The sequence below is a fragment of the Cricetulus griseus genome, chromosome 3 (genome assembly GCF_003668045.3).
Source record: "Cricetulus griseus strain 17A/GY chromosome 3, alternate assembly CriGri-PICRH-1.0, whole genome shotgun sequence".
NCBI classification, from domain to species: domain Eukaryota; kingdom Metazoa; phylum Chordata; class Mammalia; order Rodentia; family Cricetidae; genus Cricetulus; species Cricetulus griseus.
In genome coordinates, this window is record NC_048596.1 from 25,129,710 (window position 1) to 25,273,888 (window position 144,179).

At 40.1% G+C, this 144,179-nt stretch overlaps 1 protein-coding gene and 1 pseudogene across 6 annotated transcripts; one reads left to right on the top strand and one right to left on the bottom strand.

Moving 5' to 3' along the window:
• Positions 1-2,759: 2,759 nt before the first annotated feature.
• On the bottom strand, positions 2,760-83,258 carry Hectd2 (HECT domain E3 ubiquitin protein ligase 2). 6 transcript variants are annotated; one of them, XM_027406341.2, is made up of 21 exons: positions 83,062-83,256; positions 64,434-64,563; positions 48,063-48,201; positions 47,139-47,241; positions 45,255-45,344; positions 43,207-43,271; positions 29,529-29,574; positions 26,670-26,779; positions 24,964-25,112; positions 24,263-24,386; positions 21,857-21,953; positions 18,362-18,469; positions 17,448-17,580; positions 16,253-16,341; positions 13,507-13,665; positions 11,498-11,572; positions 10,726-10,813; positions 10,534-10,640; positions 8,878-8,993; positions 8,277-8,420; positions 2,760-4,963 (listed from the first exon to the last, which is right to left on the bottom strand). In XM_027406341.2, exons 1-21 carry the CDS (start codon positions 83,191-83,193, stop codon positions 4,843-4,845), a joined length of 2,325 nt encoding a protein of 774 aa, XP_027262142.2. In that variant the 5' UTR covers positions 83,194-83,256; the 3' UTR covers positions 2,760-4,842. The 6 variants fall into 6 exon arrangements, 3 of the variants coding, with proteins under 3 accessions (XP_027262142.2, XP_035297765.1, XP_035297766.1); XM_035441874.1 differs by lacking the exons at positions 64,434-64,563; positions 83,062-83,256 and adding an exon at positions 62,834-62,967; XM_035441875.1 differs by lacking the exons at positions 2,760-4,963; positions 8,277-8,420; positions 8,878-8,993; ... (1 more) ...; positions 10,726-10,813; positions 11,498-11,572 and having other exon boundaries at positions 13,540-13,674; positions 83,062-83,255.
• An 18,708-nt stretch (positions 83,259-101,966) lies between these two features.
• Positions 101,967-102,589, top strand: LOC100765121 (annotated as a pseudogene).
• Positions 102,590-144,179: the final 41,590 nt, after the last annotated feature.

Genomic DNA, 144,179 nt, shown 5'->3' on the forward strand with positions numbered 1-144,179 from the left:
CTATCAGTCTCTCTGGAGTACATTGTTGGATTACTTGCATCATATAAGCCAATCTGATGAACCTGCTCTGTAATATATATTCATCCTATCAGTTTGTTCTTTTAGAGAACCTAAGACATCATTCATAAGCATATACTTGTATTACATATCTGTATCTGATACATTAATACTAATACAGCTTGTTGAACGTGTACCTTACACATATTGATATTATATATTAGGTGCATAAACACATACACAGATATTTATAAATTATTTAACAACTATATGGGTTCAATATTTTAATTTACAGATGAGTAAACTGAGGCTGTAACTCTTGTCAACAAAGGATTAATAATATCTAGAATAAAGAAGTAACTCCTAAAAACCAATGAATAAAAGTGGGCAAAGCATCTGAGTGGCTTGTACATGTATAAATGGTGTTTAGTGTTGTTAGCAACATCAAAAAGGCAAATTTAAGCACAGTAGTCACATAAGCAAAACTAAAAAAAACATATAACAACCCCCCCTCCAGCCCCAAATCTCCAAGTCCCCTAAAAGCCCCACTGAAACCAAGTGCTGAGAATGTGGAGAAATGACAAGTCTCTTACAATGCTGGTGGCAACAAATGCTGCAGCCACCAGTCTGGGGAACGAGCAGCAAGACAGGCTTTTCCAGTTGAGCAGCTCCACCTCTGGAACATGCTCTGGGGAGACTCAGTCTGTTTAATCACAGGCCTCTGAGCCTGGCTCAACAAACTGAAGAGTGGCCATTTAATAGACTATTCTGTGCATCCAGGTGGATGTCAAAATTTAAGAGCAGATAGACAGGAGCATAAAGATGTATTGTTTTAGTAAAACTGTTAGATCTCTGCAGATTTTTTCTATATTTTAAATTTTTCATTAAAGTTCTCCGTTTTCAACTTTTTAAACACACCTGTTACACTGTATAAAGCAGCATTAGAACTGTTGTGTAGTACAGCATCGGTATAAATTCTTAAACCTGTGTGTAGAGTAAGATTTTCCTTAATCATTTTTATGCTTCAAGAGCTCCTTGTGTTCTTTAAAACTGGTTGAAACCAATGTATGAGACAAACCCCCGGAATGAGAGCCAGATGGCTGAGAGGCTGTGGGCTAAGATAGGATCGCCCCAGCACCATGCCACAGCCTTTCCCGTTGTGCACTGTATGCCAGTCATTGTGTGTCCACACATTAACCCCCTTCACCTTCCCTAAAAACTGCAGAGAGACTGCTATTTCCATCTTACAAATGATTTCTACTTTTCAATGGAGACATTGCAGTTAAACATGAGGTTAAACTCTCTGCCTTCAAAGCCTAGCACTGTAGTATTGAGGATGGATGGCTAGCTGGTTTGACTGACCCATGTCCTCCTAGAAAACCCACCTTTCTCAGATCTAGGTTCAAACTGTAGCAACATAGTAACTTAACAGAATCCATAGTAGGAGCAGGGAGAAGGTTCAATGAGTAAAGAGCTTGCTGTGCAAACGCAAAGACTGGAGTTTGATTCCCAGCAAACACATCAGAGTGGAGGTGCATCTGGAGCCCCAGTACTGGGAGACAGGGGGAGCCTAGAGACTCATGGACAGCCAGTCTACTGCAAGTAGTGAGTTCCAGGGTCAGGGAGGGACTCTGTCTCAAAAATAAGGTGAAGCGCAATAAAGAATCTGACATGGATGTCTGCTTCTACATGTGTGTGTCTTCTGTTTCTCTGTGTCTCACTCTCATAACCCATAAATAACTCCTAAAGATTATTTATAAGGAATCAAACTCCTAAATGTTAGAAATAGATTTTTGTGATACTGACTATCCACAGCATTCTCTCCTCATTTTCAGTATCTCTTCTCTTTCCTAAGCTTGGACAATATGGACAGGAGAGAAACAACCAAAGGAATGGTTCTAAGGGAAGAACACTGAACATATGAAGTTGCCTATCTGCAGTCAATAAAATGTCCTAGGATGTCCACTTCCGGGTGTACTCCATTGCTACTATGTATTTATTTGGTAAGACATCTTATCTATGTGACCATTTGATGGGGGGTGTCCTTCTGTATACATGTTTCTCTTATTGGCTGATGAATAAAACACTGTTTGGCCAATAGAGGCAGGAAGATTGGCGGGACTAGGAGATGAGGAGAATTCTGGGAAAGGCAGGCAGAGAGAGACCTGGAAGAGGTGCTATGTAGACCACGAAGGAGTAACAGGTCCTGGCACTCTCCAGTAAGCCAAGACCATGTGGAAATACACAGATTAATAGAAATGGGTTAAAAATTAAGAGATAGCTAGCCAGCAAGAAGCCCTAGCCATTTGGCTAACAGTTTTATAAATTAATATATGTCTCAGTGTGCTTATTTGGGGCTGAAGTAGCAGTGGGTCCTGGCGGGACAAGAAACCTTCCAGCTACAACCATTCAGTTATTGGATATGTGTCTCATACTAAGAATATGATAAGGCAATTGACTATACTGGGTGCTGTTAACTACATAGCTTTTGAAGCTGTATGTTTTAGAAATTTTCCTAATCACAACATCTTGTAAAGAGCAGTATGATTTATATTTTAATCTTGTTTTAATTAATTGCCCAGAGTTTAAAAAATGAAATGAAGCCTGACTGACTGTATAATTTTAATATTTGAAAATGTTTGTACATAAATTAACTTAATACAATACATATTTGTACAAAAGGACTGCTAAAAACTTATCATACAGAAAAAAATAAATAGGTCTTTTAAAAAAGGACAAGACATTTTATAAATACTAATAAATACTTTGCAATGCTTTAATTTACTACGGCAGATACAAAACTCAAGATATCATTAACAGATATATATTTAAAAAGCTACATGAATTTTCTAGCTGATTAAATTAAAATGTAACAGTAGTGGTTTTTACTTTTAAAATGAGGTATTATTACATTGTAAACCAAAACAGAGCATAAATATATGACTTATTAATTAATGGTTATAAATTTCAACTTAATAAGAGACAACAGAAATCCCCAATATTTATGGACTTTGTCACTTAAACTTGGCTTGCTTGTGTACTTACTAAATGTGACATAGCTATCAATACACATACATCATTAGACATGCAGACCAAGCCAACACTATTTCCATGAGTCATCTCTAACAGATAAGAACTTTGTTTACATTTTACCTAAAACACTTAAATCTGGTTTCGTATACATGATTCTTTGTGCTTGTTAGTAGTAACCTACATTAGACATGGTACTTTCTAATTCAAGCAGTGCAAGAGAGAAGCAGTTTTATTTGCATATGAATTAAAAACAATGTATGAACCAAACCCAATGTGCCTTTAGCTTTCTGAGATTTTAAAGAACTATCCGTTTAGTATACTCAAATGGAAAAGTAGTCATTTGTGGTCTCAAGCAGCACAGGGAGGGAAACTAGGTTCTAGCAGGGGTGGGTGGGTTTCAGAACTGTGGGCAAGCTGATGTGTTCCTACACCCTTGAATTCTGCTGGTTGGGTGCAGGAAGCATAGCAACGAGGAGAGGCCTAGCTCTGAGAAGATTCGGGCCAAGGATTAGTTGCACATGGATCATATGCTGGTACTAAATGCTGGTTTCATTCTTATTGCAAATGTTAAAACTTCAGAGTTTTCTGAAGAAAAGTTATCAAAGAATGAGAGAAGTCTTGAGATGGAATGTTTGTAACATGGCAATAAAACTGCTTCATTCGCTATAACTTGAAAAAAAAAACTTGGGACTTAAAAATGCAGTTTTACATGCTACTTTATTAGAAATAGAAGACAAGGGTACTTTTGAATTTACTATATTTAGAATCCAGTGAAAAACAAACATTTTAGCCAAAATGTCAAACTTTTCTTTTATACCAAGCTACATCATTTTGACACAAATGTTTTTATTGTATTTCACTCTTGTCAAATACCTTAACCTACATTTCCCAAAGTTTCCATATAACTGGTGATCAAAAATGTAGGTAAGTTGTTCATCAAAATATATAAAATGGCAGTTTTTTGTGCTTGTAATTAATTAAGTAGCAATGACTAGTTCAGTTTAATTTTCTCTATCTTGATTTTTAAGAAGAAATGACCATTGTAGAAACATTACAGATTACTCAAATATCCCATTTACTGCCAGTGAGCATGCAGACTAACAATACTTAAAAGAATATAACCATGAATCCAATTGGTCTGAAAATACTCTTGTACAATCATCTTTATTGATTTGTAAAAGCTGTATACACATCTAAAACCCTAAATTTACTTTGTAAAAATAAATCTTTAGCAATAAATGGCACTATCAAAATCCCATGATTCTTAGGCTGTTATGTAGTTATTTACATGCTTTTCAGCAACAGTTGAAAAGATCTTATAGGACCCCAAACCAATATATCAAAAGACCCTGTAAACTGCATTTGCAATTACACTGTTGTTTACCTTTGTATGAAAATATGGCTACATGCTTTATGGTAATGTAGCTATCTTCTTTGCTACAGTGTGCTGCCAGCACACATCTGCCACTGGGTTCCATCATGTCATAATGCACTCTTTAGTGCATGTGGCCATCCCAGTGGACACCTGTGACTAACTACATATGGAAAACAACGAAATGCTATAGAAAAGAGCACTGGACCCAGGACTGTTTCTACCATATGCTCGTTTCCTTACACTATTAATAAATTTGTTTTTTTAATCATGCCTTCACTATACATATTTCTTGTATTTGAGTAAAAAAAAAACCCTCATTATTTTAAAAGTGGTGAGCTTTGTGAAAGTGTTTTAAAACAGAAAAATGAAAATGTTAAAGGCACAATAAGAGGGAAGTGAATGCTACATATAAAATACTGTATTTCAAGTCTTCTAGGTTACTCAAGTCCAAAACCTTCTGAATTTGAGATTCCAATTATCAGTTTCTGTTTCAGATCTTTTTTGCTCTTGTATGGGGGAAGGCAGAGTTGATTGAAGCAAGTGTGTGCCACAGGTAACCTAGGGAAAAATAAGTCTTTGAGGAATACTGTCTTAAAACCCATACAAAAAACTGAGACATTAAAAATCACTGCATATATTCAGCTCTATTTTACTGTTATGTGATGACTCAGTTCTTCTCTATTGGACAGATACTCACCGAATACTTATGTATCAAGTGACATTCTAGACAGCAGGAACATGTGTACAGACGAGACAATCTTGCATGCCTGCCTTCATTAAACTCTAATTTGAAAAGCATTTTGTTTGGAGTCAGACAGATTTGAATTTAAATACTTTTCCCCTCACTTACCAACTGTGGGACTTTGTTCGAATTGCTTAATGTCTCCAAATCTGTTTCCTCATAGATATGGTAAACTCTGCACTTACATTAAAAGAATAAGACTGCAAAGTAATAAACACCTAGCAAAATAGTGGACAGCATATTGTTATAGTTCAGTCTTGATTCATCAGAAAGACATGAAAACTATTTTGGGCTTTCTTTCAAAGCTGTTGTTCTCTGCACATGAAGTATTAGGTCCTTGAAATCTCTTGATCAGCTCCTGCAACATTCTACCTGATGACACTGCTATCTTCACTGGAGTTTCTAAAGGTATCCCAGATCCTTCTCATCTGTTTTTACCAACTCCACAGCAGCACAATAGCTTTCACTAAAGTCAGTATGTAAAACTGGAGAATAAGCCAGAGAACACTTTAAAGAACTCTGTCTCGTCAGAACCGATACTGCGAGACCATACAAAAAGACAAACACTAGGTCAGGCATCATTTATGGAGCCCCGGGATTACCATTAGAACTGGAGCATATGTCTGATATGCACTGCTTCACTTAAGCCCCAAAGCAACCTAAAACAGTTGCTATCCCCAGTGTATGGATGAGGAAACCTAGACATGGGAATATACAGATCAAGTATTCAAAGCTACAGAGCTGGAGAGGGGGAAGCTTGACTTTCAAACCCAGTCTAGTGTGACCCCAAAACCAGTGCTGTTCACACTCAACACACATCGTCCTCAACAGTGTGTGTACCTTATGGAAGGGCTGAAAATTCTTAGTCAGAGGGAACGCCGTCACTGTACTGGATGGAAATGTCATGTACCTTTGACAGTCAATTATATTCAATCAAGGTGAGGTTCCTGCTGGGATTCTAGAGTCAGAGCTAAGCCATGTTAGCTCCTAAAATAATCTCTCAAGTAAAAATAATTGGAGACATTTATGTTGTCTTTCTAGTAAAAATAAGCTATTCATATTACCCTTTAAATTGATCATATTTTAGTTGCTATAAATATTCTAAAAAATTTCTGTTGAACAAATAAATCTTCAAATGCAAAAACTTCTCTTGAAGTTTTCTCACTTTAGATCTTTTAATTATGACTCAGACAGAAATTTCTTAATTATATATGTTCATTTGTGTTTTGAAATATAATCATTTGATTTACTTGTGTGTGTGGGGTAGGCTCATGCACACGTGTGGTGGTGCACACACTCACATGCACATTCATATGCACACATGGTGCCCAGGGAGGGTCCTGGGTGTCTTTTCTCTAGAGCACTCTTTGCCTTTATTTCATTGAAACAGGGTCCCCGGCTGAATCTAAAACTTGTCTTTGGTTGGGCTGGCTGTGGGCAAGCCCCAGTGATCCTCATATGTCCCCCGTCTCCCTCCGGGGTTAGAAGCTAATGGCCACACCTGGCTTTTTACTTGGGTGCTGGGAATCTAAACTCAGATGTTTGTGCTTAACCATGGAGCAATATACCTAGCAATATACCTACCAGAGCTAAACGACTGCAATGTAAGGTGAAACATAAAAAAGGAATTTATTGAGAGAATGACGACTTTTTGGTGTCACAGAAGACAACAATATGGTGAATACTCAACTGTCATCAGAGAACCTTCACCCAGTAATTGATGGAACCAGATGCAGAGATCCACAACCAAGCACCAGGCCAAGCTCCGGGAATCCAGTTGAAGAGACGGAGGGGGGACATATGAGCAACAGAGGTCAAGATCTTGATGGAGAAATCTATAGACAGCTGAACCAAGCTCGTGGAAACTCATCAACTCTGGCCTGACAGCTGTGGAGCCTCCAGCGGAATGAACTAGGCCTTCCATATGTGGGAGACAGTTGTGAAGCTTGGGTTATCTGAGGGGCCCCTGGAAGCAGAACCAGGATCTATACCTTGTGCATGAGCTAGCTTGTTGGAGTCCATTCCCTATGGTGGGATGTCATGCTCAACTTTAATGCAGTGGGGAGGGACTTGGCCCCAACTTAATGTGCCAGACTTTGTTGACTCCTCATGAGAGCCTTTACCCATTGGGAGATGAGTGGATGGGGGGGGGAGGCTGGGAGGGAGGTAAGATAGGGCAGGAGGAGGGAGAACTAAGGTTGGAATGTAAAATGAAATTTAAAAAAGGATCTTCATGAGAGGTAGCAAGCACATACCACATGCAAAGGGAACAAATCAAAGGAAAGGAGGAAGGCAGGCCAAGTGTGTCTTAAGGATGATGCAAAACAGTGTGTGGGCGTAAACAGAAACGATGAACTCTAGGAATGGGACTGTTGGGGAAAGCTACTAATTCCCAGTGTGTTAGAGCCAGACCAGTGTCACAGAAAAGAAGTTGCACAGGAACCTGAGCAGGATAGGAGGCCTTAACTTAGCTAGGAATGAGGTGAAAAGTAACAGCACCAGGGTGGTGGCAACTGGGAAAACACAGGGCCAACTCAAGTTCTAAAATGAAAGGACTGAGGTGGGCTTTGAGGAATGTTCAGTGTGTGAGCTGTGTTATAATGAAAGCTGTGTCTATTTGAAGTTCTTTTTGAAGGCACAGAATATTGGAATGGGTAAAGACCAGCGTTAACTACCCATTAACACTACTAGAAAAGTCATGGTCTTTATCACTTCATATAAGCATGAGATTTAAAAGATGGGGAGTACCAGAAGAACTTAAAGTACTAAAACAATAGTTACCTCTGGCCCTTCCAAAAATCTCAACTTCATATATTTCCTAATTATAAAAATCATTTATACAAAAAATGAGGGATAGACAACATGCTACTACTAGGCAGGCAAGGTTCTAGAAGAGACCACAAAGCACTCCTTGACCCAGGCTGTAAGAAGCAGATGGAGGGAATCACCTGCAGTGCTGGGATGTGTCAACCCTGCAGGGGAACTTTCAGCCACAGTCTCTTCCATTTTAAGGTCACACTTGACCCTCACGTATTTTACATGAAAATTACTTCAGACTAAAAGGCTCTTTTGATTCCAAAATTAGTAATAAGCTATACATTAAAAATAAAGTTATAATCCAGAATTTACCAGTTAGTAGATGTTTCGTTCTTTGAAATTTTAAAGTTCAAATCAGCCATCCCTCCCACAGGTACTCTGTCACTTCCTGTAGTAAAATGTAGCAACTTCTTCTGAAGATCAAGAGGAAATCCAAGCACAACATCCCAAAAGTATCTATAGAAGGAAATTTACACAATGATACAATCCTAATTAATTAGTGATACTAATAAAGTAAGCTCTGAGAAACCTTCTCTAACACACAGGTTTGCTAATAGTATAACATTTTATAATATTATTCAACTAGTCTAACAATGGGTAGCATAGAGCTCGGTTTTTGCTCTCTATATAATCTAAGTCTTATTTTTCAACACAGTGCCAGTAAAATTCTATTTATAAATTTAGCATATTTGAAAAAAACTCTATACTTTGATAGAAAGTTACATAACTTTCTCCCAAGGGGATTGCTAAATGCATTCATATTTTAGTACTCGCTTATTTTTAGAAATGAATGAAGACAGGGTGGACTACAGAATATTTAACTTCAGTGGTTGAAGAGTTCTAAGCCACACAAACGAGAAGCCACTTTGGAATCTGTTCTTTGGACACAGCATCTGGAGAGTGAGGAGCTCACCGTATAGTTGGGTCTGTTTTTGCATAGCCATCATACTGAGTACTCCTCTGCAGAGCGTGCATATCCAGCTCAGGACTTCCACAAACCAGAATTTCAACCTCTTCCGGACGAAGCAGCTGTCAATAATCATAAAAGCCATAATTAAAAATGATGGTCTTAAATGAAATTTGAACTATTTTAATTGAAGAATCAAATCATAGAAATCATGACAGTTTTTAGTAAATCAAATGATTTTTGATGAAGAAAATGCTTTTCACTTACGTTTTCCTACTGTAGCAAGTTATTTTGTTTTACGGTTTATATCTTACAAAATGGTAATTAGCAGTTTGTAGAAAACCAAGAACAGAACCCAGCATGAAGCAAACTCATTCTTCTCCACCCTCAGCAGAGAGCACCGGCGTGTACAAGCTGGCTGCCCTGCCAACTCAATGGCACTTGTGCACTGCAGAGCCTGCATTAGTCGGCCTTGTGCCACTCACTAGCTTTCCACCTTTTAGGTGAGCTTGTTCTCACTTAGAGGTTAGATCTGAGAAACCGAGAATACTGTGCCATTTAATTTTTATTTTCCTTTTCTCCCTCCTCCCACTCCCAGAGAGTCATAAAACTTAGTCATAACTCAACAGTACTTTTCAAAGGTACTTCCAGCAAACATGTTACAGAGGTTACTCTAAAACAGTGGTTCTCAGCCTTTCTAATGCTGCGACCCTTAATATAGTTCTTCATGTTGTGGTGACCCTCAATTATAAAATTATTTTCGTTGCTACTCTATAACTGTCATTTTGCTCTTGTTATGACATGCAAACATCTGATATGCAGGATAACTGACATGTGGCCCCTGTGAAAGGATCCCTGGACGTCAACGGCTTTGCAATCCACAGTTTGAGAGCCACTGCCCTAAAACAAGCTGTGGAGTGCTAAGCTACTTGCTCCTGCTCCCTAAGTAAGCTTGATAGTCCACTTCTTTCTTCTTTTAAAAACAACTCAAATGGAAGACTACTCCAATCTCTCATGATAAAACAGAAGGGACATAGTCGAGGCAGGGTGGCATGGGCCTGGATATATGAGGTGAAGAAATCATATGATAGTCAGAATATGGCATTCTAACTCTAGTTAGCACCATGAGTCCACCGTGCTTCTGGAGATGAACTACAGACCCCAGGTTATTGGAACATGCACCTCACTCAGTGAGACGGGTTTTTCCTTGGACTCCCATTCTGGGCTCTGTTCCTGAGTCTTAACATCCACTTACAGCTTTTTTTTTTTTTTTTTTTTTTTTTTTTTTTTTTTTTTTTTTTTTGAGACAGGGTTTCTCTGTGTAGCTTTGGAGCCTATCCTGGCACTCGCTTATCTGGAGACCAGGCTGGCCTCAAACTTACAAAGATTCGCCTGCCTCTGCCTCCCGAGTGCTGGGATTAAAGGCGTGCGCCACCAACGCCTGGCCACTTACAGCTTTTTAAGTCCTAATTTAAGATACAGCAAAAGGAAGAAAGATCTGAAGTCACAGTTTTCTCTCTAGAGGAGAAAGGCTGAAACAGAAGCACTACTGTTATTTCAAACTATTTTTCTACTTTTAAAAGCTCATCTACCAAGGTACTTAAGGAGTTATCTGTTATACCATTACAAAACCTAATTGAAAGCTCAACAATTTAAACTCACCATTAGGGCATTTGAAGCACACACACTATGAAATCCACAGTAAAATGCAGCAAATTGCTTATAGATGGATTTGTTCAAAAGGAAGTCTGTATAGAGCTGTACATATTCTGGAAAGCAATTTCACATCTGTTACATAGTCATAGTAAATGAAAAGTACTAATTCACTGCAATTAAAAGCGGCATCTAACTTACCTCTTCTATTCTGATTGGTAACTGGAATCTTATCACCCCCTGGCTTTAAGTTATAGGACTTAATTATTCCAAATTCTTCTTGAAAAACCTGATGGGCGATACCACGATATGTTTATTGGTACTGTTGATGAACACTGGGCTTCAGTGAGTAGATTTGTAGAACAGTTCTGTCCCTCCCTTTAAACACAAAACTGCCAAAAGCCTAAACTTTTTGTGACATATATATATGAATGAAGAGGTGTCATTCTGAGGTTAAAAAAAAAAAAGCAGGTTCCTGTTAAATACAATTAAATTCTTTAATGAAGCCCACAAAACTTGTATGGCAAGTAAGAGAGGTAGAAAGGACTGTTTTGGTCTGACTCATTAGCTTCTCCTAAACTTCCTGTGTAGGGGTGATGCAGCAGGCCAGCTTTGGTAAAAAGCAAACGGGTCACAGGAATATGCAACAGCTTAGCAGAGTGCCACGCCCTTGATGGATTCATTTCCGCATGCTCATCTGCATGCCTCTGCTCCACTGTTTCTATTACTAGATTTGACCCTTCTCAGACGAACTGAGACAGGGTCTTTCTGTGTAGCTCAGGCTGTCCACAAAAACCCAGTTTTTCCTGAGCACCAGGCCCCCCCGCTGCACTGCTATATGACACTTAAGGTCCTTGTCTTAGATCCTATGTGTTGATTGGTGCTTGTTCATCCAATCGAAAGTGTTTAGTAACAAGTGGCATTTTCATATTATGACATACAGCTGACAAACAGTGTATGCTCTCTTCAGTACCTGGAATGTTGAATAGAAATCTTCTTCAACATTGCCTTCATATGATAAGAGTTCCTTTAATCCATGGGCCAATTCCTGTAAGAAAATGTGTGATCTGTCAACTAGCATTCCTTCAGATTGTAAGGAAACAGACTGTGAGACCCTTACCCGTGAGACTACAGAGTAAACTCATATTTTAAGACAAATAATTGAGATATGATACTTGTTAATGATTTCTACCATCCACGGCTTAGAAAAATTGAAGTTCATGCAGGAGGAAATTGTTTAGTTCAACTAGAGATCTAACCCTATGGCTCATTCTTAAGCAAGCAGGTGTTGAGCTCTACTGTGATTTCCAGTGTAATTCCTGGCTCTCTGCCACATTACTGTTTGTGAATTTTTGGTGCTTTTCACTTATATATATTCCTAAAAGTGTGCTACTATTTTAGGATGCATTGTTTAAACATTAGACATGCACTTCGCATATGTTAAGGGCTTATACATTTTAGGTATCATGTGCTCCTCTCCCAAGAAAAGCCTGAGAGTGCTGGAAGAAATATTTTCTGACAACTTCAATTACTTATGAACAAGAACTTAAAAGCAGAACTGGCTCAATATTTAAGTTTTCAAGCTTCATGGAAAATTACTTTTAATTTATATTAAATTATTTGAAAAGATAAGTAATGTCATAGGTTGCAATAATCTTATATACCTTACATAATAAATTTCTATTCCATTAAAAGCACAGGACTGAGGGCCTTAGATCTGGCAGGACAGTGGTGATTTTGTCATGACTACTGGATTATGTGTATTGCCCATGACCACCAACTGTAAGAAAGACACATTGCAGTGGTAGCATCCACAAAGAGACTGTGAATCTCCATCAGAAATGATGGAAGAGCAGGCCCAGATCCTGACTGACAAAACAATGGCTGCATTTCAACAAGGAATGATACCTCTAGCTCTACCCTTGGCTCCTCCTCCTGCAGGGGAAATGATCCTAATTCTTCCCAGTCTCCTGAGTCCTCCTCATCTGGAATGATGTCCACACCCCACATTAGAGGTCTTTCCATGGTGCCACCAATAGGCCCTTCTCTTGGGATGATGTCTATAGGACCTGCTCTTGGAATGAGGCCACCCATGGGAGGCCATATGCCCATGATTCCCAAATCTCCAATGCTGAGACTGCCTGCTTGCCCCAGGATGGTGCCTACTCATCCTGGCATGACTTGACTGGACAGGTAACAGCAGACAGGCTTGTTATCAGTTCTCTGTTACTTGTTCTGTTTTGCCAGAAGATCATAGTGCTGCATCTGAGTGTTTTCTAGAGGCACTACAAGGGGGACTTCTCCCCATTCCTAGCAAAGAGAATAGTCTTGGATGGGAGAAGTGGGACTAAAAAAAGTAGTTTTCACTTGTACTGTGAAATGTGAAAATAAAATTGTTGAGTTAAAAATTTGTTTTTTGAAAACACGTATTTTTATACAAATCTAGGCTGGTAGAGACTTGATATGCCTATCACCATTAAAATATTTATTTTAAATTATGTGTATTTGTGTAAGTCCTGTATAAGTAAGTGCACATGTGTGCTGGGGTCTGCAGAAGCCATGTGTTAGATCCCTCAGAGCTGGTCTTACAGGCAGTTGTCAACACCCTGATATGGGCACCGGAATGAACCTGCAAGAGTAGTAAGTGCTCTTAACTGGTAAGACATCCAGCCCATCACTTGTTTTTAATTATTAATAAAAAATCCTATTATTCCCATAAGGGCACTAGTGCTCAGAGAAGTTACATTCTCACTCAAATTCACAAAGCCAGTAAATGGCATGGTCTGTATTCAAATCAATGACATCAGACTTAAACAACTATTCTGTAAGAGCTTAAGTACATTGCACAATAGGTGACTATCTCTATAAGCAAGATGGAAAAGAGGTCTAAAAGGAAAGCCCTGTTTTAAAGAACAGCATCAGAAGACTGTACAAAGAGGCATTCATCATTACATGAGTACGTGATGTTAATAACATACTTACAGGCATAATCTGACACAAGTCATCAATGGTAACGCCACAGATGCCTACTGGTGTATTTTGATCACTAGGTACGATGGGAGGGCTCAGTAATTTCTTGTAACAGCAGGGAGGAAAACGAATATCCAAGGTGATGCTGTTATAAACAGCTAGTCCCATGAGCTATGCATACTAAATGTTAAGTATTAACATAAAATCCTTGACAACAAATGAGTTTTGAGTTATGCATCAGTCTACTTCTTACATATTTCCTTCAGACCTAACGCTGACTTTTTAATTAGTCCAACACACCTTTCTTTCTTTAATTTTCCTTTATTTACATACTATAATTCTTGATTAACAAAAAACACAGAAATAAGTTCATTTAATAGGATTTAATGACTTTAGGCATTCCTATAAATTATTTAGTATATAAAAATGCTAAATTTAAGCAAGCACGTTGGTGGTTTTATAAGCAGCACTAAGAGTTTTATTCACTGCAGAATACAGCACTGATTTTTAGAAACTGCCATGTTTAGTTATTTAAAGCTTAAACAAGGCTGTGTTAAAGGATCTGGAATGAATAAACATATGGATGTATAAACACTGTTAATGAGATAATAGTATGAGTAGACTCATTCTAAGTCACCATGTAGGCTAGTATGTAGAAGGAGAACATATTGAACATATGTTCAAATATACTTACATAATCAGGATAGTAGCAATGATAATAATCATAATACAAGACTATTATAATTTATAATTCTCTACTATGACAATAACTTCAAAACATTTTCATTTAAAAATCTAGGTGTTAGATTCCTAAAACCTAAGGAAGTAGGTTAATAGGCTTTGCTACAGAGCCTTCTCACAAACAGAAGTACTTTACTTCATACTAAATCAACCTTTTCTGATTGAAAGAGGGATGGGATAATTTTTCTGTTGGTGTCACTGGAGTGCTCTGTGCTGTGAACACCCTGAAAACGTGCACTGTACTATACTGTCTCTACTCTCAGTTCCTATATCCTTTTTGGTATAGGCAATTCTACTTTTAAAATGTCACTGTATTAATGCTCTTGATATAATCTTTACAATATTTTACCATTATTACTTTGTGTTTTATTGCTCTATTTCTTATAAACACATTACCATATTTACAGACCTTACTACACTTAAAAATAACTGTAATCAAATACTAAATAATTGTGTGACACGTTTATTTTAGACACATTTGCTCAACATGAAATATACACATAAGAACATGTTTACTATGATCTTTTGGGTAGTGACTGAGTAAAACCTACCAACATTGTGAAAGAAGATGACTGCAGTTCACAATGTTATGAATAGCACCATTTCATAAGTGTAATAGCTGACTTTATTGAAAATATTAGGAAGTCAAAATATAACTCTGAGCTATGACATAAGTATTGCATGGCATGATAACCACATGCATTAAGAAATTCTAATAGGTCAAGTTAGTCAAAGGTACCAGAGAAGTGGAAAACACTCCAGTGAGAATTGTAAGTGACAGAAAACAGGAATCCATGCATTGTTCAGCATCCTTGGATATTGTGGAATCTTTTGCTTTGGACCTTAGACAATCTACAAAACACTTCAAATTAACTTGCCGATTTCAATGTATAGTATTGCTTCCTGATACTTTTTGTTTCATTTATTCTTTCAACTTTCATATACATCCTCAGGATTTAATCACAATTAACGCAAAACAGGCCTTAAGTGGGTGGATGCTCAGTATTTCCCAAAAGTCCCAGTGTAGTTGCTGCTTTGTAGTCAGTCCGTAACAACTCAGTCTTCTATTATCCTCCTTATCCTCTCAGCTTAAGTTCCTACCTTTTCCGGGAAGAACATAATACCACATCTTTTCCACCTTAGAATTCCACCACACCTATTTTTATGCTAATCTTGATTTTTAATGAAGTCACAAACCCCTTAGTACTTATTAGTGCCATGCTGCATGGTCTTCTGACTGAGAATAAATGACCCCGCATTGATGGTCATATGTTTGTTTAGATGCTAAACTTCTCAAAGTTGGAATTTTCTCTCTTTTAACCCACACATCTTCAGCACTAGATCATCTATTTCCTCTTCCTTTATTTTCCACATTTACATTTCTTGGAATTTGAAAAGCTAATGTACAAGGCATCATGTCTAATATCTCTATAAATCTATCAATGTAGGAATAAATTACACAACATACCTGAAATAGAGATTGAGGATGGTAAATTGATGCATAAGATTAAAAGGCTGTAAAATAATTATGTATGTTTTAAATACTGCCCATTGCATTTACTTTTCATTTTTTAGGGTTACCTCCTTAATGTCTCAGGAACTCAGGGTACATTAAAAAAAAAACTAGATTTAATTCTTGCAATTTCAATTTAGTAAGCTGAACAAACTGAGCACACACACACACACAAACCCAAGAACAGAAAATAATTTATTACAAATGGAAAATACTGCAGATTTTAAAAAATGTTTTATATTTTTGATAATTTTGATATTTTAGTAATCATTTTGAGATGAGAGAAAAATTTTAAATTCAGCCATTTTCTTTAATGTATTAAGACTATGGTTATGGAGATATGATATTACATATTAGACAGATTAGAGAAAATCTAATTAGTAAATTTGATAATGTTCAATTTTCTAAAATAACATTTTTCTAAAATACAGATTGAAAAAAAAAATCCTTAAAAAAAAATCCCTTAGTCTAGTAGCACCTCCTAGTGGAAAGTTTAAAGGATACAATTCCAACCAATCGGAATTCAGAATAGTTATCACATTTAAAGCTGCTAAACCAATGGCAGTTCGAATCCTTGTGGTATGTAAACATGCCTGCAAAGAGGAAACACAATTTGTCCACAAGACAAAAAGAGATGGTAAAATACATATGATAGCTACCAAAAGTAAATCATTGTAGCAATAGTTCTGTTACAAACCATCTTTCATGCTAAAAATTTCACAGAATACATTTGCAAATCTTAGTAAAATATATATGGAAGGCATTTGATTTTCTTTGATATTTTGAGTTGAGGATAAAAGGCATAACTAATCAGATAACTTCATAAAACTATAGTTTTATAGCTTATGAGCAAAATAAAATTTGAGCATTATCTATATAGACACTTCAATATCTATCTTTGCCAACCCTGTCTCTTATTACCAGAAAGATTTTACCTGTGTACCCATGATATCTATAATATGTATGATATGTGTACCCTATAAAATATAGAAATTCTCCTTTGAAGGAAAACATTCAATAGACACTAATAATTATGTAGTACTTCTTCTATATAAAATAAAATTTGAAGACCTTAAAACAATGAACTTGTGGATTACTATTTCCTTTTGACTGTCTGGTGCTATCTACATGTGTGCATACATGTTTGTATGTGTGTACCTGTGTGCTCACATGTTCATATGTGTGTGGATACCACAGTTTAATGTCAGGGGTCTTCCTCAGGCACATTCTACCTTATTTTTGAAACAGAGTCTCCCACTGATTCTGGAGTCCACCTGTTAGGCTAGACTAGTTGTCTAGCAAGCTGTAGGGACCTACCCATCCGTCTCCTCAGTGCTGGGACTACAGAGGAGTGATGCACGGCAGCCCCTTGCTTCTCACATGGATGGGGGGATCTAAGCCGAGACCCTCTGGCTCACACAACCAGCACTTTACTGACTAACCATCTCCATGGAACACAGACTTGTTTCTTAAAACAACTATTCACTATTTAATGAAAGCAGCGTCACAAACTAGTGTAGAAGAAAACAATACACTTGTTTTTAAATACCGAATGTTCTTTATTTCAATGGCACACTTTTATGCATTTGGTTTATTCAAGAGATGTATGGTTATCTCTGTACAAATTCTTTATTTACAGCTCATGAAAATGTCAGGGCTGCTACTGGAGAAACACTGTTCACAAACATTACAGACTCACCATAATCTGGATGGAAAATCTGTCGAATTAGAAGAAGGAACCATTCTTTGGTCAAGCCACCCATATCCAAACCAGCTTCACCTACAAATGTAACTTTCAACTTCTTCTTCAAGTCTGCTCTTTTCCGGGTTAACTATTTGAAGAAGTTATGTAGTAAGGGAGAATAAAGGACAATGAAAAGGTAATTCATTTATTTTTTTTAATGTTAGGCAAACTTTAGTTATTTTTACTTCCATAAACATTCATCCATCCATCCAAGTTGCCAGACATGATAAGCTAGGTGTTATATATTTGTTTTATAGATTAGAAAAAAGAATTAGAGGTCAGATGCCTTAAAGAAGGTTACAGTCCCCAAGAATTAGAATGCATCCAAAATTTTAATTTAGTAGATGACAATACAAAGTAACTTTTTACATCCCCTTTCTTTTTCAACACTATATTAAGAAAATGACATGGATATAATAGCCATTATCTCATCTTAACTACATGATGGTCTGATTGCAGCATGTATATACAGGAAGCCTTGCAATATACATACATGGGTCAATGTTTGCAAGAATCTAAATAGGCCCGATATACCCACAGGTCAGACCTATAGATTTATAGATGAGCAATCTGAGGTCTGGAGAATTTAAAATGGGAAAGAGAGATGGGTGGGTCTAGAATCCAGGTAGCTACTAAGAAACATGAATTATGCATTTAAGTAGCCTATATCAATGCTTCTAAGGAATTAATCAACTATTAATAAACATTAAAATGAAATATAGCTTACTTATATAAAATTTATATTAACTATATCAGAATTTTTAGAAGCATATATATTGGCAAATAGAAATAATAATTTAATAAAATTTTAGTAATAAGTCACATAGTTGAATTTATTTTAATCAATGCCATTTTGGAATAAATTATACCTCATCAAGTGAGTCGCTAACCAGATGTGTCCGCCTTACTTTCATATTTAGGAATAACATATTCATGTCAGGTCTTTGTCTTCGAGATACTTTATCCACCAGACTTTGCTAATTAAATAAGAAAGCAAACATTTTCACTTTTACTTAAACTATAATTTCACTTAAAACATTTAAAACATATTAATAAAAATAGCTTAATTCTTGTTTATGCTATCTTTCATAAATAATTTCATAAACCAATTACATATATTTTAGCTTGTGAAACATTACTACTTTATTTTGAAACAATAATAGCCAGTGGGTACCAAAATCTTGCTCAACTTTTATAGTGAGGAAGGTGCACTTGACTTTCTACAGGTCTAAAGTTTTCTGTGTAATAGAAGGAGGACATTTAGCCAGGTGGTGGTGTCTTTAATTCCAGAACTCAGGGAGGCAGAGGCAGGCAGATCTCTGTAGGTTTGAGCCAGTCTTGTCTATAAAGTGAGTTCCAGGACAGCCAAAGCTACACAAAGAAACCCTGTATCAAAAAACCCCAATTCAGGTATTTCTAATGATGAACTCAGGCTTAATCTATTTTAGATAGCGAATTTATTTGAAAAGAATAGTCTACTTCTAGAAAGTAAAGAATTAATGTATCTAAGACGTCAGAGACTTTAACAATGCTCAGACCTTTTACTCGATTAGATAGTTCCACTTTGGGGAGTTTTAAAGATTAGAAAAATACTTTAGCAGTGGATCTCTGCATCTACTTCCATCGGTTACTGGATAAAGGTTCTATGATGGCAATTAAGGTAGTCATCAATCTGATTAACTCCTGGAGTCCAGTTGTAGAGAAGGAGGAACAATAATTTGAGCAAAGGGGTCAAGACCATGATGGGGACACCCTCAGAATCAGCTGACTTGGGCAACTGGGAGCTCACAGACCCCAGTCTGACAGCTGGGGAACCTGTACAGGATCGAACTAGACCCCCCTGAATGTGGAAGACAGTTGTGGGGCTTGGGCAATTTATGGGCCCATAAGCAGTGGTACCTGTATTTATCCCTAGTGCACGAACTGGCTTCTTGGAGCCCATTCCCTATGCTGGGATACCTTGCTCAGCCTAGATACGGGGGTGGTGGGGGGAACCTTGGTCCTGCCTCAAATGATGTGGCAGACTTTGATGTTTCCCCATGGGAGGTCTTACCCTCTCTGGGGGGTGGATGGAGGGTGGGGTGGAAGAAGGTAGGGAGAGTAGGAGGAGGGAACTGGGATTGGTATGTAAAAAAATTAAAAAGAAAAATATTTTATTTCAAAAGATACTCATAAAAATACTAACCATACAAGCAAAGCTTTAGAATTATTCTAAGTAGATCTAGTTAATGGCATATAATGCAGCTACTAAAAATGAGTAGGAAAACTATGTAAACAGTTCAAACAAGGATCAAAATGATGTATATAACAATGCCTTATCTCTGTTGACTTTAAAGACTACCAAAAGAAAATTTACCAAAATGTTAACAATAGACATACTGGGTGATACAGATATGAAAGATTTGAAAAATGAATTTTTCATATTTCTTCAAAATATAAGCACTGAGTATATAAAAACCAACATATCAAAATGTATAAGAAATATATAAATGTCATTTATTATACAAAATCAAAATGCTTGTATAGTTACTTATTTAGATAATGATTACTGAACTATTTTACTGTCTTTGGTGACAATGAGGATGAATTCTGTGCAGATAAGGATGAATATTTCAGACATTTGAAGTATAGTAATTGCAGGTCCCAAATCTATAGAATTTGAGACTTCCTCCAGGCCTCCAATCTCCAGTGTTAAACTCAGTAGTTTTTTGCTTTTCTGGGCCTGTATTATCAAGGAAGTCTGTGTTCCTGGACAGTGTCTATGTAACAGATCTTTTGTCTTTCCCTTCTCTTCCTATCTTCTCTTCCTGTCTTTGCCCCTAAGTAGCTATCTCATGTCAACATTTACCCTGATGCTAATGGAGACAAGCTTAGCAGTTCTTTCCACTGGAAATGTATATTTGCCATAAAAACGCTCCAAGTGAAAGAGGTCAAGGAAGGTAGAATTTTTAGCAATCTTACAGAACTTATTTATTTTTGCAATTGCAGACTATAGCATAAGCTGTGTCAAAAGAGTCACCAGTCATTAATTCAAGTGGCATGACAGGAACAACCTGTGAGAGCTAACAATGCCTCTTGATTCTTTACTCTCTACTCCCTTCCCACCATGTTCTATGAAAACGTGTCTGCTGTTGTCCTTTCCAGTAGAAGGAATGCAGCACAGAAAGAAAGACATCTGATCCCTTAAGCGTGACTGGCAGGGAATTGCTAGAGAAATCTGGATGAACTAGCCATATCTATTTTACTTAAACTATAACAAATCACATAGCCAAAGTGGGAAAAATAAAAGACAAGTGACACAGAAATAATGCAATTAAGCCAAAATGTTCAGATGACTAGCCATACAGATTAACCCTTGAGCCAGTATCTGGTATTGAATACATCCAATTAAACTCAGTCTTCAGGGGCAGCATGGCTTTGGAATTCTCTTTGGAGCCATAGGCAATACAATTTCTTCTAATGTTCTCATACTCAATGCAAGCTGATTTTTGGAGCTTATCAGGCACTAAAACCTTTGTCCTTGTCTGTAACAGAAAAAATATCTTGGAACTAAACTGCTGAATAAACTATTCTTATTTTTAAATTTTGAATATCATAATTTATACTTTGTTTTTATGTTCTTGAACAAGACATGGAAATAATTTCTGTTTACTATGTTTCTTTCTACTTTAAGAAGATACAGCCAAGCTTCTCTTTCATTTTAAAAAGTGTATATAATCTTGTTACACAGTAGGAGCCTGAGATACACAAGTGTGTACATGAGCAGTCTGGCTCTTACTTCCTGTGCTATACTGAACACACTGGTAGGCAGTACTGAGGCCCAGGGGTAAACTTCATTTTGCTCTACAATTTTCCAAAAGTCTGTCCTACTTTCTGTGGGTTTCCCATGCACTGAGAAACAATTAAAATATTTCACTTTCCTTGAGCATATTTCTTAGTCCTATAAGATATATACTTAGCGTTATATCATCTAATGTCTTGGTTGTTTCTGATTTTTGTGAACTCCAGAGAATGCCATAAAGTGCTTGATTTGTGTTAGTTAAGGCCCTTCTGGTCTCACCATGGTTTTCAGTGATACTTCTCTAGCTACCTGGAATAGTAGGTCTATACAAAATGATTTCCAACAAACTCCTCAATTTTGGGTCTATCAGAAATATTTCTGCTACATTTATTTTAGTCAGAAGCTGACTAGATGAGGGGTGTTCCATCTCCCATATTGTGAATAGTTACTTTGTGGAGGTAATAACATAAATAATATTTTCAACAATTTCTGATTACACTAAAACAATTACAAGACATTTAACTTATTTATTATTTACTATATTGATTATAGTCAGCATAAATAGCTTTCATAGCTGGCTTACCCTTGCGATGCTTATCATCTGTTGTTCTGAGTCTCTCTGAATAATGATTTTTTTTGCAGCTATAGAAATAACGAATGGGTACTGACAGAAGGAAAACCTGCTCAACAAGCGAAAACAGAAAAAGCAAAATGGTGCATTTTTAGCAAAATTACACTAAGGGAATCTAAGGAATCCTTGCAATATAAAACATTCCTTTTGTATGGTGTTTTACCATTTACAAAAGATTTTATGTGCATGATTTTATATCCACAAACCTATGAAAAATGTATCATTTCTAGAAGTGCAGTGCCATAATTCTCTATAGGAAGCCATAGCTAACTTTCTAAATATGTGCTAGTCACTTAAATTATTCACACAAATAATTTCCATTTTCATAGTCACCTATATTATCATCTGTGAAAAACATGGCTAACAGCAGGATCAGGAGGCAAAAATGTTGATGGTGGAGAAATAGAACAGAATATTACATGTTCAAATGAATATGCAATTTAATATTCAATAATATGCAATATTTCTGATGTGTGAACATCAGAAATGAAGAAATATAGCAATTATAGTATACAAAAACAGTCAAATGTAAGAGCAATATAATAAAAAATTAGAAAAATGTTAGTAGTACTATATCTAATGGTATAAAAATATGAAATGCATCCACTTATAAAGATATGACATTGTTATCAAAGGGTATGGAAATAACCTGGTTCTCAGATCAGAGTTAAGTCTTACACTATATATGAAAGCCACAAACTACACAGACATAAATGCATGTGGAAAGAATGAGTAGCAGTGACACTTTGGGACTCCCAACAGAGGGGACTGAAGTGTGGGCGGAGGGGGCGGGGTAAGAGCTCAGTGACAGAAGTAACTGCAATGAATCCATCAATTTTGGTTGTGTCTCATCTGAACATATCTGTGCTGGTATATCTGTGGCCATTGATGCAAAGAAGACATGAGAAAGAAGAGACAGCCCAATGTGCTGAGCATGAGACAGCTTCGACTCTGATTCCAAACCGATAAAAAAATACAACTTGCTAGTACTAGTAATAACAATAATAACGGTAATAACTGAATGACTAAAGCTAACTAAAAGTCTGGAAATAAAAAGAAAAAGCAATGAACTTTAAAAGGATATATGTTGGTTCATTATATACTTTAAAACAGTGCTTCTCAACCTTTGTCATTTTGGTACACACACATAAAAAAATACTATGTGCATGAAGTATCCAGATAAACATCCCTCTGTCAGTAGTGACTTTCCCTGAGGTTCAGATCCCATTCTAGGTCCCAGCTGACTGCCAATGGCAGATGGGATCAACTGGAACACCTGTGGGGCACACTGTTGGTATGCGCCCTGTAACTGGAAGGAGCGCTGTATTCAAAGTTGTCAAGGAAACAGTGCAACTCTTCATTGTTTTATGGCCATAATTACATTAAAATATGAAGGAAAGCATCTTTGTAAAAGAAATTCTACCAAGAAAATATTCCCCAGACTGACTATAGTCTTCAGAAAAAATTGTTTTTCAGTTTTGCTTGTTCATGTGTGCACTGAGATTTAATCAGAGGGCCATTATAAATTTTAGGTCAATTCTGGTAGAGTTCCTGGAAGGCTTAACCAATCCATGGGTTTATCTAGGCTCTCTTGGCTATTTATATTTATAATTACATCTCTTCATCTACTTAAAAAAAGAAATCTCCTGGATATTGCACGTTTGGAGAAGAAATTATGTTTGGGATAGGACTGATAATTTAATCCAAATGTGGATAAAAAATATAGAGTATTCAAGAATTTTGCCAAGCATTTTGAAAATCTGTTGCATTAAATAAATTGTGAAGCTCCTTTCTCTGAAATATCTATTCTTTCGTAATTCACAATCACTATTTGTGTGCAGACTAAGGGAGAAGGAGTGAATGTGTATTGAGTGGTCCCATGAGTGTGACAATGAATTAGATTAAGCCCTGGTACACTATGGTCTCCAAGACAGTTTTGTAAAGTAATATCAAACATTCACAGCCATTCATTTACATATTGTCTAGAGCTAAAATAGAAATATGTAAGGTTTGCAGAACTGAAAATATTTATCTTCTAGCCCTTTAGAGAAAAAAAAATATGCAAGTTGCCCCTTGGGGTAGATGACAGCACACAGAATACTAAGCTCCGAGAAACTGCATATCTACAAAGAACCTTGCTGTTCTTGAAAAGGTGGATTAACTAAAACAAAACTATATTACCATGTATATAAACTCAAGATGTAGTGAAAGTAAAACCTTCTGATAGACACAATGACATTTAAAGCCATGTATCTAAACGTTTCTATGTACAGGATTTATATTACTTATAATATAAACTTAAAATCCAGTTTTTATTTTAGATAGCATTTTGTTAGGTAGATGAGCTGTTGATCCTACCTGTGAGAATTTCCAAAGCTCTGCCAAGTATGATACTCTTCCATGAGATCAATGTGATCCAAGGTAGAATTATAGAAATCAGTGTAAGGAATAAGGGGGGGATGAATCAAATTGTTGGCAGTATCTGTGAAGATAAATTCTCATATAGCACTCTTTTCCAATATGTATGTGATTCATTCTAATAATAAACACACTATTTAGTATCTATTGGCTAGCTCTAACTTAACTTTCTGTTTTAATTAACTGCATTTCTAATGAGAAAGGGCATTTTTAACACTGGTCAAAATACAGCTATTCCTTACTTAAAAAAAAAAAAACCGCTTCTGATGAGGATCATAAAAATATTTAGAGAAGGGTGCAGATGCTCATGTACTCATTATTTCCCCACCAGTGTTGTCTCTTGCAGGATTCCTCAGGAATTAGTGGGAGTTCATGTTTCCTCAGGAATTGTTACTTAGTGGGTCATATGTTCTTAAGACCATAATATAAAACATTGCAGAAAGAAAAGCTTTTTCCAGTTTTGTTAAAAAATTGTAAAATAAAAATTACATACTGCAAAATTCATAAACAAAACAGAAAATGAATTTTTTCTTCAAAATAATGGTTTAAAAGTTAAAGCTGCCCTTCTAGTACTCAGAGACCCTGAAGGTATGCCTCTGCTGCTTCTCAGGAGACGAGAGTGAGAGAACAGTGGAACCTACTGAGTAAAGCCAACACTTTGGAAGCTGATGGGATCCACCAGGAACACTTTGTCAGAGGTGGGAATTCTTCAGGCTTTGCCGGAAACAGGCGTAAAGAAACAAACTGCAGCAACCTCTCTACCAGCTGCTTGAATTTCTTCTGGGATAATCTGGTAAAGATTTAGAAATAATTCCAGTCAAAATTTTCATGTCTCATTTTGTCAAAATATTTGTTAGAGATCAAACTACATCCTATACACACAGAATATAGACTATTCATTCCCTCAAATTATATTTATTAAGTTGACAACATTTCAAAAGATACCATGAGTACTATTTCTCAAGTAAGAAATAAACACTGAAATTACTGTAGTGTCATTTATATAATTTTAAGGCTTTCAGCGTTCAGTCAGTTTCATTATTCACAGATCCTATCCTTGAAGACTAACTTGTATGCTAACACTTATTCCTTACTCCACAGGTCAGCACTTGTGCTTTCATGGCTGTTTGTGGACATAACAATGGTGAGAATGATGACTTGTCTGGCAGGCCCAAATGAGGGCCAGCAAGGCAGTGCTTTAACACTTGTGTCAGTTCTCAGACTGGAACCTGGTGTCCTTTCTATAGTCTAATAACATGTTTTTCATATTTTTGTACTTTTTTTGATGTTTCTGTTATTTCAAAACATGGCCCTCCAGGCAGGCATGGCAGTGTGCACCTGTAATCCCTATAAATTGGAGGCTAAGACAAGATGACTGTGAGTTGGAGGTCCTTTGGGATCCATGGTAAGCTCTAGGCCAGCTTGAGGTACAGAGTGAGAGCCTGTCTCAAAAACCAAAACCAAAACCCAACTCCTATAATGTAACAATTAAGTGCTGGCTAGTTCTGATGAACAAGGATGTGATGCTATACAATGAACAAGAAGGATGTGGGGTGTTGTATAAAGAAAATGTGTGTGTTACAGCTGTACTGGCATGGCTTATAGTGCAATCGTCATGATCTCAATTTTACTAATCGTCTTACGTTGGATGAAGTCAAATATTAACACTCACAAAGTGGATGCTTAGTGAGCAGACAGGACTGTATCAGAGGCTCCTAGTAAACCACCGCTGAGCAAAGGCTTAGCGATGTCTGCTATCTCATCACTGACAGTGACTTTGAAGACACAACTAGTGTGAATAATGAAAACTGACAGCATTTAAGTTTTAATTTGGAAATATTTTGCCCTTTTAGTTTCTATCCATCACAGAGAAAGGTTTGTTAATATAAATATAGTTTTAAGGGGAAGAAGTAATGTGCTTTTGCAATCTGGTATTTTTAATAAGGCAAAGAGACAGTATCACATATATAGTAAGATGTGTTAATAAATAAGAGAGGAAATAAAAAGATACACAGTAAACAATGGCTGAGCAAATCCAGTTGAAGTGTATAAAATAAAACCAGAAATATGCTATATAAAAATCACAAGTGGTAGATATTTTCAACAATTTTCCCAAGAAACATGATTACTTAGATTAAAAATAGGTTTTTGTGTATCTTTTATGTATTACTGAAGTATACATTTTATAACTGGCTTTTGAAGCATTTCAAAGTATAAACATCATTCCTAAAAATCTTCAAAATATTCAAATATGGTAAAGGTTTACAGTAATTTATCATAAAAATTAATAATATCACATTTAAATCAGAGAGACTATGACACATCTTAGTATTGCAGAATGGTTTACTTTTTAAGCCAGTGAACTAGGAAATGATGGTCAGCTTCCACTAGGGTAGCTATCTGTCGTAGCAAATGAGCATAGATGACGTATGTAGATGTGATATTAAATTGAGGATTCTGAAAAAGATATTAAAGATAAGTGTGTTAAAATTGTGCTAACAAGGAAAACCATAAAGCTTAATGAGTTTTAAGTGGCAAATTCAGGAAGCTACATTTGAGTTTCTGCAGTTCTTTAAAAACAAGTGACTTCTTGATAACAAGAATGGAGATACCATAATAGAGGGAGACATTTTAGGTTTATAGAGAAATCAGGCACTAGGGAAAAGTCTGGAGATCTACAAAGATGACACCAGCTAACAATCTAAGCAACAGAGGAGAGGCTACCTTAAATGCCCTCCCCTGATAATGAGATTGATGACTGACTTATTTGCCACCTGATAGCCCTCATCCAGCAGCTGGTGGAAGTAAAAGGAAGATACCCACAGCTAATCACTGAACTGAACTGGAATCCAGATGCAGAGAAGGACAAGTGAAGAGCAAAGGGGTCCAGACCAGGCTGGTGAAACCCACAGAAACAGCTGACCTGAACAAGGGGGAACTCATGGACCCCAGACCGATAACTGAGAAACCAGCATAGGACTGATCCAGGCCCCAGGAACATGGGTTTCAGTGAGGAAACCTTAGAAATCTACGGAACCTGCTGTAGTAGTTCAGTACTTATCCCTAGCATAGGTGTGGACTTTGGGAGTCCATTCCACATAGAGGAATACTCCCTGAGCCAAGACACAGGGGGGTGGGCCTAGGCCCTATCCCAAAGGATATGATAGACTCTGATGACACCCCATGGAAGGCCTCACCATCCAGGGGGAGCAGAAAGGATATGTGATAGGTAGGGTTTTAGTTGGGGTGGTGGTGGTAGGGGAGGATAGGAGGGAGAAGGGAGGGAACTGGGATTGTCATGTAAAACAATCTTGTTTCTAATTCAAATAAAAAAAATCTGCACAAAAAAGAAAAGTAACCTATTTGTTTTAAGAGCTTTATATATAATTAAGAACTAATTATCTCAACAAGTTAGAAAATACAAAGAGAACTCATCATGACTTTGGTATACAATGCTCTAATTAAAGAAAACATTTTGTAAAAAAAAAAAAACAACAACAGAATCTCTATGTCCTGCAAATAAAAATCTTATTTCATACTTGGGTCATTAAAAACAAAAACAACAACAACAACAACAACAAACAAGTGACTTCTCGTTTATTGAAGCAAGACTAGTTTTTACTGTAGTATAATCCACAGGCTTTGCACTTAGGGCAGATCTGGGTCTGAGGGATGATCCTACCACATATTAGCTGTGTGCCATTAGGCACAATTTTAAAACTTTAATTTTCAATTTCCACAGCTGTAAGATGGAAATAATATCTACCCCAAGAGTTGTTTTGAGTTTTAAAAAAGAAAACACATATAAAGCACTGAGGTTCATGTTTCATAAATGCTGGCAATCACTATTATCCAATTAAATAACAACAAAATAATGTGGGTTTCCTTGATTTAAAAAAAAGGAAAACAAGGTAAATGCTTGTAAAACTTTTGCACTGGGAAATGAATCAGCTGTATATGTTACAAGAATAAGCATGTACTCTGGCCACTTTTCACTGTCAAATGACTGAAAGAATACTCACAACTAAGCAAAACCCAATGCTTATCTTTCAAAAGGCTAATGCTCTACTACATTTCAGAAATGTCTGTAAGAGTCACTATTATTAAAATCAGGTGCTGGCTGGGGAGATGGCCTGGAGATTTAGAGTGCCTGCTGCCTTCCAGGGGACCTGAGTTTGGTTTCAGAGCCCAGAACAGTGTGCAATGCTAGCTCCAGGGCATGTGACTAGCCTTCATGGACACTCTACACATGTAGAATGCGCACGCACCCACCCACCCACCCACCCCACACACACACAAAGTAAAAATACATCTTTAAAAATTAACCCAATTGTGATGATAAAAAAGAGAGCACTGTTTTTCAAACTGACTGACAGGCAGGAGTGAAATTAGGGCGCTGACCACTTACTCCAGCCACAGCTCTGGGAAAGGGGGATGTGTGAGCAGAGTTTATAGTTGCCTAACACACTCTTCTAAGATAGCTGAGCTTCATGGTGACATTTTCTCTCTCTGCATGTTTCCTTTTTTGCTTCTAATTTTGATGCTTTTCTCATTTGTTTCCTTTATCTTTCTCCCCTTCCTTTCCCGTTTTTTGTTTTTTCTTTTGTTTCCATGTTTCTTTTATTATGAATATCATAATACTGAGCTAAACAGTGTAACTTAATATTTTCACCTTTACATGAGTTAATATATATACCTGAATAATTTGGTAAATTATAAAGAATGATGCAAATGTGTTAAATAAGATAATATAGTTTTCCAAGATAATTCAAAATTCAAATTTGTTTTTTTTATATTTTTGAATCTGCATCTCTCTCATGAGGAAGCAAGTATCATTTTGTTTTATAACAAATGTAATAACTTTATGTTTCTATCACAATTCTAATGAACATTACTGAAAAATATGGACAAGTTAGAAACTAAGGATATGGGAAAGTTCTGTAGCCTGTCCCAATCAATTAGTTCAAAGGAGAGAGTGTGAGTGGAGAGGGAAGTACATCCATTCTGTTTGTTCCCAACACTGTGGAAAGTAGGCAAGAAACTCACTTATATCTAGTTCCTCACATAATTTAGCTTCTGAGTATTTGTTATAATGTTAGCCTTTGGGTTGCTAGTAACTATTATTCTAAAGAGTATGAATATGATTGCCAAATAATAGTGATTTTCACATGCAGACTGACATATGAATTCAATAATTCTTACTTACCTGTAACAGTATAAAATATGCTCTAAGATCATCTTTTGTTCGTGGCCTGAAACAGGAACATGCATGACTGATTACAGATAAATGTTTAATTTCATAGTATCTAACAAAGACATGACCATTACATATTTGTAAGAACGGAGAAACCAAAATGAATTTAAATTTACATGCATTATTTTTATTGAGATAGTAACATGTCTCTAGTAAGCAGAGAAAATATTAGGCTGGTTCTGAGTACTACTTATAACCCAAGTTCCTCAGGAAAGCTATAGCATTTTAAGGTAAAAGACTAAATATGGAAATGTTTAAAAGTATAACAAATAACCAACAATTTAAAAATATATTTTGTTTGACACAGATTATTTTTACTTATCTATGCATTAAAGAAAGAAACTGTATTTATAGTCAACTCCTGGAGTGACAGAAATGTCTAAAACCTGCAACAAGAAGGGTGATGGTGGGTCCATGCCTCTCCTGCTCCTCCAGATCCAATCCCCCAGTCTCATCCTGAGCTCTGCAGCAGAAAACCGCCCTTTCATTTCTGACCCCATTCTCAATGGATCACAATCTTTTCTAACCCTTATTCCCCAACTCATCCCTGTATCCTAGCCTCTATTACCAGCAAGCATACCCTAGGAACACCCAGCTGAGCAGGCCAGGGAAACAGGTCCACAGAAAATTTCCTACCAGGCAGCACACGGCTGCCACACTCTCCTAAAGTCCAGAGAAGAAACAGAAATCAAGGAACAAAACATACACCCAACAAAGACAGATCCAGAAATCAGCACATAGACCTGTTCTCAACCTGTGCTATGTGACCCCTTTGCGGTCAAATGACCCTTTCACAGTGGTCGCATAAAAGATATGCTGCATATCAGATATTTAATTATGATTTATAACAGTAGCAAAAGTACAGTTATAAAGTAGCAATAGAAATAGTTTCATGGTTGGGGGTCACCACAGCACAAGGGACTGTATTAAAGGGTCACAGCATTAGGACCTAAACCATTGACCTAAATCTATAATCATCCCAATCCCAGATGCCTAGAAACGAATGCAAAACACTATCAATAACAGCCAGGGCAATATGTCTCCACCAGAGCTCAGCTATCCTACCACAGCAGTCCTTGAATTTTCCAACACAGCTGAAGCAGAAGAAAAAGATCCTAAAATTGTCTGTACGAAGGTGATACAATTTTTTAAAGAAGAAATTAATAAATCCCTAAAAGAAATCCAGGAAAATAGAGTGTGAGGAAATAGAAGCAATAAAGAAAATCCAAACTGAGGGAATTCTGGAAGTGAAAAAGTTTAGGAATTCGAGTAGAAACTACACAAGCAATCCTCACCAACAGAATATAAGAGATGGAAGAAAGAATCTCAGGTGTTGAAGATACAATAGAAGAAATGAAAGTATCAGTCAAAGAAAATGTTAAACCAAAAAACAAACAAACAAACAAAACAAACAAGAAACCCTCCTGACAGGAAATTTGAAGACCAAGCGTAAGAATAATAGGAATAAAGGAAGGAGAAGAATTCCAGCTCAAAGGTTCAGAAAATATTTTTTAAACAAAATCCTAGAAGAAAAATTTCCTAATCTGAAAGAGAAGATGTCCTCTCAGCACATAATAATCACAACACTAAAAGTACAGAACAAAGAAAATTACAATATGCAAGGGAAAAAAGACCAAGTAACATGTAAAGGCAGACCTATCAGAATCACACCCAATTTCTCAATGGATACTCTTAAAGCCAGAAGGTCCTGGACAGATGTGCTGCATATTCTAAGAAACCACAGATGCCAGCCCAGACTATTTTACCCAGCAAAACTCTCAATAACCATAGATGGAGAAAATAAGACATCACATGACAAGGTCTAATTTAAGCAACATTTACCTAAAAATCCCTAATGGTGGTATTTTGTTTATGATCTAATAAAGCTTGCCTGAATTTCAGAACGCAAAGCTAGCCACAGTCATAGAGGTCAGGCAGTGGTGGTACACACTTTTAATCCCAGCAGCCACACTGGTTAGCCATAGAAGCTGGGCAGTGGTGGTGCATGCCTTTAATCCCAGCACTAGAGAGGAATATAAGACAGGAGCTCAGGGTCTAAGTGTGTATTCAGACTACAGTCATACTGAGAACAGGATCACCCTAGCCTTGGTAGAAGTTAAGAACTCTTGCTTTTCTGATCTTCAGCTTGAACTCCAATATCTGTCTCTGGGTTTTTATTATTCATGCCACAAATCCTGTTCTACAGAGGGTTCCAGAAGGAAAATTCCAACCTGAGGAGGTTAACTACAACCATGAAAATATAGGGATAAAATAATCCCACACAACCAAAATCAAAGGAAGGAAAACACACACACACACACACACACACACACACACACACACACACACACACACACACACACAGAGCCACCAATAATAACAACAAAATAATAGGAATCAACAATCATTGGTCACATCCAAGAAACATACCTCAACATCAAAGATAGCCATTACTTCAGATAAAGGGTTGAAAAAGATATTCCAAGCAAATGAACCTAAGAAACAAAAGCTGGTGTAGCCATTTTAATGTTTAACAAAAGAAATTTCACACCAAAAATAATTAGTAGAGGCAGGGAAGGACATTACATAGTCATCAAAACAAAAATTGACTAAGATATTTTAATTCTTAACATCTATGCCTCAAACACAAGGACACATACGTTTACAAAACAAAACAAAACACAAAAAAACAAACCATAGCTTAAATCACGTATTGACTTACACACTGAGAGTGGGAGACTTCAATACGCTATTCTGACCAATAGACAGGTTGTATAGACAAAAACTAAACAGAGAAATGCTACAGCTAACAAATGCTATAAGCCAAAGAGATATAACATTATTTACAGAACATTTCACCCAAACACAAAAGAATATAAAATTGTCTCTGAATCTCACAGAACTTTTTCCAAAATTGACCATATACTCAGACACAAAGCAAGTCTCAACAGATACAAGAAAATTGAAATTACTCCCTGCATCCTATCAGGCCACCACAAAATAAAGCTGGATTTCAACAACAGAAGCAACAGAAAGCTTACAAACTCATGGAAACTGAACAAAAAATTGGTAAAGACAGAAATAAAAAAATTAAAGACTTTCTGGAATTGGATGAAAATGAATACACATCATACCAAATGTAAGGAAAACAATGAAAGTCCATAGCACTAAGTGCCTACATAAAAAATAAAAACAAACAAAAACTGGTGATATCTCATACCAGCAACTTAACAGCACACTAGAAAGCTCTAGAACAAAAAGCAGAAATCAGACCCAAAAGAAGTAGATGGCAAGAAGCAATCAAACTCAGGGCTGAAATCAATAAAGTAGAAACAAAGAGAACAATACAAAGAATCAATGAAATGAAGAGTTGGTCTTTTGAGATAATCAGTAAGACTGACAAACCCTTATCCAAATTAACTAAAAGGTTTAGAGAAAAGATCCAAATTAATAGGATCAGAAATGAAAGGGGGTACATAACAACAGACACCATTGAAATCCAGAGATCATAAGGATATGCTTTTTAAAAAAGACTTGTACTCCATCAAATTGGAAAATTTAAAAGAAATGGATAATTTTGTCAATAGGAATCACTTAGAGAGGTCAAATAAAGATCAGATAAACAATTTATCCCTTTTTGCTTTTATAACCTATATCCCCTAGTGAAAAAGAAACAGTCATTAAAAGCTTTAAAAAAAAAAAAAGCTCAGGGCTCCATGGTTTTATAATTCTACCAGACTTTCCAAGAGTTAACGCCAATACCCTCAAATTACCCCACAGAAACAGAAGGAACATTTCCCAGTTCATTCTATAAGACTGCAGTCAACCTGATACCAAAATCTCACAAAGACCCAACAAAGAAAAAAAAATTACAGACCAATTTCTCTTATGAACACAGGCGTAAAAATACTCAATAAAATACTTGCAAATCCAAGAACACACCAAAAAGATCATCCACAATGATCAAGTAGGCTTCATCCCAGAGATGAAGGGATGGTTAAACATATGAAAATCTGTCATTGTAATCCACCATATAAACAAACAAGACAAAAGCACATGATCACCTCATTAGATTCTGAGAAAGCCTCTAACAAAATCCAACACTACTTTCATGATAAAAGTCATGGCGAGATCAGGGATATGAGGGACATACCTAAACACAATAAAGGCAATTAACATCAAGCCATTATTGGACAGTGACTTATATGGAGAGAAACTCTAAGCGATTCCACTAAAATCAGCAATAAAACAAGGTTGCCCACTCTTTCCATACTTACAATTCTTGATGTCTTATCTAGAATAAGACAACTGAAGGAGATCAGGGGGATAAACATTGGAAAGAAAGAAGTCAAACTATCTTTATTTGTAGGTGCTACTCCAAATGGAACAAAGACCTCAGCATAAAATCAGGTACACTGAACTTAAACAGAGTAGAAAGTGGGGAATAGCCTTGAACTCACTGGCACAAGAGAAGACTTCTTGAACAAAACACTGATGGCACAGGCATTAAGATCAACAATAAATGAATATGAAACTGAAAAGGTTCTATAAGACAAAGGACACTGTCTTTGAGATACAGTGGTAGTCTACAGAATGGGAAAAGATTTTTACTAACTCAACTTTCAATAGAGGGTTAATATCCAAAGTTCAGAAAGAATTCAAGAAAACTGATATAAAAACAACTAGCTCAAAAAATGGGGTATAGATTTATCATTAGAGGGAACTCAAAGTGGCTGAGAAATACTTAAAGAAATGTTCAATATCCTTAGCCATTAGGAAAATGCAAATCAAAACTTGTTTGAGATTTCATCTTACACCTGTCAAAATTGGTCAAAGGACTGGGTCTCTGATTCTTGTGCTTTCTCTTTGGTTCTTTGTTTTTCTATTGGTTTGACCACACCCCCACATACCACACCCCCACATAACACACCCCCAGCACTCAGGCAGCAGCATCCTCCCCACCCACCCACACCATCCCCTGCCCCATCAGTGTCCACCTGAGCAACTTGCCCCACCTACACCTGGAGGAAGAGTGACCACCAGAGCCACAGGCTCCAACTGCACCCACTGGAGGAAAAGATGTGTAGCCAGCAGAGTAACAATACATTCAACAACATTAAGAGCAATAGGGCAACACCAGAAACTAGTGGTTCTACAACAGCAAGACCTGAACATTGCAATGCAGATGAAGCAGAAGAAAACAACCTTAAAAATAACTTTATGAAGAAGGTAGAGGCCCTTAAAGAGGAAATAAAAATTCTCTTAAAGAAATAGAGAAAAAGACAAACAGAAAATTGGACGAAATCAATAAATTCCTGAAAGAAAACCAAGAAAAAAAAGCAGTAAAACAAGTGAAGGAAACATTTTAGGACTTGAAAAATGAAATTGAGGCAATAAAGAAAAAGCAAACCGAGGAGAATTCTAGAAATGGGAAATCTTGGTAACCTAACAGGCCTACAGATGCAAGCATAATCAACGGAATGCAAGAGATGGAAGAGAGAATCTCAGGGCTGAAGATACAATAGAGGAAATAGATCCATTGGTCAAAGAAAATGTTAAATGCAACAAATTCTTAATACAAAAGTCCAGAAAATCTGGGACACCATGAAAAGACCAAACCTATGAATAATAGGGATATAAGGAGAAGAATTCCAGCTCAAAGGCACAGAAAATGTATTTAATAAAAATCATAGAAGAAAACTTTTCCAACCTAAAGAAGGATATGCCTATGGAGGTACAAAAAGCTTACAGAATTGGATTATTTGGTGTTTTGGTGATTAACTTCTTGAGTTCTTTGTATATTTTGGAAATCAGCCCTCTGTCAGATGTGGGGTTGGTGAAGATCTTTTCCCATTCTGTGGGCTGTCATTTTTGTCTTGTTGACTGTGTCCTTTGCCTTACAGAAGCTTCTCAGTTTCAGAAGGTCCCATTTATTAATTGTCAACTTCAGTGTCTGTGCTACTAGAGTTATGTTCATGAAGTGATCTGTACCAATTTGTTCAAGGGTACCTCCCACTTTCTTTTCTAAGAGGTTCAGTGTGTCTGGATTTATGTTGAAGTCTTTGATCCATTTGGACTTAAGTTTTGTGCATGGTGATAGATAAGGATCTATCTGGAATCTTCTACATGTCAGCATCCAGTTATGCCAGCACCATTTGGTAAAGATGCTTTCTTTTCTCCATTGTATAAGTTTAGCTTCTTTGTCAAAATTCAGGTGTTCATAGGTGAGTGGATTAATATCAGGGTTTTCAATTTGATTCACTGGTCTACCTGTCTGTTTTTGTGCCAATTCCAAGCTGTTTTCATTACTATAGCTCTATAGTACAGCTTGAAGTCAGGGATGGTGATGCCTCTGGATGTTCATTTATTGTACATGGTTGTTTTGGCTATCCAGAGTTTTTTGTTTTGCCATATAAAATTGAGTATTGCTCTTTCAAGGTGTGTGAAGACACTTAAGAAATTGCTCAACATCCTTAGCCATCAGGGAAATACAATGGTACACCTGCCAGAATGGCTAAGATCAAAAGCACCAATGACAGTTTATGCTGGAGAGGATATGGAAGGGGAAAGGGACAAGAGCTCCTGAGCAAACTGGGAGCTCAGAGAGGGGGTGGGGAATGGGGGAGGGAGGAGAAAAAGGAGGGGAGAAGAGGAGTGAGGAGGAAGATTGAGTCCAGGGAAGAATAGAGGAGAGAAAAAAAAAGAGAGAGAGAGAGATACCTTAATAGAGGGAGCCATTATAGGTTTAAAAAGTAATCTGGCACTAGGGAAATGTCCAGAGATCCACAAGGATGACCCCTAACTAAAATCTAAGCAATAGTGCAGAGGCTACCTTAAATGCCCTTCCCCTATAATGAGAATGGTGACTACCTTAAATGCCATCCTAGAGCCTTCCAGTAGCTGATGGAAGCAGCAGACACCCACAGCTAAGCACTGAGCCTAACTCCTGGAATCCAGTTGCAGAGAGGGAGGAGGGATGAGCAAAGGGGTCAACACCATGCTGGAGAAACCCACAGAAACAGCTGACCTGAGCAAGTGAGAGCACAAGGACCCCAGTCGAAAGCTAGGGAACCATCATTGGACTGAACCAAGCCCTCTGAATGGGGGTGTCAGTTAGGACGCCTGAGCAGCCTATGGGACCTTTGACAGTGGAACCAATATTTATTCCTAGTGCACAAATGGACTTTGGGAGCCTATTCCCCATGGAGGGACACTCTCTCAGCCCAGATACACAGGCCTAGGCCCTCCCCCAATGATGTCACAGACTTTGATGATCCCCCATGGATGGCCTCACCCTCCCTGGGGAGTGGATGGGGGTGGGATGGGGGGCTATGGGGGGTAATGGGAGGATGGGAGGGAGAAGGAACTGGGATTGATATGTAAAATAAGATTGTTTCTAAATTTAAAAAAAAGAAGCTTACAGAAAACTGAATAGACTGGACAAAAAAAAGTCCCCTCAACCTATATATAAAGAATATTAAGAACTGTAAAAAGGCCAAGTAACATATAAAGGTAGACCTAACAGAATTGCACCCGACTTCTCAATGAAAACTCTGAAAGCCAGAAGGTCCTGGATAGATGTTCTGCAGACAGTAAGAGACTACGGATGCCAGCCCAAACTACTATACCCAGCAAAGCTTTCAATCACCACAGCAAACAAGAAATTTCATGACAAAACAAGATTTAAACAATACCTATCTATAAATCTAGACTTAAATGCCAACCCAAGGAAGTTAGCTGCACCCATGAAAACATAGCCAATAGATAACCTCACAACAGTAACCCCCCCAAAAGGGAAATACATAAATACTACCACCACTACCACCAAAAACAAAATAACAGGAATTAACAATCACTGGCCATTAATATCTCTTATTATCAATGGACTCAATTCACCTCTAAAAAGACACAGGCTAACAGAATGGGTATGAAAACAGGACTCATCCTTCTGCTGCACACAGGAAATACACCTCAACCTCACAGACAGACAGAGTAAAGGGTTGGAAAAAGATTTTCCAATCAAATGAACCTAAGAAACAAGCTGGTGTAACATCTAACAAAATACACTTCAAAAGAGATGAGAAGGATGTTACATATTCATTACAGGAAAAATTCTTCAAGATGAAGTTTCAATTCTGAACATCTGTGTTTCAAAATACAAGGGCACCCACCTTTGTAAAAGAAACATTACTATCAGTCCTCATACACTAACAGTGGGAGACTTCAACACCCCACTCTCACCAATGGACGTGTCAGACAGACAGAAACTTAACAAGGGAACTAACAGATGTTATGACTGGAATGAACTTAACATATTTAGAGAACATTCCACCCAAACACACAAAAAATACCTTCTCAGCACCTCTAAAATTGACCACATACTTGGCCAAGAAAAGTTTTTTTTAAGATTCATTTTAACTGTATGGATGTTTTTGCTGCATGTGTACCTCGTGTAAGCCTGTTGTCCAGATGCCAGAAGAGGATGTTGAATACTCTCTTGGAACTGAGAGAAAGTAGTGTCATCCCATGTGGATAATGGTAACTGAATCTGGGTCCTGCAAGAGCAGTTAAGTACTCTTAACCACTCAGCCATTTTTTCCAGCATCCTGTGAAGGGGTCTTAGAGAATGCCTAAGGATGCTATATACAGCAGTGTCCTGGCACCTGCCTCACTGCCAATGTCAGGACTAGAGTGAAGATACGAGGGACCACTGCTAATTTTGGAGGGGGCATGAGCAGCAGGAAGGCCGAGCCACCTACACGCGGTTCGGTGGCTAATTGACCAGGTGAGGGAGGGAAGGACATGGTGTCTGTCACGCACTCTACCCATACCTGGTAACAAAGCAAACCTTAACAGATACAAAAAAAATTGTAATAACCCTCTATATCTTAGCAGATTACCATGGGCTTAAAGTTAGAAGTCAACAACAACACTAATTGCAGAAAGCCTACAAAACTCATGGAAATTGAACAATGCTCAACTGAATCATCAATGGGTCAATGAAGAAATAAAGCAATTAAATACTTCCTAGAATTCAACAAAAATGAAAACACAACATACCTAAACTTATGTGACACTGTGAAAACAGTGCTACAAGGAAAGTTCATAGTGCTAAATGCCTACATAAAGAACACAGAGAAAGCTCACACCATTGACTTAACAGCATACCTGAAAGCTCTAGAGCAAAAAGAAGCAAACTCACCAAGGAGGAGTAGACACCAGGAAATAATAAAATTGAGGGCTGAAATCAATAAAATAGAAACAAAGAGAACAATACAAAGAATCAATGAAATAAAGAGGTGGTTCTTCAAGAAAATGACAAGATAGACAAACCCTTACCCAAACTAACCAAAAGGCTAGAGAGAGAACATCCAAACTAATAAAATCAGAAATGAAAAGGGGGGTATAATAACAGACACTGAGGAAATCCAAAGAATCATTAGATCATACTTTGAAAACCTATACACCACAAAATTGGAAAATGTAAAAGAAATGGACAATTTTCGGGATAGATATCACATACCAAAATTAAATCAAGACCAGATAAGCAATTTAATTAGACCTACAAACCCTAGTGAAATAGAAGCAGAATCAAAAGCCTCCCAACCAAAAAATGCCTAGGGTAAGATGTTTTCAGCTCAGAATTCTACCCGAATTCAAAGAAGAACTAACTCTAATACTCCTCAAATTGTTCCACACAATAGAAACAGAAGGAACATTGCCAAACTCTTTTTATGAGGCTACAGTTATCCTGATAAGCAAACTACATATAAACACAACTAAGAAAGATAATTGCATACCAATCTCCCTCATGAATATTGACACAAAAATACTCAATAAAATATCGCCAAACTGAATCCAAGAACACTTAAAAAAAATCATCCACCATTATCAAGTAGGCTTCATTCCAGAGATGCAGAGATGGTTCAAACATACGAAAATCGGTCAAGGTAACCCACCATATAAATAAACTGAAAGAAAAAAAAAACACACATGATTATCTCACTAGGTGCTGAAAAAGCTTTAGACAAATTCCAACACCCTTCATGATAAAGGTCTTGGAGAGATCAGTAATATAAGGAACATACCTAAACATAATAAAGGCAATATACAGTAAGTCAACAGCCAACATCAAACTAAATGGAAACTAAAGTGATTCCATTAAAATCAGTAAAAAGACAAGGCTGTCCACTCTCTCCATATCTATTTAATATAGTACTGGAAGTTCTAGTTAGAGCAATAAGACAACAAAAGGAGATTGAGGGGACAAAAATTGGAAAGGAAGAAGTCAAACTTTCACTATTTGCAGGTGATAGGATAGTATACATAAGTGACCCCAAAAACTACCAGGGAACTACTATAGCTGATAAACAACTTCAGTAATGTGGCAAGATACAAGATTGACTAAAAAAAAAAATTAGTAGCCATCCTATATACAGATGATAAACAGTCTGAGAAAGAAATCAGAAACATCACCCTTTACAATAGCCACAAATAACATAAAATATCTTGGGGTAACTTTAACTAAATGGGTGAAAGACCTGTATGACAAGAACTTTAAGTCTTTAATGAAAGAAACTGAAGAAGATACCACAAAATGGAAAGATCTCCCATGGTCTTGGATAAGTAAGATAAACATAGTAAAAATGGCAACTCACCAAAAGCAATATATATATTCAATGCAATCCCCATCAAAATCCTACCCTCAAAAGAACAATACTCAACTTCATATGGAAAAACAAAAAACCCAGGATAACCAAAATAATCCTGTCTAATAAAGGAACTTCCAGAGGCATCACCATCCCTGACTTTAAGCTCTACTATAGAGCTATGGTAATAAAAACAGCTTGGATCAATGGAATCAAATTGGAGACTCTGGTATTTATTAATCCACAAACATATGAACACCTGATTTTTGACAAAGAAGCCAAAATTGTACACTGGAAAAAAGAAAGCATCTTCAACAAATGGTGCTGGTATAACTGGATGTCAACATGTGGAAGAATGCAAATAGATCCATATCTATCCCCATGCACAAAACTCAAGTCCAAATAAATCAAGGACCTCAACATAAATCCAGTTACACTGAACCTGATAGAAGAGAAAGTGGTAAGTCACCTTGAATGCATGGGCACAGGAGGCCACTTCTTAAAAATGACAGACACTGAGAGCAACAATTAATAAATGGGACCTCCTGAAATTGAGAAGCTTCTGTAAAGCAAAGAACCCAGTCAACAAGACAACATGGCAGCATACAAAATGGGCAAAGATCTTCACCAACCCAATATCTGACAGAGGGCTGATATCCAAAATATATAAAGAACTCAAGAAACTAGACATTAAAATACCAAATAACCCAATTAAAAATTGGGGTACAGATCTAAACAGAGAATTCTCAACAGAAGAAACTGAAATGGCCAAAACACATTTAAGGAAGTGCTCAACATCCTTAAGCCATCATGAAAATGCAAATCAAAACAACTCTGAGATATCATCTTACACCTGTCAGAATGGCTAAGATCAAAAACACTGAGGACAGTTTATGCTGGAGAGGATGTGGAGTAAGGGGAACATTCCACTGCTGGTGGGAGTGCAAACTTGTACAGCCACTTTGGAAATCAGTATGGAGGTTTCTCAGAAAATTGGGAATCAATCTACCTCAAGATCCAGCCATACCACTCTTGGGCATATACCCAAAGGATGCATCAGCATACCACAAAGACATTTGCTCAACTATGTTCATTTATTAATAGCCAGCATTATTTGTTAATAGCCAGAACATAGAAACAACCTAGATGCCCCTCAACCAAAGAATGGATAAAGAAAATGTGGTACATCTACACCATGGAGTATTCCTCAGAGGTAAAAACAAAAACAACAACAACAACAACAACAACAACAACAACAACAACAAAAAACCAATGACATGAAATTTACAGGCAAATGGATGGAACTAGAAAAAAACCATCCTGAGTGAGGTAACCCAGAGCCAGAAAAAACAAACATGGTATGTACTCACTCACAAGTGGATATTAGACGTAAAGCAAAGGATAACCAGGCTACAATTCACAATCCCAGTCAAGCTAGGTAAAAAAGAAGACCCTAAGAGGGACACACATGGAGGGCCCTAGGAAAGGGAAATAGTAAAGATCTCCAGGGTAAACTGGGAAGGGGAGTAGAAGGGTGGGGATGGGAGATGGGAACACGAAAGCTCGAGCTGGCCAAGATGGGGGAGGGCTGGAGAGGGGGAGCAATGAAAGAGATATCTTGATAGAGAGAGCCATTATAGGGTTAGGGAAAAACCAGGTGCTAGGGCAATCTCAAGGAAACCACAAGGATGCCCCCAGCTAAGACTCCTAGCAATAATGGAAAGAGTACCTGAACCGGCTTGCCCTATAATCAGATTAGTGACTACCCTAATTGTTACCATAGAGCCTACATCCAGTAACTGATGGAAGCAGATGCAGTGATCCACGGACAAGCATTGGGATGAGCTCCTGGAGCTATTTGAAGAGAAGGAAGAGGGATCATATAAGCAAGGGTGATCGAGATCACGATGGGGAAAACCACAGAGACAGCTGACCTGACCTAGTGGAAGCTCTTGGACTCTGGACTGACAGCTGGGGATCCTGCATGGGACTGAACTAAGCCCTCTGAATGTGGGCAACAGTTATGTGGCTCAACCTATTGGGAGGGCCCTGGCAGTGGGACCAGGGACCTATCCTGGGTACATGAATGGGCTTTTTGGAGCCCATTCCCTATGGTGGGATACCTTGCTCAACCTTGATTTAGGGGTTAGGGGCTTGGTTCTGCCTCAACTTGGTATACCTGACTTTGTTGAATCCCCAGTAGAGGCCTTACTCCTTTGGAGGAGTGGATTGGGGGTGGTATAGGGAGGAGCTGGGGAGAGGTGGGGGCAGGAGAAGGCAAGGGAGGGGAACTGAGGCTAGTATGTAAAATGAAAAAATGTTAAATAAAAATTTTGTTCTGCAAAAAAAAAAAAAAAAGAAAATCTGATGAGTGACTGGTGTATGCTCACGATTTGGGTTTTTATCTATTGCTTTTGTCTCAAGTCTTTTCCGTTCCGCTTGAACTTCATCAAACTAGAAGTGTCATTTATGTTTACATGTATTATAAATGTTGCACAGACAACAGAAAGTATCTATGGGCTTGCCTTCTTATCATGTTTCTGATGATGTTTTTGTTGGCATGTTCAGGAAGGAGCCAAGGCCCAGTTTGGCCTGAGGTGCTTATCTGAGATTTCTGCTGAGTAACAGGGGTTTTCTTTAAGGCTAGTAACTTATTTTCTGAGAAAATGTTATTGTCTACCAAAAAAGCCCAAGAAACTGATTACCACACATCCTATATTTGCACAGCACATACACCTGCACACAAGATATTTACATACATCTGTGAAAGATTAATTCACTTTCTTATGCTTACTCACTGATACCAAGAAATCACAAATCTCAGTAAATTAAATAGCTTTGTTTCATGTATTCTATGATCTTTTCTGATCCATGTCAATGTTAAAGCTCATCTAAGATACTTCCCAAGAGTAAAACATACTCACATATATTAAGATACATATTTAAGTCATCTATACAGATTAAATACAAGTTATAATTACCCTTTCCATTCTCGTAACAGGCTGTTAATGATTCCCTTCAATACTGACTTTTGGATATCTTGAGGCTGGAGGCAAAAGAAAATAATAAGATATAATAATGGTTAGGATATTTTGTGATTTTTCACATTAATTTTACTTACAGATGTATCTGAATGATCATAAGCAGACTTAATGACTGTAGAACGTTACCCAGAGCAGTATCCATTTCATACCTGAGAACTTCAGGGAGCACTAATAATGCAGATTATTATGAGGCTGCTCTATGGGATGAGCAGAACACAACCTGCAGAAATATATATGCTGATCCTTTGATGACTAGCAACAGCTTTATGTAACTAAAAACAATTTTTCTTTCCTTGAGAGGACAAAATCATGAACATAAGTCCAAAAGTATCATGTTTACTAATTTAAAATGGTTAGCATATATTTTGGATATGTACACATAAATTCAAATATACCTTGCTTTTTGTGCCAAAGGTTTCAGTATGCAATCCAGGCTGGTCTTGAACCTTTGATCTTCCTCAGCTTCTTAAGTGCTGGCATTACAAGTCTGCACAATTATACCTGGCTATTTGTGATCCTACCAAGTTGGCAAGTGCAACCAAGTTATGTTCTATTAAAATTACATTTTTCTTTTGGGATTATAATGTAATTACATCATTTCCCCTTTCCTTACTTTAAACCCTCCTCCATAGCCCTATTCACTCTCTTTCAAATTCATGGTTTCTTTTTTTTATTGTTACATGTGTATATGTATAACACACACACACACACACACACACACACACACACACACACACACTGCTCAGTCTGTATAATGTTTATGTGTACATATGTTTTCAGGGATGAGCTCTGCAATTGAATAACCAAATAAAATTTCTTTTTCCTTAATGCCCCAAACAAACAAGCAAAAAGTATAGACCAATCACTATCAACCTATGGGTCATGACCCCTTTGGAAAACCTCTATCTCTAAAAATATTTACATTATGATTCATAACAGTAGCAAATTACAGTTATGAAGTAACAATGAAAATAATTTTATGGTTGAGATCACCACAACATGAGGAAATGTATTAAAGAGTTGTAGCATTAGGAAGGTTGAGAACCAATGGTATAGACCAATATCTCTCTTAAGCATAGACTGAAACACTTAACAAATTAACAAATTGAGACAAAAACATACAAAAAGAATTATACACTACAGCCATGTAGGATTTTTTTGTTTTGTTTTGTTTTTCGAGACAGGGTTTCTCTGTGTAGCTTTGGAGCCTATCCTGGCACTCGCTCTGGAGACCAGGCTGGCCTCGAACTCACAGAGATCTGTCTACCTTTGCCTCCTGAGTGCTGGGATTAAAGGCGTGTGCCACCAACGCCCGGCCAGCCATGTAGGATTTATTGCAACTTTTCAAGGCTGGTTTGACCATTGAAAATAAAAGTATAAAATTAATTACATCAACAAAATAAAGAAAATTCTTAATTTCTACTCAAGATGTACTGTCTGAGATGCCATTAATAAGCACTTCTTGTGACTGATTCAGAACTAAACTTTGAGAACCATATAAGTAACTTTCTTTCCCTGAGAAAGTGGAGCATGAGTTTAGAAAGTCTTTCTAAATACAGATTGGATACAGAAGTATTTTCTGTTTCATTCTCAGTTAATCAGAAAAAGAATGACCCAATATTCTGAAAATTCCAACTCTATTTACCATAAAATTATATCAGAATTTCTACTGAAATTGTTACAAAGTGGCTGCACTTGACAGAAAGGAGCTGAAGAGATGACTCAGTGGTCAAGAGCATTTGCTCCTCTTCCAGAGGACCTGAGTTCAGTTTCCAGCACTCACACTGGAAGCTCACAACTTCCTGTAATTCCAGTCCAGGGTGCTCTTTTGGCTTCTGTGAGCACCCTTACACACATAGCATGCATCCACACAAACATATACACAAATTAAAAATCAAATCTTTTTTTAAAAAGCTAAAAGAGTTGTGAAATAAAGAATAGACATAGAATTATATTACAGGAATATGTCCATAAATAAAACTTACAGTGTTAAGTAAGGCATCGAATACAGCATTCACCAAATCAGCATTAACCCCAGAGTCCTCAATTGTATTAAATGAGGCAGTGGCATCTTTCTGTAAATTCAATTAAAGAATTAAACATGTTTGATAGTTCATGAATTATTTTTAATAATATCTGAACCATACTTTTTTATAATCCCAACTAATCTTGTATGACGATCCTTGAAATGTAAATGAGTACATAAGGAAGGTTTTATAATGTTTTTTAAAATCGAAAGAAATCAATAATAGTGAAATAAATAATATTTACTAAATCACAAATAATATTTTGATATATGTGGTAGTTTGAATGTATTTGGCCCCCATAAACTACATAGGGCATGGCACATTAGGAGATGTGGTCTTGTTGGAGAAGGCTGGATGACACACACCTTTAATCCAGACCCTGAGGCTGGAAGGCACACCTTTAATCTGGACCACACCTTCGCTTGGAAGTGTGTCTCTGTGGGAGTGATGCTGGAGGCCAGGGGAGTATACAGCAGGTGACAATTAGTATTTAACAGGTCAACCAACCAGATGAACAACTCTGTGGTGGGAGCCCCACTTGGCAAAGACCATGGGGTCGCTGATTGTGAATGATTGGTTGTCTCTCTCATGTGCTAGCTATGGGTATTTTACCCACTGCTTGTATGTTTATCTCATGAAAATATTTCATCTACTGGGCACACATATAGCTGTGGATGGTCAGGAAGATGATTTCTGCTTAATCTGTGTAATTCTGATGATTAGAACTAATACTAGCATATTTTTCATTACTCAGACTGACATAGGAGAGTAACAGTATTCTCAGTCACAAAGACAGATAGTTTTAGATTTCAGAACAAATTCAAAGCAAACTGGTTGCCCCTGGAGACAAATAAACAGGGACAATTTCCCAGGTATTTACTGCTGATTTAAGGTCTGGCATGAAACAACTTTAGTAGATATAACTTTCTCAGCAATGGACTTTTTGCACGTACTCCCAACCTAAATGTTCAGCCAACTAACTGTTTATTGTTTAAATCCTGAATTTCAATGTTACTTTCTGTCTGGGAACCTTGGCCACTCAGAGCTATGTGCTTACTTTACTCACCATGCCTGGTCAGCATGACCTCCCTAGCCTGAGAAAAACTGTGTGATCAGTTTGGCTCTGTTTCTTATTGTTTACTCAAGAAGTGCTGTGTGATCCTCAAAATGTGATTCATATTGGTCTAGAGGCTGTAGAGGGAGTAGAAGGAGAGAAATGTGAGGGGTGTGTGTGTGTGTGTGTGTGTGTGTGTGTGTGTGTGTGTGTGTAAACAGAGATGTAGCTCAATGTGCAGAAGGTGAAGCAGAAGAAATGGAGAGAGAGTGTGATGAGCAGCTGCATGTAAAGAGATGCAGCTATGTGGAGATGGGGAGATTTTTAAAAGGTGACGTAAAAGAGAAAGTTAACATCAGAAAGCATGTGTTTCCTTGTTCACGCCTCAGACAGAAAAGTCTAGCCCTCGATGCACTGGTGGATTTTTAGCATACCCTGGGTGTGGTCTTTGAGTTGGCTCTCTAAAGACTGCTTTAGGCTGGACTTTGAGGTCTTTTTCTCAAGCTTCACTCAGTGTGACCGTTAGCTGACTTCCTGTTGCCTACAAGATGTAGGACACTAGGCTATTTCTTCAGCACCATGCCTGCCTGCATGCTGCCATGCTCCCTACTATGACGGGTTGAACCTGTTTTCTTTGTAAGAGTCTCCTCACGTAATAAACACCTAACCAAGACAATACATATAATTAAAGAACACACACTGTTTAAGTCAATACTAACTATAAAATGGAGTCTTATTTTTTATTTGAAATTATAAGTGAATGGAAAGTATCATTCATATATTATTACCTTAAATGCAGCATTTAATTCTGGGAAGGAATCAAATGTTGTTATATAAAAAGCATGTACTGTTTTCCAATTTCCTGTTGACTCAGCTTTTTCTAAATCTTCTCTAAAAAACAGAGCAAAAGAAACAAAACCATATATTAACCATAAGTGGAGTGAAACATCATTCAAATAAAATAGCATTTCTTTTTAAAAAATGAATGTCATATAATTTTAAATAATGAAAACAACATAAATTTGTTACAGTTGATATAGGAATAGCATATAAATATATAGTTCTTAATTATATTAAAATATTATTTCAGCTTTAACTTTTTTCATTTACCTATTTTTTTCCCTAAGAGAATCTTGTTCTGTAGTCCATGTTAGACTCAGATTTGGGGTGTTCCTGCCTCAGGCTTCTGAGTGCTAGTTTTATTGATATGCACCATCCTGTCCAGCTAAAACAATTTACCTTTGACACACATCTCTTTTCCTTCACAGTCCAGTTTCTGGAGCTTTTGCAATTTACAGCTAGAATCTTTACTTTCTCATTCCCAATTTAGCATTTCAAATTATGTATTTTGATTTTCTGAATAGTGATATCACTTTTATAGTATGATTACATAGTAGATGAATTCTTGTGTGTGTGTTTTAATGGTAGAGTTCATTATCTTGTTGCTAACCTTTTGGGCCAATACTGACTTAAGATTCTCTTGGTGTTTGCTTTCTTTTGCTACAACATATCCACTATCCATCATTCATGCATTTATTTATATCTTCAACTTGAGATAAGTTGTCAAGATGTCTTTTGTGTCTTCACTTTTGTTTGGTATCTTACAACAACCTACAAGTTCGGCTAAATTTTCAGGTAAAGATGTTAAGCTATGTAAAGCATTGGCATACAGATCACTATCAGTCTACAAAAAAGAGTGAGTTGGAACTTACTCAAAGTCTTTCACACTTTTGGGCTGGCTAGGAAGGGTAGGTTCTGGAAGGGCTGGAACCTTCACTTCAGATGGTAATGCATCCATAGACATACGCTGTTTTTGTCTAACATCAAGACAAATTGGTGGTAGGTCTCTCACTGTGAAGTATAAGAGAATGTAATGTAGTGAATCAAAACTTTTACAAATTAGAAAACATGAACAGAAAACAGTATTTTATAATGCATTCACTTTGGGATCATAAAACAAAACCCCATTTCAGTGAATGGCACTCCCCAGGCATTTCACTTCTAACAGCTATTAGGCCATGTCTTCCATAAATTCGTATCATTTCATAGCTATTTGACTGTATCTTACATAAATAGAGTTTACTACCTATTTCCATTTCTCTCCAAAGTCATTTATCAATGAAATGTATAGTTCTTTTTTCTCTCCTTTCTTTTTAAAGGTGTCTTTCAAGGAGTATTTCAGTGAAACTTAATATTATTAATACTTATTAACTTTTTAGAAACATACGAATCACTTATACATGTCCTCTATAATTTGTAAGTCTTAGCATTTTCTTATTAGTGTCCATAATTTCCCTGTCCCTTTATTTCTAACTTTTGCTCTGACCCATTTTTGTTCTTTCAAATGTTCTATTATTTTTTGAAGCAGTTACATATATTGAATATTTTACTTATTGTGGACATGCATTTCTCATGTGTCTTCATGGTCATTCCTTAGTTCCTTGTTATAATAAAAATGGGACTGATCCAGACCCCAGGAATGTGGATTTCAGTGAGGAGACCTCGGAAATCTACGGGACCTCCTGTAGTAGAGCAGTACTTATCCCTAGCATAGGTGTGGACTTTGGGAGCCCATTCCACATAGAGCAATATTTCCTGAGCCATGACACATGGGGGTGGGCCTAGGCCCTATCCCAAAGGATATGATAGACTCTGATGACACCCTATGGAAGGCCTCACCCTCCCTGTGGAGCAGAAAGGATATGTGTGTGATAGGTGGTGTTTTAGTTGGTGGGGGGGGCATGGTAGGGGAGGAGGGGAGGGAGAGGGAACAGGGATTGACATGTAAAACAATCTTGTTTCTAATTCAAATAAAAAACATCTGCATGTTAGTGAAATGTTCCTTTGTTTCATATTTAATCTGTTTTCCATTGTCTAAAATTATAAATATCTGGACTGTTGTTTATAAAGATGTTTATTTGCACCATAAAAAATCTGCAAAAAAGGAAAAATACAAAATTTGATTATGATCCCTTTTATTGCTAATTTTTACTTGCAAATGTTATTTTTGAGCTCTCAGAACCTAGTGCACCTCTGTCATTTGCTGTTTCTGTGTAAAAGCTAAACAAATGGAAGCTTGTTTTCTGAGATCTCCTATTTCTGAAACTCCTATTATTCTGAAACTCTCTTATTCCAAGGTCCACCAAACAGCTTTGCTCCAGTCTCCTGATACATTCTGCCCACCAGCTAATACCAAGGAGAACTTACATTTTTGGTTGTTTGTTCTGCTTATCTTCAGGGGATCAAGTGGCCATTTTACCAGTTAATTTTATTGTAAACTATGTTCATGATTTTAAACACTGATACATAGTAAACCTATGTAGTGATTTAGGGACACACTTTATATCTTTATGATTAATAAACTTGTAATCTAAATCTCTTCTAATGTGTTTTTCTTCATTGAAGGTTATGTAAACCCTCAGAACAATGTTCAGTAATCAGTAAATGATCATCAGGGTGCTGATGCCATCAATGGATTAATCTACTGATGAGATTCGAGTTGAATGACTATTAGGAGGTGTGGCCTAACTAGGGCAAGAAGGTTATCTTTTAGTCAGTGTTCTATCACTGTGAAGAGACACCTGACCAGGGTAACTCTTATAAAGAAAAACATTTAATTGGGGCTTGCAAACAGTTTCAGAGGTTTAGTCCATTATGATGGTGGAGAGCATGGTAACATGCAGGTAGACATGGTGCTGGAGGAGTAGCTAAGAGTTTTACATTTGAATTTGCAGACATCAGGACCTAGCTTTTGGACTTTTGAAACCTCAAAGCCCATCTCCAGTGACACACTTCCTCCAACAAGGCCATACCTCCTAATCCTTTTAAATTGTGCCACTTCCTAGTGACCAAACATTCAAATCTGTAAGCCTATGGGGGCCATTCTTATTCAAACCGCCAGTTACTTGCTGGAAGTGTGTGCCTTCAAAGGAATTTATCTTATCCCCAGACTCATTATCTTTCACCTTCCAGCTTCCTTGAGGTGAGTAACTCTACTTCTTCATCTTTGTCCCATGTATAATGGGGCTAAGCTACAACAGACTGACACAGTGACTCAAAATAACTCTTTCCTCCCTTCAAATTGATTTTCTCAGGTTATTCCATCCTAGTTATAAAAAGATAACCAAGATAGTCTGTTTTAGAATAAATTTTCATATTAGAAGATAGAGTTTCCATGTTTTCATACTCCAGAGAATATGGCTTTCCAGCTTGAAACACTGATGGCTGAGCCCTCCTTAGATTGTGCAATGAAGCAGATTGGGAAAGGACACAAGAGTTTGATTTCTAACATGCTCTCAGGTGATGCTGATGCTACTTGTCTAGGAATTACACTGTGATGTACTATTCAGTCAAGTGATATGAGAAGACAGTGATGCTGACAACATACAATAGATTTATTACATTTGTTTCCATAATTATTTTGTACCTCTTACTAAATATGCAAATATTAAAGATGTAGCAATTTGTAATGTAAAAAAAAGATTTGATAAAGGCTTGATTTATTAGCAAGTAAAATGAAACATTTCAATACATGACTTCTTATGCTTAGAAATTTTTATTAACAGGAAGGGGCATTTTAGAAAAGAAATAAACCCTGGTCTTGTTACAATGGTGTTTTTGTGGTGCTTCTAGTTTTTCTCATTCTTCACTAGGCTTATCCTTCCCTATCCCTTCCCACACACTTTTCTCAACCTGGCTATAAACACCCACTATTAAACACAAACAGACTCATTCAAATACAAATTAACTTATTCACAAACTAAGCCTATATGCATGTATTTTTCATACCCACTCGCTTTTATTAATACCACGCTGAGGTAAAAGAGCAGTGAAATCAAGTTAGTAAGAGAACTTGATTTTGGCAGCGCCCAAGAGTGGGAGGAGTCTTACATAAGAGAACTAGTAACGCTAAGACCAGGAGGATTGGCCAGTGAGGCAATCAGAGGCTCTATTTTTAGTTTCAAAGGTAACTTGACTGAAAAAAAAACAAACCCTGCAGAATGTTAACATATACGTTAATGAAATCCAAGTCTGAAAGGGGTTGAATCCTTTGCTCATATCAGTGAATGAAAGCCAAATTACAGGATGTGACATTCAGCTATTAAGGGAAGAAAAATAACAGTTCACAGATGCTCCTATGTCCCCAAATATCAAGGCATTGTTTTTAGAGATAGGCTTTCTGCCTTTTCCACAGATGGTTTATAAAAATTTAATTCAAAAGAGAAAACCAATAACTATGGTGATTAATTAAGCCTCATATCGATGTCATAAAATAGAACTGGAAAATCTTCGTCCTGACATATGCAACTCTGCAATATAGAAAGCTATTGTAATACAGTAAAAAAGCAAAATTACATTTGCAAAAACCTGCCATTTAGGTTTCATTCAGCCAATACTTGGGAACACTCCGTGCTAAATTGATAAGCAGTAATCATTTTCCTTCCTTTTAATAACTGATGCCAATTTTAGTTGGTTGCTTAGAAACATTAAGTAAAACACTTGAAGTCAATGTAAGAAGAACACAACTGTGGTGAGGTTTGGTAGTATATTAAAATGTGTGTGGACTGTAATACAGTTATGTATAAAGGTGCGAGATTACCAGCAAAATTTTGCCATCGCATTATTTCTGTTGGTTGACTCTGGTTGAAAATGGTATATGCAGCTTTCAACAACTGCAATAATCAAAATGGAAACTGATATTTCTATTGGCCATATAGAGACTGTTCCTGCATAGCCATCAGATAGCAAAAGTAGCTCAGAGATAAACAAGAGTGTCAATGTAGATTGTGTGTTCAAGAGACGGAACCTGGGTCTATGTGCTGCTGATAAGGAAGTAATGGCATACAAAGAGTTGCTGCTTTTCATACACAACAGCAAAATACTATGCTCCAAGTTTCATAAAGAATGGAAAAGCACAAACCTTGAAAACAAGGGTCTGGATCTATTGCTTCCTGAGTTACTGTTAACCTCAGTCACTGAAGCTCTTGGAACCTCAGCTCTGATACAAAATGAATGAAATGGTCAGTCATTCCTAAGGTTTCAGAGAATCTGAAAGGCCAGCTCAGGCATGTAACTGAATGGACTGCTTGACTTCCAGGAGTAGCTCATCCTTTCTTTGCTTAAGATATCAGCACTTCAGGACTCTTCATCTTGTAACTATTTACTGCTCTAGTTGGAGGTATGCACCTGAGAGAGCTGAGCCTAAAAATGAGGCGGGCCAGTGTTGGGAGCCGAATCTCAGGGCTTGGCATGAGATCCTAGGCCATGCTTGGCAGGCCACATAGTTAACCTTACATAGCAGCTCTTTAAGAACCTCAGCTCAAGAAAATAAACAACCTGACCCAGTCCTCCACCCAGAGGCTCAGTCACCTAGGCAACCCTCCCTGGACCTCTTACTCATGAACTCTTTACCCTGCCAAACATCCTCTTTGTGGCTTTCTAATATCCTGCCTACACTAACATCTGGCTTACAAACAACCCATTCCGCCCCTCCCCATATCCTGACTATAAAAGCTAGCCTGAGAAAAGTAAAGTTTGCCACTTGATCAGAATCCTGTCTTGTGGTGGATCTTTTTGCGTTTCTTGTCTCCATTCCCTATCCCTGACTCTCTTGCCCCAGGTTGATGTCCTGCAGGTTGGGACAGGCCAAAGCCTCATGCAATAGCCAGGTTTATTCAGAGCATCAGACAATTTATACTCTGAAGGTTAGTCACCTGAGTTAAGTTTAAAATCACAAGGACAAGCTTCATATGGCAAAAAATTGCCCCCCCCCGACATATGAATAACAACAGCTAAAGTAAACTCACTCCTATCTGCTACACCTGGGAGTAGCACCAAAACACATCCCAAGAACAATTCTGTTTTGAAGAAACTGAGGTCACAAGACTCTTGTCTGTTTTCTTGGAGTTTTCTCACAAGCACTCAGAATTCTTATATGACTCCATTCTTGGACTGTGTTCTGACAACTATTCAAAACCCAAGTGGACAGGATCTACTACAAAATAATCAAATATAAAAAAATCTCTTATCAGTGTGATTAATACGCTCTGTAACAGAGAAGTTGAAGCAGTGAAGGAAAGTAAAATGTACATGCCACCTAAAAGCCTCAAGGGGTTCTTGAGCTGAGGTTCTAAAGAGCTGCTATGTAAGGGGAGGTATGATGTCCTGCTCTACAGCATGCCTTTTTGTGTTTTGTTTGGTTTTGTTTTTTGAGACAGGGTTTCTCTGTAACTTTGGAGCCTGTCCTGGAACTCTCTCTGTAGACCAGGCTGGCCTCAAACTCAAGAGATCCACCTGTCTCTGCCTCCCGAGCCATGGGATTAAAGGTATGCATGGCCACCACCCAACCACCACAACATGGTTTACAAACAGTTTTGGAAGAATTAAAAGGAGCAGGTTGGGTGGGCTGGGTTCTGGAGGAGGTAGGCTGGAGGGGGAGAGCAACAGCTTGATGGGGAGGCATTTTGGGGCTAGGGAGAAATATGGCCCAAGGGAAAACCCCAGGAATCCACAAGGAGAACCCCAGATTAGACTCCTAGCAATAGGGGAGAGGGTGCCTAAACTGACCATCTACTGTAATCAGACTGGTGACCATCCTAATTGTCACCAGGGATACTCTATCCAGTAACTAATGGAAGCAGATGCAGAGATCTACAGCCAAGCACTGGGCTGAGCTCTGGGAGTTTTGCTGAAGAAAGGGAGGGGGATTGTATGAGCCAAGGGTTCATGACAGGGAACCCACAGAAACAGCTGACTTGAGCTCTTAGGGAGCTCATGGACTCTGGAGCAACAGTTAGGGAGCCTCCAAGGGACTGACTGAGGTCCTTCCTCTACTTGTGGGTGACAGTTGTGTAGCTTTGGTCTCTTTGTAAGATTCCTAGCAGTGAGATCAAGACCTATCCCTGGCACTTAGTTGGCTTTTGGGAACCTGTTCCCCATGCTGAATTACCTTGCACAGCCTTGACACAAGGGGAGGAGTAAGGGGAGGAGCTTGGTCCTGCCTCAACTTGATATGCCATGCTTTGATGTGCCCATGGGAGGCCTGCCCCTTCTTGAATGGAGATGGAGGAGTGGAAGGGGAGAGGGTTGGAGGGGTCATGAGGAAAGGAGGTAGGGGAAACTTCCTACAGTATATAAAATACATGAAAAAATGTTACTTAAATAAAATGAAATGAAATTTTAAAATCCTTATCTTCTTTTCCCAGGTCTACATATTATATCCACATATGTAGTTTTAAAATATGTCCACAGGTTCTCCGTTAGTCCTTCAATCAAAAGAGTCAGGAGCTGGAGAGATGGTTCAAGCTGTTAACAGCACTGACCGCTCTTCCAAAGGACCCAGGTTCAATTCCCAGCACCCACATTGCAGTTCAGAACTGTCTGTAACTCTGTAAAAAGTAGGACCACAGAGATGGCTCAATTGGTAAAACACTTGCTGCTAATTCTAAGGATATGAGTCCAATTTCTGGAACCAGCATGGTAGAAGCAGAGAATCAACTCCCAAAAGCGTTTATTCAGTGGAGGAACTGGGACACCAACCAGCCACATAACCTACAGTCTGTCCAGACTATGAGATGTGCTGGGGTTAGGGTAGTGCAGAGACTGTGGCCAACCAATGACTGTTCTAGCGTCAGACCCATGCTACGAGAGTGAACCCACCCAACACTGCCTGGAGCACAGAGGCTGGATGGCCCAGAGACCTAGGATAGAACCAAACATGACTGGAGACAAAATAAGTCAATGTAATGATGTCTAATGATATTCTGCTATACTCATAGATTGGTGCCTATATCAACTGTCACCAGAGAGGCTTCATCCAGCAACTGATGGAAACAGATACAGAGACCCACAGCCAAACATTAGGCAGATCTCAGGGAATCCTGCTGGAAAGTGGGAAGAAGGATTGTAAGAGCCAGAGGGATCAAGGTCATCACAAGAAAACTCAAAGAATCAACTAACCTGTGCTCACAGAGACTGAACTGACAACCAGGGAGCCTCCATGGGACTGACCTAGGTAGTCTGAATATAGCTGTTGTATAGATTAGTCTTCTTGTGGGACTCTTAACAGTGGGAGCAGGGGCTGTCTTTGACTCTTTTGCTGGCTTTTGGGACTCTATTCCTCATATTGGGTTATCTTGCTCACCTTAATACAAGGGAGGTGCTTAATCTTACTGCAACTTGATATGCCATGTTTTGTTGATATCCATGGGAGGCCTGTACTTTTCTGAATAGAAATGGAGGAGGAGACTGAGGGGGCAGGGAGGTGGAGGAGGGACTTGGAGGAGAGGAGAGAGGGAAAACTGCAGTTGAGATGTAAAATAAATAAAATTTAAAAATTAAAATAAAAGACAGCCTAGTTGCCATCCCTTTGAATATGGGCCAGTCTTGATGAATGCCTGTTAATAAAATGTGGTACAAGTCATAACTTGATCATAAAAGGCCATGCAAGTTTTGGCTTTCTCTTTGGGGACATTTAGTCTCATAATTCAGTCACTATGCTGTACAGAAGCTAGGAAGCCACATAAAAAGGTCACATGTAGGTGCCTAGTCCAAGTCTAATCTACAGTCCAAGATTTGAGGTACATAAATGCTCAGCAAGTCTTCAGGTGACCCTAGGTCCCTCATTTTTCAAGCCAATTCAGATGATGCTTACGAGAAAAAGGTCCCCTTCCAAATTATACATTTATGAATTAAATAATCATTGCCATTGTCTTAATAACTAATTTTGAGGTGGCTGTTATAATGCAAATAGATAATGGAAAATGTAACTTTGTGCAAATCAAGTCATTTCTCAGAATTTCATGTCTCACCTTTTAAACAAACAAAGAGGGCTGAAGGAATGACTCAGAGTTAAAGAGAACTTGCTGCTCTTGTACAAACCTGGGTTTGGTTCCTAACACCCATATCTGGCAATAAGAACTTCCTGAGATGGTTCAAGGGTATATGATACCTTTTGGGGGGCTTCTTCGGGAACTTGCATGTATGTGGTGTACATATACATAAACTTGGGTATACACACATACACAATAAATGTTTTTCTTAAAGGAACAAATGGAGGCTTTTCAAGATAAACAGCCAAATGAGTAGCCTTTTTATTTCTCTCAAAATTCCATTAAAACTACAACAAAAGGTTCTTTGTTACTTTCATTACATAAATCTGCAGATTCAAGAAGAATAAGCCAAAGGCTATATTGACCTACAAGTTTTTCCTAGAATTTAAATACAGGAGATGACAGACAGAAAAGAATATATCATAAGAAATTTATTTAAAAGGACTCAAACTAAGGCACATTACCCTGCAGTTTCAAAACCTGAGAGACAAAGGAATGGTTCTACAAGTTTTCAGAAAGTGAGTTATGGAGACAAAACAGAACTCCAGAGACAGTTGTCTTACTAAAAGGATCAGAAATCACAGTGGTCCCAAACAGAGCTTATTCTGCAGAGTGGACAGACCATTTGGAGAATTAGTAATTTATGACACTTGTCATCACCAAGATCTTGACTGCCTTTGTGTTCTTCTGAAACTGAAGAGAGACTGAACAGGAAAACCTTGCACAGACTGACTTACTCTTGGGTGGCCTGCCAGTGTGCTGGTGAAGTCCCTGCATTTCTCCTCTGAGTCCACCATCTGAATGAGCTAATGATACTCAGGTCACTCACACTTTTGTGCTCAGTACCCTGGGCAGTTGAAAAGGCCATGTGACTGCTAGACATCAAAGGCATTGATCAAACAATAACCCAAAGCTGTTCATTTCACAGGAGGGTTCAGATGGAGGTAACTATAGACAAGGAGACAGTAGTGACCTCTGAGAAGAAGGGCAATGCAACTGAAGTGGGCTCACTGAGACCCTGCTGGTTCTGTTCTTTTCTCGATTGAAGTGCTGGGTTTCAATTTAACCACTATTATATCCATTTGAATTTAAAAATTGTGCTCTCAGTTGCTCATGAAATTTCATGGGGTAACAGAAACTGCTTTATCAAAATCCCTTCTACAATTCTGTACCATACAAATTATACAGATGTAAACATGTACTGATATGTAAAGTAAAGCCTTTGTGCCTGGCTCTGAGGGAAATGTTTCAGCAAAGCCTTTGCTATTTTTGGGTCAATCAGTAGAAGCTTAGAAATTGTTTTGAGGCTGTTTGAAGCCTGAAGAAACGTTGTCTGTCTGGAGTATCTGCAGAATTGATGCTACGTGAGAGCTTGCGGCTGCACTGACCTTGGTCTAAAGACACTCCTGGCAGACCTGGAGCTCTTACATTTGATTACGGCTGGCATAATTAAAAGGGACTGAGATTTGTGTGGGTTGTCTGCTTTCATGGGCAGCAAAAGCAAGATAACTTTGGTAGCTGGGACTTTTCCCAGCCCTAATTAACCTTGTATATGTTTGAGTAAAGTAACTTGAGTGAGCTAGCCTCTCTACTACGGCACCTAAGACCATCATTAAACAATACAAACATAAAAATTTACTCATCATATACATTTGCTGAACTTTATAAGGCATAGAACTGAATGTTTTAAATGCTTTTTTTTTCATTATCCTTGTAACTTTGCAGAACAGCTATTTATTGCCTTATTTTACAGATGGGGAAATAAATAGAATGAGATTAAGTAACTTTTCTAGAATGGCAGTTTGTGTATTACAGAGCCTGGATTCAAACCTAGAACAAAAAGCTATAAAACCTAGATTATTTCCACTGTTGAACAGTGTCCAATCTTCTATCATGAAAAAAACCAAGGAGCAAAAGGGAGACCTACTTGGAAACAGGAGCTAATAAACTGTATTATGTATCAAAAATATCACCCCAACAAGAACAAAAACATCCTTCAAAGATCAATCAAAACCAATATCCTGGCAAATTCCATCTTAAATATTATTTATATTATAAAACTTAGGGGCAGAAGACAGCTTACAGCTCATCACCCACAACTGCCTCATTCTATGATTATTAAACAAAGTCTACAAGGGTTAGGTGGTTAAGAGTGGATGGACAGTTGCAGGTAGTCAACTGACAATGTGAGCACCAGGCAAAGCATAAAGGAACAATCTGAAGGTTCCCTCTCTCAGTGCAGTTCTTGTGCTACTTTTGACTACTTCAGTTTTGGCATGAAGCAGAAACAGGGAAGACCAGAGTAGATTAGTCATAACAGATGGTGTTTATATCACAGTCTATAAGAGTACTTTTTTGATCATTTAGCAAAAATAAAGCCAAAGGTGGGAGAAAGGAAGAAGGTGTGTGTGGGGGAATCCTATAAGTCATAGAACTTGAGCCATCAGAGCCAAATAAAGCAATGCATTCACTGATTTTGGAGACAGACTTTTAACCAAATTCAGTGGGGTGGATGTAAAACTGAGCATGAGTGAAATGTTCTTTAAAGGACTTCATCATAAAAATGCAAGTTATTTCTATAGACACTCATCTATAATGAAATAGATGCTTCATACTAGATTGTCTACAGAAAAGACTAGAGAGGATTTGATACCCCAGCAGGGCAACAGGCCAGCCTAGAAAAAGTGCTTCCTTTTCCTTTCTTCAATCAATAAATTATTTACCAAGTTCAGACTCATGGGTCATGGATGCTGAGCCATAGAGACAGACTAAGATGAAAAACTCAAGAAAGTTAGAAATACATACATGCCCAGATCTGACAGTCACATTTCCATGAATATCTTACAACTATTTTGCAGATGAACAAAATGGCTATGTATATAGTCACTTGTTGTGGTACTGCCTGTGCTTAAAAAAATAGGTGGATATGACTTATTTTTTTTATGGGGTCTGAATGAAGGTGTACATCTAATATAATAGAATACAGTTGTAAAAAAAGAACGTTAACTCAAATAAAACAACTGAAAATAACAATCCAAGGTTGGACAATGTACATGTCTTTTAAGTAGGGAAATAATATATAGGTTTATATTTACATAAAAGAATACAGGAGACAGAACAAAACAATGTGATAGTGACACAATGAAACTACTTATTTTTATAACTTTCTTTAAAAAAAACTCTTGAACAATTTAAACTAATGTTTAAAAGAAAAGCCCCAGGGAGACAAATTATAAATCTCAGCAGCTGCCCAGAGGAGGAAAAATGGAGAAGAAAAGGAAAAAGGCTGAGCTATTTGAGTCCAGCTGGCAGGGAGGTCAGCTGTATGAGGTGGGCAGCCACGTGGCTGGGAGGGAAGGGTTAGAGGAGTGAGGCCAAAGCACTGGGGAAGCCTAGTGTTAGGAAGGATGCTTAGAAAAGAGAACAGGAAAAGGGAAAACTGTACTTTCCAAGTGACTTAGAAAAGCAGGCCGCCTTCTGAAGCTGCGTGTCTGTGGTTCTGTAAGAGACTGCCTGCTGTGGGGTAGGAACTCGAGGAAGAAGTACACTATCTCATGATTATTCTACCTTCTCTCTAGGACAACTTAAGGTGAGTCTACTTCTGAATCACATACATGTGATATTCAAATGGTTAATTCTGATCTAAAACAACAGCCCTTTCTCTCTCCAAAATATACACTTAAGGAGCAGAGAGTAGTGAAAAAGATAAGTAAACTAATGCAGTAAATTTTTTTTTCCAGATACACGTTTTTCCGGGAATAGTTAAGAAAAGAAAATAACTAAGGCACTTATTTTAACTTAGGGGAAGATAGTAGAGATTTGGTTTAAGATTAGTTCATGCTTAAAGTCATTTGCGGCCTTGGAGACATTCTCAAGGTAGAAACCATAAAGTGGCATGTCCTTTGTTCTCCCCAGACAGCGAGCCTGGCACTGTTTCCGTTAACCACTTATTTCCATCTGCCCTGCAAACTGCTCCTAAATGGAAACTCTGTACTATACCTGAAAATACATCACAGAACCCTCACACAGAACTAATCACTGAGTTAAGACCACCTTTTCCTTTGGCTATTTCAGAGTGACAAAAATGCATTTCTCAAGTAAGAACTCGAGAGCTCATGTTGCGCCAAGGCCCTGCCAAGAATAAACTCATGAAATCAGCTGAGCTGGCTCGGAACGAAACCCTGGCCTCCAGGTAAGTAGGAGTTCTATCCACTCTTTCCTGAAATACCACCAAAGAAGAGATTTTCAAAAGGCTTGAGGAAAAACTGCTTTGCTTATTTTAAAGGTGTTTTGTGCTTTTTAAAAAAATGTTTTAAGTAAGTCTAAGAAAGAATGCAGGGTTACCCACACAGTTCCACTCCTCTTTACTTATCTTCTAGGTCTCTCTCTCTCTCTCTCTCTTTCTCTCTCTCTCTCTTTGAAGATGCATCATCTCTAGCAGCTGTTATAGTAGGTAAAACGCCTACACTTCTCAGCTTTTTCAAAGGACAGCCAACCTGATAGGCTTACCTAGTTATGTGATCTACAGGGAGGAAAGGATCCCTCAGCTGTTAGAGAACCCACGCTGGGCTTCCTCAGCTTCTCTAACACAACTTGGAGATCAGATGGGAGACAAGCTGTTGAGAGAATACCTGCCACAGGTCCTGCTAACAGGAAAGGACAAAAAGGGTAATAACTGCTAAGAATCAAACTTCGTAAGAAATAGTCTTACAGACAAGTGAGGGATCTTTTCAAGAAACCAAGGAATTATCAGGAGACCTCCATGATGAGGACTTACTCCAATTCTCATTCAATAAAAGAATTCTTCCTGTAGCACCTTCGATATTTGAACACACCAGGACTAAGGTGATATTCAGACAGAATAGCCAGATGTCTAGACAGAGTTCTATTCAGGTAAGACCTATTCACATAGAGTGACAAGTGCAAAAATTCCAATGTGACTGAGTTTGGGCTAAGTCCAGATTCCACAAGACTGGCTCCTACGAGAAGAAAACAGGCAAGAAGTAAGAGTTCAGCTAGGTGGGACATTAAATTTAGAGTCAACAAATCTACTCAGAAACCTGTAGGCAGCACAGGAGGTGACAAGCCTAGTTCACAAATCAAGTCATCTGTACAAGAGACAGGCTTACACATGGCTCACAGACACAGGAGGCTGAACACCCGCACATAAAATAAACACCCATAAGTAAAATAAAAAAGAAAGGATTAAGTAGAATCAGAGAATGGAGAATCAAAGGCTAAGAAATTTGAGTAAACAGTTCAAATGAAGGTTACCACTATATACCATGCTTTGACTTCCTATCAGTCTCCTTAGCACACATTTCAGTTTTGTTAAGGTTTACTAGGTCTCTGCTCTGCTCAATTGTGTTCCTGTATCCTCTTAATGACATGCTAAAGTCCTAAACCTTAAACCTTCAGATTTGCCTTTAAATAGGGAGACTATCCAGGTAGGCAAAAACCAATCACAACATCCCCATAGAAGTGAATCTTCCCACTGGTTGCAAAAGGCAAACCTGAAGAGACTGATATCATAAAAAGATTCTAGAAAAGGAACCTGCTGCTGACCTTGAAAGAGTAAGCTAAGGCACATGAGTCAGGAAAGGTAATGGCACACCAGTCTTACAAACACAAATAACCAATTTGCCAGCAATTGAAGGAGCTTGGAAAAGAATATCTGTGCAGAGTCCAGCCCAACCAACATCTTGATTTCAATCTTGTAAGGAGTCTAAGTATAAAACCTAGCTCCAATCATCCAGACTTCTGACCTACAGAGCGGTGAGCTAGTAAGTGGGTGCTGTTGTAAAACCATTAGATCATGACAATTCATTATGTAGCAATAAAAAACAAATATGATGAGATTTTACTTGACTATTGTGAGGATCCAATAAAAATTCTTTCTAAATGATATGAATAAATGCTATTATCTAGTTGATATGTCTAAATAGAGATCATTTTCCATAACTCATCTAATTAGTCTAATTTTTTAATTTCTCTATTTCTATAATGCTACCACAATTATAGCTTTGTTTTACCGTGTTGTGGAACTGTGTAAAACATATACGTTTCTGGGATAGGACCCCTGTGTGAGGGTATGGGTGTAAATAAGTCAGAGGAAGGAAGATGTTATCAAAGACAGGCTAACAAATGAAGTGCTATCGATCTAATCTCTAAGACTGTACAGTAGGTCTAATGTTAGCATGCACTGCCAAAAAGAAAATTTTTGTAAGAATAATTTATCACATATGTAGTTATTTTGTTTGGCTAGAATATGAGGGGAATCAAAAGTCCACAGATTTGTTTTGTGTTTTCACAGGGTAAGGGATACTAAAGAAAACAAATAATTTACATTTTCTATGATAAAATAAGTTATATAAGACCAGGTGGTGGTGGCCCATGCTTTTAGTCCCAGTGCTCTGGAGGCTCCTTGGGTTTGAGACTAGCCTGGTCTACAAAGCTAGTTCCAGGACATCCAGGGCTACACACACACACACACACACACACACACACACACACACACACACACACAAAAAAAAAAAACTGTCTAAAAAAAGTTATATAAAGAACATATACCCAATCCTCCTGATGGAAACTATTAACAGATCTGTGAAAAGCCTTATAGAATAATCGAAATGAGAACAAAAGGTTTCATCTACTTCAAAATATTGGAGGCGCCAGGCGGTGATACCAGGTGGCGGCAGCGGCAGTGGCAGTGGTGGTGGGTTGTACGCCCTTGGGAGTCAGAGGCAGGAGGATCTCTGTGAGTTCAAGGCCAGCTTGGTCTATAGAGCAAGTTCCAGGACAGCCAGGGCTGTTACACAGAGAAACCCTGTTTTGAAAAAAAAATTGGAGTCACAACCTACCTTTAATCTTATAATTGCTTCTTTTAATTTTATAATGTACTATGTGCATTTCCTCCAGTTATTTTATATCCTCATCACATTCTTTTTTAATAGAAGCACAGCATTGACAATACACATTGACACAATTTAGTTAAATAATCTACTGTTCCTACTATAAGCAATGTATCCTTTCCCTTCTATCTCTGCACACAGATGATGTTATTTTCTTGGACTAAACTCCTATAGGTAGAATTACTAGGTTGGCAAGTATTTCTACATAGTTAAAAATCATCTGGCTAGTCTTTCAGTACTTTTATAATTAAAAAAAAACATTATTTCTGAGAGGTCTGCCAGTTGTTCTAATTATGCTTTTTGAGTAATTTAATACCATTTATGGCACTCTGAGGGCAAGTGTCCTCCTACATCCTCTTGGACATTTAATTGTATAAATCAAGTACAGAATGATTTTGCCAAGTTTTCCAAAAGAACTGTTGAAATTATTAAATATGTAGAATAAACTGGGTGATGTTTCTATGGTTTTTCCATTCAATTTTTTTTGTCTTTTGATAGTTTCTTATTTTCTTTATATAAGTTTTGCCTATTTCCCTTTTGGGTTTATCTCTAGTATTTCATATACTTTCCATTATGTTTTCTAATAATTTGCTGCTCAAATATTGGCAGTATATTAAACATTTGTATCATATTTTTTTGCTGTCATGAGCTCAGAATATGAAGTGCCCCCATAAAAAACGACCATGTGTTGAAGGCTTAACCCATAGGTGGTGGCAATGCTGAGGTGTGAATGTGTGAATTTCATCAATCTCCTAAATCTACCCATGAGTTTATACTAAAGGGACCATTAGAAAGTAGGGCAGAAAATAGATCATGGGGGTGGTATATGACTTTTAAGGGTCCATCTTATGCCTGGTCCCTTCTTGCCTCTTTCTCTCTTTGCTCCCCAGCTGCCATAAGTAGTCAACTATCATCTCACACGCCCTCCCACTTTGTGTTCTATCCTACTACAGGCATGGAAACACAGAGCCAAGTAACCCGAAGTCAAACCTCTAAAACCATGAGCCAAATATAAGTCCTTATTCATTTAGCTTGTTTCTCTCAGGTATTTTGTTACAATGACAGAAAGGTTAATTCAAATGTATCATACAAAGATACATAAAATGTATTTTACATATATATATGTAAAATACTCTACATATATTATAGCTCTCTCCTCTAGACAACAGCTAAAAGTTTTAGGTTAAAAGTAACGATTCTCGACCTTCTTGTAAATATTTACATAGTTTATTTCTCTTTTTTGTAATAGCTAAACTTACAAAAAAGTGCTAAGTAATTGAAAATACATTTTAAGTAGTTTAATACTATAACACACTTCCAGCCAAGACACATAGACCATTACCATTCCTGATGTTAGGGAGAGCCAGATGGGCAGGTGAGCTTCTATTTTCAGCAGCTTCTTTCTTCTGGGTAACCGTTGAAACAAAGCTGCTGAAAGTGGAAATCTGGCTCTTGGATCCTCTGTCCAAGCCCTATAAACAAAACATTTAAAATTGTAACATAATTTCTCCTGACTGTGGTTAAGTAATTTTACTGTAAGAATCAAAGTGTTATCATAGAGATTAAGATTTTATGACAGAAAAGATGATGAAACTATTATAATCACACTAACCAAATTCTCTTAGTATAATCGAGCCCTGTCAATCATCTGAGTACTTACTGTTAGTACTCAGGCATTTGTACTGGCCTGTCCTTGGGGTTCTTGCAGGATACATCCTCAGCTGCAGCACTAAGAGCACCACCTGTGCACATTCACTACGTTCCCTTTAAAAAGGGCCCTGCCCACCTCCCAGCCTTCTTTCTTTCTCTGCCCCTGTCCCCCTCTTTCCCTCTCTCCTCTCTCCTGCTGCTCCTGTCTCTGAAGACTGGTCTCCCTCCTTCCCTTTTCCCCTTTTATGATCCCTTTCCCTAATAAAAAAACCTCTCTGCTTGAACCCTGTCGCATGACATCTTTCTCCCACGTGCTGCTTTTCTTAAAGTACAACGCTTACAAACTGGTAAGGTTTAGAGGGGGATGGTGGTAATATATCTATTTCATAGTTATGAGTTAACAAATTCTACTCACAGAATAGTTAGCACTACTCCTTCCTTGCACACAATATATATTCCATAAATGTTAACTACTTTAATTATGTATTTAGATAATACTGTTTTTATGCACTCCAAATCTATTAGTTTTAATATATTATGAATTACATTACAGGTTGATTCATTAAATTTTCAAATAATAATTTGATGCAACTTTAAAAATTCATATAATGGTTCATTTACACTATGGAGTACTACTGGGGGAAAAAAATGAAATCTTGAAATTCAAAGGCAAATGGATGGAAGCAAAAGAAACCATCCTGAGTGAGGTAACCCAGTCACAAAAAGGCAAACATGGTATGAACTCACTCATATATGGATTTTAGGCATGGAGCAGGGGATGGCCAGCCTACAATCCACACTGCCAGAGAGGCTGGGAAACAGGGAGTACCCCAAGAGAGACATACATGGTACCCTGGAGAAGGGGAAGGGAACAGGATCTCCTGAGCAGATTGGGAGCATGGTGGGGAGGGAAGAGGGAGCTGGGAGAAAGAGGAAGAAGAGGAGGGGAGAGGAGGAAATGGGGGAGCAGGAAGGTTGAGTAGGGGAAGAATAGAGGAGAACAGGATGAGAGATATCATAATAGAGGGAGCCATTATAGATTTGAGGAGAGATCTGGCACTAGGGATATTTCCAGAGAGCTACAAGGTTGACAATAACTGGCAATCTAAGCAATAGTGGTGAGGCTACCTTAAATGCCCTCCCCCGATAATGAGATTGATGACTACCTTATATGCCATCCTAGAGCCTTCATCTAATGGCTGATGTAAGTAGAGGCAGACACCCACAACTAAACCCTGAACTGAACTCCTGGAATACAGTTGTAGAGAGGGAGGAGTGATGAGCAAAGGGGTCAAGACCAGACTGGTGAAACACACAGAACAGCTGTCCTGAACAAGGGGGAGCTCATGCACCCCAGACTGATGGCTGGGAGGCCAGCATGGGACTGATCCAGACCCCACGAACATGGGTGTCAGTGAGGAGGCCTCGACAATTTATGCGGTCTCTGGTAGTAGATCAGTATTTATCCCTGGCATATGAATGGACTTTGGGAGCCCATTCCACGTGGAGGGATGCTCTCTCAGTCTGGACACATGGAGGAGGCCTAGGCCTTGCCCTGGATAATATGACAGACTTTGGTGATCCCCCATGGAGGGCCTCACCCTCCCTGGGTAGCAGAGGGAGGATGAGGTAGGGGGCTGGTGGGGGTAGGGGAGGGGAGGGAGAGGGAGCTGGGATTGACATGTGAAGCAGGCTTGTTTCTAATTTAAATTTAAAAAGGTATAAAATTTCATATAAAATGATAAATCCTTTAGTGTTGATTTTTTTTTTTACAAAGCATTATAATTAAATTGTGGGTATGTCAGGATTTAAAAAAGTGTTCTAATCATGTAGGGATCATTAGGTATAGATCACAGAGCACTCTAAAGAAGAAACTATCCGATTCCGCCGCCGAAGACTGACCTGGAACTAGGTGAGTGAGCTCCTGCCCGCTCCCGACCCCAGACCAGAACACCCCACCACCCCCATCCCACCACCCCCGCCTGAGCCTGCCGGCTTGGGCCAGACACGCCCAGAGAGGGAGGAGCCCCCTGCCCCACCAATCTGCTAGCACCCCATTCTTACATTCCGCCGCCGCAGACTGACCTGGAACTAGGTGAGTGAGCTCCTGCCCGCTCCCGACTCCAGGCCAGAACACCCCACCACCCCCATCCCACCACCCCCTCCTGAGCCTGCCGGCTTGGGCCAGACAAGCCCAGGCAGGGAGGAGCTCCCTGTGCCCCAAATCTGGTAGCACCCCACTCTTCCATTCCGCCGAACGACCAAGAAACTAGGAACTAGCGAGGAGACCACCAGGAGCGTCGAGATCATCTAGAGTTGTGGACATCGAATTCCTAGCCCCCACACACCACTGGGCCACAAGAGGAGATAGAGAGAACCCACCCGCACCCACTAAAAGGATATGGGGAGAAGACAGAATAAGATTTCACTCAACAACACAAAGACCAACATGACACCACCAGAACCTAGGGACTCCACTCCGGCAAGAGCTGAAAAGCCCAACACAGAGCATGAAGATGAGATGGACCTCAAAAATTATCTCAGCAAGTTGATAGAGACCTTTAAAGAGGAAACAAGAAAATCCCTTAAAGAAATAGAAGAGAAAACAAACAAAAAATTAAATGAATTGGAGGAAAAGACAAACCAAAAAATTCAAGAAATAAATAAATCTCTTAAAGAATCCAAAGAAAGCCAAGAAAAAACATCCAAGCAAGTGAAGGAAGCTCTTGAAATAGTTCAAAACATGAAAGCTGAAATACACACAATAAAGAAAACACAGAATGAGACCATGTTGGAAATGGAAAGGTTGGATAAACGATCAGGAACTAAAGATGTAAGTGTATCCAACAGGATTCAAGAGATGGAAGAGAGAATCTCAGCCACTGAAGACTCGCTAGAGGATATACATTCATCCACCAAAGAGAACCTCAAGTCCAACAAAACCCTAACACAAAATATCCAGGAAATATGGGACACCGTAAAAAGGCCAAACCTAAGAATAATAGGTGTAGAAGAAGGTGAAGAAATACTGCTCAAAGGTACAGAAAACATATTCAACAAAATCATAGAAGAAAACTTCCCCAACCTACAGAAGGATATGCCTATGAAAGTACAAGAAGCTTACAGGACACCAAACAGACTGGACCACAAAAAGAAGTCCCCCGACACATAATAATCAAAACACCAAATCTACAGAATAAAGAGAAAATATTAAGAGCAGCAAAGGAAAAAGGCCAAGTAACATATAAAGGCAAACCAATCAGAATCACACCCGACTTCTCAATGGAAACTCTGAAAGCCAGAAGGTCTTGGATAGATACCCTACAAGCACTAAGGGAGCATGGATGTCAACCCAGACTACTGTACCCAGCAAAACTTTCAATCACTATAGATGGAGAAAACAAGATATTCCACGACAAAAACAGATTTAAACAATACATATCAACAAATCCAGCACTACAGAAGGCTCTGGAAGGAAAACTCCAACCCAACGAACATAACTACACTCACAAAAACACTGTCAGTAGTTAATCGAATTTCACCAAACACAAAAAGAAACAGAAGGGCAAAATCCACACGCAATGATACCACCAACAATAAATCCAAAACTAAGAAGAACCAATGAACAATGGACGTTAATATCCCTGAATGTCAATGGTCTTAACTTACCCATAAAAAGATACAGGCTAACAGAATGGATACGAAGACAGAATCCATCCTTCTGCTGTTTACAAGAAACACACCTCAAATTCAAAGACAGGCGATACCTCAGAGTAAAAGGATGGGAAAAGATTTTCCAATCAAATGGGCTCAAGAAACAAGCTGGGGTAGCAATACTAATATCTAACAAATTAGACTTTAAACTGAAAGCAATCAAAAGAGATAAAGAAGGGCATTTCATACTCATCACAGGAAAAGTCCATCAAGACGAAGTCTCAATCCTGAACATCTATGCCCCTAATACAAAAGCATCCACTTTTGTAAAAGAAACATTACTAAAGCTCAAACCACACATAAAACCACACACACTTATAGTAGGAGACTTCAACACCCCCCTTATACCACTGGACAGAACTACTAGACAGAAACTTAACAAAGAAACAAAGGATCTGAAAGAAGTTATGACACAACTGGGTTTAACAGATATCTATAGAACATTCCATCCAAACACAAAAGAATATACCTTCTTCTCAGCGCCACATGGAACCTTCTCAAAAATTGACCACATAGTTGGCAGCAAAGCAAACCTCCACAGGTACAAAAGTATTGAAATAACCCCCTGTATCTTATCAGACCACCATGCATTAAAGCTAGAATTCAACAGCAATACGAATTGCAGAAAACCTACATTTACGTGGAAAATGAATAACTCCCAATTGCACCATTCCTTGGTTGAGGAAGAAATAAAAAAAGAAATCAAAGACTTTCTAGAATTTAATGAGAATGTAGACACAACATACCCGAACTTATGGGACACCCTGAAAGCAGTGCTAAGAGGGAAGTTCATAGCACTAAGTGCTCACATGAAGAAACTGGAGGAAAGTCACATTAGAGAATTGACAGAACAACTGAAAGCTTTAGAGCAAGAGGAAGCAAACTCACCAAGGAGGAGTAGACGCCAGGAAATAATCAACCTGAGAGCCGAAATCAACAAAGTAGAAACTAGGAAAACAGTACAAAGAATCAATGAAACAAAGAGTTGGTTCTTTGAGAAGATCAACAAGATAGACAAGCCTCTAGCCAAACTAACCAAAAGGCAGAGAGAGAGCATGCTAATTAACAAAATCAGAAATGAAAAGGGAGACATAACAACGGACACTGAGGAAATCCAGAGAATCTTTAGGTCATACTTTGAAAACCTGTATTCCACAAAATTGGAAAACCTAAAGGAAATGGACAACTTTCTGGATAAATATCACTTACCAAAATTAAATCAAGATCAGATAGACAGTTTAAATCGAACTATAACCCCTAATGAGATAGAAGCAGTAATCAAAAGCCTCCCAACCAAAAAAAGCCCAGGGCCAGATGGCTTCACTGCAGAATTCTACCAGAAATTCAAACAAGAGCTAATTCCAGTACTCCTCAAACTGTTCCACACAATAGAAGCAGATGGGATATTGCCAAACTCTTTCTATGAGGCTACAATCACTTTGATACCCAAGCCTCACAAAGATATGACTAAGAAAGAGAACTACAGACCGATATCCCTCATGAACATCGATGCTAAAATACTCAATAAAATATTGGCCAACCGAATACAAGAACATATCAGAAAAATCATCCACCATGATCAAGTAGGCTTTATCCCAGGGATGCAAGGATGGTTCAACATACGAAAATCCATCAATGTAATCCACTATATAAACAAACTTAAAAAGAAAAACCACATGATCATCTCACTAGATGCTGAAAAAGCCTTTGACAAAATCCAACATCCCTTCATGATAAAGATCTTGGAGAGAACAGGAATAACAGGAACATATCTAAACATGATCAAGGCAATATATACCAAACCAATAGCCAACATCAAAGTAAATGGAGAGAAACTCAAAGCGTTTCCTCTAAAATCAGGAACAAGACAAGGCTGTCCACTCTCTCCATATCTCTTCAATATTGTACTTGAAGTTCTGGCTATAGCAATAAGACAAGAAAAGGGGATCAAAGGGATACAAATTGGAAAGGATGAAGTAAAACTTTCACTATTTGCAGACGACATGATAGTCTACATTAGTGACCCGAAAAACTCTACCAGGGAACTCCTACGGCTGATAAACACCTTCAGCAAGGTAGCAGGATACAAAATTAACTCAAAAAAATCAGTAGCCCTACTATACACAGATGATAAATCCAATGAGAAAGAAATCAGGGAAACATCACCTTTCACAATATCCACAAGCAACATAAAATACCTGGGGGTAACACTAACCAAAAAAGTGAAAGACCTGTACAATAAGAACTTTGAGACCTTAAAGAAAGAAATTAAAGAAGATACCAGAAAATGGAAAGATCTCCCATGCTCATGGATAGGTAGAATTAACATAGTAAAAATGGCAATCCTGCCAAAAGCAATCTACAGATTCAATGCAATCCCCATCAAAATCCCAACACAGTTTTTCACAGACATTGAAAGAACAATACTCAACTTTATATGGAAAAATAAAAAGCCCAGGATAGCCAAAACAACTCTTTACAATAAAGGATCTTCTGGAGGCATCACCATCCCCGACTTCAAGCTCTACTATAGAGCCATAGTTCTGAAAACAGCTTGGTATTGGCACAAAAATAGACTGATAGACCAATGGAATCGAATTGAAAACCCTGATATCGACCCACGCACCTATGGATACCTTATTTTTGACAAAGGTGCTAAATCTATACAATGGAAAAAAGACAGCATCTTCAACAAATGGTGCTGGCACAATTGGATGCGGACATGCAGAAAATTACAGATAGATCCATACCTGTCACCATGCACAAAACTTAAGTGCAAATGGATCAAAGATCTCAGCATAAATCCAACCACACTGAATCTTCTAGAAGAGAAAGTGGGAACAACCCTTGAACAAATTGGCACAGGAGACCACTTCCTGAACATTACGCCAGAAGCACAGACATTGAGGTCTGCAATTAATAAATGGGACCTACTGAAACTGAGAAGCTTCTGCAAGGCAAAGGAAACAGTCAGTAGGATAAAACGACCACCCACAGAATGGGAAAAGATCTTCACCGATCCCACATCTGACAGAGGACTGATTTCCAAAATATATAAGGAGCTCAAGAAGCTAGCCACCAAAACACCAAACAACGAAATTAAAAAGTGGGGTGCAGAACTAAATAGGGAATTCTCAACAGAGGAATCTGAAATGGCTGAAAGACACTTAAAAAAGTGCTCAAAATCATTGGCCATCAGAGAAATGCAACTCAAAACAACTCTGAGATACCATCTCACGCCTGTCAGAATGGCTAAAATAAAAAACACCAATGACAATCTATGCTGGAGAGGATGTGGAGAAAAAGGAACACTCCTCCATTGCTGGTGGGAGTGCGATCTTGTAAGACCACTCTGGAAATCAGTATGGCGGTTGCTCAGAAAAATGGGAATCAGTGTACCTCAAGATCCAGCCATTCCTCTCTTGGGTATATACCCAAATAGGGCATGTACTTACAACAAGGACATATGTTCAACCATGTTCATAGCAGCATTGTTTGTAATAGCCAGAACCTGGAAACAACCTAGATGCCCCTCTATTGAAGAATGGATTGAGAAAATGTGGTACATTTATACAATGGAGTACTACTCAGCAGAAAAAAGCAATGGAATCTTGAAATTCGCAGGCAAATGGATGGAACTAGAGGAAACCATCCTGAGTGAGGTAACCCAGTCACAAAAAGACAAGCAAGGTATGTACTCACTGATATATGAATTTTAGACATAGAACAAAAGACTACCAGTATATAATGCTCTTCACCAAAGAAACTAGGAAACATGAAGGACTCTAAGGGTTAAATGGTCCCCAGGAATGGAAGTGGCATGAACTCCCGAACTAATTGGGGGCATGAGGGTGGGGGGGGGAAGGAGCTGCTACAATAAGAGCAAGAGAAGAGGAGAAGAGGAGAGGAAATGGAGGGGCAGAAACATTGAGTTGGGGGAAGAATAGAGGAAAGAGAGCAAGATGAGAGAAACGATATCAGAGGGAGCCACTGTAGGCCCGAGAAGGGATCAGGAACCAGGGAGATCTCCAGAGACCTACAAGGATGACACGATCTGACAATCCAGGCAATGGTGGAGAGGATAACCTAAAAACCCTCCCCCTAAAATGAGATTGATGACTTCTCTTTATGCCATCCTAGAGCCCTCACCCAGTGGCTGATGGAAACAGAGACAGACATCCACAGATATACAATGAGCCGAAATCGGGAATTTAGTTGAAGAGAGGGAGGAATGAAGAACGAAGGGGTCTGTACTAGGATGGAGAAACCCACAGGAACTGTTGGCCTGAACAAGGGAGAGCACATCGACCCCAGATGCTGTCCAGGAGGCCTGTACAAGACTGATCCAGACCCCAGAACATAGATGTCAATAAGGAGGCCTCTGCACTCCAGGGAGCCTCTGGTAGTGGATTAGTATTTTTCCCTGGTGCAAGAAGGGACTTTGAGAGCCCATCCCATATGAAGGGTTACACTCTGGCCCTGGACACATGGGGAAGGGCCCAGGATCAGCATAGGAAGACTTGGTGGACTTTGCTGAGCTCCCGTTGAGGGCCCTACCCTGCCTGGGGAGTAGTGGGTGGATGGGGTTGGGGGGATGGGCTGGGGGTGGGGGAGAAAGTTTGGGGGTGAGGGGAGGGAGAGGGAGAAGGGACTTGAAATAAGCTTGTTCCCTATCTAGAACTAATAAAATAAAATAAAATTAAAAAAAAAGAAGAAACTATCCATTAACACATTTTCTACCCCAACAACTCCAAAAATTCTTAAAATATTTAATTACCCATATTTTGTAAAAAAAGTAAAATATAAGAAGAGCACAATTTAGTTGTAGTGCTGACTTTAGGCCTTTTCTTAGGTCTTAGATTTTTATAAACTTATGTTTTCAGACCTTAAGTTGTTTTGAGACTAGGCCTCACTATATCCCTGCTTGTCTGAAACTTGGTATATAGCTTAGACTGCCCTTGGACTCCTGTCTCAGACTCCCCAATGCTGAGATCATAGACACACAACACCATACCCGACTATTCAGCTCCCAGAATCTTGAGAATAGTAGTTAACTTCTTCATATACTTTGTTCACGTTTCATGTGTGTCTCTGTGTGTTGAGGGGTGTGCATGTGCACATGTGCGCATGTAAATGTGTGCTGTGTTGTCCAGGTGGAGGTCAGAGGGCAACCTCAGGGAATCTGTTCTCTCCTTCCACCATGTGGATGCTATTGATTGAACTCAGGCCAGCAGTCTCAGTGGCAAGCACCTTTACCCACCAAGCAATCTTCAGTCCAACATCTACTTTTTAATCTAAAAGTAGTTTTATTTTCATAGTAGCAAAATACAGAGTTTCTTTTTTACTTCTTTATTCACTCACCAGATTGATTCCATTTACCCTTTTAAAAGCCAATGCACAATATACATACAGCAGAAACGATGGTGCTCACCAAATATTCATGTGTTCTCTCCAAATCGCCTGTCCTTTTCTAGAGCCATTAGTAATCCTGACAGCTCTCATATTGGTCCATTATGCTACTCTACAGAGTCCTTATTCATCACAGGGCTTGACATAACTTGTGCACAGGTCCTAAATCCAACAGGACAAAATGACAGCCTACAGAATGGGAAAGATTTTCACCAACTCCACAACTGGGCTAGTATTTATAATATATAAAGAACTCAAGAACTAGACATCAGCAAACCAAGTAATTTAAATGGGGTGCAGATCTAAACAGAAAATTATCAACAGAAGAATCTCAAATGGCGAAGAAATGCTTAAGGAAATGTTCAACATCCTTAGCTATCAGGAAATGCAAATCAAAGCTACTAGCAGGGGGACTGAAATTCTAAAGAATATTACACCCCTTCTTACACTTAGACCTGCCACAATACTATAATTGATTTTCAGGGTTTTTAGTCTTGTCTTCAGTTCTACAGAATACTAGAGATGAAATCTTGGAATAAGGCCAGTCTGCAAACAGTGGGCTGTATGTGTTGAAGAGTAGACAGCAGCAAGATACTCAACCAGCTGTTACAGATGGAAGCACAAAGAACTGGGGGTGGGAGGGGGCAGGGAGTTGAACTTTAAAAATTCATTGAAAGAAAAATATACTCAAAATACTTCAGCCTAGTAAATAAGTAATAGAATTCATTCTCTGGTCAGAGATAGCCCATGAATTTATTAAACAAGTTCATATTTCAAGCAGCAGAAAAGTTTTATGTAGTAATTATAATTTTTATTTTGCTAGTACCAAACATGGGCCTCCATAGTTTTCTGACTATATAAACATGAAGGATATATGTAATATTACAATCTTAAATAATATGAGAAAGTTAAATAGACAAATGCTTAGAATACCTGCTCTGCTCATATTAACACATAATGATGTATTTTCTTTTTTTTAAAGCAATGCTTTCTTTTTGTTTTGTAGTTTTTAAGGTTTTATTTATTATGTATATAGTCATCTGCCTGCATGCCAGCAGAGGGCACAAGATGTCATTCAAGGAGGTTGTGAGCCACCATGTGGTTGCCGAGAATTGAACTCAGGACCTCTGGAAGAACAGTCAGTGCTCTTAACTACTGAGCCATCTCTCTGGCCCCCATAATGATGTATTTTCGGCCTTATTTTCTTTGAATATTGGAGTCCTACTTTAAAAGTTTACTGAGGAACAATATGAGTCAAACTTCTAATGTCTGAAATTGTATTTTTCTATTAGATACCCAAAATGGAGGTATTCAGGCTTCACTGACCACTTTTAAATACTAATTTCTGTTGTGTATTTGATTTAGTACAATTTACTTTGATCATCCTCTATCCTCCAAAACTGCCTTAGAAGATAAACATTTTTGTTTTTTTCTATCACAATAAAGGTATAATTGCCTCTGTTTCAACACACAATGCTATAAAATGGTACCATCTCCCCCTATTTTACAGTCTCTGAAATACAATATTTTAAGTGGAATTTCTACGTCTACAAATCCAATCTTCACTCTCAAGGAATCCAGGATAGACTACCTATGATGGATATAAAAACTACTTTATACAAGAGTACATAGTTTCCTGAGGTACTCAGTGGAGGTTATTATGTCAAACAAGTAGCAAATACATCTGTATGTTTTAAGTTAAAATAAGCAATCCTTAAGATCTCTTGCTTGTCAATTTCCAAAACAAGCTCTCCTAGCTACCAATCAGGAGCATATCAGATGTATGTATATTTAGAATCCATAAAAGAACTATTTGAGGTCTTGATACCAGGTAAAGATATATTATCTTTTTATATTCTTTCCCTCAGTTACGATAATGGATTACAAAATCCCAAGTACTGACTTTATATTCTTAAATCATGAATTTTCAGCTACTCTTAAGTTGTGAACTCTTTTTTTCTAAACCAATTAGCACCAGCCCCCAATAAGAATTTTAATATGAACTGTATCCTTTAGAGGAGATTAATAAAGGCATTAAGCAACAAACTTTAGTGTTCACTTACCATCAGGAGGCAAGGTAGCCTTTGAGATTTATTCATTTGCTGCACAACACACACACACACACACACACACACACACACACACACACACACACACACGAAGCTGCATAAAGATATTACCCTTATGTATGCAAATGCTTTGAGGCTTTATTTTTATATGTGTGTATGCCTGAGTGTGTCTGTGTAATACTCGCATGTCTGTGCAGGTGTAGAGAGGCAAGAAGAGGGTACCAGATCCCCTGGAGCTGGAGCCATAGGTAGATGTGAGCCATCCAACATGGGTGTTGGGACCTGAATTTCAGTCCTCTGTAAGAGCAATAACTGCTCTTAATCACCTAGCCATTTCTCCATACCCAAATACTATTTTTAGAATAAGGTCACAATTCTACAACTAATTAATAAGAATCTTGCTGTTCTTTATAAAAATACCTGAATTAACACGAAGTTAATTTTATTGTACCTCTGATAACTAAATTTCAGAATAACTTTTCCTTTTTAAAGGATTTATTTATTTATTTATTTACTTATTTTATTTACTTATTATGTATACAGTTATCTGCATGCATGCTTGCACACCAGAAGAGGGCTCCAGATCTCATTACAGATGGTTGTGAGCCACCATGTGGTTGCTGGGAATTGAACTCGGGTTCTCTGGAAGAATAGTCAGTGCTCTTAACCTCTGAGCCATCTCTCCAGCCCCCCAGAATAACTTTTCAATTCAGCCTAATTAGTAAAATTTCAATAAATTTTATATTTAAAGCATGCATTAATACTCATTCCAGTCTTTGATCCCCATGCCTGGGGCTGGGGATGGAACATGACTTTGTTCATTCTGGAAAGTGCTCTACCACTGGGCTACATACCAGCCCAACTATATTCATTCTTAATATTTTAACTGCTATCTAAAATGTCACACAGATCTCTCTTAAAATAGGACTACCAACTTAAGAACAACTAATTATTCATCTAAGGCTCACTGCAAAACATTTTTCTATACATTTAACTATAATGCTAGAAAAAAGTAGGTGAAAGAAATTAAAGCTTCCCAAAGCCTTCTCAGCTCCACCCACCTCCTCATTCATCCACTGTTGATCTTCTTCTCAACTCTAAAAATAAGGGAGATCATTTTAAAACATAACACCAAAAGAAGTTGCTAATTCTGGTAACACTACACTAATACCCCTTTGCAGCTATTTTTTCTTCTTCAAGAAGAAATGCATATGAATTCTCACATATACCAGTCATGAAGAGTTCAGAGTGCAGGGCATCCGATAGCTCTGGGAGGATGGGGAAGGGATAGACTAGTAAAGGCAATAGACACAGAGCTTACACTTGATACAGAGAGCTGAGAAGGGGTACCAAAATAATAGGAATAGCAAGGGATGGCTGATTTACAATTTCTCAGTACAGATGTAGATTTTTATGTGTATTATTTTAGATTTTATATATATTTTGTGAGGCAGGCACTATTATTTTTCTCACTATGTACACAAAGAATTACAAATATCAAAGTGGTCTCACACTTGTTATTTTGCAGGCACTTTCTGGTTCACAATTTATAAATTTACAAACATGGTTTTCTCCAATTGTTAAATATAGTCAAATTATTTTTGTCCTACATCCTGGATTAAGCAAGATGAGAGAATAAGCAGATGTGCATTCTGGTTTTGCAGCCAAAAAATAAAAAAGTTGAGAGACTTTACAATCCACTCAAAATTAGACACCCAGGATATGTATTTATATAGCTACCATCTATCTTTTCTTAACTGAAAACTCTTTAAGAACTATTTTAATCTCTCTGAGAAGTTATTTTTACTTTACCAGACTGTTTTGTTTTATATAGAATTTAATTACATATTCATACCATAACATTAAACCCAAATGATCAGATATTCTAGAATATACTTCTTTCCCATAATATTCTATATTTGGAAACAGGTTTAAACAAACATGTTGCTGGACCACATCCTCTTTTCCAAATTGGAATTGCTGCTTTGGGTGGAGGCTCTTTGTGACACATGTGCCACCAAGAGGGACACAGAAAGTTTAGAATAGGGGAAAGAACATGTTTTTGAAACAACCTTTGTATCTCAGTATCATTTCACCCTTTAGCAAGGTACAAGAAATCTGACTTAAATGTCTGTCCTGAAAAATGGGATAATAACTTATGCACTGAGTTGTTGTGTGATTGTTGTTGGTTTCATTAACTGACTAAATGACACATGAAAAATGCATAGCACAGAGTATGCACTTAAGAGTTGTTCTTCAGTATATACATTTTTGAGAGAGACAGAGAAAGACGAGGGGGGGGGGACGGGATGGGGGGACGGGGACTAACTTGCTGTGTAGTCAACTCTCCTGGAACTCAAGAGACTGGTCTACTTCCACCTCCCCCAAGTGCTAGACTGAGAGCATGCACCCATACCAGGTCACACATATTTTTTAAAATCTGTACTTTATTAAATTGTGTAAGATACATTCACCATTATTTAGAATAAAATAGACAAAAGGCACAGCATTTCCATATATAAGACTGTTCCAAATGCTAATCAGGGCAGAGTTTAAGTAAGTTTACACTTACATACAACCACATACATACACATTTTTGAAATGTTACTGGTTGGACTGCCTTTTTTTTTTAATGTCTTTTTTTTTCTCCTGAGAAACTTTCTCTGGAAAACTTTTTGTTTGTTTGTTTGTGTTTTTCTCTGTATTACTCTTTCTTCTCTTCATCCCTGGCACCTAGGTTCCACATTGAATGAACTCTTCCACCCTAACACTTTATTCTGTGCTCTCTACTTTAATGGATGTGCTTACCATCTCAAGCATGAACCACAATCCTACTTCCTTCACTTTCTTCCTCTTACCTCCCCCAGTCTAACTATACACTACCAGGAATTTCATTATGTTGTTCTTCTATTCAAAGAATTCCAAAGGCTTCCCATTAACCACAGGGGGAACGTCCAAACTTCTTCAGCCCCCAGGCATTCTTACTTACCTCCCACAAGTCCCCAGCACGCTTCCACTGGGCTTGTTTTATTGTTCCCTAATTCTTCTTTTTAGGCTTGCTCATATTATTCTCCCCACTGTTTACTTTGCATATTTGCTTTTGCTCATCCAGATCCTATCATTCCTTGAATGGCCAGCCAGCTTAAAAATATTTTACTTTACTTCAAGGCTCTTCTTCACAGTTCTGCTCTCACTGATCTCCTATATTGCAAACTGTTTATGTAGCTTATTTGATGCTTACACACTGATTTGCTCTTTATTCATTAGCCTCACATCACCTGAGTCAGGACCTTGTAGGTAAGCTTGTCTGTGCTTTCTGCAGCATTTAGTGCAAAGCTAAGCATCACACATGTTCAGTGACTGCAGTTCCATCTTGGTCCAGAGGTTCCAGCAACCACATTTATACAGAACATAAATGTTTCATCTTACCCTCTATATATACACCTTGTGTCTTTCATCAAACTCTTCTCCTACCTACTTGACACAGTTCCTAGTCTTCTATCTGCAAGCAAAATTCCCTTTGAGATTCTAAACTAGGGATGGAGAGGTAACTCAATTGTAGAATGTATGTGTACAAAGCCCTAAGTGTTTTATCCTCAGTAACACACACACACACACACACACACACACACACACACACACACACACACACCAGTTTAAGTTGATTTCTCTTCACCTCCCCAGTTTATATAAAATTTACCTTTCTTGAATCCATTTTATTCCTTGATATATCCCATTCCATGGAGAATCTCTTTCCTGTTCAGTTCATTAAATATCAAAGCAATCAAACTTGTCCCCTCTTGCCTCAGTTAATTCTGCCTCTCCTTTAAGTATTTTCTTCTTTTTAAAAACATGTTTTTCTAACACTGCATTAAATCAGTAATTAATTTATGACATTCATCTCCACGTCAACCTGTCGACCGTGGTGAATTCGGTATTTCCATCATCAAACCTTCACATGGACACACTATTTAAAATTCTTTATTTCCTTCAGCCCTGGGCTTGCACTCCGTCCACAGCACAAGGCCGAGCCTCCATCTCTGACAGTGCTCTGAGAGCTCTATCTGGGCTTCTTGAGCATCTCTCACAGGGCCATTTTAACAGCCATTTCTTTGAGCAGCACCACTCCAGCATCTCTCATACAGCATCGTAACAGCCATTCCTAAGTAGTCTTGGGATGAGGGTAGAGTTTAAAAACACAGATCTTCTAATTCAGTGTGTACAGCATCAGTTTTCACTCTTAGCTATACCGAGGAGTTAAAAGAAAAATATAATGCCTCCACTTCATTCCCTGAAATTCTGATTTAAAGAGTTTATAATGTTTCCCAGTGATTTTACTTGATTTCATCAAAGACTGAAAACTAGGGTGGGAACACCATGCTACCAAAGTAACTTTGTGTCAGGGATCTTCTGAATGCAACTGCACTTGACATTGAAGTAATGTCAGGATTTGTCAGGTTCTAGCATTCTCTCTCCTATCCTACAGGGAGAGCCTCATCTCCTCTTTAAACCTTCAGAATATAACTTAAACTTTTTAGCTTTATTTAGGATCAACATAATCTGGCCTCTTCTTTGTTTCAGAGAGCTGTCACTCTTGCTTGTTTTCCCCCTGTCATAACCATGGCACACTAATTTTCTGAAAAAGTCATGACTATAGGGCCACTTGAATTGAAACAAGCTCAACTTGGAAAGAGAAAAAAGGAAGAATCACTAAAACGCCCCCCAAAGTTACTGATGTCAGTTAGGTTACTAAACAAACCTGGGTGCTGTTAACCAACAAGGAGTCCGAAAACAACCTAACAGGCAACTGTCTTTCCCTGTCCACCGTATTCCACCAAGCCTTCCCCGATCCACTGGAGAATTCAGTCATCTGGTTGCCAGCTTTCCTGATCCGCAAGGTCAGCCACATTTTTCCTTAGGCTGGTAATTGTGATACCCCAAAAACTTTAGCTCTGAAAATGTCCTTGACAGATCCACACATACACATACTGTTCCCTTAAAGTGCCATTTAAACATCCAACAGAAAGACCCTTTAAGGCACCACAGAAAATGCCTTCAGAGTCCCAGGTTTTCTATTCCAAACTGTTTTCTCCTCCAGTGTTTACTTAAAGATTTAAAATATTCTTAAACTGCAGTCTTTGTGACTAGTCCACTATCCTAAAATAAGTGTCTTTGTAATTCATTTGGTGGCAAAAACATGTATCTGACCTGAAATGACATGAGGCCAGTAAGTTTTTTTTAACCTTATTCTATTTAGCATAATCAGACAATAAATTTTCTACAGTTTTAAATATGGTTGATTCTGGGAAGTCACTGTAGGTATTACATGTAGTATATGTACTCAATTACTGTCTCAAAATCTGAAAAACCTGAAATTACAAAGATGTATGGGCTTCAGATATTACACATTAGACTTACATTCACGCTATATCAACTTCTGTGTGTTTTTTTTTTTAAATTACAAACCTTTCTTCTAGTTACACTGCTATAAATATAGATTTGGGGAAAGGTACTTGCATTTAGAAACTAAACTAGATCATATAATTGCTTCTAAAAACAGATACATTTTTCTCCCTTAATAATCACCTTAGGAAAAAACTGCTGGGGCACTGAGTCGATGGTTCAGCAGGAAAAATCATTTGCCCCTAGGTGTGGGGGATCTGAGTTCACATCCTCAGAACCCAAGTTCGGTGGTGTGCATCTGTAATCTCAATATAGATCAACAGGAGTCAGAGATAAGAGAATCCTGGAAACCTGGTTTATGAAGATTCAGAAACAAGCAACCTTGTATCAAATAGGTTCAAAGATGAAGACTGATACCAGAGGTTTTCTCCTGAGCACTACACACGTACACCCCCACTCACACATACACACACATCAGACACATGCACACATATTTGAAAGACAAACAAAACACATTGGTGTTAAGAAATCCTACAAAATAAGCTCTGAAATCCCGGGGGACCCCCAGCAGGAACTAGGACTACAATTTGACAAATTGCTTCACAGCATTTCCCAAGGTAATCCCAACCACAGCTGCAATTTACCAATCAGCTGGAGCCACGCTTTTAAATGTGTCATTTAAATGTGTCACCGCTGTCCGTGAGTTGCTGTGCTGACTTCGGATAAAAGAGTTGTCTTTTAACAATTCTCAGTTATTACAGGCTTTAGGCGGTTTTTGAGAAACCTACCAAATCATAACATTATTCCAATACTAACACTTTATAAAGAGGAGTGAGCTATTTTAGTTAAATTCTTAGTCATTTAAGAGGGCGGCTTCAAGAAACTAATTGCAAGTAGAAATTTTAAAATGTATAATATTCCCTAAACTTTTACTATTTTGTCACGCACAGATGCGCGACAAGTCATAATTCTTTAAATACAAGAAAGCAAACTTACCCAAAGTATTTAAATTAGTATGTCAAATAAAAATGTCAAAATCAGAGGTTAATGGTAAGCAACCAGACTCTCAACCACCAGTACAAACAGGGAGAAGGGTTGATGTCCCATGACATCATTTGGCAGTATGTAGTTTGAAGGCTGAGAGCGCCTTCCAAATAACCCTTGCAAATCCAGCTGGCAAATTACCCGCCCTGCTCAGCTTCGATAACCGAGTTTTAAGAAGAAGGAAAAAGCCCCTCTCCTTTTAGTCACATGCCTGTACCACATGAATAAGATAAAAGCATCAGGGATGCATCTGCCTCCCACTACCCAGACAGCAACGGAAAGGTCAGAATTAGGTGGAAACTCGCCTCGGAGTCTGTTCAATCTGAAGGGAGGAGAAATGACAGAAAAAGGAGGGGAAGAAGAGGGAAGCGCTGCCTCGGTGCCCCCAGGGCAGGTTCTTCATCCCGGAGGAAAGACACGGCCGCCCTCCTGACATCTATGCTCAACCAACAGATGATGCCGACCCTGGGGACCAAGGAGAGAGCCAGACAGACCCCAGGAAACAAGCGGACGCCCAGCGTCGGGCAGCGGACCACAGTCCCCGAGTGCGGAAGGCAGGGCTCCCGAGGGTTCGCGCTTGCTCTCGAGGCGCGCCTTCCCCGGTGTCCCCGGTGTCCCCGGTGTCCCCCGGCCCCAGCCCGCCAGGCCGCCCGGGCGTCCCCCGACCCCCGCCGCACCTACCGCGGCTGCGCCGGCCGACACGATGGGCGGCAGCTTCTCGCGCTCCGGCTCTTTGCCCTTCTTCTCCTCAGAGGCGGCCGCGGCCAGGGCCGGCGACGCTCCGGGCGAGGGATCCCGCGCCGCCTCACTCATGTTCGGCCCGGGCGGCTGGGGCGCGAGCGGCGGCGGCGGCGGCGGCGGGCGCCGGACTGCAGCGCGGGGCGTTGCGCTCCTCGTGCTGCTGCTGCTGCTTTGCCCGTCCGCGGCCGCGGAGGCTCTGAGCCGCCGCAGCTTCCACCCGCACCGCCGCTCCGCTCTCTGTGTCCGCCCGCTCGCCGGGCCCGGCCCGCCGCGCGGCGCGCCCCCGCGCCCCCGCGGTCCGGATGTCGGCGCGCGTGCCCGCGGCCGCCCGGCTCCGCCCGCCGCCCGCGCGCGGCCCGCCGGCTCGCACAGTCGCGGCCGCGCGCCGCTCCTCGCCGCGGGTCGTCTAGGGCTCCGGCCGCGGCCTCGCGTCACGGAGCGAGGACCCGCAGAGGAGGCGGCGTGGGGGGCGGAGGCGGGGGCGGTGCCGCCATGTTGTTTGCGAGCTGAGGCGAAGAGCGCGGGACGGCGCGGTGCGGCTTCGTGGGAAGGTCTGGACTCGGGAGGGCGACAGGCCGGCTGCAGAGGTTCGGGCACGGACGTCGACCCCCGGCTTTCCTTTCGTCTAGACAGAGCGGCGGGCGAGCCCGGACCTCTGACCTGGCTGGTGGCCTTTGGCCTTTAAACTCCCCATCGCGCGCGCACTACGCCGGCTGGGGGTCCTGGCTGCTCTCGACCCATCCTTCTCTGCGGGTCCTCCGGTGCCCCCGGAGGCTGCTTGTCTGAGCACCCTTAAGACTGACCCTTTCCCTGTGTGCCTTGCAGTGGCCTCATCCTACAGGAGAAGAGCCTAGGGTCGGGAGAGGACAATGCCAGTGCGACACCGTGCTCCACACACACACACACCCACACCCACACCCACCATAGGACACACATACTGCAGGGCACACACACATACACACACGACAGGGCAGGCAGGACAGCCAGGCCACACTTTCCATTTCTGAGCCGCGGTCCCTCATGACTGCCAAATCACACACACACACACACACCCGCAGGAACACACACACACACACACCGCAGGACACACACAGGGCACACACACACACACACACACACACACACAGGACACACACACAGGACACACACACACACAACACCGCAGGGACACACACAGGCACACATACAACACAACAACAACACACACACAACACACACACACACACACAAACACACACACACACACAACAACACACACACACAGGACACACACACACACAGGACACACACACACACACACAACACACACACACACACAACACACACACACACACACACACACACACACACACACACACACTAGGGCAGGCAGGACGGCCAGGCCACACTTTCCATTTCTGAGCCGCGGTCCCTCATGACTGCCAAATCTGCCTCTCCCTTCCCGTGCCCACGCGCCAACATTCCGCTCCTTCCCCATCTTTCGTTCCCTCTTATCCCTTGTCCCCTTCCGTTTATAAGTTACAGATGGACATACCCAAACTGCTGAGTAATCCTTAATAAGCCTCGTAAGAAATTATGGGTAAGAACGTTAAAAACGGAATTGTTTTAGATCATGCTGTTAAAATATCCCCACCTCCACCGCTGAAAGACGTAGACAATTTCCTTTCTCTTGGCGCCCCCTCCTTTTTCCTTTTATCAGTCTGCTGGAATGGCAGAGACACCTGCTGATGGAGGGAAAGGGAGGGAGGAAGTATTCACTGTACCACTTACTAAAAATAGAGAATTTCTCGACATTGAGGTCCTTGGATTTTTGAGACTTCGTTATTTTATTCATGGTGAAGTGAATTTTCTAATCCAAGAATACTCAGATCCAAATACAAGAAGCAAGAATATCTCTGAAACAAACTCAAAGGGGAGGTTTGGAGGATGTCATTTTATATAACTCAGAGCCGACAGAACTGAGTATGAGTTACAGTTCTTCATGGCACGAGACTGTGTTTCAAGCCCAGAATTTGCAGCAAGCAATAATGTGACCGACTAGGATAATGCCTCCTGTGCTGCTTTTGAAATGATACATTTTGCTTTCATACATGGAAGACTTTGTAGTTTTAATATGGTTGCTGTCACCAAACATTTCCCTATTAATTAACAAAAGGTGTGGAATAAGTATCATAAAACTAATTAACAAAAATATCTCAGTACCGTTTATCTTTAGAACCAAATGATGACGTAGGCATTACTTTGCAAAATCCTTTTCCTTTTTCTTGAACATTTTGTTTTCAGACCTCTCTTCATAAATCTCAGAAATAACTCATGGGGAGAAACATCTTTTTCTTTTAGCACAGGTCACCGCACTGAAAGCTGACAACAAAAACTGTAAAGCTGACCATTTTAAGTCTAATTCAAAACGTACTGTGCTACTGTGTCTAGATGGATAGACTAATACTGAAATGGTGGTGGGTTATCTTTCCCATTGTCCTTAACTAAAGTCAGTAGTTTACTATTAAAGTACTTGGCTGAGAAACGAGTTGGATTGCGTGCCTTATGCTTCCACTTTGCATGTGTGAGACGAAATTAAAAAGTGTGTCTGTACATCTAGTCACACTCAATGGAACAACATATTTAGATATTGGCCAAACCTGGCAAGTCAGAAATGTTCATTTCTACTGCATCAGATGAGATACGCCAACTGGAAGACATCCATGGGTTTATTCACCCATTATATTGAAAAGATAAGCGATGTGCTAAATTTGTTTTCACTTCCTACTAAATAGATGCCTCTCAATGTACCACCTAATGTCGCTGTCATACAAGCCCTGGGTGGGAAATGGGAGGTAGATGTATGTGGGCGCTCTTGGTGAGCTGGAGTGATAACTTGGGCAAGTGGGGCTTGAAGGCAACTGCCACTAAAGACTTTCTGAGTGTGTCCAGTGTGGGGTAGGGTGGTGGCGTTGGGAGTCATCCAGAGTTCTGGCTGTTCTGTATTAACACACACACACACACACACACACACACACACACACACACACACACACACACACACACACACACACGGGAAACCAGCAGAGTCCAGCTCTACCGACTTCCTGCCAAGGTTCAGGCCAGTTGCCTCAGTGTATTGAAAGGACTTAGAAAATTTCTAGTCTAAGAATTACAGAACAAGTTCACACACGTGCTGTTCAAATCATGTTCTTTATTCTTTTTTTTTTTTTTTGTGCTGCCAGGTTTTCAGTTTTAAACATGCACACACAAACAAAGGCAATTCTCTGAACGTGAATTTCTCAGGGTCAAAAGCAGGTAAGAGCTGTCTCGAGTGACACTGTCAGAATCTTTCTAGCCCTTGGGAGATGTGGCTAGAAGGACGCTGGGCAGTGCTAAGAGGTAAAAAGGCTGATTTATGAGGCTTTAAATTCTAAGACGGGAGAAGGGGAGTTGGTGCATGATACTACGTTCCTAGGTTAAAATTCTGTATCGATAAGCCAAGGTGAAGGTAGGTGCAGGGAATTAATAATAGCCTGTTTAGGGTAGAGTGGGGGTAACTGAGGTTAGCACTTTCCCCAGTCAGCTGTGGGAGAATTTTGAACACCCAGTCTCCTTATTTGGAAAGACCTAAGAATCAAACAAGCTTGGATGTACCACCCCTATTTTGAGGTCCAGAACGTGATCCATATGAAGGATTCCTCTTCTGACCAAATGCCCAGCCAAATGGAAGATAACTGCAGGGAGCTGGCTTTTAAGTCTATCTCAGGGAATGAAGCAGAGATTAGAATGTGGAGACCAACGTTATTGACTTCGTGATTTAATTTCTCACTGGAGGTCCCTCAGAGTGGGGGAATGGATTATGTATTCAGTAATCCATTCACTGCTGAGTCTTGTGCCAAAAGAGAATGCTTATGGCTTCACACGAGACTTACTGTAAGAACAGCTGTTGTACAAAAGGTGGTGGGCCCAGCATTTCGTGACTGGGTTTATCTCCATCAGAATGCATTCATTCTGGTGGTTCAACCTTCTGCTTTGTCAGCTAAAATCTCACTTCATAATTCTTGTGGAAGGAAGCACATACAGAAGGTGCTTTTCAGACACACTTGTGATGGTCAAGGACAAACTCAGAGCCTTGGAAGAAATGGGGAACTTGCTAAGTCCAGATGCAACTGGACTTCATCAGTCAGGTTTCCCTTCTGAATTTTAGAAGGGTTGGGGAGGCAATGAAATGGAATTTGGAGATGCTATTTCCAAAGAAGAATGTCAAAGATGGAAAGTTTAACTTACAGAACACTTCTAATTTAACCACACATAGTAATAATAATGTACTAAATAATAGCAAAATTGGTTCTGAAAGAACATTTAAGAATGGTTCATAACCAATCATTATGAAATCATTTGGTCTATTTTAAAATTTTTCTTCAGTCTTAGTTTTGTTTCGTCACAATGATTTATTGTGTGTGCCACATTGAATTAATTAGAAGGTATTAATTAGGAGACAATTTGTGTGAGTCAGTTCTCTCATTCTATTGTGTGGGTCTCTGAGGATCCAGCTCAGTTTGTCAGGTTGAGCAGCAGGTGCCTTAATCCAGTGAGCCAGCCCATCAGTCTTGCAATGTATTTGTAAGGACAGCATCTGTTTCATATTCCAGTTGAGTACTGCCCTGAAGCAGTAAAGTTGGTAAATATATATCTTTCAACCATGTAGACATTCCTTAGCTGTAATGATTGTGACTTTTGGAGAAAAAAAATCCAATCTATTTCATTACAGAGAAAAGTGGAACATGCTGGCTATCAAAATGAAGCAAATAACCAGTAAAGGTCCAATTCAACTATACATATGCACTAAGATCCTGGTCAGTAGCTTTAAAATGTCTCCCATAGCTATTTCTGCTTTTATACACAAAGATACAATGCTTCTTACATGATTTTAAAAAAGGAAACAAAACTATTAGAAGATAAAGTGGGAAATATCCTTGAATTAATTGGTACAGGAGACCACTGTACCAATTACACCAGTAGCACAGACACTGAGGTCAACAATTAATAAATGGGACCTCCTGAAACTGAGAAGCTTCTGTAAGGCAAAGGACATAGTCAGCGAGACAAAACGGCAGCCCACAGACTGGGAAAGATATTCACCAACCCCACATCTGACAGAGGGCTGATCTCCAAAATATACAAAGAACTCAAGAAGCTAGTCTCCAAAACACAAACAATCCAATTAAAAAGTGGGGTACAGAACTAAATAGACAATTCTCAATAGAGGAATCTAAAATGGATGAAAGACACATAAGAAAGTGTTCAACATCCTTAGCCACCAGGGAAATGCAAATCAAAACAACTCTGAGATACCATCTTACTCCTGTCAGAATGGCCAAAATCAAAAACACCAATGACAGTTTATGCTGGAGAGGATGTGGAGAAAGGGGAACACTTCTCCACTGCTAGTGGGAGTGCCAACTTGTACAGCCACTTTGGAAATCAGTATGGCGACTCCTCAAGAAAATGGGAATCAGTCTACCACAAGATCCAGCAATTCCACTCCTAGGCATATACCCAAAAGAAGCACATTCATACAACAAAGACATCTGTTCAGTGATGTTCATAGCAGCACTATTTGTAATAGCCAGAAACTGGAAGCAGCCTAGATGCCCCTCAACTGAAGAATGGATAGAGAAAATGTGGTACATTTTCTTTTTCAAGACAGGGTTTCTCTGTGGCTTTGGAGGCTGTCCTGGAACTAGCTCTTGTAGACCAGGCTGGTCTCAAACTCACAGAGATCCGCCTGCCTCTGCCTCCCGAGTGCTGGGATTAAAGGTATGCGCCACCACCGCCTGGCTCGAAAATGTGGTACATTTACTACTCAGCAGAAAAACAAACAAACAAACAAAAAAAAAACAATGGAATCTTGAAATTTGCAGGAAAATGGATGGAACTCGAAGAAACCATTCTGAGCGAGGTAACCCAATCATAAAAAGACAAACATGATATGTACTCACTCATATGTGGATTTTAAACATAGAGTAAGGGATTACCAGCCTACAATCCACATTCCCAGAGAAACTTGTAAACAAGAAGGGCCCCCAAAGAGACAAACTTTGTCCCCTGGAGAAGGGGAAAGGGTCAAGATCCCCTGAGCAAATTGAGAACATGGGAAGAGGGGGGAGGGAGCTACGAGAATGAGAAGGGAAGAAGAGGAAGGATGCAGAGGTCATGAGGGAGCAGAAAGGTTGAGTCAGGTGTAGATTAGAAGAAAGGACATGTGATAGGTAGGGTTTTAGTTGGGGGGAGTGGGAAGGGAGGAAGGGAGGGAGAGGGAACTGGGATTGTCATGTAAATCAATCTTGTTTGTAACTCAAATAAAACAAAAAAGCAAAAAAAGAATAAAAGCAGTAGATACACACACACACACACACACACACACACAAAAGGAAACAAAAGCCAAAATATACCAGATACTATATTAAATATGTACAACTCATTCTTTAGACAGCTTCAAATGGCAGGTAATAATGAGAGAAAACAGGACTATGTAGTTGAGTGGGTAAGGAGATAGGGAGGGTCTGGGGGGAGTAGGAGGATGGGAAAGACTATGGTCAAAATATGTTGCATGAAAAAGTAATAAAACTGTATAAAACACTCACCGATGGCAGTAGAGAGTGGGCGAATGATGACTTACAGATAGAGGTCAGAAGACGGGCGATGGAGAGGACAAAGTTGAAGAGTGACAGAGCTGCTTTCGTAGGAGTAGAAGGGTTAACTCTAGCAATGGCTCTATTCACCTGTGTGTGTGTGTGGGGGGGGTTAAATGGATGAGCTGCATAATATTGGATTGTGTTTCAAATGTGTGAAACTGTTTAGAAAGAATATAGTACAACAATTCAGAGCAAAGAGGACGGAATCTTAAAATGCGTACACTGCAGCATAGATTCAAGACCGAGGAATGGAGTGAGTGGTGATGACCACACTTTGCACTTTTAAATATGATGTGCCTTCTCCTGACTCATCAGTGCCCTCAGCATCTCAAACCTTACTCTTCTCCTGCCTTGGGTCTTGCCTTCAGTTTCTTCTCTACTCTAGTTGCCACCAGAATGACCTCTTAAAATACATATAATTCTTTGCCAGTCCTTTGCCAGTTTGTTTAAAAACACCTCAATAGCCATTCAAAGACCTTACAATAGGAATTCAACCCACCCCGCTCTGGCATTCACCTGAATTCTTTGCAAAGAGGAATTTTCAGAATGCCCTAATTAGAGTCATTTTTTTTTCCTTTCTGCTCTCAGAACATACTGTACATATTTACTTTGCATTCACAGACTACATTGCGTCTTTGTTATTTGTTCCACAATAAATTCATGGAGAAGAGGGAAAGCCCCATGTCTTAATTACTCCTTGAGTCCCCACCTGCAGGGAGCATACTATCTGGAATGTGCTGCTGAGGTAACTCAATAAGTTCAGATTAATAAAACAAGATGTTTTTTTGACGTAAAGGGGCTCTGATACTGTTCCCAAAGAGGAGTTAGAAAGTACTCTGCATTATAGGTTACACTTACATAGAGGATTAGGTCCTAGTATTGCTGCTTTTTAATTTTACATTTTATTTATTCATTTCAGAAACAAGGTCTTGCTATACAGCCCAAGCTGGCCCAGAACTCCTTATGGAGACCAACCTGGTCTCAAACTTTGGTTGATTTCCCCATCTCTGCCTCCCAAACCCTGGGGTAGCAGGTATGTGCCACCCTGGTATTTCTTCGTAAACATCTCAATTTTAAGAGCAAGGCTATCAAAAGAACTTTCCATGATGCTGTTTCCAGCATATGTACTGTCCTATGTGGCAGCCACCAATTTTGTTTCATATCTGAATGGTCATTTGTGACTGGTGGCCATAATCAGAGTGGCTCTAGGGTGTTATCTCAATGACAAAAGAGCACCTCCAACTTAGTGGGCCCTGTCTCAATGACCTCCACTCTAAACCTTATTCTTCAGAGGGTAAGCAAGTCAATCTTCATCAAAGTAATGAATACAGATCTAAAGGCTCGGAGATCAAGCGTAACTAAGAAGCTGAATTACTCCTTGATGTTTGGGGTGTCTTTTCAGAAGCATACTGGTTTCACAGGAGTTTGAATTTTTGGGTAACACAAATTACATTTGACTGCATTTTATATTTGCCTAAGGCTATGGAGAAATGATCTAAACTGGAAACATTAACAGCAAAAAAAGTGTCAAGATGGCTGTACATGTTCTCAAGTTGATTTTAGATGGTTTCTTTAGACACTTCTAAAGGAATGTGTGTGTATATCTATATACATATATTGCACATACTAGTAAAGGGTTCTCCTTGAATATCACATATGTAATTCTCCTAATTGTCTTACCTGTATATATTGATAACTTCTAAATCTTAAACCTAATTTTACACTTGTCTTTTTACTTGCAAGAGATAAAACAACAATAAAATAATAAATGACACAGCAGAAGCATCCTGTACAGGATACACATATTTACATTTTTTTGAGTTAAAAAATAAATATTCTAATGTAGCTGAAGACATCCAAACAAATCAATCCCAGCACTTGGGAGGCAGAGGCTGGCAGATCAATGTGAGTTTCAGGTCAGCCTGCTCTATAAAGTTACACAGAGAAACCCTGTCTCAAAAATAAAATAAAACAAAATAAAAAAGGCAGCCATTGCTATTCATTCATCCTCTTGTCAAAGATATTCAATTAAAAGTGGTTTCTTCTCTGGCCTTTCTTTTAGCTAGTGGTGACCATATGATATGATTCCGTTCAACGAAATGTATTTTAGGGAAAGCATTTGCCAGTTTTCTACCTGAAATGAAAATATAGTGTTTGGATATGATACTAAACTCCTTAACAGGAGTCTGGAACATTCCTGAAACTGTAACTGCTATAGCAGCGTTGACTGCTTGTATTTGGATTTCTTGTTTTGCTATTTGATCAACTACTTACCTTGTTTAAATCCATGTTGAATGCCCCTCCTGTCATTTGCAGTTCAATATATTCCCATTATTTTCAACATGTGTATGAACACACACACACTTCACGAACACATATACACCACACAAGGGCACACCTCACAAATACATATATACCACGCATACACACACGAGTAGTGATATGTAAAATCTTTGTGTCTGGCTCTGAGGGAAATGTTTCAGCAAAGCCTTTGCCATGTTTGGGTCAATCAGTAGAGGCTGATTGTTCTGAGACTGTTTGCAGCTTGAAGAAATGTTGTCTGTCTGGAGTATCTGCAGATTTGGTGCTACGTGAGAGCTTGGCTGCACCGACCTTGGTCTAAAGACACTCCTGGCAGACCTGCAGCTCTTACATTTGATTACGGCTGGCATAATTAAAAGGGACTGAGATTTGTGTGGGTTGTCTGCTTTCATGGGCAGCAAGAGCAAGATAACTTTGGTAGCTGGAACTTTTCCCAGCCCTAATTAACCTTGTATATGTTTGAGTAAAGTAACTGGAGTGAGCTAGCTGACTGGATGTCAGTCTTTTCCAAGAAGGCTGAACTCCTCTGCTCCTTTGGAAAAATAGAGTTTTAGCATCCTGGGGATCTTCTCTCTGTACTGCAGCATCTATGGCAGACATCAAGCAAAACTGATGTACACACATACAAACGCATACATTCTCCACATAACCTACACATATACACACTCCACAAACACATAGGTTTTTAAATTTCATCTTAATTCACCTAAACCATTAAGTTAAGTTGAATTTTGACTGTATCAAATTATGCCTCTAGTTGAGTGAAATATCTTAATTTTACCTATGTCATAGTTTAAGAACAGTAATAACCTTTATAAGCCACTGAACTTCTTACTACAGAGTAAGAAAAGATGCCTATGGATTTTAGCTCCGTACATTAGAAATAATGAGCTGTGAAAATTGACTTTAGTTCTATCTCTTCTAATTTTTAACTAGGTATAAGTCTTTGGTAAAATTGTTCTTTGAGTTAATTTCCTTACACTTGAATGGGTGTTGTGAAGAAAAAGGAGCAAACATACAAAAGGGCTTTGTGAGCTATAGTGCATTTTAATAACTGTAACTTAATGGGCTCTGCTGGGTACCAGAGACTGTGCTCAGCACTTTGTTGATTGGCATCTGTATTCTTCTCAGAAATCCACTTTAACATGTATTGTTGTAGAATAGGACTTATTCCATTTTATAGATGAGAGAACTAAGGAATCATATTGGGAATACTGTTTGTTCAGAGTCAGTTTTTACTTGCAAGTTCTACTGAAGAATAATTTATTGAAGTAAGGTTAACAAATAATGAAGTATATTTAAGGTATATAATGTGATGTTTTCACACACACACACACACACACACACACACACACACACACACACACACACACCATATGCTGGGAAGAGACACCATGACCATGGCAAGTCTTATAAAGGAACACAGTTAATTAAGACTAGCTTACAGTTTATGTCCATTATCATCATGGTGGGAAGCATGGTAACATGTAGGCAAACATGGTGCTGGAGAAGGAGCTGAGCGTTCTACACCTTGTTCTGCAGGCAGCAGGAAGAGACCGCCACACTGGTCATAGTTTGATCATATGAAATCTCAAAGCCTGCCTCCACAGTGACACACTTACTCCAACAAGGTCACATCCTAATAGTGCCACACATCCTAATAGTGCCACTCCCTAGGGTTGAACATTCAAACACATGAGTCTATGGGGACCATTCCTATTCAAACCATCACAGGGGCATTATAAATTTAAACATATACACACCAAATAAAGGCATCACAGATTTAACCCGACACAATAATAGTGGGTGACTTCATTAACTCACTCTCACTAAAGCCAGATTATTCTGACAAACATTAACAAAGAAATACTAACTCAATGATGTTGTTGCTCATATTGACCCAATAAACATCTACAGAATAGTCTACTTAGACACTACAGAATGCATATTCTTTTCAGCAGTGCACAGAACTGTTCTTAAATCATATAATAAGATATAAAGCATGTGTCAACAAATATACAAAGTTGGGACACTTTCTTATATTATTTCTGACCAGAACGGAATAAAAGTAGAAATCTGCAGCAAGAAAAACTCCAGAACACATAGAAACTAATGATGATTAAATAGCACACTTCAGAATGATGAACGGGTCATCCATCAAATAAAGCAGGAAGGAAATTTTAAAAATTTCTGGGAATCAAATGATAATGAAAATACAACACCCCAAATGTATGGATTCAATTCTCTTGAGAGGGAAGCTTACATTGAAAAAAATCAGATCTTAAATAAATAATAAAGACTTTTAGGGCCTTGGAAAAACAAAACCAAATCACAACCCTAAACCAGTAGATAGAAAGAATTAAAATAAAGGGTGCTATCAAAGAAATGGAAATTTATAATGCAAAGAATCAATGAAAACAAAGAGTTTGTTTATTGAACAGACAAACAAGATAAACTTTTACCCAAAGTAAGCAAAAGGAGAGATAGAAATAAAACACAAATTAATGACATTAGAGATGAAAAGAGACATTACAACAAAATACCATGGGATATGTTTAAAAAATTTATATTTACTAAATCTAGAAATGGATGAATTTTCTACCAAAATTCAACAAAAGTAAGATAAATTAATTAAGCAAATATATAGCAGGCAATGTGAAGTAATAATTAAAACATCTCCCAACCAAAAGATGTCTAGGCTCAGATGGAGTCAACACTAAATTCTCGAGGACGTTTAAAGAACTTTGGGCTGGAGAGATGGCTCGGTGGCCAGGGTATGTTCTACTCCTACAGAGGCCTTGGGTTTGGTTCCCAGCACTGATAGCAGGGGTCTTACAATTGCCAATAACTCCAGCTCCAGGTAATCTGACACTTTCTTCAGCCCCCCCCCACACACAAGCACGCACACACGCACACTTAAAAAATGAAGAACTAACAGCAGTCCTTCTCAAATGATTCTATGAAACAGGAAAATACAGAAATTTTTTATAAAGCCAGCATTCCTTGATACCTAAATCAGATAAAGAAACAACTAAAAAAAAATAAATACCATACATCAATCTCCCTGATGATCATAGCTGTAAAAGTTCTCTATAAAATATATGCAAGCCAAATACAAGAACACATCAAAAAGATCATTCACCATGATCAAGGTGTCATCATTTTGGAAATCCAGGAATGGTTTAGCATACACATATGAATAAATGTAGTACACTGCACAGGAACTAAGTACTGAAATAACACAGTTGTCTCAGTAGGTGCAGGAAAGTCTTTTTTTTAACACAATCTAGTATTTCCTCAGAATAAAAGCCCTGAAGAGACTAGGAATAGAAGGAACAAATGTCAACACAATGAAGGCTGTATATGACAAACCTCTATGTAGTGAGTCTTTCTCTGTCCCACCAGCAGCTCCCAAATAATGACACAAAGACTTCTTATTAATTATGAAAGCTCAGAATTAGCTTAGGCTTGCTTCTAACTAGCTCTTATAACTTAGATGAACCCATTTCTATTAATCTATGTGCTACTTCATGACTCATGGCTTTTCCTCTGCTCCTACATGCCCTGCTTTCTCTGTGACCAGCTGGTGACTTCTTCACAGCTCCATCCTCTCTTCCTCTCCCCCTGTCTCTGCTTGGAAGCCCCACCTATCTCTCCTGCCTAGTTATTGCCTGTTCAGATTTTTTATTACACCAATCACAGCAACACATCTCCACACAGTGCATAAATATTCTGCAACATCCATAACCAACATTATACTAGGGGGAATCTCAGTATTTCCACTAAAATGGGGAACAAGATAAGATTTTCTACTCTGTCCACTCTTACTCAACATAGGTTTTGAAGTCTTAGATGGAACAACAAGACAAGGAAACGAAAGGGATAGACAGGAAAGAAGCCAAAGTATCCTTACTTGCAGATAATATGATTCTATAAATAAGATACCCTAAACATTTCTCTAGAGAACTCTTAAACCTGATACACATTTTAAACAAAGTGGCAGGATACAAAATCCATATCTTAAAATCAGTAACCTTCCAAACACTCATAACAAGTGTGGTAAGAAAGAATCAGGAAAATAGTTCCATTCACAGCTGTACAAAGAGAGAAAGGAAGGAATAAAGAAAGAGAGAGAAAGAAATATGGGTGGATAGATGATAGATAGATAGATAGATAGATAGATAGATAGATAGATCTTGGAATTAACCTAACCAAAGAAGATCTCTACAATGAAAATGTCAAAATATTGAAGAAAGAAATAAGAGAAAACACTAGAAGATAGAAAAGCCTTCCATGTTCATGGATTATTTCATTTAACATGATTTTCAGTTCCACCCATTTCCCTGCAATTGACAAACTTTCATTCTTCTTCATAGCTAAACAAAATCCCACCCTATATATACCATAATTTTTTTATCTATTTATCTTTTGATGGAATCTAGGCTGATTCCAATCCTTGATGTTGTGAATTGTGAAAATAAACACAGATGCTTCACATCATATCCTTTGAGAATGTGGGTGTACTGCCCATGTGGTTGAAGAGTCTGAAAAGGATAGTGAGCATTGTAGAGTCTTCCCCAGGCTGTTTTCTCCCCATCTCACATACCCTCCTGCCAGATTCTCCCTGGATTTTAGGGAAAGATATCACCATGTCTCATGTTAAATGTGGGCATGCTACTCATGGTCAGTCAGTGAAAGTTCAGCTTTTATCCACAATGATTAGTTCAGTGATGGGGACTTGACCAAATAAGAACTAGTCAGTATGATAACTTTGGGGGGGGGGTGGGCCCAGGAATCCTTATTTGAAATTAGCTGTTATAGGTGACTCTGGATTAAATGGCAGTGGGCCTAGGGCCACATATTCAGAGAGATTGTATTTTCAGAGGGCAAAGGTACTTGCTTCATTAACTTAGTTCTCCAAACTTTTAAGTAAAATATGTAGGTTAACAAGAGTTTAACTGAATCACATTTAATGAATTGTATTTTGACAGTTTAAGTCATTTGTCTATAATACATCTGCCAAAGATAAATGCTCTTGAAACTTAAAAATCATACATTTTCTGCCTTGCAGTCATAAGTGATTTCACTGCAGCAACAATGACACCAATTTTATGCCTTTTATATAGCAAAGTAGAGAAAATGGGTCTTAAGTAGTTATTACCCAGTAAAAATGGAGCTGTCACCCCAAATAGTCAACAGTCAGGGCAGAGAACTTAAACAAAACCAGCAGCTCCTGTATTCTTCCTCTACACAGGAGTAAAAAGGACTGCATAAAATTGGGAGGCATTGTTGTGATTTTCAGACATCGATCAAACATATCTAATTATATTCGGCTGATGAATTTGTGAAATGCCAACTGAACATAGACAGAAGGGCCAGCGAGATGGGTAAAGGTACCTGCTATAAAGCCTGAAGAGTTGAGTTGAACCTTCAGTATGCACAGGGTAGAAGAAGAGAACCTACTCTTGCTTGTCAATACGTGTCTTTGTGTGCATGCATGGCATATCCACACTTGGTTTTGTGGGTATGTGCAACTCTGAATGAGTGTGGAGGCTGGCAGAGGGCATCAGTGTTCTCCATCACTCTCTTACTAGTCTTTTGAGATAGGGTCTCTCTTTGAACTTGGTGCTTACGTTTTCTTGGCTAGAATGATCCTCCTGTCTGTGCCCACAACAGAGCTTGGGTTATAGGCATGCATCAGATGCCTAGCTTGTTGCATGGGTGCTAGAGTCCAAACCCCAGCCTCATGATTGCCCAGCAGGTGCTATTGACCGCTGACCCATCTTTCCAACCCCAGCAACAACTTTTCCTAGGGACTAATGGACCTCTTTATTCCTGGGCTGCCCGTGGAAGGTACTTCTTGATTGCCGGGGGGTTGGTGGGACGACAGCATGTGGGCTTCCCGGCCTCAGTTAATTCTTTCAGGAAATACCCTCATAGACTTACCCAGAGGCATGTCTCTTAGTTTATTTAGATCCAATCATTAACCTCACAAAGATGCCCAGTGTACCTGTTATTAACATTTTGCCTACTTAAGATTGTATTTGGGGTTGGAGAGATGGTTCAATGGTTAAGAACACTGGCTGCTCTTTTATAGGACCTAGGTTCGATTTCCAGTGCCCACATGGCAGCTCACAAATGTCTGCAACTCCAGTCTCAGGAGATCCCACACCCCCTTCTGGTGTCCTCAGGCACCAGGCCTGCGTCTAGTGCACAGACATACATGCAGACAAAACACCATACCCACATGAATAAAAATAAATAATATTTTAAAAGATTATATCTTCTAAGGCTAAGACATGAAAGAGAGGGATAAAAACCAATGTTCAAATAGTTTCTGTGGCATTTCAACATGAACTTTTAAAAGGACCTTAATCCACTAAATAAATGAATCTAATATGATTCTAAACCTTTATCTATGGCAGGGATCTAGAATCTTCCTGTGTGGGCACAAAGGTCTCAAATGACTGATTCCTTGCAACATAAATGTCACTGGTCATCAAGGTAGGCGGAGTTTCTAAACATGCCACGCCTTCTTAGTAGACCCTTCTACTAAGGGTAGTAGTGGAGCTCCCCTTCCTGTAGCTGTATTACAGTTTGGTGCAATAGACTTAGGGTGGAGAAAATGCCGGGGCAATCCTCACCTAAACACATGGGCTATGGAAACTGGAAACTGGCTGGCAGAAATCAGAGAGACTCGCAGTATGACAAAGTATGGGCCGTTGCTGCCTTGGTGATGGAAGCAGGGGCACACAAGGCTAAATGTAAGCAGCCTTTTAAAGAGCTGAGGAAGGTCACTGGATGCACTCAGTAAACAAGGACCTTGGCCTTACTATTGCTAGGAATTGCATTCTGCCAACAGAGCCCAGATAGCTGACTCCCTGACTTGAGCCTTATGAGAGAATCCAGGCAGAACCACCTCCTAACCAATAGAATTGTGAACTCATACACAATTGCTGTTTGAAGCTGTCAAATTAGTCCCATTTTTATATGTGTCTGTGAATCTGTGAGTAATGTGTTGGGGGAGAAGGGAGAGAAAGAGAAGAGAAGAGAAGAGAGAGAGAGAGAGAGAGAGAGAGAGAGAGAGAGAGAGAGAGGGCACAACACTGGGTATGTGTGACCATGCCCAGATTTCTATGTGGGCATTGAGATTTGGATTTATGGTTGTGCAGCCAGTACTCTTACCCACGGAACTATCTCCTCAGTCTTGTGCTAATTTTGACACCACAATAGAAAACTAACATAGTCAAGAAAATTGTGAACAGAATATTTAAAGGGGACCTGAGAACCTGCATCTACAGGGTCTGTAAACAAAGTGGCGGGGAAGCAGATACTGGAAATGGTATCTACAAGTGTGTGTGTGTGTGTGTGTGTGTGTGTGTGTGTGTGTGTGTGTATGTGTGGTGTGTGTGTGTGTGTGTGTGTGTGTGTGTGTATGTGTGATGTCTTGCCTACATGTATGTCTGTGCACTACTTCCATGCCTTGTGCCCAAGAAGGCCAAAAGAGGATGTCAGATCCTCTGGAACTGGAGTTACAGATGGTTGTGAACTGCTGTGTGGGTTCTGGGAATCAAACGTGGGTTCTCTGGAAGAGCGGCCAGTGCTTGTAATCACTGAGCCCTCTCTCCAGGCCTTATTCCAAAACTTTCAAAGTCCTCCTTTAGGGCACACAAGTATTGCCAAGTGCTGTTGCACAGGCTCATGGAATCCTGACATAGTGTATGTGTCTTTGTTTTCATCTTTGCTGGAATGCCAACACCATTTGGGCAGCAACCATCACTCCCTGTACATCCCATATCAATGCCAAGGGCAGATCTTGATTCCCAGTAGGTACTTAATGAACATTTATAGAATAAACAAATAAATTATTAGGGCTAGAATTATATCAGCCAGCATTATAACAACACTCATCTGCTGGCAATTGTTTATGCTTGAATTCATTAGAAAGATTATAATAAGCTTCTTTGAATGTGCAAATAGAGTTAAATTGGCCAAAACATTCAGACTATAGATCCAGGGTATGGCAAGGCAAGCATTTAGTACTAACACTGGGGAGGCAGAGGCAGGTAGATCTCTGTGTGTCCCAGGCCGTCCTGGTCTACATAGTGAGTACCAGAGTCAACAACCATGGCTACCTAGAGAAACCATGTCTCAAAAAAAAAAAAAAAAAAAAAAAAAGACATGAAGAAAGACCAAAAAAGACTTTTGAGCAATATAAAATCATTAAAAAATATGTTTTTGTTTATCCTTTCTGAAAATACAGATGAAGGGACTGGAGGGTAGTAAGGTTGAATAATAAGTATGCAACTGAATTAAGTTATGACGTTAGTTGTAAATGTTTATCAAATTTTTCAATCATATGAGAATCCATCCATTGTTTAGAAGTGATGAGTCCAGCCGGCTAAATCAGATGATGTAAAAACAGTAAAAACACAAACAAAAACCAGACAGGCTTCAAATTCATAGTAGCTAGAAAATAAATTCAATTCCAACCTATTCCGTGAAGAAAGGGACTATTAGGTTTTACCAAAACTTCACTCTTTGGGTTATAAATATGAACAAACTCCCTGCAGGAATTCCAACCTTGGAGGGGCACTAAGCCAAGTACAACACAAAGCTGAGGGAAAGGTCTTACTGGAAGCAGGCTGGCCTAGAACTCACAGAGATCCACCTTCCTCTGCCTCCTGGGATTAAAGGCGTGCACCACCACCACCCAGGTCTGTTTTGCTTTCTTGTAAGGTTGAGCAGAGGTCTCTGGGCAAAGGCTTTGTATAGAAGTCTCATCTGGCAATGGACGTAGAGACGACCCACCGGAAACTTACCCCTAGTCTTATTAATGGTTCTGAATCCACACCTTGGAAATAAACTGTCTCTCTCTCTGCCTCTCTGCCTCTCTGCCTCTCTCTCTGCTCTCTCTCTCTCTCTCTCTCTCTCTCTCTCTCTCTCTCTCTCTCTCTCTCTCTCTCTCTCTCTCTCTCTCTCTCTCTCTCGTCTTAGGGATTGAACTCACGTCCTATGTGTGGTAAGCATATGACATTCGTCCACTGAGATCTACCTCAAGACCTGCCTCGGATATAAATACTTAGAACCTTCCTACACCCAAAGTTGCGCTTCATTACTACTTTCCCAGGACTCACGGATGCTTGGTCCCGTGTATGCCAGTTTTTCATAAGCACGGTGAAGAATCTTGTGGAGGACTGAACATTTAGAAAGCGTTAAAGACAGACGACTGATGTTATCAGTTAGCTGCTTCCGTGTGAGGGGGATACAGAAGAGCCCAGTCAACTGGTAACTTCTCCCCAGGGCAGGGCATTAATCCCTACGGTTTCTGATGCTCTGACAAGCCTCTATTTGAAATCTTCTTTTTTCACTGTGGGAAGTCTTTTAAAATATAGAACCGATGAAAACGTATGGTGAAATACGTTTTTTAAAAGCTGTTTTTGCGATTTCCCTAGAACCCATTAGTGCTGTATAAGTGCTTTTGATTATATTGCCCTCTAGTGGCAGCTTGAGGTTATAGGAGCAAAACTCGATTCCCTTTCGGTAGGTTGTTCTATGTTACATTTGAGCATTTATTGAATGATTCTCACTGAAGTGTCGCTAAAGAAGCTCAGATGATGAAAGTCTTCTTCATTTCTTGGTCTAACAAAAATCTTCCTTTTGTCATAGCACAGCGTGAGAAAAACTAAAGCAGTAGGTACAAAGACAGTGGAGTACTGTGACAAGAGGACTCAGCTCCCAGAATCCTGGGAGGACTTCTAATAAAAAAAAATCACTTTAAAAGATTTACTGGCCATTTTGTGGACGCCAGGGAGCAGAGAGCATCTGCCCGAGCAGCTCCCGAGCAGCGGGTGGGCCTGTCGGAGTGTTGAGATTTGAGCTTCGGTGTTTGAACCCAGAGTCTCGAAATGCATCGTGATTCCTGTCCATTAGATTGTAAGGTGTATGTAGGTAATCTTGGAAACAATGGGAACAAGACTGAACTAGAGCATGCTTTTGGCTATTATGGACCACTTCGAAGTGTGTGGGTTGCTCGGAACCCTCCAGGCTTTGCTTTCGTTGAATTTGAGGATCCCCGAGATGCCGCTGATGCTGTCCGGGAGCTGGATGGAAGAACACTGTGTGGCTGCCCAGTGAGAGTGGAACTGTCAAATGGTGAAAAAAGAAGTCGAAATCATGGCCCACCTCCTTCTTGGGGTCGACGCCCTCGAGATGATTACCGTAGGAGGAGTCCTCCACCTCGGCGAAGATCTCCAAGAAGGAGAAGCTTTCTAGAGATAGGAGAAGAGAAAGGTCTCTGTCTCATGAAAGAAACCACAAGCCATCTCGATCCTTCTCTAGGTCTCGTAGCCGATCTAGGTCAAATGAAAGGAAGTAGAAGACCAGTTTGCTAAAGAAGTGGCGTACAGGAAATAACTTCATGTGACAGGAGTATGTACAGGAAATTCAAGTTTTGTTTGAGACTTCATAATCTTGGTGCATTTTAAAGATGTTTTAGCTGTCCAAATTTGCTTTGAACTTTAGTTTTTCATGGACTGAAATAAACCTAGATCCTGCCCAGTTTAAAGTGTGATGTGCTAATGCTATAGAAACCACTGGCAGTTTGTCTAGAAGCTGGGATACGGTGTGGAGCTGTGGGTACAATGGCAGGCAGTCTTTGAGAGCTGTTAGTGAACACCGGCTAACAGGTAGGAACTGTACCCTGAAGGCTTTCAGACGTTCCTTACTGATTGCTATATATGGACGCAAAGCTGTAACATTCTTTATTTGGAGATGGAAGACTTTAAGTTACCAGGGTACATTGTAGAGCTGAACCTTTGAGTTACTGTGCAAGATTTTTTTTTTCATGCTGTCATTTGTAATATGTTTGTGAGAATCCTTGGGATTAAAGTTTTGGTTACAAATTGTTGTTTTTTAAAAAAGATTTATTTTGTTGCTTATTTAGTGTGTGTGTGTGTGTGTGTGTGTGTGTGTGTGTGTGTGTGTGTGTGTGTGTCCTCAGAAACCAGAAAAGGATGCCAGATCTCTTGGAGTTGGGGTTACAGGCAGCTGTTGGCCACCCAGCCTCGGTGCAGGCAACTGAACCCAGGCCTTCTTCAGAAACAGCAAATGTGCTGTCTACTGAGACATCTCTCCACTCTTCCAGCATGTTATATTTGAAAAGCACTTTGTAAAAAACACATGGTAGTTTTCTAAGGGTGCATGTGAGTGCATGTATGCACATGTTTGTGTGTTGTTCTAGGATGAAGGAGCATCTTGAGGAAGGGACACTAGTCAGCAAAATGCATAGTGCATCTTACAGTCAGCTGTCTTTCATGTGATTTTCACAATATGCCTTGGCCAGTGTTGTCATCCTGATTGCCCATTATACCCACAAAATAAAAGCCATGTGCAGTATACCTACAAAATAAAAGCCATGTGCAGTATGCTCACAAAATATAAACTGTGTGCATATTAGAGAGGCTGAGACAGACAGATAAAATAGACTCACCATCAGCCAATTGCTCTGTGATGCTGGCCAGGGTACTGGTCTCTCTGACCTCCAGTTTTTTCGTATGTGAAAAAGAGAATTAATGCTCATCTCTAGAATTGCTGGAGGGATTGAAAGAATATGAACAAAAGTTGGGGACAGACAAGGTAATCCTTAAAGATTAATACACCCCTCAATCTTTGAAACAAGCTTTAGCTACACCACACTGCCTCTTATGGCAAAACAACCATTACACGCATTCCATTTTGCCCAAACAACCTTACATCTATGATGGGCTTTAGCATCTGAGACTTTACAGCCTATGCCTCACTTCCTCAGCTTCTCAGGCAACCCAGGGCATCTTAACATCTCCTCCCACCATTGACTGAGGCTCTCCCCCATGTCAAGCAGAGCCCTGGGACGAAGCACTCAGCTGCTGCCCTCTGCTCAGGTGGGAAGAGGCAAGCGATGCTACCGGGCACGGCTCAAATAACTAACGCCCTGATCCAGACAAGAGGAGGGCTGTACAAGCACAGGATAGATGGGGAGGGTGAAGGGGATGCACTTTTCCCAGAAGAGGAGGGGAATTACTGATGGGAAAATACTAAGTGTGCATTTGTGATGAAATGGGTTTCCAAGGTCATCATGTCACACAGCTGTTCTTTCCTTTGTACTCAGCCTGAGGTAAATGTGCTCTGTGGCCCTGGGAACTGGAGTGTCTTTAAGACATTGCCTCTCTAAAGTAACTTCGCTATGTTCCAGCTGAGGACAGAGTACTATCATTAGTTGAATCAGGCGTGTGATCCAGAGGAGGAATGATGGTTGGTGGAGGTGACTCAGCCACACGGTTCATGTGCACACGTGTTTCCTGTAGTGCTGTTTTCCTTAAAGAAGTGAAAAGAAATGAGTACATTTTCTAGATCACAAACCTCCTTCTCAATTATCATCCTCATTGTATGTGTATTTGCATGGCCACAGCACCCACGCGGAAGTAAGAGGGCAACTGTATGGAGTTTGTTCTCTCCTTCCACCTTTATGTGGAGTCTTGGGTTTGCATAACTATTGCCTTTGTCTGCCGGGCCATCTCATTGGCTTCAAACCTGCTATCCATTTATTCATTTTGGAGCAATCTTACTGTGTAGCCCTGACTGGCCTTGAACTTGCTATGTAGACCCGGTTGGCCTCAAAGTCACAGAGATCTGCCTGCTTCTGCCTCACTGGGTCTACAGTGTGAGCACACAGCCAACCAAAAACCAGCTTTTTAAAGTGGGAAACTTAGTATTTTGCTTTCTGCTAAACAACTTTAGGCACACTATGATGTTTTAGCTATTTTAGCCATTTATTCAGTGCAAGCCAGCTCTGCAGCAGATGTGGGGGTCTTCCTTGTTCTTAGAAGAAAATGAAGCTCCAAATATCAGTAGGCAATTGTGAGGGAAAGAAAGGACACACACAGCAAGCAGCATGTGTGGCTTCCAGGCAGGATGCAGTGGGGATGTGCTGAGAGGTGCGCACAGATTTCTCCTCCCCAGATGGGCAGGGATGAATTATTCAACATTGATCACTGGCATGAACAATGAAACAACTGCTTTTTTAGTCTTCTCCAGGGTGTGTATGAATATTTGGTGGGTAGGACTTTTCCTCCAAGGATAATTTTAGCCCTGAAAACTCATCAAATTATTTCAAATCCTGGCAAGTTTCAAAATATGAGTGGGTGACTTAGGAAAGGTCTATTCTCAAGAAGTAACAATGGTGTCAGCACAATCCGAGAGATTTGGAAAAGAACGTGAACACACACACACACACACACACACACACACACACACACACACTGAACCACTTTTCTCTCTCTCTCCCCTCCCTCTGCTCTCTGGGTCTTTCCCTCCCATTCTTTTGCTTCCCAGAAATTAAAATGGATTTAACACATTGAGAGGTTTTTTTTGGGGGGGGTATTTCTTTTCAAAGCCAAGGAATAAGTTTACATTGGCATCAGAGCCATACAGTTCTAACCCATAGAATAGAGGGCAGAATTTAGGATTAAAAAAATAACATAGGGAACCAGATTGTTGTTGACAATGAAACTGCTATTTCTCCTTGCCAATTATTTCCCCCCCACCCCACCCCACGAGTTTTCTTCTCACAAAACAACATAATCCCTGGGGCTAGTATTGAATACCTACCAGTTATCCTGTGTGGTTTTAGAATGTACATTTGCAGAGACAATAAACAAACAAAACAGACAGACGCGCGCGCGCACACGCAAACACCCTAAAGGAATAGGTAACTACACATTTGCATGCATAGTTCCTCATATTCTCCCTCCTGCCTCCTAGGTTTTAAAAGGAAACAAAAGATAAAATTTTCAACAAATGGCCTCTTTCTAAAGGTGGACTGCCACTGACCTCACTGAGAGTAAATAGGCTTGAAGTGATTACTGAGGTTCTCTGTGTGTTACAGTCTGATGTTAAGATTTGGCCATTTTCATGACGAAGGTTAATCCATGGAGTCAGACATGTTCTTGCTTTACAATACTGTTAAAATTCTTTTTATAAGATGCAGTAATAATTCCTTAGCATTTGTCATTTGGGTCCCTCTCTAGCGACCCCAGCAGAAAGTCCTCTTTTCCTTGTTGGGCACCTTCCCTGTGACAGTGAAGGTGGTCAGAGCCACTGGGGACCATTTGCCTCCTGGCTCATCCCTTTAAAAATTACCCATTTTTAAATTACCCAGTTTTCCCACGTCTGTAGTTTATTAAGCTCCTCTCAGTGGTTCCACTTGTCATTGCCTGTGTTTGTACCTGAGAGGTGGAGTGTGGATTAAGGAAATGGATAAATAGGAGACAAGAGCTACATCAAAGGGTATGTGCCATCACAGCCAGATGTGCCCAATGTGGGGCAGCAACACCCACTCTTGCCAGGAGACAGGCTGTCTATTTTTCCAGTATCTCAGGTAACTTGATTTCAGCTCCTTAGGCTTCTTTTCCTCAGCCTCAATGTTCTGTTTCTTTATGTCTCTGAGGAAGAGATACACTTCACAGTGCTAAGTGCACAGTAGGCAGGAGCTTGCCGTAGCTGAGTACATCTGACTCAGTGCCAGGGCCTTGGCAAGACCAGACAACCTGCTTCTCCTTTTGAGACAACAAGCAAGCACAGAGATTGTAACTGATGTCTGTATACAACTCTCACCCTAAAACTGCTGCAGAATGAGGAGTGAGACTCATAGTCTAGGTCATGCGCCAGGGAAGCATAGAGTAAAAGAAGCATGAAGGGGTAAGCAGAGAGCAGGAAAGGGACATCTAAGACCCCAGAGTGACCAAGGTACAGGGGGTGGCTTGCAGAGCACTGGTCAGTTTCTGTGAGTCTGGGCTTCCAAACTAAGAGTTGGGATGCTCCCTGAACCTTGTTAGTAAGCTCGAGAATTACCTTGTGCTAGTTCAAATGGATAACTGATTTTTGGTATCTTTCTGTTTTATTTCATTATAGACAAAGGTTTCTCAGCCTTGGTACTATTGCCTTTGGAGCAAGATAATTCCTGGTTGAGGAGAGATGGCCTGTGCTCTGTAGGATAGTTAGCAGCATTCTTTTGCTTTCCCCACTAGATATCAGTATCTTCCACAGTGTCCTCCAGTCCTAAAGCCCTGACCCAGGGGAATGGCAGACACAGGGAACTGCCCTGCCTGAGGTAGCAAGGGACCTTAGAGATTAAGTGGTTAGGGGAGTGAAGTGTTGGGACTAAGGTCTGCAGAACAGGTGGCATACCCTAGGGGCTAGCTAGAGTCTGGACTGGTTGTTTTGGCATTTTTTTTTTTACATATGTTTATTTTCCTCCCTAATCAAAATTCTGATTTTGGCCCTTCTGTCTCTCCATTTCCCTGGAATCTAGTAGAAGATACAAGGCTAAGGATGGATGTAGCATGGATTCTAATTGGTCTTAATAAAAACTTGGAGTCAGCTATCGGAGTGAAAGCTGAAGGATCAGGGAAGCAGAGCGGACAGCCACTAGAGTTCTTACCTCTCCTAATGCTCAGACCAAAGGGGCCATCCTGCCCTCAGACTGCATCCTCAGACTGCTGCTGTCTCTATCAATCCTCAGATTGCCTGAGTTCCTGTCTCCTCCTCCTTAGAATTCCTCTCTCTTCTCAGCCATATCACTCCTGTTTCTACCTCCCTAGTGCTGGGATTAAAGGTGTGTGATCCCAAGTGCTGGGATCACCTTTGTGTGAACTCTGTTTCTCTTTTAGACAGATTCAATCTGATGTGGCCCAGGGTGGCCTTGAACTCACAGAGATCCATCTGCGGCTGTCTTCCAAGTACTGGGATTAAAGGTGTGTGCCACCACTGCCTGGCCTCTTTGGCTAATGAGTGGCTTAGCTCTGTACTCTGGTCTACAGGCAAGCTTTATTTGTTATAGCATAGACAAAATATCACCAGAGATGGAGAAAAGGTGGGCGGGGATAGAGGGGGTGGAGGCATGGAAATAAAATTTCGTGTGCCTTGGATACTCAAGCCGTCATACTGGAGAGTTTGAGATGGCCAAAATCACATGTGGACAGTAGGGAATCGGCTCTGGAAATTGTGAAATGAAAGCAGAACATGGAGGCTCTCCTGCTCTCTGTAGCAACTGACCAGACAAACATCATCCAAGGATCTCTGTTGTGGGATTTCTCAAAATAGATCCCCACCTTTCTCTGTCATAACCTGTGCATCACTATCCCTGCCTATTGACCCGTGCTATCAGGGTAGACTGAACACGGATGGCAAAGAGCAAACACTTTGACATCTCTGCCCGGAGAGCCGACAGCCTTCCCAGAATAGCAAAGTGTGCTCATAAGACAAACATCACACAGAAGTATAGCAAGTTCTAAAGTGAATACAAGTAAGGATCAAGTAAAAGGAGAGTGAGAGAGCAAGGTAAGTATATATTTGCTTAGGCAATTGTGGCAGGCTCACTTCTGATCTTACGCGGAATATTGGCACTCATGGAGTTTTTGTCTCAATTAAGCACCCGCATTATATACATGGGAAAGAGGGACCAGATAGGTTAAGTAGACAGTGGACCTGTTTGCAGATTATAGGTAACAAATATACAAGACGAGAGAGTCACCCCCATCCAATGACCTTAAACGCACAGTCAACTTGTGTATACGGAACAACCTTGGGCCTAAAATGATGAAAATACTGCATTAGTAATGATTATTTTCAGACTTTCTTTTCTTCTTGTCACTCTTCCTGAAACCTAACTGCAGGGCAGGTGAGAAAGAAAATGTGAGCGCGCATAGGTTGGAGATCTGCAGATGGTCCTGGGACACTGGACCAAGAAGGACCTGAGCACAGATGGAGTCTGAGATCAAGTTCGTTAAGCTATAGAAACCTGAGAACTGTGGCATATAAAATATGCCATACATTTATATAAGAGATATGTGGCATACAGAAATCTCTGACAGTGGCAGTGGGGCTCTGAGCCAGCAAGTGAGACCATGGAAGTGTTTCACAGAGATGGATCTAGCAGGGGTGAGGGAAAACACAACACAGCAATCAGACTTTCCAGTAGCTGGGATGTGAGTGATAATGAAGGCGAGAACAATGATGGTGGCAGCAGAAATTGGCAGGGCATAATGACAGCGGAAAAAAGGAGCCGCTTAAGTGGTGGGTTACTAAAGAAAAGGGGCTGTTTGGGGCTGCCCCTCCTCTAATGAGGTAAATAGCTCAAAGGGTAACTGCCAGTCACCGCTGCTGCTAAGAGCTCAAGATTGCTCGAGGAGGAAGATTGGTCTAATCTAGTTTAGCTTTTCTTCCCTTCTTTTCCTTGAACCCTGTGAATGAAGTTCAGGCGATTCACAGGGGTATCGCCTTGGAAAGCCAGCTGGCTGCCAAGACAGGCACAGGGTGACATTCACTGCTGTGACTTAACCGAGAAGGATCTGGCGTCTGTCCTGTTGGCAGGATGGGGTTTTGTTTCTCTCCCCCTTTCCTTTCCCTGGGGCATGGCACACACCCAAGTCCCCTCTGGTATCAGGCAGGCAGTAAGCAAGGGTAAGAGAAAGGGGTCTTTTGTCAAGCCAGACCCTTCATCCACCAGCAGGGACTAGAAACTCCTGGAAATTCTTCTGTTCCAAGCAAGGAAAGAAATAAAGAAAAGCAGATGGAATGAGTGATTGACAAGGCAGACCGGAAACTAAGGAGGGGAAGGGCTGAGATCAGAGATCTAGGAGCAGAGCAATTAAAACACTAAGAGGTGGAAAGGAACAAAAAACCTTCCTAAGAGGGGAGGGGCTCCCAGGACCCTGGGAAAGAGGTGACAGTGTGGGTGGCCTTGGGAGTTGAGAACAAAGGGCAGGCGGGGGTGGAGCCCTGGGAAGGAGAGCTGCAGTTGGGATTACAGCAGATGGTTTGAGCAGGAAGTTACTGTTCAGAACATTCTTCTGGACTTGTGGTTGCATGAGATTGATCAGCTTGGCTTTGTCTGCACCCAGAGAGAAGTTGTGCCTTCCAGGAGAGGCACGCAGTAGCCAAAGCCACAGGAATGAAGGATGAGTGCAAGGCCAAGGTACGAGACTCATAACGAAAAAAACAGTGGTCCATGGTGTTACCTCCCCCCCTTGCTGGCCAGCCAGGAGGGAAGTCTAAGATGGCCCAAGGGTGCAGATGAGCTCAAGACTGGAACAGAAGTAGCTTGCTACATAATTCACCATGTACAGGCAGCCTACACAAAGATACTTCCCCTATGTACAGTGATTAAACGACTCCAGCAGCTTTTACAGCTTCAAATTTCCTCCTTTTATTTATCTAGGCCACTGAAACTACCTGCATCCAAAGTCACTGGGGAACTGAAGTGTCCAGATAGCTAGGTGTTTTCCAGGCTTTCCAGAATCAATGTCTCAAGAGATGTCCCGGAGTCGGGAATTTCAATGAACTGCGCACAGAATTTGCAGAGCCTAAATACAGTTGCATGCTAACCCTTTGGTCTCTTTTCAGTCTTTGAGTGCAGGACATTTATTTGATTAGGTTTGCTCAACTGCATTTATGATCTGAGGTCTACAAAACCAATTATTCATCTGTTTCCCCCTTTGGGAACTTGTGCCTAGTAAATCGTCAATATAAGGGGGGAAACGGGAATCTAAGGGTTGGGTGTTGGTTTTAGTTAAGACTCTCTGGTCAGTGTAAGGATTCAGGGATTCTGCTGACCTGCCCATGTCACCTAGCAGAATGTATTCAGGCAGTACCCTGGTCAGTCCAGGGTTCCATGACTACTAGTCTATATGAAGGTGCAAAGGACCCTGATGGGGGAGTCCTTCTGTGTATATGTTTGTCTTATTGGTTGATAAATAAAGCACTGTTGGACAATAGGGAAGCAAGATAGGTGGGGCTAGGAGTCAAGGAGGATTCTGGGAAATGTAGTAGAGAGAGCAACCGCCATGTGATCACCGGAAAGAGAGGACACACACAGCCTTCCTTGATAAGTCCTTACAAAATATATAGATTAGTAGTTATGGTTGATAATTAAGACTGAGCTAGCATGTAAGAAATCCTAGTCATTGGCCAGCAGCATTGTAATTAAGATAAGACTCTGTGTGTTATTTTGGGTGCCCACGTGGTAGCGGGGCTTTGGTGGCTGGCAGAAAGATTTATCATTACAGGACCCCTTTAAAAGAAAGACCCTGCCCACTTCTCTCTCTCTCTCTCTCTCTCTCTCTCTCTCTCTCTCTCTCTCTCCCTCCTTCCCACCCTCCTCGCGCCTTTCTTCCCTGCTGTTCCTGTGGGGCAGATAGGACTTTTCCTGACTTCATCTTCTCTTCTGTCCTTTCTCTGTCTCTGTGTCTCTACCTCTTTTCTCATTCCTTCCCCCTTTTCCCTTTCTAATAAAACTTCTCATTAAGCTCTGTCTGCCTGACATGTTTGTCCCCCTCCTTAGTCACCCTCGCCTGCCATGGAATCCGCCAAGGTCCCCCATGTGCATTATTCATAACAGTCTGTCTGACTGACAGCAGGACCTCCAAGCTCTCTGTTACAACTCTGACCTAGAGCTTGCACAGGCCTGGAGCTGGAGAATGGGAGAGAGGCCCTGCTTCTGCTTATGGAGTTTCTTCATGGAAATGGAGGTAGGGTTGGGTTTAGAGGAATAAAAGATAAGAACTTGGATAATTCTTGAACATGGTCAGTTACTTGCTTTTCTGTAACTCTGATAAAACACCAAGCGGGAACCAACTTGAAAAATTAGTTTATTTTGGCTTATAGTACCAGAAGTCCATTGTGGCAGGGAGAGGCATGGGAGCAAGTAGTAGGCCTGGCAGCAGGATCAGGAAGCTGTGAGGTCACACCATCATCCACATTCCAGAAGCAGAAGGAGTGGACTGCAAGGGAGGTGAGACTTTAAACTCTCAGATCCCGCCCTTAGCAGTGTACTTCCTCCATCAAGGCTGTATCACTTCCTGAAACAGCAACAACAACTGGGGACCAACTGTTCAAATACCCGAGCCTGTAAAGGACATTTCTCTTTCAAGCCACCACACACAATAACCCTGTTTGGCAGGAAATTTTGACCCCTTTGAGGGTTGCATATCCTATTTCCTGTATATCAGATATTTACATTACATTGCTAACAGCCGTGAATTTACAGTTATGAAATAGCAAGAAAATAGTTTTATGGTTGGGGGTCATCACAGCATGAGGTTTCTTGGCATTTCGAAGGCTGAGAACCACTTAGAAAGCCTTAGAAGAAGACATGGCTGATGTCAGTCTGAGAAAATCAGGGTGGCCACAGGGGTCTCTTCCAGGTGGCATAGGAGCAGATTTTGGGCATGTGGCACAAGAGATGAAATAGAAGAGCATGAAAAACAGCTGAGCCAAGGGATATGTGACCTCAGATGATGCTGGGATGTGGATGGGGCACATTCTAATGCATCCTTCACGATGCCACACTAAGAACTGAGAGCTTTATCCTGCTGACAAGGGTTTCCAAAGTGGTTTCTGCATATCTCCCATTGGGGATATACAAGGTAAGCTACTGAGTGTTTTAAAAGATTATTAATCACATTCATTAACAAAAACAACTATTGCTGTGTTTATGGTGTCTCTTTAATCTTAAAAAATTAAAATAAATGGAACACTTTCTTGTAGCTGGGGAGTTGAAATATTCTCCTCAGGCTGATGTAGTTAGACAGTTGGTCTCCAGTTGGTAGCACTGAGTGGCCTATGTGCTTTGCTAGGTCTGTAGGATGGAAACAGCTCCACAATGCTTTCCTCACTACTCTAAGAAGTTTCCCTAAGCATGTATGGACCTCAATGTAGGCTAAACTAGGATTTTCGACTTCAATGATGACAATAATTTCAGGACTTACTGGTACAGTGAAGCAAAGTTGGAGATTTCATTGAAGCTACTATTATACAGGCTTGAGCATGAGTTAAGAGAAAGAAAGGCACTCAGAAGAAAATAAGACACACCCAAGTGGTAGGATGTGTTTTCCAAGGGAGAAAAGACATATCCAAATGGGTGGTTGTGGGCTCCTCAAGGGAGAATAAGCACTTAATTGTCTTGGCCTTAACTATATATACAATTTTGATGGCTCTCAAGCTGTGTTTCCAAAGGTTGTTATGAAATCTCCCTGCCCTTTTTCTTTTCTCTCTTTTGAAAAGTGAGGTGGCTCTGAAGATGCCTTGGGTTAAATTATATTCTGATCAGGTAAAGCCAGGATCCAGCAGGATCACACCGGGACTTAGTACATGTCTTTTCTTTGTAAATGGGGTCTCTGGTGAGACTCCTAGAAAATTGCTTGTTTGTGGCTGAGAAGAGAGAGAAACTGGCCTTAAGCTGTAGTAAAGCTGCTGCCCACTGTGCCTTCTCGGCCACTGTGACTGTGTCTGGACTGTGTCTTAGTTAAGGTTACCATTGCTATGACAAAACACCATAACCTGTAGACAGAATTTTCTTTGGGCCACCAACTCACAGAAAATGACACAGAGACTTATTACTAATTATGAAAGCTTGGCCGATTGGTTAAGCTTGTTTTTAAGCAGTTCTTATAATGTAAAATAACCCATTTCTATTCATCTATGTGGTGCCATGTACTTGTAGCTTTTAACTCTCATCCTGCATGTCTTGCTTCCTCTGCATCCAGCTAGCTACTCACATCTCTTTCCCAGTGTTCTCTCTGCCCTGAAAATCCTACCTAGTTATTGGCTGTTCAGTCTTTTATTAAAACAATCAGCCTGATGCATATTCACAGTGTACAAAAAGGTTGTTCCACAACAATGACCAAAGCAACTTGGGAAGGAAAGGGTTTATTTGGCTTACACTTCCAAATTGTAGTCCATCTCTGAAGGAAGTCAGGACAGTAACTTAAACAGGGCAGGAACCATAGGCAGAAGCTCATGCAGAGGCCGTGGGGGCAGGGTGCTTCTTATTGGCTTGTTCCCCATGGCTTGCTTAGCCTGCTTTCTTACAGAACCAAGGACCAGCAGCCCAAGGATGGCACCATCCACAATAGGATGGACCCTCCCCCATCCTATTTCTTAATCACTAATTAAGAAAATGCCTTACAGCTGGATCTTTTGGAGGCATTTTCTCAATTAAGGTTTCCTCCTTTCAGATGGCCAACTTGTGTCAAGTTGACATAGGATCAGCCAGCACAGACTGTATGTATCTCCTGAGATTGTGATCCTGAACAAACCTCCCCTCCCTTAGGTCACATCTGTTGAGTATTTTGTCACAATGATGACAAAAGTAACTAATAGAGATTTTAAAACTACAATATACAGGTTGACCTTGACTTTCCCATTTAACCTATGTATCATAATGTGTCACATATAGACTGTGAACTATCCTGAGAGTTAGATTGAGATGGAACTCAGTAACCCACACAGGCTATGCATAGTGTCTTTAGCCTTTATTTACTTTTACCATGTAACACATTGCCTGGAAATTTTATATTGAATAAATAGGCCTAAAAATTAACTTTGCAAAGTGGGCATATGGCTTAAGATAGTATTCCAAAGAAATTACAGTTTGCTTAAAAACCTTTCTTTCTTTCTTTCTTTCTTTCTTTTTTCTTTCTTTTTGTTTTTTTTTTCTTTTTTGCAAAATGGTCTTGGGTACAGATCACTCACAGAAATGGCTTTTAACCATATGTAGAAATACTCAATCTAACAGCGGCAAGTTCAAATTAACACTATAAAGGTAAGATTCCTCACCTATCAGATTTGCAAAAAAGCCAGAAATTTGACTCAACATTCTTTCCTAGTTATTTTTTATAGCTGTAATAAAGGTCAAAAGCAATTTGGAGAATAAAGGCTTTATTTGGCTTATATGTCCCTATCATAGGTCATTGTTGAGGGAAGCCAAGGCAGGAACCCAAGCAGGGTAGGAGCTCAGAGGCAAGAATTGAAGCAGAGGTATGGAGGAATGCTGCTTACTGGCTTGCTGGACATGGCCTGCTTGTCTTGCTTTCTTCTACTACTCAGGTCCACGTAGCCAGAGGTGGCACTGCCCCCAGTGGGCTGGACCCTCCCAACCCAATCATTTACCAAGAACATGCCCTCCAGACTTGCTCACAGGTAATCTGATGGGAACATTGAGAGTCTTCTCCCCAGATCCTCTAGCTTGGGTCCAGTTATCAAGAAAGCTAACTAACCAGGACAACAGGGTTCTAAATAAGCCAGCACGTCTATATTCCAGAGGGAATGCTAAATGGTGCCATCCCTCAGAAAAGATTTAGGATAGCTAGCTAGCAGAGTCACATAGTCCTTATTTTGTCAAAGCAGAAAGGAAGGCAGATACTGAAGACAACGGGAAGTCATGTCACAAGAACGCAGGAGCCAATGCGAATAGGTTACCTGTTACGATAAATCTTTCTGCCAAATGCCGCCTGAGCCCCACCGACACGTGTGAGCTTTATGCCAGCCACCTGCCCGAATTAGGCCCAAATGAATACACAGAAACTTGTATTAGGTTCAAAGCTGCTTGGCCAATGACTAGGACTTCTCATCTGCTAACTCAGTCTTAACTATCATAAACCTATATATTTTATAAGACTTATCTTATCGGACACCTTATTGGCGTCCCTCCTTGATGGGATCATATCTTGCCGCTGGAGCAGGAGCGGAGGGGTAAAAGAGGGCCCTTCCTGTTTCTCCTTCGCTTAAATATGAGTCTCCTTGCTATGTCCCTTCCTGTCTGGATCAGCACTTCTCTACTACATTTCCCAGAATCCTCTTTGACTTCTAGTCCGTCTAACTTTCTGTCTCATTGGCCAAACAGTATTTTATTCAACAATCAATAAGATAAACATGACTCCGTATTGGTAATTTCCCACTATAGTTACCACTGGCCAGGTAGGGGACAAATTGAGCATCAGTAAGAATCACAAATTCAGAGACTGGAACATATTAAATAAATCCATGAATTTATAAGGATACAAAAGATCTTTTATTCCAGTCCTTCATCAAAGTGGAAATAATGATAATAATTAGAAATGGCACAGGTAGGGGAAGATATCTACATTACCAAGATGATCTCTGAGATATATATTTAAGGATGATATCTGTCTATCTATCTATCTATCTATCTATCTATCTATCCATCTATAGTATGAGATGTTGATGGTTAAAAACATACTTACAATTATAAAACTAGCTGTCCAGAAATTTCTGGTCACAATGGAGCAACACGGACTGGTCTCTAACTCTTGGATTCAAGTGATTTAAAGACACACAAGATATAATTATGAATGCATATTACTTATAAGTAGAAAAATACAGACATTTCACTATTTTATTCTGGCAAGGATGAATAATTATAATCATGGAGATGGTCATTTTGGCTGATAAAGACTAATTAGAATGTTTTGAATAGACACAGATATTTTAGTTTTTGATTTGGCTCTTAGACAATTGCTTATGAAGCAGTGGGGAACCTGGGATGAGATTAAACTGTTGCTTATGAGCTTTCAAAATTTGACACGATTCAAGAATCTGTCCATCTATACATTGTGTGGCTCTGGAGACTAGGCTTAAACAAAAAGCACATCATACCTGGGCAATCATCTTTAAACCTTTGAACCAGCCATACTTTCTAAGAGCTTAGAAATGATCAAGTGCACATTTTATGGCTTTGGAAACTGAGGCCCAGTGAAATGAATTTATTTGTCTAAAATCGCTCAGCTAACTGAATTGTGGTTGTCAGACAACTGGTTACTTGCTAGTCTGTGATGACATTACCATGCCTTTCTAGTAGCAAGATCACTCTTAGTCGTGACATCCTCAAGGCTCCCTGTCCACTGTGCAGAATCTTTGTCACTGTATGACAGCATAGACTATAACCCCAGACAAGCCCATGGCTTCTTCAGTTTTGAATATGCTTAACGAAAGCTAATGCTGTTCTTTGTCTGCATTGATAAGGACATTTACTTGGTCTTAAAGAATTAAATAAACATGGTATTTGAATAGGAAAGATAAAACTCTGGCAATCCCTTCTAGAAAGGGTTGTTGATATATCGATGACATTGGCATTTCTCCCCAGATACACATTTGAAATCCCCCGTAATCAGCAGAAGAGACATGGAACCTCCCAATTTCTCCATGAGTACAGCTGAACTGACCTGCTACCACAGGAAGCGCCTTTCTGGCTGTCTGCTTCATAAACTCCATGAGCCTGTTCTTCCCCCAACGTCTCCAAATGGATGCTTCCCGGTCCCTGTCTTGCCACGTGTTCCTCATCCACATTGAACTTATTTCTACAGAGTAGCATTATTCTCCTGCTTAAAATAGGGATGTCTGAAACATTGTCCCCTGGAGAAGGGGAAAGGGTCATGATCCCCTGAGCAAATTGAGACCATGGGAAGAGGGGGGAGGGAGCTATGAGAATGAGAAGGGAAGAAGAGGAAGGATGCAGAGGTTATGAGGGAGCAGAAAGGTTGAGTCATGGGAAGAATAGAAGAAAGGATATGTGATAGGTAGGGTTTTAGTTGGGGGGGGTTGGTAGGGGAGGACGGGAGGGAGAAGGGAACTGGGATTGTCGTGTAAAACATTCCTGTTTCTAATTCAAATAAAAAATGATAAAAGAAATAGGGATGTCTGAGTCCCTCATCACCAGGAAAACACAAAAGAATAATTCAAAAATATTTATTAGCTGTTAGTATTTGGAATGAAGCTTTGAGGCCATTATTCCTTTATCACACTCAATCTTAAGATGGACAGTGAGGGCCTGTGGAGATGTGCATCTAGTGGGGTAGGAATGGGGGTGGGGCTGGCAGATGAGGAAAGGAGGGGAGGGAGGAGGCAGAACCAGAGCCAGCCAGCCAGCCAGCCAGCCAGCCACACACACACACACACACACACACACACACACACACACACACACACACACATACAGAGAGAGAGAGAGACAGAGAGAGAGAGAGACAGAGAGAGACAGAGAGAGACAGAGAGAGACAGAGAGAGAGACAGAGAGAGAGACAGAGAGAGAGACAGAGAGAGAGACAGAGAGAGAACCCCGTATTATGGTATCTGTTTTCAGTGCTGCTAGCCAGCCTCGGGTACACCCGCTCTTCTGCCCACCACAGAATTCCAGGTTCTGACAACATAGTAGTTGGCTGGAGCACCTGTATTTGAGATGTGAACGTGGTTGTTTCAAGGAACTATATCTGAAAGAATGATTTCTGGAAGAGAGAGACAGAGAGAGAGTTTCAAGGAATTGTGGCAGAAAGGCCAGTCCTCATGGGAACAAAATCAGGCAAATGACACCAGAAGATGCTTAAGGTCCACAAATTTATACCACATAAAAAGTTTAGAAATCATCAGTGTGGGAGAGTGGACCACAAAAAGACAGCAGAACAAAACAAAACAACAACAAAAGAGGAGTCAAGGAAACGAGATAAGAAGATAAAACACTGAGGCTCCTGGCCCTCGCTTGGAAAGCTTCTTTTCGCAGAGGGTCCTGGTTAATACCAAGTCACAACTGCTCAAAGTGCAGGCAAATAAGTGACTGCAGGATTCTCAGCCACAAATGGAGATCAGCATCACTCCATCGCCCAACTGTCCCTGCACCCCAGGCTGGGAGAACACCAAGGAAGAAGTGGTGAACAGTTGAGTCAGAGGTAGGGAAGGGCTGCTGAGAATCCATGTCTTCTGGACATGGCAGAATTGATGCACTCACAGAAGCTGTGGTTTCCTGTACAAGACCGAATTCACCTTTATTTTATTTAATAGCATGCCCCCACCCATACACAAGGAGGGTAACATTAGCAATTCAGACACACCAAAAAAAGAGTCACAAAGGGTTGCCTTCATGTATCAGTTTACATCCTCCCTAGAAGGGGTGTGAGCCATAAAGTAAGATGCTGCAGGGGAGATATCATATCAATTTTAGTACAGTAGTTAGACTTCTTACATCTTTATGAGTTGCTGCTGTTACTGCTTGAATCTGGAATGCCCCCAACAGGTTCATGTCTTAAGCACCCAGCTTCCAGCTTGTAGCTCCATTTGGAGGGCTATGGGGCCCTTAGGATGTGCAGCAGGTTAGGAAAGAGGGGACAAAACTTGATGTCCTCCATGGCGCTGGTTTTGAGGCCTGAAGAATGTAAGTCCTGGAGTCAAGAGGGCTCATATCTGGTTACAGAGAGAATCCTGTGAGGCCAGGCAATGTGTAATAAATAAGGTGGGATTCTTTGCAGGGAACCTTTGTGCAGGCTATGCCTGAAACTGTGATGGTGCTGCATAAGTCACAAAGGAGACCCCAGGGTACAGGAGATGCCAGGAACACGGGGTACCTGCCAAGAAATATCTCAGGCACTGAACAGAGCCAGCTCCAGAAAGGAAGTTATGTTTGCAGCAAATGGCAGAGCCACAGGGATGAAACTGCCAAAGGCCACTGGAGCTTATATAATGCCACCATGTGCTATAGAGGCTGGGCATAGAGGCATAGGATTTTGATGCTGCTTTGCCTAAATGCCTCCTTGTTATCTTTGTGTTGATCCCTTTTTGGATGGCATTAAATGCTGTGTGTGTGTGTGTGTGTGTGTGTGTGTGTGTGTGTGTGTGTGTGTGTGTGTGTGTGTGTTCCTCTGTGATACTACCATCCAAAATTCTGGCATTGCATATTAGCTGTGCATACATTTCTTTTTTACCTTACCGAAGCTTATAGTTAAGAGTTCACCTGATCAAGGTATGGTGGCACAGACCTTTGATCCCAGCACTCAGGAGGCAGAGGCAGGATCTCTGTGAGTTCAAGGCCAGCCTGGTCTACAAAACAAGTTCCAGGACAGCCAGGGCTGTTACACAGAGAAAACCTGTCTAGAAAAAATAACAACAAAGAGTTTGCCTGAGTCTTAGAAGAGGCTTTGGATTTTGAACAATGTCCAGACAGTTAAGACTACAGGGGGCTTTGAAGCGGTCTAAATGTATTTTGCATTGTGAGATGACCAAAGGCCTTTGGGGACATGCTGTGGTTGAAATGTTTTGGCTTGAATCTGTGGTCTCCATAGGCTCATGTTTTGCATACACAGTGACCAACTTGTGGCACTACTTGAAGCCTCATGTAGATTATAAAGGGTGTGTTGGCAGGAGTTATAGCTGGTTTCCCACGCATTCTCTGCTGCCTGGCCCATGACTCATGGGACACCTCCACATCAGGTCCCCATTGCCATGGGTTAAGCTGCCATGACCTCCCTACTACGAGGGACTGAAATGTCTGAAATCATGAGGGTAAACAAACCCTTCCTCCCTTACACTATTTCTGTCAGGTAACCATGATGGAAAAATAATTAACACGTGAATACATAACTGAAAAAAAAAACAGTACAAATGAGTTCAGGCCTTATCCATGGTTTCAGGTATTCACTGGAGACTATGGATTGTGTCCGTCATACAGAAAGGGAGACCACTCTGCTATGAAGTTTGGCAGGGATTTTTTTTTTCACATGAAAGGAGACTCATGTCTGCCTCTCTCAAAAAAAAAAAAAAAAAAGAAGGCCTACAGTGGTACAGTGGTTTCTGGTTTACTGTAGGACAAAAGACACAGATAGAGGGAAGAACAAACCTCCTTCTGGAGGCCTCTATCTCCAATCTCCAGAATTCAAAGTACATATCCATTTTGGTCCCTTCAGGCTCATGAAGAGTGGGGGTTGAAAACTGTAGACGACAGTGTGCCATCACTGGGTTAAAGAGGAATATGCAACAGAGGAATGCCACAGAGCTGGGTACCACCTGGTGGCATTTGCATCTTACAAAGGTTCATCTGTGACTAGGTAAGGTTCTTAGGGTTGATACCCTCAGCAGTGGGTTGTAACAATAAGTCTTTCTGCCAGGCCGCCCAAGTTCCGCCCACCTCCATGTTAAGGTTCCAAGTAACACACAGAGACTTATATTAGTTACAAATGCTGCTTGGTCAATGACTAGGATTTCTCATCTGTTAGCTCAGTCTTAATTATCATAAATCTATATATTTTATAAGACTTATTGGACACCAGTGGCAAGCGTCCTGTCTTCCCAGGCTCACATGGTGACTCTCCCTTTCTCCTACATTTCCCAGAATCCTCCTTGACTCCTAGTCCCACCTATCTTGTTTTCCTATTGGCCAACAGTGCTTTATTTATCAACCAATGAGACAGTCATATACACAGAAGGACCTCCCCCATCAGTGGGTGTCTACTCATATCCATCAAGCCCGTAAATAACCAGCTGGCTCAGCAAGGATGACAGACAATGGTCTGCTACTTCATCACCATGGACTAGTGGAGACTCATAAGTGAGTAATATTTATAGCCAACAAATCAGAGGCTGCCACTTCCCATGCACAGTCATGTAAGAGAATCTTTACCCACCTCCTAGCTGAGAGACAGTCATAAGGACATGGCAGAGGGCAAGAGAGAGTAATGAGAGTGTAGGGGCCACACTCATGACTCTTTATCACCAACCACTGTAAGTGAAGCCCCAGCCTGGACTGGGAGGAGTCGGGAGAGATTGGCTTTTCTCAACAACCTAGTGGGGATGGAGAGGAGTGAGACCAAAGTGAGACACTGTGAGGACTGCTCCACTCAGCTGACAACAGTTATTTGTGTAATAAGGCAGTTCCACGTTTATACATGCAATGAGTCAACACACCTCAATCAAAATGCTTTAGAAAAGGAAAGAACAATTGTAAAAGCATCAGAGCATTGGAGAAAAAATGCAATCCCAGGCACAAAGTGAATACGTTTCATTTTGATTGAACGTAATTTCCTCAATGAAGTGATACTCATGAGCTTTTATGCACTAAATGACATACAATGAAGATTTGCAAAAGATATTTTGAAGGATTGCAAGAAGAGAATTTATAATGCTGTACATGTAAGAGCCTTTAACATATGCCCAGGCAATTAAGGCTTGGTGAGGACTTTGCTTACTCGCAGGCATGCAGCAGAGCCTAGCCTAGAATCTAGCTAGCATCTGTTGATCACTGGTACATGAAACAGGTTCACTGTATATTGGTTTTATATTATCTTCCCAAGTCCTTGAGACAGAACATAAGCTCTAAGTTAGAGAAAGTAGGTTTCTTAAGTTGCTATGACTTCCCCACCATGAGGGACTGAAAAGTCCAAAATTATGAGGGTAAACAAGCCCTTCCTCTCTTACACTGCTTCTTTCAGGTAGCCGTGATGAAAAAATAATTAACACACAGATATACAATTGCAAAAATGCTAAAAATGAGTTTAGTTCTATCCACTAACCGATGGGATGAAAGGGAAGAAATAAGCCAAAGATCTTTGTGGAAATTCATTCAGACAATAGCTATTGGGTACTGGTCCTTTTTGGGCATGGTTTGAGGTGCTGTGAGTGGACCTGAGAAGCAGAGAGACATGTGTGCTCTCTTTCTTGTGTGGTGGTTGGAGATCTGATCACAGCTTCCAGCGCCTCTGTGCAGAAGTCTGAGGCAGCTACCTTATTGCCATTTGTGAGTGTTCCCCAAATAAATATTTGATATCCCTCTATTTTGGGTTCTCATGGACTCTCACACCATTTGCTTTAGAAGATTTTCCATGAGCAAGACCTAAGGCACAGGAAAACTGCCTGGGGTGGGCAAGATTCTCAACTGTGTGCTCCCCTGCCTCCTGTTCTTGTGAGGATGTAAGGTGTTACTTGGTAATTTCTGGTAAGATAGCTCAGCCTGGATTAAGTCCATACCTCTTGCTATTTGTTTAGTGGGCAAAACTTTAAAGGGCATTCATCTCTTAGTGGACAGAGAAACAAAGCCTTGCCTGTTCCAGGCAGTTCCTCCCTAACTCAGGCTGCTATATCACCTGAGAGGAACAGGTTTTAGGCAGTTCCTCTCTCACTAGCACAGTCTAGTCATTCATGAGAACCGCAAGGCCCTCTGGAGAACTACCCTCCAGTTGTTAGCATTCTTTGTATTCCAAAGAGCTGATTTGCTCATGCATGCCCAGAGGTATGTGGGACATCTATGTCAACCTCCTTTCCAAGACCCAGTGGACATCTCAGAAGAGAGGGTAAAAAGAGCTGGAAGATGGGAAGGAGACACATGAAATGCTATCTTCTGCTCATGTCATGGCTATTGCACTCTTGAACACACAATGGCAGTGGCTACCTGCACAAGACCTTCGAAAGATCAAGCCAGTAAAGAATTCTAGCATGAAGTGGGTAGAGCTATTGAGGCCTCACTTCTAGCTGAGGAATTAGTGGCAGTTGATGAACATTGGAGGGGGTGTGTCTTTAGGGGTGTGGCTGCTGGTAGTTTGCTCATGCCCCAGTGCATATGGGACACACTAATTGGGCTTGGTGTGTGTGTGTGTGTGTGTGTGTGTGTGTGTGTGTGTGTGTGTGTGTGTGTAAGAGAGAGAGAGAGAGAGAGAGAGAGAGAGAGAGAGAGAGGGAGAGAGAGAGAGAGAACATGGGTAAGGAGGGAGAAGAATTATGGGAGATACAGGGGAATTGGAGGGGGTGATAGTGGTTATGACCAAGATACAAATATGGGATTTTCAAAGAATAAAGAAACAAAAAACCCAAAGAGCAAATTTTCCCCTTTGGCCTGTGTACACTTGTATACACAGCTGAAAAATGAAACACATCCACGTAACTAAAGTCAGACACTTTGGGGATATTCCTCTGTTGATCACAAGACATGACAAAGAGGGTTCTCATGATTATACATAGAGGGCATTATTGCCTAAAAGGGAAGAATACCTTTGAAAGGCTGAAGCAGATTAATTCTTGGCCTTCAGAAATAACTCTTCCTCCTTAAAGCAAAAGCAAAAGCAAAGAAATAGCCAAGCAGCACTCAAAGGCAGCATCACTTCGCTGAGTGTGAAAGTACCCTCGATACACCAACTGCATTCATCTTTCTTCCCTCCCTCTCTCCCTCCCTCCCTCCCTTGTCTTTTTTCAAACAGTTGGGGAGATAAGCAAAATCAAAAGGGGAAAGTGCTTTCCTCTGGTCCCCAGTAGCCTGGCAATCAGTCACAGACCAGACGCTGAAAAACACAGCGTCTCTTCAGCTGTTTTTAGAAAGTACCAAAAGAACAAACTGCTCTACATTGAAACAACAAAAGTACCAGGCTGAGCGTAGCATTCTCTTTGTGAAGTCTTTCTGCATATAAAGTCAGCACTTGGAAACCATGTAAGTTCTAGTGAAGGAAGGAAGGAGGGAAAAGATAAATAAGTCTCACCATCTAGTACATAAGGCATTGGAAAAAATCAGAAGTAATCATTGAAAACTTCTAAATGGCATAAAATTAATAAGAATCAGACAGCCCAACTGTACTCGTATTAACTCTGTAAACTGCATTTGAACTTGTGGAACTTTGGTATTTCTGGGAAGGACAAAAGGAGATGACAGAGTGACACTCACATTTTAAAGGAGAATTCTGGACCTAATCTCTGCTTGCTGTCTGTTATTCACCCACCCAACTGTGAGCCCAGCCTTCCCATTCATCCCTAGGGTAAGCCTTGAGTGGGGTCTGGGGTTGCCTAGAGCAGTAAGGTCTTAGTGTCCTGTCTATAACGGATGACAATGCTGGGTCCCGGCAAGTGTTTGTGACTAAGGCTAACTGGTGAGTAATCTCCCAGACCAGTAGGCTATCTTTAGTGCTCTCATTCTTAAAAGTTCCTGTCTGTAAACATGTTTTAACCCAGTATTTTGACTGCTTCCCTTGACCAGCCCAATTTTCTTGAGACAATACTACCATGTTCTAGTCTGTTTTCTCCTGTTGTAATGTTGTTATTATAGACAGGGAATTTTGTAATGGTGTAACTTACTTCTCATAGTTTTAGAGGATGGAAAGTCCATGATCAAGGCACTTCTTGCTGCATTACCACATGGCAGAAGGTGTAAGTGCAGACCTGCATTGTAAAGGTCTATTCAACATCTTGGTGCCTAACCATCTAAACGGCACCCCAAAGTTTCCATTCCCAACCCGGTTGCATTCAGGATTATGATTTAACCTGTGGATTTTAGACAAAAATAATGAAGCCATAGAGTACTTCATACATTGTTGTATAGCAAGTATCAAGTAATTAAATTGCTTAATTTCTATCATGTAGGCACATGGCTGGGTGATGAACTGTTTATTAAGTAGCCTATGGAATAATACTAAACAAGTGAAAATATATAACATTGACTCTCCTTTAAATACAGATAAAAACTAAGTCAAATAAGTAACTGAATAAAATATCCAAACATAGAAACCAAATCTTTCTTTCCTCCCCCCCTTCCTCTCTTTTTCTGTGTGTCTCTATCAATGACTTCAATAGATTTATTATTTATCTAGAAAATTTCAATAAAAAGCCTTTACTTAACTTTCAACATCCATGGATAAAGATACAGGAATTGAATACTGCTTTCTCATTAAATGAGAAGTTTGTCCTGAAATGTGATCTGGTTGTTTGATTTCCATCAAGAGGGCTGGCTTCCAGTGGCAGCTTGTTCTGAAAATACTCTGTACTTTAGTTCTGTAAATCTGGCTCTGTTATCTTTTCGGGAGCAGAGGGGGCAGGGTGGGGTGACTCAGGCATGCAGGAATAGGAAAGAACAGTGATTTCTTAGAAATAAAAAGTTGAAATCAAATTCTTTGAGCCAACAGGGAAGTTGGTGCAATTGTGGGCATGTGCACACATGCAGGTCTATGTTTAGCGCCATGATTCAGAGCCAGGAAGAATCAAGATTTTATAATCATACCTGTTAGATGCCTCCTCTCCCAGTTTCCTGTGGATCGGGATGAGAGAACGGGCATTTTCATTTCTCATGCAACACTCACAATATATTATGTTCATAGTCTTCCTCACAATCTTTAGTAACTAGCAGAATACTAAGAATTTGTCCAAAGCATGCTCCAAAAGTAACCCCAGACTTGTTCATTTGTGTTTCTTGAAGACGATGATGACATTTTATAGTGACATTCTTGTCTACACCGGAAGCCTTACTGATCTCACCATTTTTTTCCGCCCGAAGATAATGTAACTCAAAGATGATAACTTCACAAAAGCCTTTTTAGCTCGCCCTAGTTCTAGCTCAGCCAACATCTGTAAGGAACAAATTCAACTTGAGGAAGGTTAAAGACATCAGATTCAAGATGTTGGAATCCCACAGGCTACAACCGGGAAGTAGAGTGGACTTAGGGTCAGTGAAGGAGTTCGAATCTCACCGCAGGACTGAATAAGACAAAACACTGGATGAATTCAAGCTCCAGGCTAGAAATGCTCTAGGTTCCATATTTTAGCCCTGTTATTACTCAGTTTTCTAGGCTCTTTTAGCCAAGAATCAATCCACCAATGACTTGCTTGGGCATCTATGGACTCTCTTAGGGAAGGAGCCCCCCCCCCAAGCCTATATATACATTTGCTCTATCACTGAGAAAATATATGTAGAGTAGTAGGTGTCCACATCCATGTACAGCAGCCCAGGAACCTAAAGACCTCTCACCTATTTAAAGGTACAGGATAGGGTTAGTTCTTCTGGGAAATGGGACCCTCCCAACCTGGTTATTGCAGATGGGGGAGCAGTCTCAGGAAGCGGACTCTGAGGTGGAAGTAGTCAAGGGAGAAATTTTTAAGGGTTATTGGAGAAAATCTGTGGGAGGGATAGGAAGAAGGGAGGATTGGGTGGAGGAAGAAGCTGAACCATGGGCAGTGTTAACAGATGCCGAGCCAACCAGATGAGGAAGTTTAGAGGAGCAACAAAAGAGCAAAAGTGTTCCCAGAAGGGGCTCCTTCTACAGTGTTAACCAGCCATTAGAAACAAATCCTTTGGGAAACAGATGTGATCTTGGTAGGCAGTTTGTTTAAGCTGGGTGACTTACAAAGGGGGATGATGGATGAGAGTGCAGTGTTGGGGGGGTCTCCTTTGCTGGGGGTGATTGGTCCTTCATTCCTAAGTTGGGATCTTGTTAGTTCACCCAGGATCTCCCACACCCACCTCCCACTTGAACTCAAGTTCCCATTATTGATCTACATTGTAAAGCAGGTAGTTATTCAGGCCCTGATGAGTGAAGGACTGACTTGGTTGCCAAGTTCAAGACCAGCCCTAGTGAAATGGAAGAGATGACAGATTTGTTACCAGAGGTCCTGATTTCCTGTCCGGACTCCTTTGTTCCCTCCCTAGCACTTCTTCCTCTCATTATTTCCTTCCTCAACTGACTACTCACTTATAGCATGAATTCTAATTGTTCTTCATAACAATAATTAAAACACCAGAGTCAGATATAGGGGTTAATACTGAAGATTAGAGAAGCAGAGCAACCAGCTACTAGAGAGTTCTCACCTCTGCCAATGCTTAGACCCAAGAGGCAATCCTGCTCTCAGGCTGCTCCTCAGATTGTATCTCTCTCTTGTCTCTTCCCGCCTCATATTCCTCTCTCTGCCCAGTCATATGCCTTCCTCTCTCCACCTCCTTAGTGCTGGAATTAAAGGCACATCACTCCAAGTGCTGGGATTACCTTTGTGTGAGCTGTTTCTCTTTTAGACTGGATCAATCTCGTGTAGTCCAGTGTGGCCTTGAACTAACAGAGATCCATATGCCTCTGTTTCCCCGAGTCCTGGGATTAAAGGTGTGAGCCACCACTGCCTGGCCTCTACGGCTAACTAGTGTGGCTTGCTTTGCATTCTGATCTTCAGGCAAGCTTTTTTTGTTAGATCATAAAAAAAAAAAATCACCACACTCACTCATCTGCTTACTTTTCCGTTTCCCAGATCCACCTCTTGGGTGAAAATGACCTAATTAATTAGTTCCTCAAACCTTCAATGACAGAAGTTTGATCTGCTTTTCAGTGTGAAACTTAAGGCCAACAATGTGGCATTCTCTTGAATTTCAGGTTGTTTTTGGTGATGGCAACAGCATCTTACGTCTAGGAAGAACATGGTATTGACTCCTCTGTCTTTTGAAAGTTAAGGGTGGCCCTAGAGAGATCTGGGAAACTTAGCATGGATCAGACAGCAAATGATACAGAGAAATGAGCTGCTTACATAGTTCTTGTCTGCTGAGTATCACTGAAAAGTACTGAGAGCAACCAGGTCTGGAGGCCTTGGAGTCGGAACTATTTTACCCAACTACTCAGGCTGAAGAATCAAAGTTGAGCAGTTTCTATCCTGAACTGAGCACAAATCCATCTCTTGTCACATGTGTGGGGCATGTTAAAGTAAATCTAAGTAGAGAACTGGAGGATCTAGATCTTGTTAAGTTTATAGAAAGGGCTATTGTCAGCTCCTCCGCCTGTGTGCTGATGGGGGCCCATCTGTTCTGTCAGTCTACTTTCCAGTAGCAAGAACTGTTGAGACTCTAAAAGAAGGCTCAGTGAAAACAGTCTCAAAATATTTTCCTTATATATCATCACTTTCCATTGTTCAAGGCCAAAACAGTATTCGCAGAGGTCTTATGAATGCAAACATGCTATCAAAACTGCTTTTATTGTTCCATATAAAGCTGTCTTATTATTTGGGACAACCTAACTTTTCCTGACAGTGTGATTTACACCATCAAATAACAAGCTTGGCATGGTATTTTGAAAATTCTCATTATGCACATTTTATATACCTGAGGATTGTGTTATAGGTGTTTAACGCAATGTGTTAAATAAGCAAGCTATCAAAGGAATGGACTTGGGGAAAACAAAAACAAAAACAAATTTTGATTGCAGTTCAATTCTGTTTCAAATGGCCCTTCTTTCTTCCCACTGGGATTGTTTTGTTCTGCATCTGTATGTAAAATGCAAAAAAAAGTACTCTTCCCATAGAATTTTGTATGGATACATATAGTATATGAAAAACACTTCAAATAGTGTTTTCCACATAGAAAAGTATTTACAGTAAATGTTAGGTGTCATTATTAAATATAAGTCAGAATTAAAAATTGGGAGATGCTGTACAAATGTAAGATAATTTGATTTCTATTTCAATAGGTCATTGATGATTCAAGCCAAGTTTAATTCTAATATTGGAATTACAGCTTTATGATAAAGCAGAGAATGAATGATTTGGCTTCTGTTAGGCTGCACCTCATAGTTGGCTATGTGTCCTTTCTATTCATAGAGATAGCCTGAGGCACGTATGCACAGAGCATAGCTGGTGAGTTGATTCATGGAGGTTTTGCTTTTCTGAGTTATGTCATCATCCACCTATGCAATTTTAGACAAGTCTGTTAACATATTTGATTCTTACATTTTTTTTTGCCAATGAGAATAATAACAGCTTCTCAACTTTGTAGAATGTTAGAGAGAGGCTTAGTTAAGATATTCAGTATTTAGCTGGGTGGTGGTGGCATGCACCTTTAATACCAGCACTTGGGAGGCAGAGGCAGGAGGATCTCTGTGAGTTTGAGTCCAGCCTGGTCTCCAGAGTGAGTTCCAGGACAGCCAGGGATACACAGAGGGACCTTGTTTCAAAAAAGCAAAACAAAATAAAAAAAGATATTCAGTATTCAAATAGAGGTTCTTATCTTCCACTGACTATTCTTTCTGCCATTTTGGTAGAACTTTATTCTTCATAAAAACAGTAGGCTGTTTAAACACTTTCTTTTCTTTTTTGTTCAGTCTTCTCCTTGATGCAAAGCTGAAAGAAGACTCAGTAAGTTATAATCTAAGGCTTAGACTCTAATGGCTTTTGTGGCCTGTGGAACTAGGAGGAACATTTTGACTAGTGTTCATTCAGCCTAATGGCCAATATGGAAGAGTACGGTGCTTTTGAAAGGCTTAGTTTTGAGGTTTAATAGATTAACTCCTTAATGAATCAAACATTTGTATTTTTGCAATATTCTATAAATGTTAATATTACAGAGTTGAGCAACTGGATGGAGAATAATGTATGAGATTATACTTTATTTTTCCCCATTTTTGCTCTTCAGTTGCAACTGTGGCTTGATTCTGCTTGCGTTTCAAATGGAATGACTGGTGTTATAGCATCACTCTAGGGGTTAGCAATCGCAACACTGGGCAGAACAAAGAGTAACTACCATGAGTCACTGGAAATCAGGCAGTATATACCATGATGATTGAGAGAAACACTTGAGACTCCCTTTGCTGTAGATTTCCTATTGGGAGACATTTTCCTAATGCAGGTATAGAGAGTGTGATCTGAGCAGATTGACGTCATTCTCCTGAGCTGAGGAAACACCGGTCATGTTTTGGCATTGGAAGTGGCAAAGCAGAGAGGGCCAAAAAGAAGGAGCCTCAGAGTTGGGGTGAAACATTGGAAGAAGGTGAGCCAGAGTTCTTGGCTGAGACTTTCAAGTGCAATGAGGGACTACATAGCCTTATCAAGAGCAACTATCACATAACTATGGACCAGAGATAATAAAAAGATCTAGAACTGGTGATCTCCCCCAGCTAAAGGAGGGACAACTTAATCCTCCACCTTTGTGATTCCCAACTTGCTCTGTGAAATACAAATCTTTCACAAGAAGCCAAACAGAGGGTTTCCACAGATCTACTCTATGAAGTCCGAGGATGAAGGAACACAAATTTAGGGTAGTCAGCCAAAAACTGATTTGTGTGCTACAACAAAATGGAACATTCTCTCAAGGACAATAACAACACAGTTTCTATGTTATATCATGGGTAATACATATTGGTAAAACATTTATTGGGTTTTCAAAGAAACAGGAAAATGAGGCAGGAAGAAACAGATGAGAAACAACCCCAGGATGATGTAAGTGTAGGATTTACCATGTGTAATAATTAGTGTCAACTGGGAAGGGAGTCTCCTGAAGATTGTCTACAAAAGGTTGGCCTATGAGCAAGTCTGTAGGGAAATTGTCCTGATTATATCAATTAGGTTAGAGAGGTTCACCCATTGTGGGTAGCACCATTCCCTAAGCTCTGAGAGCTAACCTGCAAGCATTCTTTGCTCTCTCTTTCGGACTACAGACATGATGTGACCAGCTGCATCAGGTTCCTGCTGTCTTGACTTCCTGGCCACAAGAGACTGTGTTTCTCCCTTAAGTCCATTCTGCCAGAATATTTTGTTACAACAACAGGAAAAGAAACTAAGATACATGAACAAACTTTAGAGAAGCAATTCTATGTTGGATCCCAGGAATTTTCAGATCTTTAATAATCTTCCTTCATTTACTTCATTGTGCTAACCTTGTAGAAACCATAGCAACCTCTGAGAGAGGGTGAATCATAAGTGATTATTTTTGCTTAGTCTGTACATATGTAAAAATTCAGCTTTGTATTCTTGTTTTACTGCTTAGTAGGATATGGAGTTTAAATTTAGAAACAATTTTTGTTTAGATTTCTGAAGACTTCTTTGTATTACTGTCCCCACTGTTAACTGTTGAGAAGTCCTAAAGTATCTTGATGCTATATTCTGCTGTTGCCTTCAAATTTTCTCAGACTCTTATGTTTTGGGTAAAATTTAGTTTTATATGGATATGCAAATGGGGAAGAACAGCTTTCCCCATTTTTAAAACAGAGAGGAAAGTTGGAAAACTTGTCCTTTCACTGGGAAATGAGATTAAGGAGAGACAGAGGCCAGGAAGGCCTGGGGTGATGGGGCCAGAATAATGGCTTCTGGACAAGACAGGGCAGCAACACTCAGAAGCTCACATAGCCTGTACAAGACCTGCACAAGACAAGCCAGTCAACAGTCCAGCATGGAACTGAGGCCTTTTGATTTCAAGACTTAGTCATGAAGTCACTGTAATCAAGAATGTTGTTCGTGGTATGCAGACAGACATTGGTCAGTGAAATAGCTTGGCAATTCTAAAACAGATCTACACGTCTTCCTCAAGCACATGAGTGAAGAATACATTTTCAACAAATGCTGCCTAAACAATGGGGTAGTCTCATGGGCAAAATGAGGTTCTTTCCTTTCTTCATGAACATTTTTGTTTTTACTTCAAATGGGCCATATATCTAGACATTAACATGGAAACTATAAAGTTTTATCAGAAAACTCAGAGTGAAGATTTCTTAGCTAGTGCATATAGGGAGCAAAATGTGAAACACATTTGGTAAATTTATTTAAAAATTTAGACTTTTTTATTTTTTGAAAGAATGCATTTAGAAAATAAAAAGGCAAGCCCCAGGCTAGAAGAGAAAAATTAATGATATATATGTTTGACAAAGAATCGTATCCAGACTATATGAGGAGCTAGTGAGAAGTCAGACAACCCAACCTGAAAAGAATGGAAGGGTTGGCCACTTTAGGAAAGAAGACACACCAAGGAGATAGTAAGCACACCACATAGGCTCACAACGTTCATCCTTTCAGCGTGGGGTAAAACTCCAGGGAGCTCCCCCAGCAGGCCCACAGGAGGGACTATATGAAAAGATAGAAACAGTAAATGTGAATACCGTGGACAACTGGAACTCTCACTTCTTAGCCATGCACAAACGCCTCTGCAGTTCCTATAGGAACCTCTGGTTTTAAATGCCTTGACTATGCAATGACATGCTTTGAAATCTTTGAAAGGTGGGTGATGTCTTTCTGTATATATGTTTCTCTTATTGGTTGATGAATAAAACACTGATTGGCCAATAGAGGCAGGAAGATAGGCAGGACTAGGAGATAAGGAGCATTCTGGGAGGAGGAAAGCAGAGAGGAGCTGCCACGGGACACCATGTAGTCGCTGAAGGAGTAACATGCTGGAGCACTCTCTGGTAAGAGAAGACCACGTGGAAATGCTTAGATGAATAGAAATGGGTTAATAATTAAGAAAGAGCTAGCCAATAAGAAGCCTGAGCCATCGGCCAAACAGTTTATAGTTAATATAAGCGTCTGTGTGTTTATTTGGGGCTAAATGGCTGCCGGACCAGGCGGAAAAGAAAGGTAGGCTAGGATACTGTATGGAATAGTCTGGTATGAAAATGAATGCAGAAAACCCCATTCTGTAGATAGATAAATCTGTGCCCCATCCTGGCATGTCATTATACAATTTGTGCCCTTGCCAGGAGTTCCTGTCTTAAGATTTTAGCCAAGAGAATGGAAAGCATATGTCCATGCAGACTTGTATGTATGTGTCTAAACAGTATCATTCACAATAACCAAGAACTGGAGGAAATCTAAATGCTCAACAAAAGGCAAATGTTTGAATTAATTATGATATATTGAGATGATGTAACACTTTTCAGAAATAAAAAAGAGCACGTTAAATACACACAGTCAGATTGACAAATTTCAGTAGCTTACACTGAATGAAGAAGTGAGGCACAAGAGAATCTAATGATTCCATTCATTAAATTTCACACCAGTTATAGCTATTCTCCATTGACAGAAAATGGATCAACAGTTGCTGGGAACCAGGCATAGAGCAAATGATATCAAAGAGACATAAGGAAAGGTGTTGGAGTGATGGAAGCATTCTATGTCTGTCTCAACTGCTATGGAAATGTATTTGTCAAGATTCATTGAACCTTACCCTTAAAATGGGTACAACTTACACTGTACACATTATACCATAATAAAGTTATTAAAAATCCACATGGGGTTGTCCCTACATTGTAAGTTGCTGCCACACAGGTTTCTACTCTTTGACACATCTTTTGCCATCCTTATAACCTGAAATACAGATGAAATAGTATCATGCCTTCAAGGCTGCAATTGGAACCAGCCAAACAACCTCAGGTCTAACCCTGAGTGGAGGAGTGTGGAGGCAAGGTAGGCTAACTTTCCAAAGGTATTAAAGAAGAGACAGAGACGTCTGGCTGGTCATATCAGCAGGGCAGTCAGTTAATACTGAAGGCCACAGCTTATTGATAGGTCATCTTAAGTAACCATCCAAAGGTGGGGACAATGGCAGAAGACATCAATTATCATATATAGAAGGCTGATAGCAAATATTTCCCTCAATCCTAGAGACACTCCTTTGCTGCATATACTCAAGCCCTCAGGCACCCCACACCAGCACTGTCTTACTAGTCTTCAGAATGAATGTAAACTCTCCTGGGCCCAAGTCTATTGTTGTTTAGAATAGGAGCCTTTCTCCACCGAGGCCAGGTCTTCCAGTGGCTATCAGCTGCCATCTAAAAGACAATAGAATTCTGGGCTCTCCAGAACTCAGTGGCTGGGAGGAATAGATTTCCAAAATATACAGGTCCAACAAAATAGCAAAATGGCAGAAGAAAAAGAAGAAAAACCAAAGTGTATGATTTCCAAATGATTGTTATCTTGAATATGCAGTGACATGCTTTGAAACCTTTGAAAGGTGAAATGACAATGTCTGCTCATGCAAAGGAATTCAGAAAACCCCATTCAGTAGCTAAACTGGAGTCCTGTCTGGGCATGCAAAGAGTGGCATGGATATGCAGTACCTGTTTTCTAAGGATGAGAAGTCAGACAAATACATCTACATAGAAACTTTGCTGCATAGGGTTGACTTTTTGAGGACTCAACAAGCTTGTCTCTCTCTGAGATATTATTTATAAACATTGTGCTAGTGAAGAAAGCAAGAGAATGTCATTAAGAGGGACATATTTCCTGCTTATAAAGACCTTTAGAAGCACAAAGGATAAAGTCCAGTGAGGGTATCTCAAGGATGGAGGAGGCCAGTGTGTGGGCTGCCCTAGAAGAAAGCCCCGCCACCACTTGCTGATGCCAGGAGATATTTTTCCCACTTAACAAGCAAGTTGAAATAAATAATTTGTATTTCCTTAGAAATATCACATTAATTTTAAAAGTCTTAGAATTTACCATTGAGTATAGAAAAAGAATGGAAATTTAGAAATGAAGAAGAGATACCAAATGAGTGAGATGTGTTAAAACATATTAAACTTATTAAAATATTTGGCCTTAATCATTTGTGCCATGATTAGAAATTAAGCATTAAACAAATGATATATTTATAGGACAAGTAGACAAAAATGAGTATTAATGGACTATTGGATTGGTAGAATTTTTTTCAAAAGTTGTTCAAATGTATATAGTTGCATATATTGCAGGCAATAACAATATTCATAGATAAGCTGAGTCAATGTCTGGTATTTGCTGCTGTATAATCTGGGTAATGAGAAGTACACAATTTAGGCAACTTTAATTTGATTCTTATAGGATAGTAGCTCATGGAATTCATTACTATGGATAAATGGGAAGGCTGGTGCTCGTCTTCTGGGGAACAGCCTGAAGTATGCTAAGTAAGGCCACAGAACTTGAAAGGAGGTCTCACAGAGCCTCACTCTGCTTGAGGAGTCCCTCTAGTCCCTTCCTTTGCCTCTATCCATGTTTTTACAGACTCTGTCTTCTTGGCTTGAGTCTTGGCTCTTCCCTTTCTCTGGGGTTGACTTAGGGTAGTTGATGGGTGCTACACTTTCTTAGAGTGTTGTCTCCAGTAGAGTCTACATGTTTAAGAACCACAGCCAGTCAGCGCCAAGGACTTCAGCCTCTGGGGTATAACAGTTCTATAGGAGCTTCTAAAGACTTTGTCTATTTGATGATGTACAAAGAAAACCCATAAACAGAATTTATAGCTGGCACTTAGAATTAAGAGAAAAGGGTGAAATTAGGGGTTCATTCTACCAAAGAACTTAGCAAGTAATGTTACAAACCTCATATAAAACAATTCCACAAACTGCTATTTGCATTCATTTTGGATTTCCTCAGGATGCTATAAATTGGAACTGTTTTGTGTCACAACATAAGATCATTTTTTTACTATGACCAGTGCCCCAAGGGAGATTGAAAAGCCTTAGGAAAATAATTCCAGTATGCAATAATCAAAAGAACAAAAGGATACAGGAAAGAAACAAAACAACCAAATGAAAATGCCTTTCTAGTCAAACTGGCAATAATTGGTCACCTAAATCAGAGAATGAAACTGTGCCAACTTCTCAGACATCAGAAGTAACCCCAGAATGGATGCATACTTTGGTATCGCCTGAGTGACTTCTCTTTTTTTATGGCTTTACTTACTGTGTTTTATGTTTGTCTATTGAGTCCTCCTACATTTTTGTTGCTGTTGTTACTTGATAATTGCCATTTTAGACTGGAATCTGTCTGTTTCTAGGTGCAGCAAATATGATACCAGCCTATAGCAGGAGGACTGAGTGAGGTTGTGAGATTTTGAGCAACGACCCATAATGAAAAACCACCCCTCATCCAACCCATGGTAAGAACATGATGAGGTGACATTAGTTAGGTTGAAGGTGAGACACCTAGAGTCCTGAGAGCCTGGCTATTTGCCAAGGCCATATTTGGCCAAAGAATATGTGCTTTTTGAAATCCCAGCAGGTAGGCACCTACACATGCTTAGCTAATGAAGGGTATGTTTATTCTTGCAGCCCTAGGATGGAGATAACGACCCCCTCCTGCCAAACAAGAACTTTCATAGTGCCCACAGATGGGAGTTGTTTTTTTTTTTTTAATATAAGTCCTCTGAAATCTGCGACACTCACAACCTCTTCTTGTCTGAGTGCCACTTTGGGATCAGTTTATGTGTTCCCATCTCTTTAAACAAAGACGTTAGCCCAGTGCTGGGGGTGTAGCTCAGTGGTGGATCTAAGTGCTTCAGGCCCTGGGTGTTAACCCCAGGATCACATTAAGAAAAGTAATGAAGTCAGCTTCCAGCTGAAATAGTACATTGAAGAGCATAACTAAGATGGAGAATCTTCCTCAGAATGATAGGATCATTTGGAAAATGCTCAAAATTTGATGGTGGCGATAGAGGGCAAAAAATATGAAATGATGGAAAGAAAGGGCGAGCACAGCAAGGTAGACCTTATAAGGAATGCAAATCACACTTATCAGATGGCTTCACAGGGTGACACTAATGGTAGTGAGTCCCAGGGCAAGAAGGAGGCCAGGCCTGCCATACTGAAGGCAGAATGCTGAGAAGCTTGGCACGGCTCCTCTGAGCAGTCAGCCATGATTCACTGGGAACACAGCTGGGGTCTCAGGCAGATGGGAGAGAACTCAGCAGTGTAGGCACTGTGGCTTCCTGGCACCACAGACATTCACAGCTCCATCATCTCCGATGCAGAACAGGGCCTTGCCAAGCTGTCTTTGCCAAGAGGGCAGAGCCTGCTCAGGTTCACATTTTCTCCTCTTTGCAGATGGCAAATGAGGTAGCAAGGATGGCATTTGGGACACTCCTGGCAGAGAGGGCATCCCCCAGTTCCTGCTCCCTATGTTAGACCTTGCTCTCTTTCAACTCCCCCTGCTCCTGCTTTTTGCTGGAAGAGCCTGGAAGGGCTTTGGTTGGACCTGAGTTCAAGTCTGCCCTCTCTCCTTACTTGCTGTGTGGCTTGGAGGAAAGCACTGGGCTCCTGCAAGCCTCAGTTTTCTCCGTGACGAGACAGAGAGCCAACAACACTTGCAGGAGGAATGGGATAGTATATGAAGGACATTGCCAATGCTCAACACCCACTCCAGTCAATCTCAGGGCTTTTGATATATGCAGCTATGAGGAGTGGTCTTGTGTGGCGTAAGGTGTTTAGCACCATGCCTGGTCTCTACAAACTTGATGTCAGAAATGCCTCCACTCCAGTTGGAGCAATAAAAAAAAAAAAGACTCTAAACACAGCCAAATGTCTCCGAGGGGACAAAGTGGTTTCTGGCTAATTATGATTTCTGGTTCATTTGCCTCTTAGTTTTGGGGGAGCAAACTGCCATGCTAGGGACAGTCCAAGTAGCTTTTCACTGGTTGCATAGGTTAAAAAGTGAGCTGGTAGAGTGAGCCTAAAGGGTTTGGAGAGCTGGCTCAGCAGCCCAGAGCATGCACTGCTCTTGTAGGGGACCCAGTTGCTGTGTCAGGTGACTCATAACTGCCTGCAACTCTGGCTGGAGGAGATTCAAACCCTTCTGGCCTCACAGATCCTGTGATCACATGTACACACACACACTCTCTCTCTCTCTCTCTCTCTCTCTCTCTCTCTCTCTCTCACACACACACACACACACACACACACACACACACACACACACACACAATAAATTTAGGGCAGGCCTCAACCCAATCTACTTGGTATCTTTATGATAAGAGAAAATTTGAGCAAATGAAAATTGGGGTGTGCTGAAACAGAGAGGGCCCTGGAAAGCCAAGAAGGCAGGCCTCAGAGCAACCTAAGCCTTGATTTAGAAATTGCAGCCTCAAGAACTGTCATCAAATTAATCTTTGCTTCCTGAGGACAGTCAGTCTTTGGTATTCTGTTACAGCAACCTTGGCAAAAGGATAGGGTCAGTTCTTGGAGTCTGATGGTGCCCACTAAGTTCAGATGTGTCATGTCCGTGGCGATGTGTGTGACTTCTTCAGAGCCTCACCGGATGGCCTTCCAAGGACAAGGCTTTGCAGTATGGTAAAGACAGCAACAACAGCCACAGCAACAACAAGCATACTGGAATTAACCTTTCCTAACCCACTGAGGGCCCCCCACTCGATACTCTGTAGCTTCCCACTTGTGAGGTCTCTCTCCTGATAGCCAAACCTGCTAGGTAGGGTCCCTAGCAAAGTGTCTTGTGTCAGATACATTTTGAGGATCATTTCTCTCCAGGAAGCCCACATAAGTTTGTCACATTTGAGAGTGAGTTGACACACTCCCTCAGGTTGTAGCCTCTGCCTAGTCCTTTCTCCTCTGACAGACAGCAGGCAGAACAGCTCCACTAAATAAGCCTGTATCTGAACATAAAACAAACAAACAACAAAACAACAACAACAAAAACCATGATGACCTCTTCTTGTCTGCATTGTGGTCACTGCCTGCCTCCCTTCTTTATCTCTCCTGGGGATGCTCCTCTCACAGAGATAGAAGGGGAGCTGTGGTATTCCAACTAAGTCTGACATTCCAAGGCTCAGAACTTTTTCACATTGTGGTGGACACAATCCACAGAGTCAGGAAGAAATTATATGCCATGCTGAGTAACTGAGTGAACGAACTGTTCTTATTTTCCCCAAGGAGGTGCCTGGCTGCAGTTGCTTTTGAGTAGACTCTCTGTGTGACACAGGCTACTTATCACTTTGGTGAGTAGACTGTTCTGTGACAACAGGAAAAGCCTTACTCAGCATCTTACTACAGTTCAGTTTACTTAGAATAAGTTTTATTTCATCTATATATGGCAGTTTTGCCTCCATGTTTATATTACATCAGAAGGTGTCAGATTCCTTGGAACAGATGGCTGTGAGCTACCATGTGGGTATTGGAAACCAAACTCCAGTCCTTCTTGAACACTGAGCCATTTCTCTGGACCCTTAAAATATATTTTATTGAGGCCAGTGAGGTGATTTCTCTCTTTGGCTTTCACTTTGACCTAACTCAGGACAGAACTGATCTTTGTTGTTTCCTTCTTCCTTCCTTCCTTCCTTCCTTCCTTCCTTCCTTCCTTCCTCCCTCCCTTCCTTCCTTCCTATAGATTTATTTATTTGTTATGTTTACAGTGTTCTGCCTGCATGTATCCCTGCAGGCCAGAAGAGGGCACCAGACTACATTACAGATGGTTGTGAGCCACTATGTGGTTGCTGGGAATTGAACTCAGGACCTCTGGAATAACAGGCAGTGTTCTTAACCCTTGAGCCATATCTGCAGCCCATCTTTCTTTCTTTTTTTATGCTTAAGGACTGACTTATTTATCTTTTTGTGGAGTGTTGGATGTGTATACATTTGTACATGTGTTTGTGGAGACCAGAGGACAATGTCTTTCTCAGTTTCTCTCCATTATGTCTTTTGAGATAGAGTCTTGCCCTGAATCTAGAGATTAGAGATTCAGCAAAGCTGACTGGTCACCAAACTCCAGGGATCCACCTGTCTTTGTCTCCCCAGTACTAAGGTGCACACTCCTATGCCTGGTTTGTATATGGTTGCTAGGGATCTGAACTGTGGTCCCCATGTTTGCATGGAAAGTACTTTCCTACTGAAGAAACTCCCAGCACCAGAACTGATTTTTCTGGTTGTGAGCCTGAATCTTGAAAGGCTGAGCCATCTCTCTGACCTCACAGAACTCGTTTTTTTCTAAAGGATCACCTAAGTGATAGCTAGGTCTCTATTTCTTGGAAAGGATACATTTAAAACAAGAATCTACAACTTGGTCTGCGATTCTAGCTTGGGCTTGACAGGAGGGTCAGGAGCAGAGTGGCCATGATAAACTAATCAGGTGCAGACTCTCAATGATAGGAAAGGTGTTTTGCTTAGAGCTCGCTGAAGAGAGACAGCCACAGTGCAGTGTCAGTGTGCTGAGAACCCGGGGAAAGAAGAGAACAGCCATAGGCCCCTACCTGGTGCACATTCTTGGGAAAGAGTAGAGTGGCTGGGTTAGACTTTCCATCATCATGTGCACTCGTGCAAAATCAACTGAAAACGCAGAATTGCAGTTTATTTTTCTGTTGCTGACAGGATACGCTGAGTAAAGTACCTTAAGGGAGGTTTATTTGACCCACAGTTCCAGGTTGAAGTGCTTCATTGCTGGGAAGTCAAGGCAACAGGAACTTGAAGCAACTGGTCACATAATCATGGTCAAGAGCAGAAAGTAGGGACTGGAGAGATAGTTCAGAGGATAAGAACACCGCCTGTTCTTTCAGAAGTCCTGAGGTCAATTCCCAGTAACCACATGGTAGCTCACAACCATCGATAACGGGATCATATGCCCTCTTTTGGCATGCAGACGTGCATGCAGGCAGAACACTGTATACATAATAAATAAATGCATCTTTAAAAAAAGAGCAGAGAGCAGTGGATTAATGATGCATGCTAGTGCTCAGTTCACTTTCTCTATTCGTACATAATTCACAATTTCCTGCCTAGGGAATTGTCACCTAGAGTGGCACCTCCTCTTACCTCAGGTAAGGTAGTTGACGTAATCCCTACTGTAGATAACTCCACATTGAGATTCCCTTCCCAAGTGATTCTAGTTTGTGTCAAATAAACAAAACCAATCACCACAGGCAATAAATGTTTATTTTAGCTTATGGTTTCACCAGTTTCAGTTCACGGTCAAGTGGCTGAATTGTTTCTTGGCAGTGGTGAAACAGAACACCATGGTAGAGGACACGGCAGAGTAGAGCTGATCTCTTCATGGCATCCAGGAAGGGCCAGGGCTAAGATATGCTTTCAATGGCACGCCTCCAGAGACTCATCTCCTCCAAGAGTATTTTTCTACAGTGTCTTCACCTCCTAATAGTTTATTCAGATTTGAATCCACCAAATGGATCAATCCATTCATTAGGTTCAAAATCTCATAAGCTAGCTGTGTCTTACACTCACACACCCTGAAGCATGTTTCACTGATCTTCTAGATCCCTCTCAATCCAATGAATTTAACAATAAAGATTAACCATTACGATGGCTATAGACATAGGTCATAATCAGACATTGGTTTGAGTCTTGGTTCTGCCAAATGTTTGTTGAATGACTCAGACCAAGTTACTTAACCCATAACCTGTGACATTTGGCTCCCATCTCCATAAAACAATGAAGGTTTTTATAACACATAGATATTGTGAAAATTTCCTCCCATGATTTGTTTTTGTTTATTTTGAGACAGAATCTCACTGTTTTGTCCAGACTGCCCTCAAACTCACAGCAATCCTCCTGCCTCATCTCCACAGTGCAGGTGTACATCATTATGGCCAGCTATGGTTTCTTAAGTTGTATACCTGATAAATCTCAGGTGATATAATGTCTAATGTCTATCCAATAAAGAGTTCAACTGGCCAGTTCTTAGTATTGTGAACATTGAGCAAAAGGCTCAACAAAACAAAACAAACAAACAAACCAAAACCCGATCTGGTTCCTTCTCATGACAAGAAACCTTCTTACTGCCACATGGAGGACTGGCCCTATCATAGTACTTGACACAGTAAGTAGGACACAGAATTGGATTCTGTATGTCCATTGGTTCCCGGGGAACCTGGGTTTTCACATCCTTGCCAGATCACTGAGCTTCACAAAGCAGAGTGAGCTGTAGCCCACATCTGAGTAACCGACATTTCCATCCAGGCCTGGCAACAGCAGGAGTGTGAAATGTGAGTCAGTTGTTTTATTCCACTTCCTAGCAGAGAGATGATGCCTCATCCCATGTGAATGGAGTCATTCAGGAAGACTCTCCTCCAGAGTGTTATTCAGGCAGAGGTCAGGACTGCTCCTAATTAGGCACAGGCTGACTCAGGGGGCTGGGACCCGACATAGCAAGCCAGCTGCAGCAAAGTGAGCTGTTCTTGGCCATCTCACAAGGCTGTCCTCTTACTCAGTCTTCTAGTACCTGTATCTTTCCCTCCTGCCAACAATCATAATGATATACAATGACCTATTTAATTGTAGCAAATCAGTTTTTGCTATCGTAAACAACGTCCTCCCACCCCAAGCATCCATGGTAGGCTCTGGTTGCTGAACGGTCCTGTCTTTTGCTGAAGATGGGTGCTGCCAGCCTGCAAAGTTGGAAGGAGACTCACTCAGTAAAGCTGCATCTGTCACCACGATGGGTGTGGGAGCAGAGGTAGGAAAAGGAATGCCTAGATTGGGGGTGGGGGTAGGGATAGGAAGGAGACACAAGACTGCAAGGTCGGGACAGGGCACAAGGACATAAAAAAAATCTAAGTTGGAAATCAGACATTTCATAAAAGACTTTGGGGTATTTTGCTGAGGTGTGATCTTTCTCTGGGGTTTTGTACAAGGCTTCACTATAAGATTTATATAGGAGATTTTTTTTTTAGGGGGGACTTTCCTGCACAAAATCTTGGTCAGCATCGGTGCTGTCCGCTAAAATTTTGGTACAGAGCTGACAATTCATTTATTGGAAAGAAGAAAGATGTGTTGTGCTGCAACAAAGTAAGCCAGAGGTGAAAAGAGAGTGCCAGGCTAGGCTCCAAAGCTACATAGAGAAACCCTGTTTAGAAAAATGGAGAGAGAGAGAGAGAGAGAGAGAGAGAGAGAGAGAGAGAGAGAGAGAGAGAGAGAGCATTTGTGTAATTTACAGTATTTGTTTCACATGGGCTTTGCTACCACATGGGGATCAGGATTTCATTTTTTACTAGTCTATCTCCAGAGCCTAGCACATCTAAGAGGTGCCTAAGCGTTTGTCGAATAAATACATTTAAAAATAGGCTCCACACCACTTCTGATCACCTGCTATACGATCAAGCAATGTCCCCTGTGGCTTTTCTTCAGGCACACTAGAGGGCTGATGATTTAGGGAATGGTAAGTCAATCAGTAGGAGATTTTAGGACACCCCTTCTAGAAGGATGTTGTTCAGTCCTAATAAAGTGATGCTATTGGCTGATAACATACCTGAAAACCATATCCAGGAAGTAATCTGGGTTATGAGAAACCTACCTCCTTTACTGTGGAGGGGGCCAACCTAATTTCTGTAATTACAGAAGTTACATTGCTAGGTACTTCACATGCTGATCTGTAACAAAGACAATAAAGTTGTACTCAAAGAAATACGTGCATTTGTTCCCTGTTGACCCTCTAAGAACTTCTATTGTAAGGAGGAATTGAGCTCCAGTCACCTAGGAACACATAGGAACAAATACCAAGTGTTTGCAGTTACAACAACCTTTAATTTTTTCCCATTTAAGCTGAAATGAAACACATTAAACTGAAAGGGAAACTCTATAGCTTTTGTGGTGGAACTGAAAGAAAATGGCTGTTTGAATCAGCAAGGTGGAGGCAGCCTAACTACTTACTAGTGAAGTGAACTCGGAGACGTAATTGAATGTTTGGGGCTTCAGTTTCCTTGTCTGCAATACAGGAGTATAAGTATCATTGTATGTTTTGATGGGGTGATTTGGATGCAACTGCTGTGATTTTCCCATTTTTCACTTGTTCTAAAACATAACACATCCTCTAAACTTCTGTGTTTTTTTCTTTTTTTCAAGTACCCTGTGCGTGAGCATCCTTAACCCTACATACCCCTCTAAGGCTGGTTCAGAGTCTCAGTGCATCTTGAGCTACCCTAAGAGATTACTCAAGACTGGGTAATTTATAAAGAACGTACATTCATTTCTCACAGTAGTAGAGCCTGGGCCAATATCAAGGGTATGGCGATTGGGAAGGGCTTTCTCGGGGATGGTATAAAGGGAAGGGAGAAGGAGGTGGAGAGATTGTAGGAAGAGGGGAGAATAAAGAGGGGCCAAACTCCCCTTTGCATGAAGAATCCTCTTTGTGATCATAAATCTACTGTAGTGATAATTTCATTCATTGACTCCACCTCCAGGGTTCAACCACCTATCATTAGACTTCACTTCCTACCACGAT

Excerpts from the sequence above, each read along its gene's own strand:
- Hectd2 (XM_027406341.2), bottom strand. The coding sequence starts at position 83,193 with ATGAGTGAGGCGGCGCGGGATCCCTCGCCCGGAGCGTCGCCGGCCCTG. Across the intron at positions 64,564-83,061 it reads TGTCGGCCGGCGCAGCCGCG|GGCTTGGACAGAGGATCCAA; the intron begins GTAGGTGCGGCG and ends TTTTGTTTATAG. Across the intron at positions 48,202-64,433 it reads TCTCCCTAACATCAGGAATG|TGAGAGACCTACCACCAATT; the intron begins GTAATGGTCTAT and ends TATACTTCACAG.